Source organism: Stenella coeruleoalba, assembly GCF_951394435.1.
Source record: "Stenella coeruleoalba genome assembly, chromosome: 17".
Taxonomy (NCBI): Eukaryota; Metazoa; Chordata; class Mammalia; order Artiodactyla; family Delphinidae; genus Stenella; species Stenella coeruleoalba.
The window spans coordinates 40381514-40516420 of record NC_137163.1 but is presented as its reverse complement, the minus strand read 5'-3'; the positions used below and the strand labels follow the sequence as shown (position 1 = coordinate 40516420).

General features: G+C 40.1%; 3 protein-coding genes and 1 pseudogene across 7 annotated transcripts in view; 1 reads left to right on the top strand and 3 right to left on the bottom strand.

Moving 5' to 3' along the window:
- The first annotated feature begins 34522 nt into the window (after positions 1-34522).
- INTS8 (integrator complex subunit 8) lies at positions 34523-99662 on the top strand. 3 transcript variants are annotated; one of them, XM_079902000.1, is made up of 28 exons: positions 34523-34847; positions 37242-37416; positions 39238-39378; positions 39701-39772; positions 47304-47355; positions 48183-48365; positions 51368-51475; positions 52949-53104; positions 55187-55287; positions 55702-55843; positions 60536-60606; positions 60991-61166; positions 62322-62455; positions 64066-64176; positions 65673-65874; positions 69376-69497; positions 73501-73685; positions 74119-74152; positions 74806-74862; positions 74949-75010; positions 77419-77537; positions 78612-78715; positions 79683-79733; positions 81575-81648; positions 81729-81793; positions 81952-81995; positions 85622-85741; positions 99033-99662. In XM_079902000.1, the coding sequence occupies exons 1-27, from the start codon at positions 34718-34720 to the stop codon at positions 85736-85738; spliced, it is 2988 nt and encodes a 995-aa protein (XP_079758126.1). In that variant the 5' UTR covers positions 34523-34717; the 3' UTR covers positions 85739-85741; positions 99033-99662. The 3 variants fall into 3 exon arrangements, with proteins under 3 accessions (XP_079758126.1, XP_079758125.1, XP_079758127.1); XM_079901999.1 differs by lacking the exon at positions 99033-99662 and having other exon boundaries at positions 85622-85797; XM_079902001.1 differs by lacking the exons at positions 81729-81793; positions 99033-99662 and having other exon boundaries at positions 85622-85760.
- Positions 86140-99960, bottom strand: CCNE2 (cyclin E2; the record flags this gene model as incomplete). The annotated part of the gene is made up of 11 exons (XM_079902400.1): positions 86140-87256; positions 87898-88055; positions 88809-88920; positions 90884-91018; positions 92516-92611; positions 93893-94039; positions 96223-96358; positions 97585-97736; positions 98672-98725; positions 98813-98909; positions 99878-99960. The coding sequence occupies 11 exons, from the start codon at positions 99958-99960 to the stop codon at positions 87143-87145; spliced, it is 1284 nt and encodes a 427-aa protein (XP_079758526.1). The 3' UTR covers positions 86140-87142.
- Positions 99961-112657: 12697 nt separating this feature from the next.
- On the bottom strand, positions 112658-114190 carry LOC307175949 (small ribosomal subunit protein uS2-like; annotated as a pseudogene). The gene has a single exon. The product of its transcript is annotated as a small ribosomal subunit protein uS2-like (transcript).
- Positions 114191-133804: 19614 nt separating this feature from the next.
- Positions 133805-134907, bottom strand: part of TP53INP1 (tumor protein p53 inducible nuclear protein 1) — a 16646-nt gene continuing 15543 nt past the window's right edge. For both annotated transcript variants that reach the window (XM_079902198.1, XM_079902199.1), the window contains exon 4: positions 133805-134907. This exon is cut by the window's right edge and continues 3777 nt beyond it. The gene's annotated coding sequence lies outside the window, so the exon portion shown is untranslated.

Sequence of the window (134907 nt, the reverse complement as noted above, 5' to 3'; positions counted from 1 at the left end):
CAGGCTGGGACCTGGGACCCTTTGCTGCACTGCTGCAGTGCCTGTACCTGGACAAACGTCTCCTCCAGCTACAAAATATTGATACAAAGAAACTATAAGGGACTAAAAATAACTATGTGCATGCACAGTTGGGATGACTTATGAGCAAAAAATACAAAAAGACAAAAAAAAAAACCCAAACTGCCACTTATGAAGACCCGGAGCAAAAGCAGGGTACTACTGCACATGCCCCCTGCACACACCACCACCAAAGGGGTGGGCAAAACACTTGAGTCATCGCTCTGGCCCGACCCCTGGACACACCTCTACCATCACCCCATATAAGGAAGCAGCTCGCCGCCCTCAGGGAGTGAGCAAGGGAACCTTACTTATTGCTTCTCCTTGGTGCAGCAGGGTCCCCAATAAAGCGTTGTCTGAATTTCTTGACTGGCCTCTGATCAATTTCTATTGACTGGGGAAGGCCAAGAGCCTTGTTCAATATCAGTCCCAGATTATTCTCAGGTGCGTAAGCTTTATTCAAGGAAACAGAAGCCAAGAGACCATGTGATAGAGGCTAACGTGAGATCTCAGTGTAGCAGTTCTAGCTAGAGCCGTCTGAGTGCAGCTGCACAGTGCACAAAGGGCCCTCTGCCTGGAATCTAGGCAACTGCAGCAAGGATGGGCACCCCAGGAAGCGCCCCTGGTGGGTGGTCTGTGTTGAGACCAAGTCTCTCGGGTTGGTTAACGCTGCGAGGCATCCTGAAATCGACGAGTATTTAGAGAATACTGCTTGGCACTAATTAATGGAAACCGAGTTGACAAAGTGAAGGGAAGCCTAACCCTCCCGCAGCAAACAACTGCAAAGGCTCGGTGGCCAATTGCCCAGGAAGCGAATGGAGAGGGGGCGGGGCCCGCCGCCAATCGAGGGGAGCGGATTGGTTGCTGAGGATCAGGGAGCGGAGTCACGTCCTAGTGTCTGGGAGCTCCGGCATCCCTGTCGCAGAGCGCCGCTTTCCTGCCTGCATCCCGGAGCGTCTGGGTCTCAGGTTTCCGGGTCTGCCGTTGCTTCTTCCTTTCCTCCTGGGCTTCAGAGAGCCCCGCGCTCCCCCAGACGGCTTCACAGGGTCGCGGGCCCCGCCCCTCCTTGTCGCCTCCGCGGGACCCCCGGAGGGCGTCACATCTCGTGCCGGTGGCCTCGGGAGCACAGCCTAGCGACCCAGGTCCGCGCTTGTCCGGGGCGCGGCCGGTTTGAACTGCTCGGAGGCGGCCAGCTGCTGCCCGGCTGCGACTCGCGCGAGCCTCGGCGGGGGCGTGCCCAGGTGCGCGTCGAGGTGCAGCTGACCAGTAGACACTGTAATCCCGCCGGCGGGCGGAGCAGCGGGTGCGCCGCTCCCCGCGTGGATACCGGCGGGCGCCGGGCGGCGAGGCGCCGTCCCAGCTCCGCGGTCCCCGGGTCCATTACCCAGGCTACGCCTGCATCGCCGCCGCCGGGGGAATGGAGGTGGCCGATTGCCGCGCGACGTCGGGGCACCGGGGAAGCGGAGACGGAGAGCCTGGGACCTCGGGGTCCGCGGCCAGTCGGGGGCCCGAGAGTTCTGGAGTCCTGTGGGTGATGCTCGCGCCCTTTCTTGGGTCCTCCCAGAGGCACTAATGTTCGCAAGCGTTGGTTTTGATTTTATGGGGCGGATGCCAGTAGCCAGCAGTTTGGGGCGCAGCTGCAAACACAGATGGAGTGAAGCGCCGCCGGAGCGGTGGGGGACTCTGGCTCTTGGGTGCGCTCACTTATTGCTACCCTCTCCCGGACGCTACTGGTAGAGTTGACCTTCTCTGAGACTAATTCCACTACAGCTACTTAGAATGCAGGTTGGGGGCGGGGTGGTCGGGAAGTGGTGAGGCTTTGATTCCTTTATTGTTCTGAAGTTTTCTTCGAAGTGTGGTCATGGGAAAGATTTGGCGCCTACTTGGGAGCTGGGAACGACCTGGTGAAGAGTTCAAGGCACCTTGATGGGAAGAAGGAGCAGACCTAGTCAAAGCAAAGTGCAGCAGTCGAGTGTGGATGGAGGGCGCCCCTGCTCCAGGAAGGCCTGGGGCCTCAGCCTGGGCCGCGCTCTCCCTGAGGCCCAGGCAGTGGGTGTCTCTGGTGATACGGTGTCCTTTTAACTTCCAGAGGCAGGGAGGAAACCTTTCACATGGGAGACTCAGTTCCTGCTCTCAGGAGGACAGGGAGGAGGGTCAGTGTCCCTCTTGTATCAGCTATTTCTTAAGTAACTTTAATGCAAAATAATTAATATGCCACTTAGGCATATTTGGCGGCAGCCTGCCCTGAGCCCCAATACTCCTTGAGATGATCAGTTTATTATGAAAGGATATAACTGAGGAACAGCCAGATGGAAGAGATGCACAGGTCGAGGCGCAATGAAACAGTGCAGAGCTTCCGTGTCCTCTCTGAGCTCGCAGCTCTCCCTGAATCTCCACTTGGTCACCAGCCTTGAAGCTCTCAAGAAGGAATGACTTCTTTGTAAAGGTGTTGAGGCATAAACCAGATAAAGGGCTTTAATATATGTGTGTATATATATATATATATATATATATAAAATTTCCCCTGCTTATTCCGAAAGGTTTTTAAATAGTTTACATCAATATAGCAGCACAAGATAAATTGAAAATAACTGGGGGAGGAGTTCAGAATAGGGAAATAAGGACGAGTTAGGTTAGGTAAGTGGTTAGTTTGGCTTGTAGAATGGAAAAGGGAGGAGTAGTGAGGAGAGGTGAGAGAGTGTGTATGACACCAAAAGGGGTCACTTAACACACACACACGAATGAATGCAGTTTTTTTTTAATGCTGAAAATGTATAGAAGGCCTATAGTTAACAATAACCTACTAAGGTCCATTTCCTGTTTTGATATTGTACTACAGCTATATGAGATGTCACCATTGGGAGAAGCTGGGTGAAGGATATAGGGGAATCTTTGTGTTATTTTTGCAACTTCCTGTAAGTTATTTCAACATAAAAAGTTTTATTTAGAAAAACTATAGGGCTTATGGAATAAGTAGGGTTGGGACACTATCCTCAAAAACTTCATCAGTGACACTTCTTTAAAGAAAGAGATAAAACCAGTAACACAGCTTTACACATGTTAAGTGATTGCAAAATTTATAATTACTACAATAAATATGACTACCTTGAAATAAAAATTGGTATAATTTTACTTGCCTCCAGCTCTACCAGTTGGTACTGTTAGCTTAAGTATAATATACACTGTTCAGTTATCGTGTATGCCATTCAAAGATGGCTTTTTTCAGAACTCCTCTTTTCCCTACCCCCTCTGCTCTTACTGCACCCCCCTGCTTCTGTTTTCTCAGCTTCTGTTTTTCCATAAACTCTTTTGAGAACTCACATGGTGCCTATTGACTAATGCCCTTTGGACCTGAGACCGTTATTCAAGATGTGCCCTGAGCCCCTGTCTGGGTGTGTGAAGAGAATCGTGCCTACAGCTGTTACTTTACCCCCCAGGCATACAGTTAGTAAGCTGCCAGTTGGTGTAAACCAAAAAGTGAAGAGATCAGCAAGTCGCGTTTCATTGAAGCAGTTGTACTTGTTTGTATAGCTGTTGCTATTTCAACTGTTATTTTAAACTTTCTAAACTTGCCTGACTTTAACAGAATTACACTCAGCTTGTCGTTTTGGCTGTACTTGAGAGGTATCGTGGCATAGTGTGACACCGTGAGCCAAGTATCAGTTTTCAAGTGTAGCTTTCTTGATAGTTTGGTTCTTTAGGAAGCTTAATTTCAGCGCTTTCATATCAGATCTTTTTCCTACTGATAAGATAAGGAGGTGGATAGGGGATGTAACTCAGCATATTTGGGGGGAGTCACACGATTAGGAAGAAGAGAGAATAAAATATAAGTATTGTGGCAAAAGAAAGCTTAATTTCTCAGTTGCCCATTTGGGGAAGGCACAGGGTAGGGTTGTGTTTCTTTCTGGGGAGGGGACATGCTAGTCTGACTTTTTTTTTTTTTGGCCGTGCCCCGTGGCTTGTGGGATCTTAGTTCCCCACCAGGGATTGAATGCGGGCCCTCGGCAGTGAAAGCGCGGAGTCCTAACCACTGGACCGCCCCTAGTCTGACTTTCACTGTTTGTTCTTTTTCAGATTTTTAGTTTCCAAATGCTAAATATGCATGAGATTTATAGCTGCACGTCTAACCTTAATGCACGGCCCTACCTCTGCACATGGACTGTGGCCAGAAGAAATGGTTTTGTGGTTTAGGGAGCTCTGCGTCCAGTGCTGTCAGCCCCCGAATTTGAGGTCACAACCTGGATTATCCACTGTGTTGAAGGGAGGAAGTCAAATGATGTGCCCTTCGCTCTGGCCTTTGGGGTCAGATTGTGGGTTTAGGTGTTCCTTTAAAAATCTCAGGAAAGGGCTTTTTAAAATTTTGGCCAAAATGGTCAGGCTGCTTCTAAATCTGTGTGCATTTACAGTGAAAGAAAAATTGTGTTAGGTGTCGATGGTTTCTAGTTGCCATCCACACGCAGTAATAACAACAACATTAACATACACGAGATTTATCAAGTTCTGTGCAGCCTGAACTGTCTGTTTTATGGTCTTACTCTCCTTGAACCCTCGCAACAGTCCTATGAGGCGGATGGTTTTAGGAGAGGGGAAATGGTTTCCCAGGCGCACAGACGCCTTCCTCTCCAGCGCAAACACTTTTATTTCGACGTTTTCTCTTTCTCTTTAGCTTCTCTTGTAATAATATGGTTTCCAAGGAGTTTAACTTGTCAAACCTTGATTAATAAAAGAAAGAAAGAAAAAAAAAACCTTTTTTGAAGGGAGCAACAACCAATATTTTTATTAGAATATTAAAGGTGGTTGTTTAAGTGTGCAATTAGAGGTTCTCACTTCCTGGTATTCTCATGCTTCTATTTGGGTAAGTTTTAGGAAAAACTTTGTGGGGGAAAGACTGATTCTTGGGAAATTTGCTTTTCACCCCTTATTTTCCCCTTTATAGTCTCCCATTCAAGCACGTGGTGGGATGCGGGATGCATTCTTTGGTCGGGTAGGAAGGGCACTGGCAGATTCTTCCAGTCAGGGAGACCCCTGCTTGTGTCAGGTGTGGAGGAGGGCAGAGCCCCTCAGGGCCTGGCTGAGTGGAGTACTGGTGGGGACAGCATGCTTGGCATGGAAGCCACAGATCCAAGAGCTCATGTGGGCTGGAATGAGAGAAACTTTGGCATCACGTTAAGACCCAAAGCTTGACACTCCCCTAGGAAGGTGAGTGAGAGCCCCAGGAATGACCTGCGTTACATTTTCTGCCAGCCCGGCGGGATGGAGTCTGGAGTCAGCTGTAACACTGAATGAGATTCATACCAGTTATGTGGGTAGACTTTTGTATAATATGTAGATGATATCAAACTCCTTTTAGAAGTCCTACTCTACTCTCTGTGAAATAGCCAAAGCTGAACCATCCAGCCTGAAGCAAAAGGAGAGGTGTTTGTTCTTGAAAGGAAGGTTGGGTTCAATTCATTAGATTACAGGCATACCTCGAAGGTATTCAGTTCCAGACCACCACAGTAAAGTGTCACATGAGTTTTTTGGTTTCCTAGTGCAAATAAAATTATGTTTATGTGGTACTGTAGTCTATTAAGTTCATATGCAATAGCATGTCTTAAAAAATCAATATACATACCTTAATTTAAAAATACTTTAATGCTGGGCTTTCCTGGTGGCGCAGTGGTTGAGAGTCCGCCTGCTGATGCAGGGGACACAGGTTCGTGCCCCGGTCCGGGAAGATCCCACATGCCGCGGAGCGGCTGGGCCCATGAGCCGTGGCTGCTGAGCCTGCGCGTCCGGAGCCTGTGCTCTGCAACGGGAGAGGCCACAACAGTGAGAGGCCCGCATACCGCAAAAAACAAAAACAACAACAAAAAAAAACTTTAATGCTAAAAAATGTTAACCATCATCTGAGCCTTCAGAGGGTTGTAATCTTTTTGCAGGTGGAGGCTCTTGCCTGGATGTTGACGGCAGCTGACTGGTCAGGATGGTGGTTGCTGAAGGCTGGGTTGGCTGTGGCGATTTCTTAAAATAAGACAGTAATGAAGTGTGCTGCATCGATTGACTGTTCCTTTCACGAATGATTTCTCTGTAACGTGCGATGCTGTTTGATACTATTTTACCAACGGCAGAACTGCTTTCAAAATTGGAGTCAGTCCTTTCAAACCCTGGTGCTGCTTTATCGACTAAGTTTATGTAATATCCTGAATCCTTTGTTATTTCAGCTATCTTCATAGCGTCTTCACCAAGAGTAGATTCCATCTCAAGAAACCACTTTCTTTGCTCATCCATAAGAAACAACTCCTCATCCGTGAAAGTTTTATCATGAGATTGCAGCAATTCAGTTGCATCTTCAGACTCCACTTCTTCTTTTAAAAAGTATTTATTTTATTTATTTATTTTATTTCTTGGCTGTGTCAGGTCTTAGCTGCGGCACGCGGGCTCTTCGTAGCGGTGTGCGGGCTTCTCTCTAGTTGTGGTGCGTGGGCTCTAGAGCGTGTGGGCTCTGTAGTTGTGGCATGAGGTCTTTCTAGTTGTGGCTCATGTGCTCAGTAGTTATGGCTCATGTGCTCAGTAGTTATGGCACGCAGGCTTAGTTGCCCCGAGTCATGTGGGATCTTAGTTCCCTGACCAGGGATGGAACCGGTGTCCCCTGCATTGCAAGACAGATTCTTAACCACTGGACCACCAGGGAAGTCCCCCCCCAGACTCCACTTCTAATACTAGTTCTGCTGCTGTTTCCACCACATCTGCAGTTAGGTCTTCAACCCCTCAAAGTCATCCATGAGGGTTGGAATCAACTTCTTCCAAACTCCTGTTAATGTTGATATTTTGACCTCTTCCCATGAATCATGAATGTTCTTAATGACATCTAGAATGGTGAATCCTTTCCAAAAGATTTTCAATTTACTTTTCCCATATCAATCAGAGGAATCACAGTCTATGGCAGCTGTAGCCTTACAACATGTGTTTCTTAAATAATAAGACTGGAAATTAAAAATGACTCCTTGATCAGATGATCCTTGATGGGCTACAGAATGGATGTTGTGTTTGCAGGCATGAAAACAACTTGAATCTCACTGTACATCTCCATCAGACCTCTTGGGTGACCAGGTGCATTAATGAGCAGTAATATTTGGAAGAGAATCTTTTTTCCTAAGCTGTAATTCTCAACAGTGGGCTTAAAATATTCAGTAAATCTTGTTGTAAACAGATGTGCTGTCATCCAGGCTTTGTTATTCCATTTAGCACAGGCAGAATAGATATAGCATAATTATTAAGGGCCCCAGGACTTCTCAGTGGTAAGTGAGCATTGGCTTGAACTTCAAGCCACCAGCTGTATTTTCCCCTAATAAGAGAGTCAGCCTGCCGTTTGAAGTTTTAAGCGAGGCGTTGACTTCTCCTGTCGAGCTATGCGAGTCCTAGATGGCATCTTCTTCCAATAGACGGCTCTTTCATCTGCATTGAGAATCTGTTGTTTAGCGTAGCCACCTTCATGAATTATCTCGGTTAGATCTTCTGGGTAACTTGCTGCAGCTTCTACACCAGCACTTGCCGCTTCACCTTGTACTTGATGTTTTGGAGCTGGCATCTTTCCTTGAACCTCGAGAACCAACCAGCTTCAGACTTTTGTTCTGCAGCTTCTTCACGTCTCTCGGCCTTCATAGAATTGAAGAGAGTTAGGGCCTTGCTCTGAATTAGGTTTTGGCTTAAGGAAATGTTGTGGCTGGTTTGATCTTTTATTCACACCAGTAAAACTTTCTCCATGTCAGCAATAAGGCTGTTTACTTTCTTATCATTTGAGTGTTCACTGAAGCATCACTTTTAATTTCCTTCAAGAACTTTTCCTTTACATTCACAAGTAGGCTAACTGGTGCAAGAAGCCTAGTTTTTTGTTTTTTATTCACTGTCTTATTATGGCCACGCTTTGTGGTACCCCAAAACAACAACAGTAGTAACACCAAAGGTAACTGATCCCCAATAACAAATATAATAATGGAAAAGTTTGAAATGTTGTGAGAATTACCAAAATTGAGAGACATGAAGTGAGCAAATGCTGTGGAAAATGTCATCAGGGAAATGCAAATGAAAATAACAACAAGATACCACTACACACCTATCAGGGTGACCAAAATGTGGAACACAGACAGCACAAAATGTTGGTGAGGATGTGGAGCAATAGGAACTCTCATTCATCAGTGGTGAGAATGCAAAATAGGACGGCCACTTTGGAAGACAGCTTGGTAGTTTCTTATAAAACAAAATCTACTTTTACCATGCAACCCAGCAATTGTGACCCTTGGCATTTACCCAAGGGATTGAAAACTTATATCTACACAAAACCCTGCACATGGATGTTTACAGCAGCTTGATTCATAATTGCCAAAACTTGGAAGCAACCAAGCTGTCCTTCAGTAAATGAGTGGATAAATAAACTGTGGTGCACCCACATGATGGAATATTATTCAGTGTTATAAAGAAATGAGCTGTCAAGCTATAAAGAGACATAGAGGAATCTTTAGTGCATATTACTGAGTGCAACAGGCCCATTTGAAAAGGCTACATACTGTATGACTCCAACTATATGACATCCTGGAAAAAGTAAAACTATGGAGACAGTAAAAAGACCAGTGGTTGCCAGTTGAGGGGAAGGATGAATGGGCAGAGCACAGAGGATTTGGGGGCAGTGAAACTCCTCTATATTATGCTGTAATGATGGATACATGTCATTATATGTTTGTCCAAACACCTAGCACGTACAACACAAAGATTGAATCCTAATGTAGACTATGGACGTTAGGTCATAATGATGTGTCACAGCAGGTTCATCAGTTGTAACAATGTACCACTCTGGTGGGGGATGCTAATAATACGGGAGGCTACGTATTTTGGGGCAGGGAGTATTCGAGAAATCGTTACCTTCTTCTCCGTTTTGCTGCAACCCTAAAACCTGTTCTAAATTTTTTTTTCTCTAAAAGAATACTCATGGCTCCATTCCACAGGCTGGGATTTTGACTAAGTTGGTCTGAGTATTAGGATTGGTTAAATCTCCCTAGGTGATTCTAATGTGCATCAAAGTTTGAGACCCATGGCTATAATGCATGCATCAGAATCACCTGGTGAGTTTGTGATCGCACAGCTCTTTGGGCTCCATGCCCAGACTTCCTGATTCGGTAGGTCTGTGGTGGGGTCTGAAAATTTGCATTTCTAGCAAGTAATCTGGTGATGCTAATGATGCTGGTCCAGAAAGAATCCTTTAATCTTTTTTGTTTGTTTGTTTTTTGCGGTACACGGGCCTCTCACTGCTGTGGCCTCTCCCGTTGCGGAGCACAGGCTCCGGACGCGCAGGCTCAGCGGCCATGGCTCACGGACCCAGCCACAACGCGGCACGTGGGATCTTCCCGGACTGGGGCATGAACCCGTGTCCCCTGCATCGGCAGGCGGACTCCCAACCACTGCGCCACCAGGGAAGCCCCAGGAAGAATACTTTGAGAACCACTGTATGAGAGTGAGGTCAGTTAACATTTTCTTTCCTACCCACTTGCTTCTCCCTCCCATACCAACCCCTGACAACTAGTAGATGACTCTTTAGTTTAGTTATATCTACCCAGGCAGAGTACATTCAGTTTAGGAAAGCTATGTCATGAATAGGGTTCTGTTACAAAGCAGGGAGAAAAATTAGAGAAAGATACTGAGAAATTTTTTTTCTCATTTATTTCTCATCACTTGAGTGGAAGTGATGGGTAACACTGGGACAAGCGGGAGGGTGCGGCTAAAGGAGATCTCTGTTCCTTTAGGTAGATCAGTCTGGGAGCCAACTCCATCACCCACTGCTTTACTAAACATTTCTCTTAAATTGCATTCTTCAAGGAACAGAGACTGATTTCTGCCCTACTTAACACATTCCATAATTTCAACATTCCATGGCTGTAAGAGTGGGAGATACTGCAGTGGCGCTCCCCAACTCTGTGTGACACGGCTGTGATTCCATGACGCTCCATTTCAGTATTCTGTGAAACATTTCAGTGGTGCTGAGAGAAACTCATTTCTTTACATCTAAAATCACTTTTTTGCTAGAGAATAAAGTTGTGGAGTTAAGGTGTGTTTTATTAGTTTGCTCATTTGTTTCTCATCAGGTCTTCAAAATACTAGGGGGTCAAAACTCAAAGACCAGTGTTATGTTTTAGGCCAACAGGAAGTGTAAAGCCAGTTTTCTGGTTGGATACAATAAGGCTGAGAAACATTCTTTGTGTAGTTTTAATTTAACACAAATTTATTTCATTGAGTTTTCATTTTCTTCTCCTGGAAAACTAGAAATCAAATGAACATGACGGCATTTATTATCAATGTTTATGTAATGAATTACCCCAAAATGAGTGACTTACAAAAATTAATATTATCTCATAGTTTCTGTGGATTGGGAATTCCTTTTTTTTTTTTTTGGTACGCGGGCCTCTCCCTGTTGTGGCCTCTCCCGTTGCGGAACACAGGCTCCAGACGCGCAGGCCCAGCGACCATGGCCCACGGGCCCAGCCGCTCCGCGGCATGTGGGATCTTCCCGGACCGGGGCACGAACCCATGTCCCCTGCATCGGCAGGCGGACTCTCAACCACTGCGCCACCAGGGAAGCCCTAGATTGGGAATTTGATAGTGGCTTGGCTGGGTGTTTCTGGCTCAGGGTGTCTCATGAAGTTTTGATCAGGATGTTGGCAGGGACTATAGTCATCTAAGGCATGATTGGGGCTGGAGAATCTTCTTCCTAAATGGCTCACACACATGGCTATTGGCAAGAGGCCTCAGTTCCTCACCATGTGAGACTTTTCCAAAGACTTCTTGAGTGTCCTCCACTAGTACGTGCCCAGCTCTGAATCTGGGGGTGAAGTCTGAGTCCCTGGTTCTCCAGAGGAGAGTTGGGTGCAATGGTGTAAGAAGTTCAGTGTATTCTGGACATGAAAAACAGCAAATGCTTATGCCAGTCTTTATCTTTGTGCGGCAGGCTGCTTATTTAGCATAGCAGATAACATGTAGTAGACATCCAGGAAAACTTTCTTGAACTAAATATAAGTCCTGCTTTTAGGGAGACAAAATTTGGCGATGACAAGTAAACATACATTTTAAGTGCAGTGTGGTAAATGTTCTGATGGGGGCCATGGAAGCACAGGATGGGGCACAGACAGGCCAGTGGTGGGGAGAGGACCAGAAGAGGCCGTGTCTGAGCAGAGTCTCTAAGTCAGCCTTGCATTAGGCTACATGAGCTCCAGCAGAGAGACTGCGAAGAGAAGAGTATGTGGCACCATTGGGAAGCTGTAGATCAGTCTGTGCGACTGAATCAAGGTGTAAGGAGTTGAGACCATGGCAAGACCAGAGATCAAAGAGATGGACGAGGTCTGGCAGGCCTTGCATGCCCTGCTGGGGACTTTGGGTTTTATCCTTAGGGAGATTCAAAACGATCTGATTAATGTCAGAGAAAGATCCCATGGCAACAGAATGCTGGCTGGATTTAAGGAGAGCAGGGGATGTGTGTAGATGAAGGCAGGGGGACCAGTGAGCTGGTCACTGGAGCAGTTAGGTCACATATGATAAGGGCTTTAACTGAGAAAAAGATAGCAGCAAAGAGGATGGAGACAAGGGACGAGAGTAGAGGAAGAGTAGAGAAGAAACTCTTCCCAGTTTGATGTGGCAGATACTGCTAATTGTCTCCCAACACCCATTCTCCCCTTCTTCCTTTAGAGTAGGATACTACTATACCTCCAAGTACTTTAGCAGGGTACATGGTTACCCAGAACCATGACTACATTTCCCAGCCTCCCTTGCAGCTAGGCACAGCAGCCATGTGACTAAGTGCTGGCCAATGGGATGTGAGCAGAAGTGGTGTGTGCAACTTCTTAGTGTGTCCTTAAATGAAGTGGAGTGTCCTCTGCTATGTCCAATCCCCCACCCCTTTCTGCCAGCTAGAATGTGAACAGGATGGTTGGAGGTGGAGCAGCCATCCCGCACCATGAGGTGAATACCTTACTTTGAGGATAGCAGAGCTACAAAGACAAAAGGAGCCTGGGCTTCTGACATATTACCTCTGGGTCTCTTTCCTACAAGAGCTAAATGAACTTTGTCTTTTTATTTTTTAAAAAACCTCTTATTTTTATTTTTAATTTTTGGCCATGCCTCGTGGCTTGTGGGATCCTAGTTCCCCAGCCAGAGATCGAACCAGGGTGCCAGGAGTGAAAGTGCTGAGCCCTAACCACTAGACCACCAGGGAATTCCCTGAACTTCTGTCTTCATTGATTCTTGTTGTTTTGGATTTTCTGTCACTCACAGCTGAACTTACTCCTAATGAATAAACTTGGGAAGGACTCATGTCATTTATCCATTCTGACTTCCTGTCTTTAGACAAAACTTCAAACCATTCTAAATAGAGACAAACTTGCTGTTTTAAAATATTTGAGAGGGTTTTCTTATGAAACCTCTTTTGCTTTTCATTGTTGATTTTTAACAAGTGTTTGATGTAAAATGCTTAATATAGTGCCCAGCACATGGTCAGTATAGCTAATGTGAAAGAAATCACTATCTGGAAGAGATATCTGCACCCCTACATTCATTGCAGCCTTATTCACAAAAGCCAAGACATGTAAACCACCTAAGTGTCCATCATGTAGTACATATATATATATATATATATATATATATATATATACACACAATAGAATACTATTCAACCATAAAAAGAAGGAAATCCTGCCATTTTTGACAACATGGGTCAACCTTGAGGGCATGAGGCTGAATGAAATAAGACAGGCAGAGAAAGACAAATACTGCATGATCTCACTTATATGTGGAATCTAAAAAAGTCACTCATAGAAACAGTAGAATTGTGGTTGCCAGGGGTAGGGGGTGAAAGACATGAGGAAACATTGGTCAAAGGTTACAAACTTTCAGTCAGAAGATGAATGAGTTCTGAGGATCTAATGTACAGCATGGTGACTGCAGCTAACAATGCTGAATTACATACGTCCCTGAAATTTGCGAAGAGAGGAAGTCTTAAAACCCCACACACAGGAAAGGTAACTATGTGAGTTAATGGATGTGTTAACTAACTTTACTGTGGTAATCATTTCACAAATACGTGTATCAAATCATCATATACACTTTAAATTTATACAATTTTATTTGTCCATTATATCTCAAAGCTGGAGGAAAAAAATCAGCATGATGTAACTGAGAAGAGCCCACAGAAAATAAACATATATGTATTTTGCATTCCTGAGACTCTTCTATTGCACTGTCTCTAAATATTAGTTAAATGTTTTTGTCTTTAAAAAAACTCTGTGAAAACTGCTGAAGAATAGGAAAGTTAAAATTAACCGCTATGATTCCACAACTAAACTCATCCTTGTTAAGTCTGTGGAGGTAGTTTAACACGGGATCTGACTTCCTCTTGAGGGGGAAAGTATGATTTAAGGTGACTGGCTCCTCAAGGGCCGTTGTCATAACTCGCCGGCTGCTGCTTTCCTGGAACCTGGATTGTGTGGTCGGCGTCCAGGCCACTGACAAGAATGGCTGCAGAGGCCTAATTGCATCCATCTGCATCTTGGTGGGTTCCAGGCCTCCCCAGTTTATGAATGTGATTCACAGTGTTCTTATTCCAGAAAATACACCAGCAAAGGAGCCGTAAGTGTAGCAGTCAAGATCCCAGCAGGAAACAGATGAGCAGCACACTCAAACAGTTAATTGAAGAGAGGTATGGGTGGCCATAAGGGGCCCACAAAGGATGGAAAATTACCCAGGGCTGCCACTGTCAGCCCTGAAGAGGCAAAGGAGGCAGGGGTGTTATTAGAATCAGGGGAGAACTGTAGCCTTGAAGAGGGGCCACCGGATAGGAGCCACTGCCCAAAGTGAGGTACCACAGCGAGGGAGGGCAGTGGGGGTGGGCCGGAAGTGCATACCTGACCTCTTCCCCCTCCTTCTGTCCTCTCCTGCCAGTGCCTCCCATTGGGTGAATCCAACTGGAAGCCAAAGACAAGGGGACCCAGGCCTATAGGCCACAGAGATCAGCCCCTTTGCACTTAGTTTGTTGTCTTAGCGATGGACAAGGGGCACCCCGCACAGATGGGTACCACCTCCACCCAGTTCTGTGAGGCCAGTGTGGATGACGAAGTGCCACATTTTCTCAGGCAGTGTGAGTTCCCGACAGTGTGCTGTTGCTAGGCAACCTGCTAACTTCCCTAAGAAAATCCACTCGGTTCCTATGAGGAGTCAATGAAATTTACAGCACCCCTTTGGAAAGGGATGTTGGCCTGGGAAATGCCATCAATGAGCTCAGTATTGTTGATTATCTCTCAGACCCTGGTTGTCAGTGCCCGTTGAACACAAGGGGTCCTCAAGGTGGTATCGTGGTGGTGGTCATGGGATGGGGGATTCCTGTGAGCACAGGCAGCTCTGGAGTCACCGAGGGGTTGGGCAGAGTCAGCGAGAGGCAGGTAAGTTGTGTTTATCTATGATGCCCCATTTCAGTCTTTTTTCTGCAACCCGATTCAAATTTTCTGCCCTTGTCATGTTCTCTCTCCCATTTTTAGACATGTTTGCATTGTGCATAATTCTATTATCTAATATTTATTTAATGTCCTGTAGCCACTGAGCACTGGTGATTTTATTTTTCAGTTTTGTTTTTGTTTTTTTGCTGCGAATGAAATGCTAATCCACTTCTGCCATGTGTTACCAGGAGAGCCCTGACAGCTCTTGTAAATGATTCCCTGACCAGCTCGTGATGGTTATTGTTGAGTTTGGTGGGTTGAATGACTTGACGTTCTCTTAATCCTAACCCAGGTCACTGAGAATACTGTTGGAATAATTGCACTTGCAACGAAGTGCAATGTAATCTTTTATCTTCTATATATATTTAAATGATAGTTTTATTTATTCTAGGGAATACTTGACAGTGTATAGTTCAACAAATTGTGCCAATGAACTGCTCCAAGATTCTATGTGTCTCCTTCGTAAATAGTTGAAAATTAGGAGACTTTTATATTGTATGCTTTATACAAGGTTCACTTTATGGGAGAAGCAGGAAAATATTGATGAGAAGCAAGAACAGGTAGATTATTTCACATTTTCTTGTTAGGCTAGAATGCCCTGGTTGAAGTCTGAAGTCTGTGGCTTAGCAACGCGCTGGCCTTTGGGAGGCCCTGGTTGATTACCTGCATCACCTAATGGCGGAGCTGCCTCTGTCTTCTAGTTCTCTCTGTAATTAGATAGTATAGACTGAAAACAATCCATGTTCAGTGTAAAAAAAATTAGGAAAATTGAGAAACCCATGAAGAAAAGGTGCAAAAATTTAAGTGGATTGAGGATTTTGGAGAAGAAATCCACGTTCTGTGGGTTTGGACAATTGTATAATGACATGTATCCATCATTATAGTATCATACAGAGTAGTTTCACTGCCCGAAAAATCCTCTGTGCTCTGCCTATTCATCCACCTCCCTTCCTTACCCCAAAGACATGGCAACCACTGATTTTTTTACTGTCTCCATAATTTTGCCTTTTCCAGGATGTCATATAGTTGGAATCATTCAGTATGTAGTCTTTTCAGATGGGCTTGTTGCACTTAGTAATATGCACTTAAGGTTCCTCCATGTCTTTTCATGGCTTGACAGCTCATTTCTTTATAACACTGAATAATATTCCATCATGTGGGTGCACCACAGTTTATTTATCCACTCACTTACTGAAGGACAGCTTGGTTGCTTCCAAGTTTTGGCAATTATGAATCAAGCTGCTGTAAACATCCATGTGCAGGTTTTTGTAAGTTTTCAGCTCCTTGGGTAAATGCCAAGGAGCACAACTGCTGGATTGCCTGGTAAAAGTTGATTTTGTTTTGTAAGAAACTAGCAACCTGTCTTTCAAAGTGGCTGTCCTATTTTGCATTCCCACCAGCGATGAATGAGAGCTCTTATTGCTCCACATCCTCCCAAAATCTGGTGTTGTCTGTGTTTCAGATTTTGGCCTTTCTGATAGGTATGTAGTGGTATGTCACTGTTTTCATTTGCATTTCCCCGATGACATGTGATATGGAGCATATATTTGCCACCTGTATATCTTCTTCGTGAAGTATCTGTTAATGTCTTTGGCCCATTTCGTAAGAACAACGAGGTTGTTTTCTTACTGCTGAGTTTTAAGAGTTCTTTGTATATTTGGGGGTTTTCTATTAATATATTCTCAAGCTCAGAGATTCCTTCCTTAGCCACGTCCAGTCCACTAATAAGCACTCAAAGACACCCTTCATTTCTATTACAGCGCTTTTGATCTCTAGCATTCTTTTTGGTTCTTTCGTAGGATTTTCACCACTCAGCTTACATTTTCCATCTGTTGTTGCTTGCTGTCTACTTTATTCATTAGAGCCCTTAGCATATTCATCATAGTTGTTTTAAATTCCTGGTCAGATAATTCCAACATCCCTGCTATGTCTGGTTCCGATGCTTGCTATGTCTCTTCAAACTATGCTGCTTGCCTTTTAGTGTCTCTTGTAATTTTTTCTTGATAAGTAGGCATAATCTACTGGGTAAAAGGAAGTGCTGTACTTATGCGTTTAGCATATGTGGGGGAAGGTGTGGGGGAAGGGGAAGCAGTCTCTAGTCCTATGATTAGGTCTTGGTCTTTTAGTGAGTCTGTGCCTCTGGAATGTGAACTTCACAAGTGCTTCTCACTTTCCCCCACTTAGGTGGGAAAGGATGGCTGGAGTGGTCTGGGGTTGGGTATTTCCCTTCTCCCAGGACACGTAGGCTCTGATAAAGCCCCAGCTGTTAAGCTGTGGTTAACTAGTTTTTCCTGAGGGCAAAGTTCTTTGTACAATTCTGGATAACAGTCCTTTATCAGATATATCTTTTGCAAATATTTCCTCCCAGTTTGTGGCTTGTCTTCTCATTCTCTTGACATTGCCTTACACAGAGCTGAAGTTTTTAATTTTAGTAGTCTAGCTTATCAACTATTTCTTTCATGGATTATGCCCTTTGGTATTTTACATAAAAAGTCATCACCATACCCAAAGTCATGTAGAGATTCTTTGTGTTATCGTCTAGACATTTTATAATTTTTCATTTTAGGCCTATGATCCATTTTGGGCTAATTTTTGTGAAGAATGTAAAGCTTGTGTCTAGATTCTTTTTCTTTTTTTTTTTTTTTTTTTTGCATATGGATGTCCAATTGTTCCAGCATCATTTGTTGAAGAGACTGTCTTTGTTCCACTGAACTGTATTTGCTCCTTTGTAGAAGACCAGTTGACTCTATTTATGTGGGTCTCTATTCTGTCCCATTGATCTATTTGTCTATTATTTCATCAACACCAAACCGTCTTGATTACTGTAGCTTTATAGCCTTAAGGAATTTTCAGGCAGACTGATAGGCAGAAGAAACAACAACCACACCATGGAACTGCTCTAGAACAATCCCTACCGCCTCTGCTTGGACCTTAGGTCACATGCAGAGCTCTGGATGGGATTCTGGGAAATGTTGATTTTTAGCTTTCCTTACAGAAAAGAAGCCACTAGAGGGTCATTGGGATGAGTGATGCTGAGCCAGTTTATCATATATGCCACAAGGATGATGCAATTTTTAAAAAGAATTGTGCATACAGATGAGTAGGAAAAGGACTGGGAAGGGTATATGGGCTTTCCTTGCTTTGCATGGTTCCAGTATACACTGATGTCATTTTCCTTGGTTTAGTTAAAAAACCCCAGTCCCTCAACAATACAGTTCAAATTTCAGTTACCATGTTCTATTAACTGTGAGGAATCAAATAAAGTATAAACTTCGCTGCCAGGCCTTCAATCTGAGTCACTATGGAAATAACAGATACATGATGAGTCATGATCGATGACCCATTAGGTCACTTCTTTCAAAGTCTGTGATTGGTAACTGCACATCTGTTAGTCAGTTCACACACAGACAGCAAAGCTTGTTGATTCCTTGACTCCCAGAGAGAACTCCAAGTGACATTTTACAGAAATGGATCATTGAAAGAGGGAGTTGACCAACCAAAATAAAACTACAGGGAAGAAAGAAAGAACAAGTGATAATGTTTGAATGAAACTGGAACCAAATGTAAATAGAGTTGTGGAATAAATACCTGACCATGGGTATATCAGTGTTGTCACTGTTCAGAGACTAGATATGCGACCAGAGGAATTTCGTGAATGTATTGCTATAAATGAAGAAAGATGAAGATGTCCCAGAGGAAGTCATGTCAGCAAAAAAAAAACTTAACATTAAAGGACCTCTCAGAGATGTTTCGTGACATTGAAAGCACGAAAGATAAAATTTTGGAAGCTGAACCAAATTTAGAAAAAAGTATGGGAATTTGCCAAGGTGTGGAAAAGATGCTCACTCCAGCTCATGAGTTATATTATGAGAAGAAGGCAAGCTCTGTTGACACTACTTCTAATAAATTTTTTATGAGGCAATAAAATATTTTAATTTCCAATATTTCTAACGTTTAAATTGTACTACATAAACATTAGTTTTTCTATTTTTTCAATTCCCTGTTCATTTATAACCATCAGAGAGCTTTTAATGTTCTGACAAAACTTTTTAAAGGTTATGAAACAATAGCAATGTTTTCCATTGATTATTGAGATCATTTTTGCATCATTTCAGCTTGCATGGTCATTTTTATGGTTCAGCCCTACTGTGCAAAGCAAGGACTGCCTATATATCAAAATGTTGATAACGGTATGGTGATAGGATTATTGGCAATTTTTAATTTCTTCCTTTTGCTTATCTGTATTTTCTAGTTCTAATTCCATAAACATGTATTGATCTTGTAATTTAAAAAGTGGCAAAAAATTATAAAAATTTTAGAAGAATAAAAACGACACAGTTTTGTGCAGATATAACTATTTGAAAGTGTCCATTACGTCTTTTTTTGGCGGGGGTTGGGGGAAGCTCTGAGGAACTAACACAGATCTCTTGTGGTTAAATATTATCAGTAATGATGAAAACATTTCATGATTGATTAAATCTCATTCTCTAAGAAAAGTAGAATCAGCAACCTAATATTTTAATTGGAAAATCAATGAGAACTGATTATGCAGTTTAGTTACTACCTAAAGTGTTCTAACAGCAGCAGCAGTAATTATTGGATTCACCATAATTTAATTAGACCAACAGTGTTAATACTTTAGAATAGATTTAGGTATAAAGAGTAATACATTTTGTAACTGTTTTAGGTTTTGACTGCTTTTTAAAGTATTTGAATCAGAATCAGCCAGGCTAAATTTGTTCATTGTAGTTCCATTGTTTGAGAGATTAAATTTTAATTAATATTTAAATATTTAAGAAACATTGGTTCTCAAAAATGTGTTTATTGGATTTAACTATGTGAGCAATAAACGAAGTCCAAATAGTAGTGAATGCCCCTCTCCAAGCACAAGAAATCCTTGGGTGGTATAGAATCTTATCCACAAATACGTGGAAAGGATTAGTACTCTGAGTAACCCATGAACGAGAGGATACTTAATGAGCAGCCCTTATGTGATATACATTGGAGAATAAGGCCACCTGAAATCCTTTTAAGAACAAAGTGGAGGAAAGAATGAATGGACATTGGAAAGTGTATGCATCTGTAATCAAACAAGATGATTACGTTTTTATAAAATTGTAAAATTCCAGCCAGAATAATTTTTCCAAAAATCACAAAGGCCCCAAGGAATCTACCCTTAACAAATAGTAAGTTAGCTTGTTTCATTGTTAAGATTGAATGATTCCTGTCCTCACAACAAAACTCATGATGGTATTCGAACATTTTTCTGTACTTTGGTTTAAAATATTTCTCTCAGAAGATGCTGGTCCCAATACCTTAGTAGCTACTGTCCATGCTACGGATCTTGACAGCAGCGACATGTTACATAAAATTGCAGCAGGAAACAAAAAGGGGGACTTGACCTGGAGAGTCAGAAAAGTAGAGATAAGGGCTTAAGAATGAGGGCAGGACACAGTCATATCCATCATTTTATTTGAGCCTGATGACAATGCTATAAGGGTCATTGTTATCCTCATTTTAGAAGAGACAAAACGGGTTCAGAGGGATTGATTTCCCCAAGTTCCCACAGCTGTGCCCGAACTGAATCCAGAAGTGAATTTCTGGCTTCTGTCTGACGTTCTCTACTCTATACCATTCCATGTGGAAATCGCAGGATTTAGCGTGAGTCTAGACAAATGTTTCTCAATTTCTTCTTTTTTCTTATGGCCTCCCAGGGAGCCTTTTCAGGTATCCTTTTTGCAGTGGTTTCCCCCATGAAAATTTAATACCACAGACATACTGTATATATCTGTTTATGTACCTGAATGTATGTAGTGCTTTATCCATAAAAAGAGAATTTTTCACTCCTCCAAGAACGAGTTTTCTCCTCTTTGGGCCTAATATCACTCCCTTAGAGAAGGCATGGTCTCGAGAGCCAGTCTTTTTCACCTTGTGGATTTTGGGGGAGAAGGTGATCACTGCTGGTATATTGGTAAGACTCAAGCGCCCACCGGGCAATCCCACTGGATCATACTGCACACCCTAGGTAACACAGTTTAAAATCCCGTAATTTCTTTTGAGAGACAGATTATGAGACACACATCAGCCTTGGCCATGGACACCTTCACTGACCAACAAGGAAAGACATCTTTCTCTATCTATGGTAGAATTACAAATTCTACTGTGAATTTTTCTTGGTCCAAAGTTAAGCACTCTAGTTCTTTGTTCTAGGACATTTCTATGGGAATTTCATTGTTGGAGTTGCTAACACCAGCTCGTTGCGTTCATTGTATCAGCATTTAGAAGCTGAAATCATGTTGTGGCAATGAGTAAGAAAGCAGACTCTTCTTAAGAGCGAGTGCTTAGAGGCAACGCCATTCTATTGGTCGAGACACCTTGTCCAGGGGTGCGCTGTGAAATGCAGCATCGTACAACGATTGCCTCGTGACAATGGATCCTTAAGATACCGCAGGGACAAATCATTCACGTGATGCAGTGTCCCAAACTGGGAACTGGCAACGACGAGGTATACTGAGATTTTAGGGATTACAAAGAACAGACACCATCATGGTCATGGAAAGAAACAAATCTCAAGGAATCTGAGGACAGGAAACTCAGGGGAAACACAATACTGCTTAAAGTCTCTTTAATTCTATCTGCAGCAACTGGCCTGAAATGGATACTAAAAAAATCTTTAGGCATTTAGTTACTCCCTCTCTCCTTGGAGCTAAACCTGGTTTCGTATCTCTGCTTCTCCTTGTATGTCTGCTCCATTCTCATCCCTTTGTAGACCCGCCTGCTCTGCTTACGAATGACTGCTTCTAGCTCCTAGGCCTCGTGATTGTCCAGGTCCAGAGCCTGCCACAGGCAGCGTTAGTCTCTGGGCCCCTTAGTTCATCCGTCGAAGGCATGTGGCAGAGGTCACAGACTGCTGACCAGCCAGGGGGCTGCCTGCCTTTGGGTAAGTGACTGTCCCTGGCTCTCCCAGGAGCTCAGGGGAGGCAGCACCACCTGAACTGTCAGAATAGAGCAGGGCAGGGTATCAGAAATGACCTGCTTCTATTATCAGCACAGCTGAGGTCACCAAAAGCGCAAGTGCTTTGCAGCTAGTTAGAGCCGAGAGCTGAGTTCCCCACACGTTTGCAAAAGGCATGTGGCTCTTGGTGACAGTCAGGGCTGCTGGGTCAGAGTCATTCCAGCATCTAGGTTTCTCGTTGCCTGTGACAGTCTCGCGGCTCTTCATCTCAAGTCCTGTGTTGTTCTCTCACAATGTAGTCTGGATACGTGACAGGCAGCTGAACGGAAGACCTTTACCTCTGGACAGTACAAGTGTGGGGTGTGCGGTGGCCATGGGCGGATCAGGCATTGTGCCGGGTGCCGCTCCTTAGGCTGTCACACCAAGCCCTGGCAGTCCTGCTTGCTGCGTGGACTTGTGGGGAAAGCGTGAGTGCACGTGTGCAGAGCATCCTCCTTTCCTGTCTCGCTGCTGACCTTGCCTCCAGACCAAGGGGGTGCGGCTCCCAGAGAAATACGTGAAGGAATGGGGTCAGTTCTGATTTGGCTTAAATGACAAACTGAATTACTTTTCGTTCATAAAGGTCCTCCCAGGGTTCTGTTGTTTGTTGTGTACAGTGAACTTCAGGCTTATGAAACGTGGCTGAGAATTCCTTTCATGTATGTTCTAGAACAGTGCTTCTCGAACCACCAGTGGTGAAGAACGAGTTTTGTTTTGTGTTTTAGTTTCAATCTGTTACGGACTGACGTGTGGTTTTCCAGTTCACACTGCGTGTTGAGCTGCCACGCAGGTCCCCAGCCTCCAAACTCTGCTGAATGCGCTCGAAGGCCAGGATGATGTCCACCTACTGTGAACATTTCCAAACTCATACTTTCAATCCCAGTACTTAGCTCGACGCGGACCAGTAACCAGCAGTTTGCAGGCTGACACCAGTCTGTGGACCACGCTTTCAACATCGCTGTTCTCTGACTTTGTGTGTATGGGTTCTGAAATCAGGTGATCTGAAGCAGTCACATCGTTGGCCACCATATTCTCATCTGTGCTAATTCTGAGCTTGTCTGGATAACACTTTGGAAATTTAGCTTATGCCATGAGATTGAATGAAGTCAAGAGCTTGCTAAGAGCTGAGTATCTGCCTTGGTCACTTATGATTCTTCCACAGCATGAGGAAATTGAGAGTAAATATGGCCTGTGGTACCCAGGGTGATATGTTAATGTAACAAGATTCTTCTAGCTACTGAGAATGTCAGTAAAGTTCTGGGGTCCAATTCTGAAAGCACACCTTGAATTTTTGTCCTGTCTATCTGTATGCAGAGAAATGTTTATGTTTTCAAGCCTTTAGTGTAGAGGTATATAGTACTTGGAAGTAAAACAGAAAGAGAGATTAAAATGAAAGTTCCCATGACTTCTTGTCTCCAGATGCCCTGCTGATAGACCGGATGTGACAGACTAGCAGCTAGTCAGGGGGGCTGTGCCTTTTCCTGTGAAACCTGGAAATGCAGAAGTGGAGGCACCTGTCTGGCCCAGACCCTGACTAAGGTTGTCTAACACTGTAGACAGGGTTATACAGGAAGGGGGGGTGAGGCTGCCAGGTCGGAGCAGAAAGATCTCGAGGACGCAGCTTTTTTTTTTTTTTTTTTTTTTTTTTTTGCAGTGCGCGGGCCTCTCACTGTTGTGGCCTCCCCCGCTGCAGAGCACAGGCTCCGCACGCGCAGGCCCAGCGGCCATGGCTCACGGGCCCAGCCACTCCGCGGCATGTGGGATCTTCCCAGACCGGGACACGAACCCGTGCCCCCTGCATCGGCAGGCGGACTCCCAACCACCGCGCCACCAGGGAAGCCCGAGGACGCAGCTTTGACTCCATGGTGGCGATCAGCATGTGCCTGTTCCTTGTATTAGGTAAAGAAGATCTACGTTCAGTTACCCATTCAGCTGGGAATTATTTATGGGTAATACAAAGACAGATGTTTGCAATGTGAATGCTGCCTTGTAAGAGCTTTAAATACGTTGCTTGGTTGTAAAGCCTAGAACATAGCAGTGAATCACAAGTTTTAGGAGCAGTTTAGTAATGCTATAGGTCAGAGAGAGGAGATAAAGGTTCGCAGCTCTGGTTTATAGGGACGCATTTGCCTGTATGTGAAATGTAGGTGCTACATGTTCAATAACATGTCTTATTTAGTTGGCAAATATTTATTGGGTGCCTGTTATGTACCAGGAACTGTACTAGGTAAACAATGCAACCGCTAACCTGCTCCTTCTCACTCTACGCTTGAGAGCTTAGAGTCTAGCAGGGACATTGGACTGTTAAGCAATTGCAAGGAGGTGAGGTGAATGCCAGGATGTGGATGTGCAGTGCTGTGGCAGCACGGAACAGGACTCAGAGAAGGCTGCAGAGAAAGCTAATGTAAGAGTAAGGAATTTATGTTTGATAGCTATAGGACTCACTTATTATATCTCTCCAAAGATCTATTTTTGGAAGTCTCTATGAAGATGTGATTCAGTTAGGTGCAGCAGGAAAGCTAGATTACCTCTGAGACTTTCCTGGTGGCACAGTGGTTAAGAATCTGCCTGCCAATGCAGGGGGCACGGGTTCGAGCCCTGGTCCAGGAAGATCCCACATGCCGCAGAGCAACTAAGCCCGTGCACCACAACTACTGAGCCTGCGCTCTAGAGCCAGTGAGCCACAACTATTGAGCCCGCGCGCCACAACTACTGAAGCCCGCGCACCTAGAGCCTGTGCTCCGTGACAAGAGAAGCCACCGCAATGAGAAGCCCGTGCGCTGCAAAGAAGAGTAGTCTCCGCTCTCCACAACTAGAGAAAGCCTGCATGCGGCAACGAAGACCTAACGCAGCCAAAAATAAATAAATTTATTTAAAAAAAAAAAGACTAGATTACCTCCAATCACCAGCCTCATGTTCCTTCTTCCACATATTCCTTCTTCCACACTGCGAAGTATCAGAGGTGAGCTAGGTATGAATACCACTCCCAAAAGGCCACAAGATGGCAGTGTAACTATTAGCAAAATACTTGAATAGTTTAAATTACACATTCATAATTGAATTGTATTCCATTGGCTTTTTAAAAAAAAGTCAAATAAATGAACTGCATTTAAATTTATTTATGTGATTCTCAGAGGCCCTTTATGAAAAGAATCTTTAGGGTACACAATAGTAATAATATCTCTATTCATTTTTTTTTTCATTATAACTCTATTTTCCTGTAGTAGTCAGTGGGGGAGGCCAGATTTCAGAAGGCAAGAATTTATGACTTACTGGAAGAACAAGAATGCTGGGAGGATATAAGAGAAAATATTTTAAACTCTCATGAAGTCTTCTTATAACATGAAGGCGTCATGAGGAGACTGTGACCAGCTACTGCTGTTTATTATGAGCATAAAACAGAAACTCCTACTTGAATAATCGTTGAACATATACAGAATATGGACCTTGCAAGATACTCCGTGACACATAACCAACATTGTAAAAGTGTTTGCTAGAATTCCACTTATTCTTATGATATTACTAAATCTGGTACCATCTCTTTTGTGAAGTTTTCCTTGACCTAAAGTTACACACTCCATTGCCTTTCAGGTCCTGTGTCAGCCTTCAGGCCATTAATAATTACTACAAGCTTCTCTTCCCATCTTCCTTTTCCTTCCCGTATTCCTCCTCCAAGGCGAGATGTCAGCACCCAACATCCAAGCAGTTGGGGCAAAGTGAGGAGTTGTTGTTGCACGGCGACTTGCCTAGCGTTAGGGCTTGTCCTGAAGGCAGCCAGGGTCATTGGGTTGTAGGACTTTCACTTTTAAAGCTGGGACAGTCCTGGCCAAACCAGGATGAGCTGGTCACCCTACTGGTGTCTAAAGAAGCAGGGTGGTCCGAGAAGGTGTTGTGGAGAGAGGATGATGGAGGAAGTGTAGTAAAATATTAACAATTGAGACATATGGGTGAAAGGGTTGTGAGAGTTCTTGCAACTTTTCTGCAGGTTTACAACTATTTAAAAAACAAACAAATAAACAAACAGCAAAGTATCTTCTTTTTGGGCACGCTGTGTGGCTGTGGGATCTTAGTTCCCTGACCAGGGATTGAACCCTGAGCCCCCAGCAGTGAAAGCGCCGTGCCTTAACCACTGGACTGCCAGGGAAGTGCCGCAAGGCATCTTCCTGATGAAGTAGAATGGTGAGTTTGGCTTCTGGTATTCAATAAAATGGAGACTCAAATCCCTATTTTACTACTAACTAGGTGTGTGATACTGGGTAATCACTTAATTCCTTTGAAACTCAATTTCCTCATCTATAAAATGGGCACACTTAATAGTACCTACCTACTGTAGGACTGTAATGAGGCTTAAATGAGATGGTATATGTAAAATACTTGGCACAGTGCCTTGTTCATAAATGATAAATACTATATTAGCTATTATTTTTTATTATATATTTCAGGTGTACAGAATTATTATTCATCATCTGTATATACTACAGAGTGACCACCACCACAAGTCTAGCTACCATCCATCACCATACAGTTGACCCCCTTCACCCTTTTTCTGGGGGGGGCTGCGTTGGGTCTTCGTTGCTGCATGCGGGCTTTCTCTAGTTGCTGCCAGTGAGGGCTACTCTTCATTGCGGTGCGCGGCTTCTCATTGCGGTGGCTTCTCTTGTTGCGGAGCACGGGCTTTAGGCGCTCAGGCTTCCGTAGTTGCAGCATGTGGGCTCAGTAGTTGCAGCACGCAGGCCCTAGAGCTCACGGGCTTCAGTAGTTGTGGCACGCAGGCTCAGTAGTTGTGGCTTGTGGGCTCTACAACGCAGGCTTAGTAGTTGTGGCGCATGGGCTTGGTTGCTTCACGGCATGTGGGATCTTCCCCGACCAGGGATCGAACCAGTGTCCCCTGCATTGGCAGGTGGATTCTTAACCACTGCGCCAGCAGGGAAGTCCCCCCCTTCACCCATTTTGCCCACCTCTCAGCCACCTTCCCCTTTGGTAACCACTAATCTGTTCTCAGTACTTATGTTTTTGTTTAATTTTGTTTGTTCATTTGTTTCATTTTGTCTTAGATTTCACATTTGAGTGTATGGCATTTGTCTATCTCTGTCTGACTTATTTCATTTAGCATAATATCCTGCAAGTCCATTCATGTTGTTGCAAATGGTAGGATTTCATTCTTTTTTATGGATGAGTAGTATTCCATTATATATATAATCTTATTCATCCATTCATTTATCAATGGACACTTGCAGGTTGTTTCCATGTCTTGGCTATTGTAAATAATGCTGCAATGAACATAAGGGTGCATATATCTTTTTGAGTTCGTATTTTCATGTTCTTTGGATAAATACCCAGAAGTAGAGTAGCTGGATCATATAGTAGTTCTACTCTCTTTTTTTTTTTTTGGTCCACGCTGCGTGACATGCAGGATCTTAGTTCCTCAACCAGGGATCGAACCCGTGCCCCCTGCATTGGGAGCTCAGAGGCTTAACCACTGGACCACCAGGGAAGTCCTTGGTAGTTCTATTCTTAATTTTTTGAGAAATCTCCATACTGTTTTCCGCAGTGGTTGCACCCAATTTTCAGTCTCACCACCAGTGTACAAGTGTATATGAACTATTATTTTTAATGCAGAAATGGGTTATATTTCCTTCTGCCACATTTAGGAGCAGCAAATGATTCTACATGGGTAGAATTGTCAAAGTTTAAAGGAGTAGGCTAGTTAAACAGATGTTAAGAAAGAAAATAGAAATAGCCCATGAAGATGAACTATGATTTCAGAAACCTAGAACAATGACTTAGCCCACTTTTAAAAATTATCATTAGTGCTTATGAATTGCAGTGAAGGAATTTATGCTTAAGTATAATTCCTCTGGCATGTAATTTTATTTGTGAGGAATAAGATTCTAATGTAAAACAGCTCATCTTTAGAAACAAAAAACACAGCACATATAGATACTGAAAATGTCATCAGGCAGTGGGCCATGACAGAAAGATGTCATTTTTTGGTACTGCAGAACATTGCTTCTCTTTCTGTTTTTTAACATGGTGAAGTATTTCCAAGAAAAGTTTCAATTGGAACATTTAAATCAATTTAAATACAGCATACGGCCTAATTATCATTCAGAGTTATCAGGTAGAAGGTGGTCCATTATACTGAAGCCCAAATAAGGGCTCAAATTCTGGTTTCACCAGGATTGTTTGCTGGGAGACTTTGGGAAAGTTATTTAACTTCTCTGATCCTCACTTTCTTCAGTTGTAAGATGGGGTCATAATACCTACCTTGTAGGATGTTGTAAGGATTGAATGAGAAAACTACTTTACTCAGTAAAGTAGTTTTTCAAACTTTTTAGTCTCAGGACCCCATTACACTCTTAAAAATTATTAAACACTCCTAAGAGCCTTTGTTTATGTAAGTTATAGCTATTGATATTTACCATATTAAAAATTAAAACTGAGAAAAACTTAAAAATGTAATTCATTTAAAAATAACAGGCCTATTATGTGTTAACATATAATTTTTATGCAAAAACCCTTTATTTTCATTAAAAAATGTAATGAGAAGAACAGCATTGTTTTATATTTTTCCAAATCTCTTTCATGTATGACTAATAGAAGACAATGGATTCTCATATCTGCTTCAGCATTCAAACTGTTACAATATGTTCTTTTGGTAGAAATATCAAAATTTCTTTTCATCTTCAATGAAAAACCAGCCTTATATAGCTATGTAGTTGAAAAAGGAGAATGTTATGAGCATTTTCAGACAGTTGTAGATTCTCTTCTTTGATACTATACCAAAACTCGAGAAAGTGGTGGGTTTTTTTGTTTGTTTTGTTTTGTTTTATTGGAGTATAAATGCTTTACAATGTTGTGTTAGTTTCTGCTGCACAGTGAAGTGAATCAGCCATATGAATACATATATCCCCTCCCTCTTGGACCTCCCTCCCCCCATGCCACCCAACTAGGCCATCACAGAGCACCGAGCTGAGCGCCCTGTGCTATACAGCAGGTTCCCACTAGCTATCTATTTTACACATGGCAGTATATTTATGTTGAACCTAATCTCCCAGTTCATCCCACCCTCCCCTTTCCCCCCATGTCCAAACGTCCATTCTCTACATCTGCCTTTCTATTCCTGCCCTGCAAATAGGTTCATCTGTACCATTTTTCTAGATTCCACATATATGCGTTAATATACGATATTTGTTTTTCTCTTTCTGACTTAACTTCACTCTGTATGACAGACTCTAGGTCCAGCCACATCTCTACAAATGACCCAATTTCATTTCTTTTTATGGCTGAATAATATTCCATTATATATATGTACCACATCTTTATCCATTCATCTGTCAATGGACATTTAGGTTGTTTCCATGTCCTGGCTATTGTAAATAGTGCTGCAATGAACATTATGGTACATGTGTCTTTTTGAATTATGGTTTTCTTAGGGTATATGCCCAGTAGTTGGATTGCTGGGTCATATAGTAGTTCTATTTTTAGTTTTTTAAGGAACCTCCGTACTGTTCTCCATAGTGGCTGTATTAATTTACATTCCCACCAACAGTGCAAGAGAGTTCTCTTTTCTCTGCACTCTCTCCAGCATTTATTTGTAGATTTTCTGATGATGCCCATTGTAACTGGTGTGAGGTGATACCTCATTGTAGTTTTGATTTGCATTTCTCTAATGATTAATGATGTTGAGCATCCTGTCATGTGTTTGTTGGCAATCTGTATATCTTCTTTGGAGAAATGTCTATTTAGGTCTTCTGCCCATTTTTGGATTGGGTTGTTTGTTATTTTGATATTGAGCTGCATGAGCTGCTTGTATATTTTGGAGATTAATCGTTTGTTTGTTTCTTCATTTGCACATATTTTGTCCCATTCTGAGGGTTGTCTTTTCATCTTTTTTATGGTTTCCTTTGCTGTGCAAAAGCTTTTAAGTTTAATTAGGCTCCATTCACTTATTTTTGTTTTTATTTTCATTATTCTAGGAGATGGGTCATAAAAGATCTTGCTTTGATTTATGTCAGAGTGTTTTTCCTATGTTTTCCTCTAAGAGTTTTATAGTGTCCAGTCTTACATTTAGGTCTTTAATCCATTTTGAGTTTATTTTTGTGTATGGTGTTAGGTAGTGTTCTACTTTCATTCTTTTACATGTAGCTGTCCAGTTTTCCCAGCACCATTTATTGAAGAGGCTGTCTTGTCTCCACTGTATTCTTGCCTTCTTTGTCATAGATTAGGTGACCATAGGTGTGTGGGTTTATCTCTGGGCTTTCTATCCTGTATCATTGATCTATATTTCTGTTTTTGTGCCAGTACCATAGTATCTGGATTACTGTAGCTTTGTAGTATAGTCTGGAGTCAGGGAGCCTGATTCCTCCAGCTCAGTTTTTCTTTCTCAAGATTGCTTTGGCTTTTCAGGGTCTTTTGTGTTTCCATACAAATTGTATAATTTTTTGTTCTAATTATGTGAAAAATGCCACTGGTAATTTGATAGGGGTTGCATTGAACCTGTAGATTGCTTTGGGTAGTATAGTCATTTTCACAATATTGATTCTTCCAATCCAGGAGCATGGTATATCTCTCCATCTGTTTATGTCATCTTTGATTTCTTTCATCAGTGTTTTATAGTTTTCTGAGTACAGGTCTTTTGTCTCCTTAGGTAGGTTTATTCCTAGGTATTTTATTCTTTTTTTTGTGATGGTAAATGGGACTGTTTCCTTAATTTCTCTTCCTGATATTTCATTGTTAGTGTATAGGAATTCAAGAGATTTCTGTGCATTCATTTCATATCCTGCAAACTTACCAAATTCATTGATTAGTTCTAGTAGCTTTCTGGTGGCATCTTTAGGATTTTCTGTGTATAGCATCATGTCATCTGCAAACAGTGACAGTTTTACTTCTTCTTTTCCAATTTGTGTTTCTTTTATTTCTTTTTCTTCTCTGATTGCCGTGGCTAGGACTTCCAATACTATGTTGAGTAAGAGTGGTGAGAGTGGACATCCTTGTCTTATTCCTGATCTTGAGGAAATGCCTTCAGTTTTTCACCATTAAAAAACTGTGGATTTGTCATATATGTTTGCTGTGGATTTGTCATATATGGCCTTTATTATGTTGAGGAAGCTTCCCTCTATGCCCACTTTCTGGAGAGTTTTTATCATAAATGGGTGTTGAATTTTGTCAAAAGCTTTTTGTGCATCTATTGAGATGATCATATAGCTATGTAGTTGAAAAAGGAGAATTTTATGAGCCTTTTCAGATAATTGTGGATTTTCTTCTTTGATACTATACCAAAACTCGAGAAAGTGGTGTTTATATGTGTATATATATATATATATATATATATATATATATATATATATATGAATTTATTTATTTGTTGGCTGTGTTGGGTCTTTGTTGCTGCACGCAGGTTTTCTCTAGTTGTGGTGAGTGGGGACTACTTTTTGTTGTGGTGCGCGGGCTTCTCATTGCAGTGGTTCTCTTGTTGTGGAGCATGGGCTCTAGGCATGTGGGCTTCAGTAGTTGCAGCACGCGGGCTCAGTAGTTGTGGCTCACAGGCTCTAGAGTGCAGGCTCAGTTGTTGTGGTGCACGGGCTTAGTTGTTCCACGGTATGTGGGATCTTCCCGGACCAGGGCTCGAACCCGTGTCCCCTGCACTGGCAGGTGGATTCTTAACCACTGCGCCATCAGGGAAGCCCAGTGGTGGTTTTTTAAAGGTTAGTTGCAATTTGGAATCTGCAATTGTATCAGTTGACTTTTCGAAATCTGTTCTATTAAAATCCATTGCTCTGTCTTGTAATAAGAATTGATCTTGACCCATTACAAAAATATTGGTTTTCTGAATTATATGACCACCCAAAATTTGACACATTTTATTCTAATATCAAAAAAACCCCTAATTATATCACCACCTATTTCATTAGAAAAGTCTGTAAGCATTGGAAAGCTGTCAAGTTTATAGTCCAGAATTCTAATTTTTACTTGAAAACTCAAAATTTATCATTAGCCACAAATACTGTCAGTTGTTTTACATGAAGTGACAGACTCACTTTGTCCATTTTTGAGAAGTTGTCTGCCAAATACCCAACTCTGAATAACCATAATTAGTCTGTCCTTGTTCTTTCAAGTAAACATGGTGTTTCATGAAAAAGCTGCTAGCTCGGATCATAGCTCAAATAGCTAAGTTGAGACAACCACTGTACTTTGCTATCCAGCAGAGGTGCTTTATGTGTGCTTCTCATTTCATATAGAGAATATTAAAAAGATATGATGTATTCAAGGTTCAAGAGTTAATAAAATTAATACTTATTACTGTGTCACCATGGACATAAGTGAAATTGTTGTTTTTTAAAACTGCCAGTAAGTGATGTTGGTGAAAAACAATGTCACTGCTTTGATGCATGCTGAGTTGCTACAAGTTCTTCCCACCATTGCTTTTGAATCATCAGCGCAAATGTTAACACAGTAAAAAAGGCAAATTGCATCTTAGTATTGTGAAAATAACTCTGACCTCAAAGACTCTCTGAAAGGATCTGGGAGGTCCTCTGGGGATGGCAGACTATACTTTGACAATGCCACTTCAGTCCATGTGTACATATTTGTATGTATACAAATATGTAGGGCTGGAATAGTTGTGGCGCGTGGGCTCAGTAGTTGTGGTTCGCAGGCTCAGTAGTTGTGGGACATGGGCTTAGTTGCTCCGCGGCATGTGGGATCTTCCCAGACCAGGGCTTGAACCCATGTCCCCTGTATTGACAGGCGGATTCTTAACCAGTGCACCACCAGGGAAGTCCCTACCACATCTTCCTTATCCATTCCTCTGTTGATGGACATTTAGGTTGTTTCCATGTCTTGGCTATCGTAAATAGTGCTGCTATGAACACAGGGGTGCACGCATCTTTTCAAATTATAGTTTTATCTGGGTATATGCCCAGGAGTGGAATTGCTGGATCATAGTTCAACTCTATTGTTAGCTTTTTGAGGAACATCCATACTGTTTTCCACAGTGGCTGCACCAATTTACATTCCTACCAAGAGTGTAAGAGGGTTCCCTTTTCTTTACACCCTCTCCAGCATTTATTATTTGTAGACTTTTTAATGATGGCCATTCTGACTGGTGTGAGGTGGTACCTTATTGTAGTTTTGATTTGCACTTCTCTAATAATTAGTGAAGACAAGCATCTTTTCATGTGCCTATTGGCCATCTGTATGTCTTCTTTGGAGAAATGTTTATTTAGGTCTTCTGCCCATTTCTCAATTGGGTTGTTTTTTTGTTATCGAATTGTATTAGCTATTTGGGTATTTTGGAAATTAAGCCTTTGTTGGTCTCATCATTTGCAAATATTTTCTCCCAGTCTGTAGGTTATCTTTTCATTTTGTTTATGGTTTCCTTTGCTGTGCAAAAGCTTATAAGTTTGATTAGGTCCCATTTGTTTATTTTTGCTTTTATTTCTATTGCCTTGGGAGACTGACCTAAGAAAATATTGGTATGATATCTGTCAGAGAATGTTTTGCCTATGTTCTCTTCTAGGAGTTTTATGGCGTCTTGTCTTATATTTAAGTCTTTATGCCATTTTGAGTTTACTTTTGTGTATGGTGTGAGGGTGTGTTCAAACTTCATTGATTTATATGCAGCTGGCCAACTTTTCCAACACCACTGGCTGAAGAGACTCTCTTCCTATTGAAATTTTATTAATTTGAGTCCTCATGATTTTATTACTCTAATACATGATTTCCAACCTGTGTTCTTTAGAGCCTAGGATAGAGTTTCAGGAGTGGGGGGAGTGATGCAGGGATGGTTTTTACAGTGAGAAGAGGACTGAGGCCAGGACCCCAGGAAGGACCAGAATGAAAGAGCGGGAGAGAGGCATGGCAGAATCCAGAAAGAGGATTGCACAGGAAGAGAACAAGGCAATGGTTGCCACTGAAGCACTGATTTACTTTCACGTATGGAGGAGCTACTTCCATTTATCTTTCCTAAACCTGTTCAAAGCTCTACAATTTCATTCTGGAAAAGACCATAAGCCATCAGTGTTATCCTCTCTATCGAATGTTGGAAGCAGCCTGAGTACAGTGGAAAGATCACTAAAGCTCTGGCCCCACCCCTCGATTGTTGGGAAACCTTGGACAAATGATAACTCTGAAACTTCAGTGTTTTCATTGGTTAAAACATGTGTAACAGGGTCGTTTATAGGAGAAAACTAGAATCATGTATATGAAGAAAGCACTATATGATATTTGCTAACATTTGCCCATGTTTCTAGATGTCAGGCCTTGTTTAAAAAGCTTACCTGTATTATCAAGTTCTGTCTTTAATTCTCTTATCAACCCTAAGATAGGCACTATTATAATTCCTGATTTACAAATATGAAAACTAAGGTTCAGAGAGGTTAGTTTGCACTCAATATAGATCGTGTGCACCATCTATGAATACTTCGTTAAAGTATTTTTTTTCAACTTCGTTAAAAAAAAAACACCAGATTATAGAATGAAGGTAAATGTAAAATGGGCTTAATAACTCTAGCCGGGATATCAAGAGAGTTAATTAGGCGCTAAACACTGAGAGCTAGTCCTGAGAAGCAGCAGAAAAGCTAGATCTCACGTGGGCCGTCAGCTGTCTCAGCAAGGGGGCGGGGACGCTGGCGCCCAAGACACGAGGGCACATCCGCCGAGAGGACCTAGGTAGTAGGAAATCTCAGAAATGAAGTGGGAAAATTTAAAGCACCGAAAACAAACTTTGCCTAGATTACAGTTTGAACCTGTAGCGTTCACTGCCTTTTACGAAGACAATGAGGCCTATTGATGAGGCTATTTCATTTGCTCGCTGAGAAACTCCCAGGGAACCGGGGAAACCAACCTGCGACCCAGCTTACCCGCAAGCCGTCTCCCAAGGCAACCGGGAGGAGGCGTGGTCTGAGGATAGGTCCCGCCCTCTTTCTCCAACTCAAATAACGATTGGCTTGGAGGCACGGCGGTGGCGCCGGGAGGCGGATCCAGGATCCCCAGCTCTGGCTGGGCCGCGCAGCCATTTTGGACTGTGTGGGTTTCCGGGACGTTTCGAGTGCGTCCTAGGTCTCGGGGGTTCCGCAGATCACAGGCCCAGGGCCCGCGTCCGAGTGTCAGGTTGGAGCCGGGAAACGTCCCAGGGGGTAGCGGCGGCGGGGGCAGGATGAGCGCGGAGGCGGCGGACCGGGAGGCGGCCACCTCCAGCCGGCCCTGCACCCCGCCGCAGACCTGCTGGTTCGAGTTCCTGCTGGAGGAGTCGCTGTTGGAGAAACATCTGCGCAAGCCCTGCCCGGGTAAGCGCGGCGCCTGCAGCTCGAGCGCAGCGGGACCCGGTCACCGGCGCTGCCCTCCCGTCTCTCACCATCCCGCGCCTTCTCGGCCACGAACCTGCGGCTCGGGAGGCGGGGACCGGAGCCGAGCTCTGGCTAGGCCCCCGGCTAAGTGTTAAACACACCAGTGCGGGAGCACTGCTGTGGGAGGCCAGAGAAAGGCGCAAAACAAAGGAGCTTCCGCATCCACCCCCTTTTACTGTTCGGGGTTTTAACACCTGCGAGATGGCCTTGTGAGAGTATTTGGGTTGGGGAGGCTGGCTCGAACCCTCCTCTTGACAGAACCCCGCACAGTTTGGGGAGATGGGGAGAAATCAACTATTCGGGGGCTGATCCTGACCCTAATTAGTTAACTATCTTAGGTTCCTATTTAACTGTTTTATTCCTCAACGAGGAGACTTTACCGACTCTTAATTATATATTTCAAAGTTAAGCTGTAAATCAAAATGAAGAAATCTTTGAAAGCAGGAAAAAACTACAGTTGCAAGATGGTTCTTGTATAATGATGATCATGATTAATATCCCAGTTAATGAGTACTCTCAGGGAAGGTGGAAAACGCCAGGCATTTCTGGAAAGAGGTACTGGCATGAAAAAGTAAGTTCCTTGGATGATATTTTGCTGATAAAGTTCGAATCCAGTTGTGGCTTGTTCAGTCTAATAGACTGGCTTTAGTCTCCTGGTGGAGACTGCTGTGCGAAGTTAGTGTACTTCACTTGGGCAGTTTTACCACCTATATTATATTATGTTCTTTTAATTAATTGATTTTGACTAACGTTTGTTGAGTCTTTCTGCGTGCCAGTCACTGTGCTTAATGCTTCATATCTGTTATCTCATTTAATCAGTCTTCATAGTAATCCTGTGAAGTAGGTGGCATTATCCTCTATTTTGCATGACAAACAGGTGCAGAGGTAACTTTATGCAGGCCCCACTAATTAAGCATTAAAACAGTGATTCTAAAGATGACATCTCTTTCCTTTAATTGACATTCGTTGTTTGCTGAACTGGAAATCTATAACCATTATGTTCTTCCCTGTAAAGTGCTTTCTTCTGCAGGAATCTGTTATCCTTTCTTCCTTACACCCTTCCTGATCTTTTCCTTTAATCCCCAGGCACACTTCTTATAAATCATAATCCTTAGTTATTCTACCTACACAACTGTTTGGATTTTTTTTTAACTTTCTTTTTAATTGAAGTATAGTTGATGTACAATGTTTCAGGTGTACAGCAAAGTGATTACGAGAGATATATATATATATATATATATATATTCCTTTTCAGATACTTTTCCATTATAGGTTATTATAAGATATTGAATATAGTTCCCTGTACTATACGGTAGGTCCTTGTTTATTTTATATGTATCTGTCAATCCCAAATTCCTAATTTATCCCTCCCCCCCTTTCCCATTTGGTAACCATAAATTTGTTTTCTTTGTGAGTCTATTTCTGTTTTGTATTTTTTTTTTTTTTTGTGGTATGCGGGCCTCTCACTGTTGTGGCCTCTCCCGTTGCGGAGCACAGGCTCCAGATGCGCAGGCTCAGCGGCCATGGCTCATGGGCCCAGCTGCTCCGTGGCATGTGGGATCTTCCCGGACCTGGGCACGAACCCATGTCCCCTGCATCAGCAGGCAGACTCTCAACCACTGCGCCACCAGGGAAGACCCTATTTCTGTTTTGTAAATAAGTTCATTTGTATCACTTTTAGATTCCACATAAAATGATGTCATACGACATTTGTCTTTCTCTGTCTGATGTACTTTTCTTAGTATGATAATCTCTAGGTCCATCCATGTTGCTGCAGTGGCATAATTTCATTCTTTTTTATGGCTGAGTAATATTCCAATGTATATATGTACCACATCTTTATCCATTCATCTGTCAGCGGACACTTGGGTTATTTCCATGTCTTGGCTATTGTGAATAGTGCTGCTGTGAACTTATGGGTGCATGTATCTTTTCAAATTAGAGTTTTTGTCTTTTCCAGATATATGCCCAGGAGTGGGATTGCTGGATCATATAGTAACTTTATTTTTAATTTTTTAAGGAACCTCCATACTGTTTTCCATAGCGGCTGCACCAGTTTACATTCCTGTCAATCATGTAGGAGGGTTCCCTTCTTTCCACACCCTCTCCAGCATTTATTATTTGTAGACATTTTGGTGATGGCCATTCTGACTGGTGTGCGGTGATACCTCATTGTAGTTTTGATTTGCATTTCTCTAATAGCGATATGGAGCATCTTTTCACATGCCTGTTGGCCTGTTTGGATTCCTTTGTGGTCAAAAACTAATACAGTGAATGCTTTGGATCTTCATAATTAGAACTTAAGTTCAAGAATTATTTTCTTTTAAATCCTAGATCCTGCACCAGTTCAACTTATAGTCCAGTTTTTGGAACAGGCTTCTAAACCTTCAGTTAATGAACAGAACCAAGTTCAACCTCCACCTGATAACAAGAGAAATCGTATTTTAAAGCTTCTTGCTCTTAAAGTTGCTGCACATTTGAAGTGGGACTTAGACATATTAGAGAAAAGGTATACAAGATTTAAATGAATTTATTTTTAGTACTGTTAGATATCTTGGTTTATTTCAATATGTGTTCTTATAATATTGGCCCTTAAAATGAAAATTATTTTTCTCTGCATTCTTGGTAAAATATGCAAGTAGTTTTCAAAAGGTGTAAGAAAATATTCGACTATTAGATGAATTTAAATAACCTTTTAAAGTATAAACTTGGTGTTATCAATAATGAGCCATTTTATTATTGTTCTTTTCTTTGATGTGCTAAGTAGGAAAGTCCATGCCTAAACAGTTTTAAATGTTCAGTTTACTTTTACATATCTGAAGAAAATGAATAAAAATTAATGATGCATGGTACATAATGTATGGATGATTCCTTATTGAATAATTCAATTTATTTTACTGGGCATAAATCAATCACTGTCTCCCAAACTCTTAAGCTGTCTTATTAGAATCAGTGGTTATTTGTTTACAAATAAATAATTTCAAAGGCGTAGTTATAAAATGATTTGTTTTCATCCCCTTCTCACAATTGAAAAAGAAATACCTTATAGAACATTTGGGAAAATTCAGAAAATAAGAAATAATAGAGGAGGGGAGAGAAGTATTTTTAACATTTTTGTGTGATTTATTTTTAAACAAAATTGTGAACATATCTTATATACTGTTTTGATTTGTTTTATTTCATATAGCAGGATATCATGAACATTTTCCCATTTTGTTTTTTGGAGTTTATTCCATTGTATAGATAATTTATTAACTGTTCCTCCATTGACAGTTTTCTCTAGTTTTTCACTTTTTTTTTTTTTTTTTTTTTTACCGGTACCCGGGCCTCTCACTGTTGTGGCCTCTCCCGTTGCGGAGCACAGGCTCAGCAGCCATGGCTCGTGGGCCCAGCCGCTCCGCGGCATGTGGGATCTTCCCGGACCGGGGCACGAACCTGTGTCCCCTGCATCGGCAGGCGGACTCTCAACCATTGTGCCACCAGGGAAGCCCTAGTTTTTCACTTTTATTAATGACAGAGCCTTAAATGTCTATGTCCGTAAACTTTATCTGAATTTCGAGTTACAGCCTTAGTATAGATTGTTAAATTGCTTGGTCAAGTGGTATAAACATTTTTAAAGCACACTATGCATGTTACCAGATTGCATTCCGAGAGAGTTGTATTAGTTTATACTCACACTAGTAGTATTTAAACATTGTTTTTGCACCATATCTTCTATAGCATTAAAATTAGAATTAAAAAAAAAGTTTTATGCTTTAATCTAAGGGGAAACTTATCCATTAATAGATTTGAGGCATATCAACAGGTAGCAGTGTGTACAAAAAAGCATGATGTATGTGTTACACTTGGAAAATTGAGCATTGATTGGCTATTTGATGGTAAGCAATTAAAATTTTTTTAGATGTGAAATTTATACTGTCATTATGTTAGGAGGTAATTTTTTGGAGATATATTCTGAAATACTTGTGGAAAAAATGATTTAATATTGGGAATTTGCTTCACAATAATATGGGAAGGAGGGAAGTGGGTGGAGTGGAGATGAAACAAGATTGGCCATCAGTTGATAACTGTTGAAGCTGGATGATGGGCACATTGGGCTATATTATATTATTCTGTCTACTTTTGTATATGTTTAAATTGTTTTCATAATGAAAGCTTAAAAAATCTTTTTGAATTTGATAGGTATATTTTCATATAAGTTGTTGAAACAGGTTAATAAAATGGTCTGTAGATTTACTCCTTTAACAGTATAATTACTTTGAGTGAAAATACTGAATTGTGTATTTTGTGATTACACAGCTTATATATCTTTTGATTCTTCCTTTTTAAGTTTGTCTGTTCCAGTATTGAATATGTTACTAAATGAACTGCTGTGCATCAGTAAAGTTCCTCCCGGAACAAAGCACATAGACATGGATCTGGCCACTTTACCTCCAACCACTGCCATGGCTATACTTCTCTACAATAGATGGTAAATGTTTTCATAAACCTGAAATGTGTTGGGCAGCCTCTCTTTAATTGCACTCTGACTTCCAGGGATATGCTTTTAAGTTACTCCTTCTACTCTAGGGATCTCTCAGAGGATCTTGGAAACAGTGAATCTGTTGGTGGAGAAAATTTATGACTGCATAGATGAAAAGAATTCTGATAAAGATGTGGATGACTTACAAAGTTTTTATTATATATCAATTAGAATTTCAGATAGTTTTTAAGTTTTCTAAGGAGCACTTGAAAAAAAACTTGAAGTGATATTTACAGTGTGTTAACTTTTGGTTTTTTGGTCTTTTTTACAGGGCAATTAGGACAATTGTTCAAAGTAGTTTTCCTGTCAAACAACCAAAACCTGGACCTCCTCAGTTAAGTGTGTAAGTTGGCCATTTTTTTTTTTCTTAGATTCCATATATATTTGTTAGCATACGGTATTTGTCTTTCTCTCTCTGACTTACTTCACTCTGTATGACAGACTCTAGGTCCATCCACCTCACTACAAATAACTCTATTTCGTTTCTTTTTATGGCTGAGTAATATTCCATTGTATATATGTGCCACATCTTCTTTATCCATTCGTTCGATGATGGGCACTTAGGTTGTTTCCATCTCCTGGCTATTGTAAATAGAGCTGCAATGAACATTTTGGTACATGACTCTTTTTGAATTATGGTTTTCTCAGGGTATATGCCCAGTAGTGGGATTGTTGGGTCATTTCGTAGTTCTATTTGTAGTTTTTTAAGGAAGCTCCATACTGTTCTCCATAGTGGCTGTACCAATTCACATTCCTACCAGCAGTGCAAGAGTGTTTGCTTTTCTCCACCCCCTCTCCAGCATTTATTGTTTCTAGATTTTTTGATGATGGCCATTCTGACCAGTGTGAGATATCTCATTGTAGTTTTGATTTGCATTTCTCTAATGATTAATGATGTTGAGCATTCTTTCATGTGTTTGTTGGCAATCTGTATATCTTCTTTGGAGAAATGTCTATTTAGGTCTTCTGCCCATTTTTGGATTGTTTGTTTGTTTTTTTGTTATTGAGCTGCATGAGCTGCTTATAAATTTTGGAGATTAATCCTTTGTCAGTTGCTTCATTTGCAAATATTTTCTCCCATTCTGAGGGTTGTCTTTTTGTCTTGTTTATGGTTTCCTTTGCTGTGCAAAAGCTTTGAAGTTTCATTAGGTCCTATTTGTTTATTTTTGTTTTTCTTTCCATTTCTCTAGGAGGTGGGTCAAAAAGGATCTTGCTGTGATTTATGTCATAGAGTGTTCTGCCTATGTTTTCCTCTAAGAGTTTGATAGTTTCTGGCCTTACCGTTTAGGTCTTTAATCCATTTTGAGCTTATTTTTGTGTATGTTGTTAGGGAGTGTTCTAATCTCATTCTTTTACATGTAGCTGTCCAGTTTTCCCAGCAGCACTTATTGAAGAGGCTTTCCTTTCTCCACTGTACATTCCTGCCTCCTTTATCAAAGATAAGGTGACCATATGTGCGTGGGTTTATCTCTGGACTTTCTATCCTGTTCCATTGGTCTGTCTTTATGCTTTTGTGCCAGTACCATACTGTCTTTATTACTGTAGCTTTGTAGTATAGTCTGAAGTCAGGGAGCCTGATTCCTTCAGCTCCGTTTTTCATTCTCAAGATTGCTTTGGCTAATGGGAGTCTTTTGTGTTTCCATACAAACTGTGAAATTTTTTGTTCTAGTTCTGTGAAAAATGCCAGTGGTAGTTTCGTAGGGATTGCATGAATCTGTAGATTGCTTTGGGTAGTATAGTCATTTTCACAATGTTGATTCTTCCAATCCAAGAACATGGTATATCTCTCCATCTATTTGTATTATCTTTACTTTCTTTCGTCAGTGTATTATAATTTTCTGCATACAGGTCTTTTGTCTCCTTAGGTAGGTTTATTCCTAGATATTTTATTCTTTTTGTTGCAGTGGTAAATGGGAGTGTTTTCTTGATTTCACTTTCAGATTTTTCATCATTAGTGTATAGGAGTGCCAGAGATTTCTGTGCATTAATTTTGTATCCTACTACTTTACCAAATTCATTGATTAGCTCTAGTAGTTTTCTGGTAGCATCTTTAGGATTCTCTGTGTATAGTGTCATGTCATCTGCAAACAGTGACAGCTTTACTTCTTCCTTTCCAATTTGGATTCTTTTTATTTCCTTTTCTTCTCTGATTGCTGTGGCTAAATCTTCCAAAACTGTGTTGAATAAGAGTGGTGAGAGTGGGCAACCTTGTCTTGTTACTGATCTTAGTGGAAAAGCTTTCAGTTTTTCACCATTGAGGACAATGTTGGCTGTGGGTTTGTCATATATGGCCTTTATTATGTTGAGGAAAGTTCCCTCTATGCCTACTTTCTAAAGTAGGTTTTTATCATAAATGGATGTTGAATTCTGTTGAAAGCTTTCTCTGCATCTATTGAGATGATCATATGGTTTTTCTCTTTCAATTTGTTAATATGGTGTATCACGTTGATTGATTGGCGTATATTGAAGAATCCTTGCATTCCCGGAATAAACCCCACTTGATCGTGGTGTATGATCCTTTTAATGTGCTGTTGGATTCTGTTTGCTAGTATTTTGTTGAGGATTTTTGCATCTATGTTCATCAGTGATATTGGCTTGTAATTTTCTTTCTTTGTGGCATCCTTGTCTGGTTTTGGTATCAGGGTGATAGTGGCCTCGTAGAATGAGTTTGGGAGTGTTCCTCCCTCTGCTATGTTCTCGAAGAGTTTGAGAAGGATAGGTGTTAGCTCTTCTCTAAATGTTTGATAGAATTCGCCTGTGAAGCCATCTGGTCCTGGGCTTTTGTTTGTTGGAAGATTTTTAATCACAGTTTCAATTTCAATGCTTGTGATTGGTCTGTTCATATTTTCTATTTCTTCCTGATTCAGTCTTGGCAGGTTGTGCATTTCTAAGAATTTGTCCATTTCTTCCAGGTTGTCCATTTTATTGGTATAGAGTTGCTTGTAGTAATCTCTCATGAGCTTTTGTATTTCTGCAGTGTCAGTTGTTACTTCTCCTTTCTCATTTCTAATTCTATTGATTTGAGTCTTCTGCCTTTTATTCTTGATGAGTCTGGCTAATGGTTTATCAATTTTCTCTATCTTCTCAAAGAACCAGCTTTTAGTTTTATTGATCTTTGCTATCATTTCCTTCATTTCTTTTTCATTTATTTCTGATCTGATTTTTATGATTTCTTTCCTTCTGCTAACTTTGGGTTTTTTTTGTTCTTCTTTCTCTAATTGCTTTAGGTGCAAGGTTAGGTTGTTTATTCAAGATGTTTCCTGTTTCTTAAGGTGGGATTGTATTGCTATAAACTTCCCTCTTAGAACTGCTTTTGCTGCATCCCATAGGTTTTGGGTTGTCATGTCTCCATTGTCATTTGTTTCTAGGTATTTTTTGATTTCCTCTTTGATTTCTTCAGTGATCACTTCGTTATTAAATAGTGTATTGTTTAGCCTCCACGTGTTTATAGTTTTTACAGATCTTTTCCTGTAACTGATATGTAGTCTCATAGCGTTGCGTTCGGAAAAGATACTTGATACAATTTCAATTTTCTGAAATTTACCAAGGCTTGCTTTGTGACCCAAGATGTGATCTATCCTGGAGAATGTTCCATGAGCACTTGAGAAAAATGTGTATTCTGTTGTTTTTGGATGGAATGTCCTATAAATACAAATTAAGTCCATCTTGTTTAATGTATCATTTAAAGCTTGTGTTTCCTTATTTATTTTCATTTTCTGTCCATTGGTGAACGTGGGGTGTTAAACTCCCCTACAATGAATGTGTTACTGTCTATTTCCCCTTTTATGACTGTTAGTATTTGCCTTATGTATTGAGGTGCTCCTATGTTGGGTGCATAAATATTTACAATTGTTATATCTTCTTCTTGGATCGATCCCTTGATCATTATGTAGTGTCCCTCTTTGTCTTTTCTAACAATCTTTATTTTAAAGTCTATTTTGTCTGATATGAGAATTTCTACTCCAGCTTTCTTTTGGTTTCCATTTGCATGGAATATCTTTTTCCATCGCCTTACTTTCGGTCTGTATGTGTCTAGGTCTGAAGTGGGTCTCTTGTAGACAGCATATATATGGGTCTTGTTTTTGTATCCATTCAGCCAGTCTGTGTCTTTTGGTGGGAGCATTTAATCCATTTACATTTAAGGTAATTATTGATATGTATGTTCCTATTCCCATTTTCTTAATTGTTTTGGGTTTGTTATTGTAGGTCTTTTCCTTCTCTTGTGTTTCTTGCCTAGAGAAGTTCCTTTAACATTTGTTGTAAAGCTGGTTTGGTGGTGCTGAACTCTCTCAGCTTTTGCTTGTCTGTAAAGGTTTTAATTTTTCCATCAAATCTGAATGAGATCCTTGCTGGGTAGAGTAATCTTGGTTGTAGGCTTTTCTCCTTCATCACTTTAAATGTGTCCTACCAGTCCCTCCTGGCTTGCAGAGTTTCTGCTGAAAGATCAGCTGTTAACCTTATGGGGATTCCTTTGTGTGTTATTTGTTGTTTTTCCCTTGCTGCTTTTAATATGTTTTCTTTTTATTTAATTTTTGACAGTTTGATTAATATGTGTCTTGGCGTGTTTCTCCTTGGATTTATCCTGTATGGGATTCTCTGTTCTTCCTGGACTTGATTAACTATTTCCTTTCCCACATTAGGGAAATTTTCAACTATAACCTCTTCAAATATTTTCTCAGTCCCTTTCTTTTTCTCTTCGTCTGGAACCCCTATAATTCGAATGTTGGTGCGTTTAATGTCGTCCCAGAGGTCTCTGAGACCGTCCTCAGTTCTTTTCATTCTTTTTTCTTTATTCTGCTCTGCAGTAGTTATTTCCACTATTTTACTTCCAGGTCACTTATCCGTTCTTCTGCCTCAGTTATTCTGCTATTGATCCCATCTAGAGTACTTTTAATTTCATTTATTGTGTTGTTCATCGTTGCTTGTTTCATCTTTAGTTCTTCTAGGTCCTTGTTAAACGTTTCTTGCATTTTCTCTATTTCCAAGATTTTGGATCATCTTTACTATCATTATTCTGAATTCTTTTTTAGGTAGACTGTGTATTTCCTCTTCATTTTTTAGGTCTGGTGGGTTTTTATCTTGCTCCTTCATCTGCTGTGTGTTTTTCTGTCTTCTCATTTTGCTTATCTTACTGTGTTTGGGGTCTCCTTTTTGCAGGCTGCAGGTTCCTAGTTCTCATTGTTTTTGGTGTCTCTCCCCAGTGGCTAAAGTTGGTTCAGTGGGTTGTGTAGGCTTCGTGGTGGAGGGGACTAGTGCCTGTGTTCTGGTGGATGAGGCTGGATCTTGTCTTTCTGGTGGTATGTTTTGGGGTGTCTGTGGAGTTTTTATGATTTTAGGCAGCCTCTCTGTTAATGGGTGGGGTTGTGTTCCTGTTTTGCTAATTGTTTGGCATAGGGTGTCCAGCACTGTAGCTTGCTGGTTTTTGAGTTAAGCTGGGTTCTGGTGTTGAGATGGAGATCTCTGGGAGATTTTCACCGTTTGATATTACGTGGAGTTGGGAGGACTCTTGTTGACCAGTGTCCTGAAGTTGGCTCTCCCACCTCAGAGGCACAGCACTGACTCCTGGCTGCAGCACCAAGAGCCTTTCATCCACATGGCTCAGAATAAAAGGGAGAAAAAGTAGAAAGAAAGGAAGAAAGAAAGAAAGAGAATAAAATAAGATAAAATGAAGTAAGATAAAATAATTAAAATAAAAAATAATTATTAAGAAAAAAAATTAAAAAAATAAAAAACAAAAAGGACGGATAGAACCCTAGGACAAATGGTGAAAGCAAAGCTATACAGACAAAATCTCACACAGAAGCATACGCATACACACTCACAAAAAGAGGAAAACGGGAAAAAATCATAAATCTTGCTCTCAAAGTCCACCTCCTCAATTTGGGATGATTCGTTGTCTATTCATGTATTCCACAGATGCAGGGTACATCAAGTTGATTGTGGAGCTTTAATCCGCTGCTCCTGAGGCTGCTGGGAGAGATTTCCCTTTCTCTTCTTTGTTCACACATCTCCCGGGGCTCAGCTTTGGATTTGGCCCCGCCTCTGTGTGTAGGTCACCGGAGGGCATCTGTTCTTCGCTCAGACAGGACGGGGTTAAAGGAGCCGTTGACTCGGGGGCTCTGGCTCACTCAGGCTGGGGGGAGGGAGGGGTGCGGTTGCGGGGTGAGCCTGCGGTGGCAGAGGCCGGCGGGACGTTGCACCAGCCTGAGGCGTGCCGTGTGTTCTCCCAGGGAAGTTGTCCCTGGATCCCGGGAACCTGGCAGTGGCGGGCTGCACAGGCTCCCCGGAAGCAGGGTGTGGATAGTGACCTGTGCTCGCACACAGGCTTCTTGGTGGTGGCAGCAGCAGCCTTAGCGTCTCATGCCCGTCTCTGGGGTCTGGACTGTTAGCCGCGGCTTGCGCCCGTCTCTGGAGTTCCTTAAAGCAGTGCTCTTAATCCCCTCTCCTCATGCACCAGGAAACAAAAAGGGAAGAAAAAGTCTCTTGCCTCTTCGGCAGGTCCAGACTTTTCCCCCGACTCCCTCCCGGCTAGCTGTGGTGCACTAACCCCCTGCAGGCTGTGTTCACGCCGCCAACCCCAGTCCTCTCCTTGCGCTCCGACCGAAGCCCCATCCTCAGCTAGCAGCCCCACCTGCCCCGGCGGGTGAGCAGACAAGCCTCTCGGGCTGGTGAGTGCCGGTCGGCACCAATCCTCTGTGCGGGAATCTCCCCGCTTTGCCCTCTGCACCCCTGTGGCTGTGCTCTCCTCCGCGGCTTCGAAGCTCCCCCCTCCACCACCTGCAGTCTCCGCCTGCGAAGGGGCTTCCTAGTGTGTGGAAACCTTTCCTCCTTCACAGCTCCCTCCCACTGGTGCAGGTCCCATCCCTATTCTTTTGTCTCTGTTTTTCCTTTTTTCTTTTGCCCTACCCAGGTATGTGGGGAGTTTCTTGCCTTTTGGGAGGTCTGAGGTCTTCTGCCAGCGTTCAGTAGGTGTTCTGTAGGAGTTGTTCCATGTGTAGATGTATTTCTGGTGTATCTGTGGGGAGGAAGGTGATCTCTGGGTCTTACTCCTCTGCCATCTTTCCCCTGTCTCCCTAGCACAGTTTAAATGCCTAAGAAATATCTGATAAGTAAATGAATAAATGGAAGAAATCATTATTTCTAGGCAACATTATTTTGTAATGCTACCTACAAATGTCATCTAAAAATATCATGAGTAGAGGGACCCTGGTGGCGCAGTGGTTAAGAATCCGCCTGCCAGTGCTGGGGACATGGGTTTGAGCTCTGGTCCAGGAAGATCCCACATGTCGTGGAGCAGCTAAACCCGTGCGCCACTACTGAGCCTGAGCCTGAGCAACTACTGAGGCTGCACTCTAGAGCCTGCAAGCCACAACTAGTGAAGTCCGTGGGCCTAGAAGCCTGTGCTCCGCGACAAGAGAAGCCACTGCAATGAAAAGCCCACACGCAGCAACGAAGACCCAGTGCAGCCAAAAATAAAAATAAAGTATATATATCTCATTATTAGAAAATCATTTTCTGGGTAATGTTTTGATGCTTAGCATTTGTGTTATATTTTTGTTTGTTTGCATGTCTGTATAACCATGCAGATGTTTATCTTTTGTTACTTTTTAAACACCAAAAAACTGAGGAAATGAATAAATGAAGAAGTAGAAAAAAAAAAAATTGAGAGGTTTTTTTTTTAATACAAAGTAAATGAGAAAATAATGGTAAAGGAGCATCAGCATTGAGTTTTTGTTTGTTTTTTAAGCATGAAAAGAAGTAGCATTAAAAACATTTTTATTTAAATTCAACCTCACTTTCCAGAATTATCTTTAAGTTTTGAATTTTCAGTCTTTCAAGTAATGTTTGATACTCTTCAATCATTTCTCTTTTAGTATGAATCAGATGCAACAGGAGAAAGAGCTAACAGAAAATATTTTGAAAGTGGTGAGTATTGGCATCAGTTATACTCTAACCTTTCTGGGACATATTTAGAGCATGTGTAGGTGCTTCTTCTAATCTTAGGGATATAAGAGTTGGCAAGGTCTAGATGCAGTGGCATTTACATTTTTACTTGTTAGAACATAGTTTGGTAATATTCTAAATAGTACATTAAAAAAAAATTAATTAATTTTGGCTGTGCTGGGTCTTTGTTGCTGTGCCCGGGCTTTCTCTAGTTGCGGTGAGCAGCGGCTTCTCTTCATTGTGGTGTGCGGGCTTCTTATTGTGGTGGCTTCTCTTTGTTGCAGAGCACGGGCTCTAGGCACACGGGCTTCAGTAGTGGTGGCTCGTGGGCTCTAGGGTGCAGGCTCAGTAGTTGTGGCGCATGGGCTTAGTTGCTCTGCGGCATGTGGGATCTTCCTGGACCAGGGCTCAAACCCGTGTCCCCTGCATTGGCAGGCGGATTCTAACCACTGCGCCACCAGGGAAGGCCCCTGTGTGCAGGATCTTTTAGTTGTAGCATGCAGGATCTTTAGTTGCAGCATGCAAACTCTTAGTTGCGGCATGTGGGATGTAGTTCCCTGACCAGGGATCAAACCCAGGCCCCCTGCACTGGGAGCGTGGAGTCTTAGCCACTGGACCACCAGGGAAGTCCCTCTTTTTTTTTTTTAAGGTAATTTTAACAAATATAATTGCACTCCTGCTATGTTAGAAACATTTTTAAAATAGATTAATACACTAAGCTACTAAGTATCCTGTAAATATTTTTTGGTTAATATAGTCCAGTGCTGCCATTTTTGTATTTTAATAATTTGTTTATTGAACTTTTGTAGCTAAAAGAACAAGCTTCTGATTCTATCTTGGTACTAGAGGCAGCCCTTAAATTAAACAAGGATCTTTATGTCCACACGATGAGAACGCTAGATTTATTGGCCATGGAGCCAGGCGTGGTAAATGGAGAGACTGAGAGTTCCACTGTTGGATTGAAAATCAAAACCGAGGAGATGCAGTGCCAGGTATTTATTTCAGTATTTAATCAACGCATGGCAAATTTTTGGAAAATCTTATTTTTAATTAGAATTTATTTCTGCCCTTGTCCCTTTGATTTTGACTTCAGATGCTATTAAGACTTCGCATTGCATTTAATTTGTGAATTTTATAAGACCTCACTTGAAATTTTTCTAAAAGAAATGCAAGGAAAATTTCATTTGATCTTTTGTCTCTGAACTGGTTTCCCAGTTGTATTTAGGAGACTGACAATGCATGAATATGTAACTAATTTACAGTTCATTCATATTATTAGAAATCTAATCATACCAAAAAAACAAAACAAAACTAATATTGTACTAGACTTTGAAAAATGTGGGCTACTAGAGAAACACCTAGTTTTTCAAAGATCTTAAGGTTGCCTGCTTTCTGTAACTCTGTGCTGTAATTCCTTTGTTGCTTTCAGTTGTTGTTTGTTGTTAGATATTTTTTGTATTGATGTCTTCTTTTTCCCTGCTGGATTGTAAACTCTTTGAGGTCTCTTTTTTAAATATATTTGCCTCTTTCTCACTTTCCAGCACAGACTCTTGAGTATAATAAAAATTTTAAAATATTTGATGATTGCCTAGAGAGGGCCACTAGCCTTTTACATTCTGTGTTCTTTTTACATTTTATGTTCATTGTGTGAGTTGGCATGACTTCTTTAATCACTATTTCCCAATCCTGAAATGGCAGAAATAGCTCTGACTTTAAAGGGTTTGGAGGTACCTTTTCAGATTAGCTGGTTCTGGAGGTGAAAATAATCCCTTTTCAAGACTTGTTAAGATGGAGTCTTGTACAGTAGGAGGAGGAGTCAAGAGGCATTGACAGTTGGCAACCACTTTAAATGGTCAATTAAACTTCCATGGAGGAGGTTTCTGGTACTGTCATATCTTATACTCACTGAGTCTGTTTAAAAGTCTTGGTAACATGTCTGATTTTCACAATGTAGTGGATGATATGACCTGAAAAAACAGAACTCTTACATAAATGTGCTAGTTAAACCCTATCAAATATTCTTTTAATTACATAGCTGAGCCATAATTTCTGTTTTTTGAATAGCAAATTAGTACTAATACTCATTTCCTGGCATGTTAATGTTTAAAGTGCATTTGCAGTCTTTATGTTACTAAAATTTACCTGACTCAAAAGAAAAATCTTCAATTTTTCCTTAGTTAAACCATAAGTATTACTGTCCTTCAGGGCAGCTTCATTAGCAGATTTGGTTTTTTTTGTTTTGTTTTCATCTATTGACCACATCTTAACTGTAGAATTTAAAGTCGTTTTAATGGCTAGTCAGTATAATTATACTTGAAAGTATCTTTTTGGTATCTTGTACTCTGCCTGGAAAGGGAAATTATATGTAACTATAATATGTATGCATATGTATGTGTGTTTATGTGTGTTTAAATCTTTCTCTATTATGTATACACACACATACTATTTTTAAAAATTGCTTTAGCACTCTTTTACCCTAGATGGAAGGAAGCGCTCTAGAATGAAAATTAGCCCAACATTAAATGTGGATTAAATAGTGCAAAGCAGTATTCTAGAGGCTGAGAAGAATTAATCTTGATTTGTTGAACAGGGCAGAATAGCATCTGTAATGCATATCAGTAAAGAGTAGATCAGTCATGAATACCAGAGACTATTACAGCTTAGGAGTTCAGAGGGGGAATGAGTATCTGTTGGCTAAGGTTGGTTTGGTGTAAATGGAAATACGGGGTGTGGAATGAAGTTCATTTGTAGATCTGATGTGAATGGGGCATTGAGAAAACTGGTGTGATTGAAACAGAGGAGAATAGAGAGGTTTGGAGAGAGAAATTAGTCCAGATTCTGAGACCCTTGAAGATCAGGCCTTGGGGTTTGAACTTTCTCTTACCTGGGGGAATAATTTGAAGGCTTTTTAAGAAAGGCATATTGAGAAGACAGATCAGTCAGCCTTGTGTAGAGTAAATTTGAGATAGAGTATTAGGAACCTAGAGATCTGGCTTCAAGTCTGGGCTCTGCCAGTGTTTGGTTATATGCTCTTTAGCAGAGATGTTACTTTCTGGACCTTAGTGTTCTTGTTCATAAAATGGCCAAGTCGAACTCAGTCTTTGAGTTCTGCATTCAGTAAATCTAGGTATCAATTTATTAACGTTCTTGGAAAAATATACAAGTTCTATTAGAAAAGGACAACTGGAAATGCACTATCGTTTTATAGTCATTAATTCAAACTTCTCAATATTTTATTCTGGCCAGTTCTGTGATAGTAGACATTTGCCCCTTCTGTCCCTTTTGGAGAGACACCCCGGTGGCTGTCCCCCTATTCTATGTTAGAAGAACCCCGTACCTTCTGAGACTTGATGGGAGGCAGAGCCTGTTTCCTATAATAAAACTGAAAACTCCAGACACTAGCATTCTCTAGCCCTTATCCTGCTCCAGGGCAAGTGTGTCACATAGGTGTGACAGACAGATACATTTAGTTTAGACTGAATTAGGAGCTAGCTCATAAGTCAGTGAAGTGGAGAGGGTAGATAATCCGTTGTGCTGGTGGGCCAAGAGCAACAGTGACAGTAAAATCTAGTTTCCAGGGGCAGCCCTGGCAGAAGTGGAGCTGCTGCTCTCAGTGTCTAGTGCTGGTGGCTGCAGGTGACATGATCTGTGGAGTCTAGTGTTGAGGTGGCTGCAGTGGTGTTTCACTGCATCAGTTTTGGTTCTTGTTCTGGCTGCTTGCTTCCCTTCCCCTGTTTGTTTTCCAAGCCTGATTCTTTGGCTTTCCCAATAAATCTGTAGGCCACCTGACATCCTGAGGGTAAATCTGTTTTCTGCTTAATTCAGTCAGAGTTGACTTCTGTTGCTCGTGACTAAGAACACTGATTGTTTCACTGCTCATTGAAATGGTTTTTTCTTTTTTGCTGTATGTGTACCTGTGTTTTGCCTTTGAGTTTTGTCAGCTCTTAAGTTCATGAAAAATTACTGAGCAAATTGGTGTTCATTACCATTTTAGGTGTGTTATGATTTGGGTGCAGCATACTTCCAGCAAGGCTCTACAAATCCAGCTGTCTATGAAAATGCCAGAGAAAAATTTTTTAGAACCAAAGAACTAATTGCAGAGGTAAATACAGTCATAACAGGCATATGATTTTCAGTTCTTTAAAACATCTATATGTTTTTTGGCTTGAATTTTTCTGATGATAAAAAAAACCCAGTAAGTGTTCATTGTTGTAAATTTGGTAGTTCAAAAAAGTAGTGAAAACATCAAAAAAAATCTGTAATACCCCTTTTGTGGTTTTAGCTTATTTTTTTCCAGTTTTTATTCTTTATGTTTTTATACAGTTAAGCTCATGCTGTAATATACTATTTTGTATCTTGCTTACATATTTGAATAGATATTTTAAATGTATTCTGTTATATAGTTGTGCTGTGATTTCATTTTCCTAATGTTTGGGCATTTGGATTGTTTACTGTTTTTATTATAAAGTTGCAAAATTTATATCTCCAAGCATAAAGTTTTGTTTGGACTTCAGATACTTTCAAGTTAAATTCCTGTAAGTAGAATTACCATGTCAATGGTCATTATTTTTTTTAAAGGATGTAATATGTAAAGCCAAATTGCTTGCTAGGTACATTTCTCCGAAGGCACTCCAATCAGCAGTGAATTTTTTTAAATTGCTAATTTCATGTGATCTAGAATATCTTTAAAAAATTTGCATTTCCTTGGTTCCTAGTAGGGTAAACATTTTCATGTGTTTGTTGTTTGCATTTTTCTTTTTGTGATTCAGAAAACTTAATTTTAAAGTATATAACTAGGTTTCTGTATGCCTGGTGCCCAGAAAAATTGCCACTTCAATCTTTCCTTTCTTCACCAGAGACATTGATTAAATGTACTAGAGATTTACTTTATTGGGAATCCCCATTTTACTTTGCCTGGGGCACTCATCAGATTTCTAATTTTATGGCATTTCAGGTATAGTAGTTTAAAACTTTAATTTTTTAAAAAAGTGTGTCTCTTAAAAAAATTTTTTTCTGTTTTGGTGGAAGCATTTCTGTTTATTCCACTTGAGTGAAGATTGAGTTTTCTTTGCTGCCCCCTTTAAATCTCTGCAAGTATATGTATTTTAAAATATTTTAAGCTCGTTTTTAACAGTGTTCACTCTTTGTTAGTATCTTAATTTTCATACTTACATAGAGTAATAATAATGTCTACCTTTATGTTGACCTGAAAACTCTAAACCAGGAGTCAGCAAACTTTTTTGTAAAGGGCTAAATAATAGATATTTTAGGCTTTGTGGGCCATATACAGTTTCTGTGGTGTAGTCTAATTTGTTGTTATGGTTTTTTTCCCCCCCTTTACAACCCTAAGAATTGTTCTTAGGTCAAGAAATCTATAAAAACAAGCCATGGGCTGGATTTGGCCTGTGAGCAATATTTTGCTGACCCCTGCTCTAAACCTTTTAATTTTTTATGGTTCCTCCAGCCCTGAATTTTCCATTAGCATTTTCTTGTACTGTTAAAATGTACTAAATGGGTGCTAGACTATTGTTTCTATTACACTGATGAATAATGATATATACCTCTTACTTTACAGATAGGTTCATTATCTCTTCATTGTACCATAGATGAGAAGCGGTTAGCTGGCTATTGTCAAGCGTGTGGTGTTCTTGTACCTTCTTCTGATAGTGCATCTCAGCAATTGACTCCATATAGTCAAGTCCATATTTGTTTGAGATCTGGCAACTATCAGGTAAGATGTGTGATGGGATACAATAGTGTAATCGAAAAGCACTGGAATCCAGACAGCTGAGTTCATATCCTGACACACCATTTACAGTTGTGCCGTTTAGGGCAAGCCAGACTGTCAGATTGGCCTATAAAATAGTTTTAATAATTAAGCTTCTTATGAGAATCAAATGAGAAGTTATAGTTTATAAACTCTAAGGCAAAGCACTGGACAGATGTTGACTCATTGATATTCTCCTTTCTTGAAGGTATAGAATTTGCCCATTTTAAGTGCATTCTGTAAGAAACTCTGTAGGTAGGACTTTTAAAATTACAGGTAGAGAACTTTTAGTTTTATGGAGCCTAAAGTCTTGTGTCTGATCTGAAAGTATGGCCTTGTAACCCTGCCTTATTAGCCACTGCAAACATTAAGACTGAAGGAGAAAGTGAGCAGAGTGGTTTTGGTAGGTTTGGGTAGTGTATTACATAGCCCATTTTGCCAGGGAGTCTGGTCATCATCTCAGTTTTAATCATGCAAAGGGCTTAAATTAGTCTGTTGAGATTTTTATTGCACCCTCTGTGTATATATCTTTAGTTTTGTAATGAAAATCACTGGGAATTAGAATTTGTACTTTTAAAATCTTTTTTGGAAAGCCTTCATTCTAGGAAGTGAACAGTGCCTTCATGTTATTTAATTCAAAACAGAAATTATGAAATGACAAAGCTATAGCATACCTTCAGTTTTGTGTCTCCAAACGGACTTTTAGCCTAGGTTTTTAGTTCAGTCTTCTCAACTAGAGTTTATTTTTTTTCAGAGAAAATAGAAGAGAGGGGATATGTACTTCCTCTCCCTCCCTCTGGCCTGTTCTTTGCAAATTCTGCTTTGCCCTAGGGAAGAAAATTAAACTTTCTTGAAGATAGATTTCAGATACAGATGAAGTTATTAAACACTAGAGATCTTTCAGTTACGTATTCCTAGTACAGGCTTATGGAGGGTGGGGATCAATTATGATAAGATATAGAATCTTTAAAACGGTCCCTGGAATGGTAAGACCTTGGAAATATTAGTCATAAATAGGCACATATTACTGTGAATACAATAAAGTGCCAAAATGTGTCACTCAGAAAGTAGTGTAATGGGTAGCTAGGAAAGGGGAAAGAGCAATTTTGTTGCATCTCTGAAATTTATCACTTCAGTTATGTATGCAGGAGTATCTTAGAATCATGTTTACCTTTTTTTGTTTTTTTGGAATAAGATTCTGTTTGTATTAACTATATATTTTTGTTTTGTGCTGATGAAGTAGTTATTGAACAGTTGTAACAAATATGTCTTCTCACATTTAGGAAGTGGCTTACTTTCCCCTGTGTAGCCTGTGTTTTGTTATGGAGGTGAAACAGTGGTTGCTTTATAGTTTTGAAGCCATTTTTGTCAGTGCTTTTGTGGTAGAGCTGAGTAGCTTTAGCTGTTTCAAGAAATCCCCACACTATCGAGATAAAGAGTTGATAAAGAACAGAAAAAGACTCTAATAATGTGGGTGTTAATGTAATTCACTAAATAATATATTTTAAACCATTTAAATTGATTAGAATAGTTTCTTAACATGTTATATTTAGATGAATTATTTTTAATTAATTATTTTAGTGTTTTAAAAAGTTTGTTGTATGAACCCCTCCCCGTTTTTTTGGCTGCACTGCGCGGCCTGTGGGATTTTAGTCCCCCTGCAGTGGAAGCCCAAAGTCTTAACCGCTGGACTGCCAGGGAAGTCCCTGAACCCATATTTAAAGTGGATGAGAAGAATTTAAAAACTTTCTCTCTAATAACATAGCTGAATTACTTCTTATTCATTGATTCTTCTCTCACCTCTCACTTTTGATCTTCAATTTTGAAAAAGGGTGGGGGGTGCTATTTGTAACGTAATTTTAAAATTTTAGAAAGAGAAGTTTTTCCTAGCAAGATTTTTTTTTTTCCTAGCAAGATGTTTTAATGATTTTCTTCACTGTGTAATTTCTATTATAGAAAGACTTTTAAAATTTTATTAAAAAATTTTTTTTTGGAAAGATTCTTTCATGATTTTTGAAATGGATGCAATTTGTGTCTGTGTTCTAGGAGGTAACAAAGATTTTCGCTGAAGACAATTTAACCTTCAGTTTACCTGTGCAGTTCCGGCAGTCAGTCCTAAGAGAGCTCTTTCAGAAAGCTCAACAGGGGTAAGGAAGTGAATTACTTTTTGATTTTTGAATAAAAGGGTAAGTGCATTTCAGATTTACCAAAAACATCCCTCCAAACTACCTGTATGTCTGACACAATACTTTCACTTTTTTTTAGTATATGGGAAGTTAACATGGCCAGAGGAGCCACTTTAATGTTCATCTGATCCATTTTAAAAGTGCTTGGGGAAAAAAATTTACATAGCAGAATTTGATTCTGTTACCTAATATTTATAGCTAAATTGTCCCTTTACAAATTCAAGACCTTCCCATGACTTAGGTATTTACTAACGTGCCGGAATATCATAAGATCTTACCTCTCAAGAATAAATGGCTTATTCTTGTGATTTTAGTTTTGCAATATATTCCTTTTTATTAAAAAAAAATTAGTGTATCTGCTTTTGTATTCTACAGAAATGAAGCTCTAGATGAAATCTGTTTTAAAGTCTGTGCCTGTAACACAGTCCGTGATATATTGGAAGGTAGAGCGATTGGTGTTCAATTTAACCAGCTATTTCTTAGACCTAATAAAGAGAAAATAGACTTTCTTCTTGAGGTAAGACGTTTTTTCCCCTTTTGATTTATAATTTTGCTTTAAGTTTACCAATGATCTCTTAGCTACCAAATCCAGTGCCCTCTTTTCTGTCTTCGTCTGACTTGCCCCTCTGGCTGATAGTTGTTTCTACTGATAGACCACGGTCTCTAACCCTGTTCTCCATCACTGGGTTTTCCATAGTCCTCCATTGACTTCTCTTTTACGCTCCCTTTAATGTTTTTATTTACAAAAGTTTTGTCCTTGGCTCACTCAACTTCTCATATCACTTTTTATTCTCATCCAAAACTTCAATCACCTGCTCACTAAAAACCCTTGGATCATACTTCTTGCCTCTCATGTGAGCTCCAGAATCTGTGTTTCTACTGGATCTTTCTCTTTCTTTAATAGTCTTAATGTAATAAACCTTGAGAGGAGTACATAGAGTACAATTAGTACCATTTAGTTCTAAACATACAACACTGCCAATGCTTTAGAAGTCCTTCTTATGCTCCTTACCAAACCCTCTCTGCCTCTCCTTGAGGAAACCACTGTCCTGTGTTTTGTGATAATCATTTCCTTGCTTTTCATTACAGTTGTATCACCTTTGTATGTACCCTTAAAGAATATTCTTTAATTTGCCTGTTTCGAACTTTACATAAATGAAATCATACAAAATAAATTCTTTGTCTCTCAGTGAACATACTTGAGATGTTTTTTCAAGTTGTATGCAAGTACAGTTTTTTTTTTTCCATTGCTGTAAGGTGTTACAACATTATATGACCATGTCACAATTTATTTATTCTTAAGATGATGGACATTTGTGTTATTTACAATTTGTGGCTATTGTGCTTCTTGGAAAATACTGTACACATATCCTGGTGCACCCACATACGATTTATCTGTTACATTCCTGGAGAAGGTTTATCTGCAATATTACTATATAATTTCCAAGTGTTTTTGCCACTAGCATGCATGAGGGTTCTTGTTGGTCAGGATCTTTGTCAGCACTTGGTATTGCCAGATTTCCTGCCAGGTTCATGGTATAATGGTATCTCATTGAGGTTTTAACATCCATTTCCTTTATTACTGAGGAATTCAGCAGCTTTTCATTTATTTTTTGCACATATAGATTTTGTCTTTTTTTTTTTTTTTTTTTTTTTTTGCGGTACGCGGGCCTCTCACTGTTGTGGCCTCTCCCGTTGCGGAGCACAGGCTCCGGACATCCAGGCTCAGTGGCCATGGCTCACGGGCCCAGCCGCTCTGTGGCATGTAGGATCTTCCCGGACTGGGGCACGAACCCGTGTCCCCTGCATCAGCAGGCGGACTCTCAACCACTGTGCCACCAGGGAAGCCCTAGATTTTGTCTTTTGAGGTACCCATTCCAAGTGGTATGCCACATTTTTCTGTTGAATTGTCTTTTTTTTTTTCTTTTGCAGGAATTTTTTATATATTCTGTCCTTTACTAGTTTTAAATACTGCAGGTATCTTTTCTGCGTTTCACTTCTCTTTTAACTTTTTATTATTTTAAAAGTTCTTAATTTTAATATAATAAAATTTATCAATCTTTTCCATAAAGGAAAAGATTAGTGGATTTCTGTGTCTTGTTCAAGAAAGCTTTTCATATCCTGTAGTCGTGAAAATTGTCCTATATTTTACCTTCTAAAAGCTCTAGAGCTTAGCCTTCTTTTCACATTTAGGTCTTTAAGCCACCTATGATTGATTTTTGTGTATTAACATGAAGTAGGGGGTCTGATGTCATTTTTTTCCTCACTTGTTCCAGTACCATTTATTGTAAGTTCCATCTTTTTTCTGCCGATCTCCAGTGCTACCTCTCTTGAATGCCAAGTATCCATACGTGTGTGGGCCTGTCTCTGGGCTGTGTTCTGTACCACTTTTCTGTTTGTTTACCCATACATCAGTATCCCTGTCTTGATATCATCTGAAGTACATACCTTGTTTTTCAAAGTTGTGCTGGTTATGCTTGTCTTTTTGCATTTTCTTGTAGACAGTTGACTCATTGTCAAGTTTCTCAAATAAGCCTGTTGGATTTTTGTTTGGAACTACGTTACCTTTAAAAGTCAATTTGTGAAAAATTAGTATCTTTACAATATTGAGTGTTCTAATCTGTGAACTGGTATAGGTTTTGATTTATTTAGACGTTCTTTAATGCCCTTTAAAGCTTTATAATTTTTCCATAGAAGTCTTTTTATTTTATTTTTTTATGAACTTGAAAATAGTTTATGCATTGGTATAGAGGTATAGTTGAACTCTGTATATGATTTCGTTTCCAGCTACTTTGCTAAACTCTTAAAAATTCTGTTTATCTGTAGATTCATTTGTTTTTCTAAATAGTCTTTATCTGTAAATAACGCATTTTGTTTTCTTCATTTTCTAGCCTTTTCATTTTTATTTCTGTGTACTTGTTCTTACTGTGCTGACAATGATCTCCAGTACACTGTTTGGTAGAAAGGGCTCTGATGGGCTTCCTGGTTTCATTCTTAGTCTCAAAAGCTTGTACTCTTTTACCGTTTAGAATGATGTTTGTTATAGGTTTTTCTTATCGTTACTCCGTATCTGATTAAGGAAGTTTCTGTTTATCCTTAATTCACTGAAGGCTCTTATTTTAAAAAAATCATGAATTATTTTTAGATTTTATTAAATGCTTTTTCTATGTCTATTATGATAAGCATGTAATTTTTCTCTTCTAATTGGTGAATGTAGTGAAGTATATTAATTTTTAAGTGTTGAAGTACCTTGTCTGGATAAACCCAACTAGGTTGTGATCTTTTTTTTAAACTGAGATATAATTGACGTGGAACATTGTATTAGTTTTAGGTTATGTTATGATTGTTTTTAATATATATTGCTGGATTTGGCTTGCTAATACTTTAAGATTTTTTTACATTCGTGTGTGAGATTGATGCATCAGTTTTTTTTCTTTCTTGTCCTGTCTTTGATTCTGTTACTAAGGTCATGTGTGCCTCATAAATAAATTGAGGTGTGGATCATTTCTTTTTGCCTGGAAAAGAAAATGGACTCATTGCTTTTTTTCAGTGTTTGGTAAAATTTACCAATGATGTATTTGGGCCTGGAGATTTTTTTGGGAGGAAGATCTTTGGCATTGATTCAATTTCAGTGATTTCATCTGCTGTTCTTTTTTCTTGTTTAGTTTTGAGAAGTTCTTTTCTAAGAATTTGTCCACTTTATCTAAATTTTTAAGTTGATTAATATAATGTTTTTAGTTATCTTTTCAGTGTTTATAGCATCTGTAGAGATGTCACCTATTTCATATTTTTCAGTTTTAAAAAGTTGAGGTGAATTCACATAACATCTTTGTTACGTTGCTTATCAGGAGTTACCACATATTCCCGAACACATGACGACATGTATACAATGCATCTCTATATTTGAATAAACAGTCTCATGAAAGTACACTAAAATATTATTTATCATAAGATCTTACATATGGTAGCAAACTTAATTTATGCATACAGTGGGGCAAAATTATTAGAATGTAAATATATCGTACATACTCCAAGATGCTCAGATGTGTTATATACTGATAGCGTAACCTGTTCATCTGAGCAAAGTACCTTCAAGATACTGTTTCTGAGCATGGTAATTAAAAATACTATTATTCTTTTTTTTCTTTTAATAGCTTCATTGGGATGTAATTCGCATACCATACAATTCACCCATTTAAAATGTACAGTTCAGTGGTTTTTAGTATGTTCATGGAGTTGTGCAGCCATCACCTCAGCCAGCTTGACAACATTTCATTCCTCTCTGCCCGTCTGCAACAAAACTTCTTATCCATTAGCAGTCATTTCCCATTTTCCCTCAATCTCTTCAACCCTAGGCAACTATTAATCTACTTTTTATCTCTGTAGATTTGCCTGTTCTGGACATGTCATATAAATAACTGACTTCTTTCACTTAATGTTGAAAACCTGAAAAATTTGATCCATGTTGGAGTGTGTATCAGTACTTCATTCTTTTTTATAGCTGAATAGTATCCCATTGACTGGATATGCTCTTCAGTGTCTGTTTTGAGTGTTCATTCATCAGTTGATGGGCTTTAGGGTTGTTTACACTTTTTAGCTCTTATGAATAATGCTGCTATAAACATTATATAATTTAATTTTTGTGTCAACATATTAGAGAATATTTGACAATTTCTTAAGGTTAGGGAGCTTTTACACTAATATATTCTCTTTGACTTCTTGTAAATAATATGTGGGGAGGAAACCTAATCTAATAAACTCAGAATAATATTATAAGGATATTATTTTTAGATAACTAATATTTTCATAGTTGGTTTCTGTTACTCTTTATTTTCATTGTTTGGTTTTTAAACCTTGGTTATCTTCTTAACCATTGGTTCTATATACTTTAACTATTATTGATCATTCTTTTCAACTATCTAAGATGACCCTTTTCTCACTTTTCTGACAGGAACTACTGATTCTTAAAGTTATCACTCCATTTAATTTGGCAACATACTTTGTAAATTTCGGCAGGACTTCTTCGTATGCTATATAGATTATTCTTTACTGCATATTCTTTGGTCTCATCTCTTAAATTTCTTAACCAGATCTCTGACTGATAATGTTTGAAAGGAAAATTCACTTGTTTTTAAATCTAAACTTTTCAGACTGTAGTATAATTATTTTAAAGTACCCATATTCAAATAAAAATTACTCAAATTCCTAGGTATGTTCAAGATCAATAAATTTAGAAAAAGCTTCAGATTCTTTGAAAGGAAACATGGCTGCTTTTCTAAAGTAAGTGCCTTTCTTTTCTTTTTCTTAATTTTGAACTTAGTCCTGTGAGAAAAATATCTTTTATTCCTTATCGTTTTGGATTTGCCCTGCCTATCTTATAACCAGGCAGTAATTGGTATTTAAGAACAGTTATGGTTTGGATTCGTGTAACCACATAAAACTTAGGATTCTGTCAGTTACTCCTTTTGTATATTGTAGCATTGAAATCACAAACTTTAAATAAGGACCAAAAAGAAATTTTAAAAGCTGTTTCAAATGATTGTTGTGCAGTTATTGAATGGTGGTTTTTTAAACAGTTTATTAATAAAAATTGGTTAATATGATTGTTTTCCCCAAACTAAAATTATACACTTTTTTGTTTTATAATATTTCTTACTGATCTAGGAATGTGTGTCTGGGGTTGGAAGACCTGCAGTATGTTTTCATGATTTCTTCACATGAGCTTTTCATTACATTGTTGAAAGATGAAGAACGAAAGCTACTGGTTGATCAGATGAGGAAGAGATCCCCTAGAGTAAATCTGTGCATTAAACCAGTAACTTCATTTTATGATATCCCAGGTTAGCTCTGCTAGCTAAAATGTTGGCACATTCTGCCCCTCAGTATATTTAGGATATCCTCTTAATTTGTTTCAGATTACACGAATGCTGGTAATTAATAGACATTTACCTGTCTTTTGTAGTCATATTTCTGTCTAAGCAGTTAAGTCTTGGGACTCTGCTGAGTCTCTGATTCACGGAGATATAGGCCTAGATACATAAAAGATTTTAGCTGTGGGAGTAGACCCACGTAACTCTGCTGCTGTGTTCTTGAAGGTAAAAAACAGGAGGGGAGGGGAGCGGTTGAGAACGATAAAAGGTACAGGCTTGCATGCGTTTCAGCCTGTATATCATCGTGATACTGTCTTCTAGCTAAACATTCAGCTTTGGCACCATTGCCATTTTTGCCTTATTTATTTGATGATTTTCTTCCATTTTTTTCTCTTATTTTGTAAATATAAGTAGAAAATATAGTGCTGCTCATTAATAAGAAATACAAGCTTCAACATTTAATATAGGGGAGACAGAATTCAGCTGGCTGAACGAACTTTTAGCTGCTTTGACCCTCATTAGATTTAAACTGCGTTAACAGTGCAGGTGTAAAGGGAAAGAATAATATTAACACAGATAAAATGCTGGAAATGCATTATTGAAGACTATATCTGAAAGCCGAGTTGTAGTGAGGGATTTTAATGATCAATTCTTGGTTTTCTGGGGAAGGCAGTGCCTCCACCTCCTCATTCTCCCCTTCAGAAAACACATTCTTAATGTTTATTGCTCAAAACATTTTATATGTGCTTTTAAATAACACAGTATGTTCCAAAGTAGGAGACTGTCTATATAAGTTAAATTTTTCCATATATCCCACATAATTCTTTCCATGTACCAGCTACTGATTTTTATGTTTTTATTTTCATTATCTTTGTTAAATGCATTCATTTATTAAATGAAGACGTAATAAAAATTGTGTTAGGCTTTCTATATGAGAGTGAAGTTAAAACATAATTTGCATTAAGTTGAATAAATAAGTTTTCAAGATGAGAGATGCTTTTAACTTATAATACTTATAAACATGCACAATTTCTCTCAGTAAATTACCATTCTCATATTTATAGGATTATGTATACCTTTGAATCAAATCATTATTTAAATGGAAACCTCTCCTTCCTTTCTTAGCCTCAGCAAGTGTCAACATTGGCCAGTTGGAGCATCAGCTGATATTGTCAGTAGATCCCTGGAGGATTCGACAGATTTTAATTGAATTACATGGTATGACTTCAGAGCGCCAATTCTGGACCGTGTCTAATAAGGTAAGAAGACCCTCTCTTAAGCGCAGATAAGAAGGGACTTCCCTGGTGGTGCAGTGGTTAAGAATCCACCCGCCAATTCAGGGGACATGGGTTTGATCCCTGGTCCAGGAAGATCCCACATGCCACAGAGCAGCTAAGCCCGTGCGCCACAACTATTGAGCCTGTGCTCTAGAGCCCGCAAGCCACAACTACTGAGCCTGCATGCCACAACTACTGAAGCCTGCGTGCCTAGAGCCCGTGCTCTGCAACAAGAGAAGCCACCACAATGAGAAGCCCACAAACCGCAACGAAGAGTAGCCCTCGCTCACCACAACTAGAGAAAGCCTGCGTGCAGCAAGAAGACCCAATGCAGCCAGGAAAAAAAAAAAGAACAGATAAGAAAATTACCCTTGTTTTCTGATGTAATTTCATAGAAGAGCTGTTCCCTGACCTTTTTGGGAATAAGAACCCCCTTTATTTGTCAACAATTCATCAACAATGTGAAGTACCTGCACATGAGAGTAATTGCACTTTGAACATCCATTGACAGAGAAAATTTGAAATATCCAAAAAAGGTTATTAAATCGACACTATTAAATCAGTAACAACAAAAAATGAGTTTATATTTCATTTGTTGTCATAACACCTACATGCATTTTCAGTATAGCTGTTAATATGTGTGTAAGGTATAATATTTATGCAGTCTGGAGCTAATACTTGCTGTGTGCTTACAGAGTATTTTTGGTTTAGTTTTTTCCTATCTTCTTGAAGTCTAAAGCCTACAGTTTAGAACCACTTCATTAACTTCTTTTAGAACATTTTTGGCTTTAGATATTCTTTTTAAAATGCCAAGCTAATGTTTCTGAAGTTGTCTATTTAAGTTTTCCCGTGTGGAAAGTGCAAATGAAAATAGCTTTTTAAACATTTCAGTGGAATGTAGCTTGAAATACAAGGGAAGCAGTCCACAGATACAGGAGAAATTAAAGTACTGTGGTAGTGCTTCTAATTTAACTGCATACTCCTCCTCTGCTGAATATGTAATAAAAAGAAGCAAGAAATTGCTGTATATTTTGTGGGGTTTGAACGTAAAAGTGCAGTGAAATGAAAAATTGGTCTGAACCTTAGTTGGGCTTCTTAGCATTGACATTGTTATTTGTGTTCATTTATATAGAGAGGAAGTATATAGCATAATAGTTAAGAGCGGGAGTTCTGGTACTAACTGCCTGCGTTTGAATGCCAGCTCTCTACTTAACTAGCTGTATAGTCTTCGGCAAGTTATTTGACTTCTGTGTGTCTCTGTTTTCCCATCTGTGAAATGGAGATAATAGTACCTACGTAATACTGTTGGGAGGATCATATGAGTTAATACGTATTAAACTCCTAGAATTTTTTTTTCCTTCTTTATTTCTATAGTCTATCCTTCAGAAAGTTCCAATCCATTTAATTATTTATTACTAGCTCATTATAGTGATTATGTTCATTTTGATTAGCATTTCAGTACAGCTGTCATTTTCCTTTCTCTTTCAAAAATGACTTTTGAATGATTTTTAAATGGGGTTGACTGTTACTGAAAGATTCTTATCTAGATTTGGCTTCATGTGTGTGTATTTGTGGATTTTTATTTCTTCTAGTGGGAAATACCTTCTGTCTATAGTGGTGTTATCCTGGGAATCAAAGACAATTTAACAAGAGATTTGGTTTACATTCTAATGGCCAAAGGTTTACACTGCAGTACTGTTAAGGTGAGTAAAAGCATACATTGACGTCTGGTTAAGAACATGCTTTGTAAATTTAGCGTGAAGCCAGGAATCAGAATCAGTTGTGTTTTCCTGATCTTAAAATCATAGTTGTAGGCCTAGGAGGATATTTGAAAAGGCATTTTGGTTTATTCTTTTTCCTTTTACCCTCATAGCTATACGAAAAGGGTCTTGGACATATGGCTACTACTCTATGTCTTTTAAAAAATTAGAGAGCATGAATAGTTCTTTTGTATTTAGGGTTCAGTTAGTAAAGATTGTATTCCAAGCTAAAGAAAACAAAAACAAAAATCCTTAAAATTACTTTTGTAGATTTTACATAAGGATCTATTTGTGAAGTAGTCTGGGATGGAAATACAGATTTGGGAATCATCAAAGATCACCCTGGGAGAATATTCAGAACCTAGGGTATCCAGCACAGGTCCAAAAAGAGTGGCGTGAGAAAGAGTCTGGTATGAAGACCAGACTTGTGGGGTCATAATAGCTAAGGGGATAGAGGTTGTCAAGAAAAGGGAATGGACAGCACTGGGTTGCAGCCCCTAAGTGCAGTAAGGTAACTGAAAGGTATTGAGTAGATTGTGCCATTAGAAGATCTTTGTTTAGTAAGAGCTATTTCTTTTTCATGATGTGGGGGATAGAAGCCACATTGTACGAGTGAAAGAATCATGTGGAGAGAGTAAGCGAAGGCTACTCTTTGGAAAAATTAGAAAGAGATGTGTAGGAAAGGGCTTGGATCATAGCTGATTTGATTTATTTATTAGTCAATTATATAGGCTAATAGGGTTGTGTGCAAAATTTTAGAATGTGGAACCTTGTTGAAGGGGTAAGGTCTAATTCTGACTATCTTAGGGGGAGAAGGGTGTTTAATCATGGAATTTTATACCTGTATGATATATGTATGTAATATTTATATAAAACTTCTAGTTTTGTTATTTTATTAATTTATTTTTTGGCCACGCTGTGTGGCATGTAGGATCTTAGTTCCCAGACCAGGGATTGAACCTGTGCCCCCTGCAGTGGAAGCGTGGGGTCTTAACCCCTGGACTGCCAAGGAAGTCCCCTAGTTTTGTTATTTTATAATTTATGTAAAACTTGTTTAGTAATATAGCATGTATATTATATTGATTGTTTATTGGATGTTTTTTAAAAATTACAGGTAATTCCCTGGCGGTTCAGTGGTCAGGACTCTGTGCTTCCACTGCAGGGGGCACGGGTTCAATCCCTGGTTGAGGAACTAAGATCCTGCATGCCGTGTGGTGCAGCCAAAAAAAAAAAAAAATTTACAAAAGAATTAAGTATTTATTGGAATAAATCAACAATGCAGAGATGATAGAAAGATGATAGTCTAGCCTCACTCCCCAAGATAACCTGTGTTAACCATTTAAATTAATTCTTCTCCTCTTGGTTCTGTACTTTTAAAGACGTATTTTTTGACTCCAGAGGAAAGGTGATGCAGGCTATTCTGCTGTTTCTTTTTATAGGACTTTACCCATGCTAAACAGCTATTTGCTGCTTGTTTGGAGTTGGTGACAGAATTCTCACCAAAACTTCGTCAGGTCATGCTGAATGAGATGCTGCTTTTGGATATTCATACACATGAAGCTGGAACAGGGCAATCTGGAGAGAGACCACCTTCTGATCTTATTAGTAGGGTGCGAGGATATCTGGAAATGAGGCTTCCTGGTAAGACTTTTTCACAAAGCCAAATTTCAGAAATTTAGTACTCAAGTAACTGTGGGGAATATTCTAAAAGAATATTTACTGGACTTTTTACCATCTATGAAAAAATTATTTGTCTTTTAAAACAATTCAGATGTGGAGTTCACTTGAAAACATTGGGGAAAATGTAGGAAATTGTTAATTTCCTAGGATTGCCATAAATAAGTAACAGAAATTTATTTATTTAAAATTTATTTATTTATTTTTGGCTGCTTTGGGTCTTTATTGCTGCAGAAATTAATTTTTTCATGGTTTTGGAGATGAGATGTCTGAAATCAAGGGGTCTGCAGGCCTACACTCCCTTTGAAGGCTCTAGAGAAGGATCCTTCCTTGCTTCTCCCTAGCCTCTGGTGGCTCCCAGCAGCCTTTGGTGTTCCTGGGCTTGCAGCTGCATCACTCCAGTCTTTACCTGTTTCACGTGGCCTTCTGTGTGTGTGTGTGTGTGTGTGTGTGTGTGTGTGTGTGTGTGTGTGTGTGTGTGTGTGTGTGTGTGTGTGTGTCCGTCCATGTGTCCATGTCTTCTCCTCTTGTAAGGGCACCAGTCATTGGATTTAGGGTCTACCCTAAATCAGTATGACCTCATTTTAACTAACCACATCTGAATTAGTCTACCCTAATTCAGTATGACCTCATTTTAACTAACCACATCTGCAAAGACCCTGTTTCCAAGTAAGATCACCTTCTGAGGTTTCAGGTGTACATGAATTTTGAGGGGACAGCATTCAACACACTACAAAAACCATATTGCAATTTTAAGATATTATGTTAAAAGATTCAAAATGTCCTTGAAGCTGCATGTTGAAGGTTTATTTCCTCATAGCTGCCATAGATAGCCCTCAGCATGATTGCCTGTGGGTCAGGAAGTCACTGTGGTCACTTTAGGAACAGATTTTGACTGAAGATCTTATTATGAAAAGAAGCTTATCATAAGAAGTTTTTTTATCATAAGAATTATCTGTTACATATAATCTTGCTTAGTTAAAGCAGTTTCTTACTTTTACATGATTTAATAATATTTAGAGCATTTCAATCATACTGTACACATTTAATACTATAAATAGTAAAATTGAAGTATAAAGCAAGGTCCTAATAATGTGCCCAAACAAATGGCTGCTGGCCCTCTGGGGTCTTTTGAATTAATTTAATTGTTATAACATTGTGATTTCTTGAAAAAATTACAACTTTTTAGCACTCTATAGATAGAATACCTTTGAGTTTTAATGCATCATTGCCCTTCAGTATCACAATAAAAATTGATCTCATTAATATATACTAACTGTCAACAGAGTGTTTTCTAAAGCTCTTTTTTTTTCCTTTTTCTTTTCGGGCCATGCTGCGCGGCTTGTGGGATCTTAGTTCCCCTACCAGGGATTGAACCCCGGGCCCTCGGCAGCAAAAGCACAGAGTCCTAACCTTTGGACTGCCAGGGAATTCCCCAGAGTGTTTTCTTTTTAAATGTTGAAGATTGGTTCTCTAAAATGAAAAGCAAAAAGAATTTAAAAAACCCTAACATTTATTGAGTGCTAACTACATGTCAGACATTCTTCTCAGAGCTTAGGTGCATAACTGATTTTAGTCCTCGCAGCAGCTGCATGAAGTAGCTTCTTATTTAATTATCCCCGTTTTGTAAATCAAGAAACTAAGTTTAAAGAATTTGGCCGAAGTCATGAAGGAAGAGACGGAACTGTGTTTTGAACTCATCAGGCCAACTTAAGCCTGTGCTTTTACTCTTTGAAATGGTTGGAAATGCCTTCAAGTAATTATAGTCTCTTTGTACTACCTTTTTGGCATTTGAGTAGTTTGAAGTTCACCTTTTCCTCCCTCCCTCCCTCCATTCTTCCTTCTCTCCCCTAACTTACTGAATGTGCATCTATTTGTCCCATAGTTTGTGTTATAAGCAGTGTTTGAAATGAGAAGGAAAGGATGTACTCTTAGGAAGAACAAGAAAACGTTTGAACCCCACTCTCTAGATGCTGATTCTTCTTTAAGAACCATTGTGGACTCACTAATGAGATGCCCAGTGAATAAAGGACGCCCTGGAGCCAAATGCTGTCTGGGCTTCCTTTGGCAAAGTGTATGGTGCACAACGCGCAGTGACATGTTGTACGCTGGGATATTAAATTTACTTCTATCTTCACTCCTTCTTTAAGAAGATGATGCAAATAATGTCTTTTTACTTAATTTTGGTGTGTTCCTGTGCCTCTTTTTTGTCGTCTCCAGTCGCTTTTTGGGATAAAGTGAGATATAAACAGCCACAGGCAAAGACTTTTTAGAATGACTGGAAAATATAGGTACTCAAGAAGTTTAATAGCTCTCCCCATTTTAAGTTTTAACATTGTTATTTAGTATTCATTGGGTTTCTTTTCCTCTTTCTTGAAATACATTAAAACCTGAGTATTATATACTTTGAGCTACAAAAATTCGCAATGTATTTAATATTAAGGTATATTTAATAATTATTTATTTCAAAGGAAATAATGGTCAAACAATTCTGAGTGATTTTTTTCCCTCATATCTTTTTATTTAAAATTGTTACAGGTATAGTACGTATTTTTTGAATGAGTGAATGATTTGTCTCTTATGAATATTTATCATGTTTTAATCAGGAAAAATTATTTTAAAAAATGAAAAACATATTAACATGGATTTATTACAGCTTTAAACATGGTTTACCTATTTCTGTGCTCTAAATAGCTAGAAGTTTATACCATACCATTATATATTTGTTTTGTTTGTGTGGTTCTTCTCTGCTCATTTATTTATTTATTTTTGGCTGCGTCGGGTCTTAGTTGCAGCCCGTAGGCTTCTCTCTAGTTGTGGCGTGTGAGCTCCAGAGCTCGTGGGCACTGTAGTTGCAGCATGCGGGCTCTCTAGTTGTGGCCTGCGTGCTCAGTAGTAGTTGCGGCATGTGGGCTTAGTTGCCCCCATGGCATGTGGGACCTTAGTTCCCTGACCAGGGATCGAACCTGCGTCCCTTGCATTGGAAGGCGGATTCTTAACCACTGGACCACCAGGGAAGTCCCTCTCTGCTCATTTAAATTATAAATTTGTAGAGGCTGGGTACCAACTCCTAGACTTCCACAGTACAGTATTAGGCATCTTAAGGTGTTCTTAGTAGAGAATTTTGTTGATTAATAGTGGGGACTGTGGCAACCTATTATTGGGAAACCTTAAACTTTATAGAGAAAAGTATAAAATATTAGTGTTTTTCTATTTTTTCATCTGTAACTTGTTTTTAGTTTGTTCAGCTGGAATCTGAGCAACTATTTGCTTTGTTATTGATTGATTGATTGCCACACCGCGCTGCACGGCTTGCAGGATCTCAGTTCCCTTACCAGGGATCAAACCTGCACCCTCTGCAGTGATAGCACAGCATCGTAACCACTGGACTGCCAGGGAAGTCCCATGCTTTGTTCTTTTAATGTTATGATGGTAACTCCAACTACTTTCTTCTTTGCTTTTTAGATATTCCTCTTCGTCAAGTTATTGCCGAGGAGTGTGTTGCTTTTATGTTAAACTGGAGGGAAAATGAATACCTTACCCTGCAAGTTCCTGCATTTCTGCTTCAGAGTAATCCATATGTAAAGGTAATTCATGCTTATCTAAATAAAAGGATTATTAGGGTGGGATTATTGGACCAGTTTCTTTAGATCTGTACTACTTAGGGAGCTTGTCCAGTTTCTAAGATTCAGTCTAAGTTTGGACAAATGCTTGTTGGTTTGTAGGTAAAAGTGTAGTTTTTGATAATTCAGGCACTTGAGTTTGCCCTCTCTAATATTTTTTTCTTCTACCCTATAGTTACGAGAATGCAAGCAAAAATTATTTCGTTAATAGACAACGTTTTGGTATAATCCTAAAGTAGTGAGAAGTTAGTCAGCTTTTCTTGCTTTGATTGATATAGTCAAACCCCGGGTTCAGCTCTGGAATACCCGGGTCTAGCTGGGTTGAACTGGGGGGGGCGCTAGGGATGAGCTGCACCCATTTTCCATTTGAGCACCTTACCCTTCTTCAAAGCCTGTTAAACTCTCTAAGTTGATACCTGATTCTAATTAGGGTACATGTTTGTTATTAGTGATTAGTTCCATATGAAACTGTTCATTCAGTGAATTGATGGTATGTTGTTTGTTTATTCTCCTTTCTTAATTACACCTATCCTGCACGACTGGAAATGCTTCTGGGTGGAGAAAACATCAAAAATAAAGAGAGACGGGAGGTCTTCCCTAAGATTCTTTCTTTCATGTGTTAATATTACGTTTACCCTGAATAAGCAGTGAACTTCTCTCCCTTTCTGGTCTTGTAGTTAAAAAAAAACCAAAACATTTCATGATTTACCACTTTTTTAATATATGTTTGGTCCTTCAGATTTCCTTACTCTTTTCTTAATGCTTGTGTTACCTTTTGTTCTTACCTGCCGTCATCTCATCTTCAGTACACAGCCCCTTAAATGGATGGTTATCTGGAAACCTTGCAACACTGGACCAGTTTTTACGTTTGCCTTTGGTTATTTGTTTCTTCCTCCTTATTTCATGTATGGCCTTTAAAAAACTGAGCTCATTTCACTTCAACCCTTTGAAGACTTACTGATTTCTTTTGTTTTTTTCCTCCTTTTTGTTTATGGTCGTTCATAAAAATTTATTGTCATACTTAAGTCATCCTTCTCTTTGGAATTTCAGACATTGGATTATATCTGTTTTTTTAGTGAACTTTCTGAGATAGGAGTTCCTAATATCTAGGGTATTTGTCTGATTATGCCCAGCAGTCTCCTGTCTTTAGTAAACTCTCAGATGAGACGACCGTTTTGTTTCAAGATTATCATTTCCACTTAGAACGGTAGCTTGTTGCTTAGTATTGTGACAGTACAGTGGCTTTTCTCTTTGCTTCTCTTAGCTGTGAATTCTGTGGAGCTGTGTGCACCAGGAAGGCTGGCTGCATGTTTGAGGGCCTGCAGTGTGGAAGGGCACGGGGTATTGTGTTGTAGGTTGCCTAACCTTGGGCTAGGTTAGCTCACTGCTTCCTGCACTTCCCCTTGATCTGGCCACAGAGGAGGAAGGGTATGAGGTGACCTTGCTGCAGGGACCACTGAGGCATCTCATCGTCTCATCTGGATTAGGGTTTTGTGTGTCTCCTTCCCTAGTTGGCCCCTTGTTCCCTTGTTAACGTAGAGGAGAAAGTAATCAGATTAAGAAGTCTAGAGTAAGGGATCAGGTATTAAAAATTAGACAATTTAGAGCAGCTTTCAAACTTTGAATTTGATGTGGAATATATATACAGATGCATAAGGAAGAGTCTGGAAGGATATTAATAGTCATTATCCCTGGGTAATGAAATATTAAGTGATTTTTTTTTTTTCTGCGGTATGCGAGCCTCTCACTGGTGTGGCCTCTCCCGTTGTGGAGCACAGGCTCCGGACGCGCAGGCTCAGCGGCCATGGCTCACGGGCACAGCCACTCCGCGGCATGTGGGATCTTCTCGGACTGGGGCATGAACCTGTGTCCCCTGCACTGGCAGGCGGACTCTTAACCACTGTGCCACCAGGGAAGCCCTTAAGTGATTTTTAATCAATTTTATTTTCCATTCTCTTAGGAATGGAAAAAGGAAAGGGAAAAGTCTTACGCATGTGACTAAATATGACCTTTAGAAATAAGAAAAACAGTCCAGCCTCTCCCTTGGATCAGTATGGGAGGTAGTGTAGTATATTGGAAAATGTATAGCATTTATGGGCGCTTGGATTATAAGAGACTAGCTAGTGGGAGGAGGAGAGGTTGGCGCTAACAGTCATGATGGTATAAGACAAAGACCATGGCTTTTGCCGTGGCCTGCAAGGCCTTTTAAGGTGTGGGAGCTTCTCCTTCTCCCTCCCTGTCATGCCAGCTCTGTTTGTGGTGCCAGAGTGCTCATGGCCCTTGTACACACAGTGCTTTCTCAGGCTTCCGCACTTCTGCACTTCTGTGTGTTCATTTGGCCGAGATGCTCTTCCCACTTTGGCCGGTTTGTGTAGTTTCTTTAAAGCTTTCCATAATTCTTTTCTTTGCAAACTTGCTGTTCTTGTTACTTCTGTACTGTTGTACTGTGGACATATTTCTTTTGTTGCACTTACACTGTATAGTAAATTATTTGTTCACCTGTCTGTCTTCCCTGTAAAACAGTGAGCTTCTTGAGGACAGTTAATTTTCATATTTTCAGTGCTTTGCCTGATACCGAGCACATAGGAGATGCTCAAGAATGTTTGTGGAATTCAATTGACTTGGGACCTAATACCTCTGAAAATTCTTACTTTTAAGTGAATTTACTTGCTTAATGTAGTAACCTTCAGCCAAGCATGTGATCTCTGACAACAGAAAATGAAATTGAGAACTGCAGTAAATAGCTTGTGTATATTGTGATCCTAGTTGTTAGAGAAGAGTACGTGCAGTAGGCACGCAGGATGAAATGTTCTCCTGGATCAGGGACCCTTGATTTCCGTTCACATAGCATAGCTAGGGTTTTTAACACCATTTTCACTAGCTTTAGGAAGCACCAGAATTCTTGTAAATTAAGTCAAGTGTTCAGGTATTTATTGAACTGTACTTTCAACTTTTCTATGTTTGAAATTTGGGGGGAAAGCACTATTTTCACCTTTGTCATAATCCTGCCTCTTTCTTTAAGCAGTGGGACCCCATTATGAACCTTTTCTAGGTCCAGTCAGGGAACTGGGGATTCCTGATGGACGTGAATTATCCTTGGCTACTTTACCCTCTAAAGAGAAATGATGTATAAGAATTACTAAAAAGAAAGGATAGAGGGGCTCTGTCTTGCTTAAATTATAGAGGGAAAGACGTGCTGGATTCGGCACATAAACCTATTTCTTTCTCTACATTTTGGGCCTGTCTTTTCTGTGCCTTTTGCTTTCAGCCCTTGCATTCTTTATTTCTGGGTCCTTCCTACACCTTTGGTCCTGAAGGCGGCCTTTATTCAGATCAGTCGCTTTCAGTAATCTGTCCTTCCTAATTCTACCTCCTCACATCAGCAGTAGGTCCATCCCCAGTTGCTATCATTTTTCTTAGAGAAAAGTTGCTCTAGATCTTGTTCCTTTATTCTGCCAACTTCAATGTCCATATTTTTTCCTCATTTTTTCCATTAAAATTAAAAAAAAATTGTGTGTGTGAGTGAAATTTAACCCCTATTTTAGTCTCATCTCCGGGCTTTTACAGTTAACATTGTAGTGTATATGTTCCATTTTGGGCTTTTTTTTTTTAAGGTGGGATCATACTATGTGTATTTAGCAGTTTTGTTTTTTCCCACTGAATAGATCACATACCTCTTTGCATTGTCTCATTTTCTTCTCATTAGACTATAATTGTTTAGAAACAAGGAGGTTTATAATGTGGTGGGACCAGAGGATTCCCTTCCCAGATCGGATTCAGATCTGTCGGTAGACAGTGAGCTCTCAGTTCTTCAGCGGTTGGATAGAAGGCACAGCATAAGATACCTGTGCTTCGTATGTGTGGGCAGTTATTTATCTTTCTTCAAATGTTCCTCAGTAATAGAAATAGCATGTATGACATTACAGATTATCTTTTGTGTATTTTCTGTCTGTTTTTCATGTTATAGCTTGGACAGCTTTTAGCAGCTACATGCAAAGAACTTCCAGGCCCTAAAGAAAGTAGGCGGACTGCTAAAGACCTTTGGGAAGTTGTTGTTCAGATCTGTAGTGTGTCCAGTCAACACAAACGAGGAAATGATGGCAGAATTAGTTTAATAAAGCAGAGGGAGTCTACATTAGGTATAATGTATCGGTATGTTCTATCAGTTTGTTTTTTTATTTATACTATTTGTACTGTTGTAAGAACACCTACCATTATCCTTGTGTATCATAAAGATGGGCAATGTAAGAATTCTGTGGTGCTGATCTCCAATGGACTTGTCTGATATGGCCACCTTAGGAAATGCCTTGCTTATATGTTACTTTAAGAGACTACTTATTAATCATTTAATATAATCAAACCTGAGTTCAAAGTCAACAGTTTTGGTTGGATGGTACTGAAGATGTCACATGTGATTAAAGCAGGAAAGACATTTTATTAGGTTAGTACAACAGTAGAATATTATACTCTTTTATACATGCAGGACTGGAAAGTTAGGAATAAACCTTCACGTATAATTTACTTTCTTGTTTTTATTTTTAATTTCTAATATTAAATGCATATACACAATTTGTGTTTTTTGTAGGAGTGAACTGCTTTCTTTTATCAAAAAATTACGGGTAAGCTTTATAAAAATTGATCTAACTACTATTGCTGATTCCTGTAGAATATGACAAAAAATATTGAGTGTTTAAATGCTGATTATTTAAGTAATCTGTTAATGTGCTTTTTAGCTTCAGTGATCATTTTTTTGAGGATGGGATAGTCTGAATGGAGAAGTTTGTTTTGCATTTACCTTACCATGTTTTAGTGAATAGAACAGGTGTTTTTTAAACTGTAAAGAATTCTTCATAATAAGGCTGGATAGGTGAAGCCTAACTTTAATTTTTCTTGATAGGATTAACGTCATATTTATTTATTGGACATAGATTCCACTCTTTAAATTCCATCCTTTATTATTTTAAGGAATAAAAAGTCAATTTTTTCTAGAGGTAGCTGGAAGTACTAGTTGGAAAGAGGTCTGTTTACTCAATTTCAAAAGACGTGAGGACAGACACCTAAATTTGGTCATTTCTGTGTAAATTGTGTGTTGTCATTTCTTTCATGAGATTAAAAATAAAGTTGATCTTTAGTGTGCTGTAAACTAAAGCAGGTGGTAATTTTCAAACCCGTAAGAACCTTTTGAAGGAAAATACTTGGTCTCCTTGAAGTTGATGGGAGAGATACTAAAATATATATAATATTTAAGGATTCTGTGTTTTCTTTCTCATAGGAACCGTTGGTTTTGACTATTATTTTATCACTCTTTGTGAAACTTCACAATGTTCGGGTAAGTATTTTATAATTTCATCTAAAAAATCTTTGGAAGAAATTTCCTTTTAAATCATGCTTTTTTTTTTTTTTTTTTAAAATAAGGAGGACATTGTGAATGATATTACAGCTGAACACATTTCTATCTGGCCATCCTCCATCCCCAAGTAAGAAGTATTACAGCTTACATTTTATTAAACTGTTTTATATATTTAGAAACCATCCTGACTGATATAGATAACCTTGAATAATTTGATCAAAAGGCTGCAATTTGTTAGGACTCTATAGCCAACTTCATGTTTCTCTATTAACAGTAATAATCTTCCTAAAAATTATGGATAAGGCATAACTAAGTTAAGAGCTAAGGTATAGTAGCCTTAAGTAGAACCTAGACAGTCTCTCAGTAGTCCTGATTCCTTGTCAGTGGTAGAATTAGAAAATTGAGGCTAATTAAAGAATGACTTTCTATCAGGTTTTTCTAACAGTGATTGTCGGAGGTTCCCAACCCTTTTTAGTTGCCTTAAGAAGTTCTTTAAGTAATTTAAGAAATCTTCTCTCTTAACTTCCATCACCTGAGAATCACAGTAAGAGGATGGGGGAATTTTGGGGGGGGAAGAAGAAAAGGTTCCTTTTCTGGAAGAAGAAACCATTTATATTTTTCTCTTCCCACACGTAGCAACTTCTCATTCAGGAGAGTCCATTTGTTTCCTCACAAAAGTTACTTTTCCTTTTCTCCCTTCCCCGCCAGTCATCTTCTTTGTGCCTGAAGGGCAGGTCTAGACCTTATTTTATTGCTTTTAGTGGCATTTTTGAAGAAGAAAAGATTGTAGTAGGTAGGTAAGCAGGCAGTAGAATGAGAGCAATTTGCTTCCGTCTCAGTCTTAGAGATTGGAAGCCGTTCTGTCTCTGACAGGGATTCGGAGAGTCTAAAGTGGGTCCCTCCGCTTATGAGCCGTAGTTCCCACAGAAGCACTATGCTTCCTGAAGCAAATAACTGCAGATTTTTACATAAAATTTGGTATATCAGATAGCAGTCCAAGAATCAGGTAGAGGTCATTTTGCCTTTTTAATTGATGGTTGTAATACCTCTTTGGTGTTACTTCTTTGGCCTAAGTTTAGACTGTAAACTAATGATTGATTTTTTTCAGTGTGTGTTTATAAATGGGGCAAAAGAATGGTTTATTATAGAGGTTCTGAGCCAGACTCAGAGAGACTGAGTCCCAGCCTCTCCACTTCTCAGGTATATGACCTTGGGTTAGTTGCTTTCTGTGCCAGTTTCCTCATCTGTAAAACGGGTATGAGAATAGTACCTACCTTATGAGGATTAAATAATAAACTTTCTAAGCTAGGTGTTTAGAATAAGGGCTGCCACGTAGTAGGCTTAACTATTGTTTTCATGATAAAATTACTTTAATGTAAATTAACCCAGAGAAAATAAAATGTGACTAAATGTTTGACCAGAAAAGATATTTCTCTTGAGCAGAGGAGTCTTTATTGACTCCAAGAATAGTGTGAGGATGGCATGGATTAAGTGTTACTATTTTAAAATTGATTGTTTGTTATGTAGATAGAATTCTTAGACTTAACATTTTATAATTTCTAGGAAACATAAACCAGTGTAACTCATTTAAATAATTGTAAATAAATTAGTTGTAAATCAACAGTTGGGTGTTTACTAATGGCACCACAATACTTTCCCACTGTACTGGGAACAGTGGTGAGTTATGGTAAAATCTGACCCCTCAGGGCAACAGGAGTACTTTGTCCAACCTTGTTAGATGATAGCGCCAGGACTTGAACCTCGGTGTGTTTCTGAAGCCGAAGCTTGTTCTCCCCCGCTGGGTCTCGCTGTAGGGGCTGTCAGCGTGTTTCTTGGGCGTTTGCTTGGCTTTATCCTCACAGTTCCACCTCCTAATTCTGCATCTCAGGACTTCCAGGCTGAACTAGGCTCAGAGCAGCTGGCCCCCTTCCGTACTCTTTTTTGGATTCTTCATTGCTTGCAAATGAGCTGCAGTGATACCCTTGCCATGGCTCGCCCCAACCCGGTGAAACATCTAATCCAGAGGAGTTAGTTAACCCTTACAAGAAGCCACAAGGTGAATTTAAGGCCATGTAGCAGTATTGTTAGTGTTTGAGCCCTTGTTTTCTGTAGCTTCCTCTAGATAACAGAACTTAAAAATCATTTGGAAAAATTTTATGAGTCTGTCTCTTTGTAATTTTGTTGCCTGTAAATTGTGCATAAAAAGTGGAGACAGGGTTTTATCCTATGACCTTTTTTGTGCTTTATGTTGTCGAATATTTAAAGATACTTTTTAGAGTGGCCTTCTTTGGCATTTTGGGAAAATAAAGGAAACAAAAATCAGATTGTCTTCAGCCCCTTATAAAAAGTTAGCTGATCACACTTCCTCAGATTTAGTTGTTTTGGTAGTTTTAAAATATTTACTCCTAGTAATACTTAGCATTGTATTTATGATCACCTAAATTTTGACGAAGCCTTTTTGTTTTTAATAAATGTGTGTATGGAATTTGAAGTTGACTCTTAAAATAGAGATTATGTTTATTGTCTTTCATATAGCCTCCAGTCCGTGGACTTTGAAGCCGTGGCTATCACAGTGAAAGAGCTAGTTCGGTATTCCCTCAGTATAAACCCAAACAACCATTCCTGGTTAATTATTCAGGCAGACATTTATTTTGGTAAGTGAGATGTATGGTTGCTTTGTGTTTTGTTTTCGTAGCAGTTTTAGAAGTGAAAATAAATATATTACACTTGTTATTACAATACTTTATTAAACTTAAGTCTTGTTTTTGACATTCTCTAACTCTTCTTCCTAGATGAAATTGAAAGTAACTATTATTGTTATATGTATGCATTTTTCTGAGCCTTTGATTCAGATGCTTTTAGTTTTATGTTGACTGCTTTTTCTCTGTGTTGTTTTTTTTTTAATAGTAAACGGTCATCTAAAAAGTTGGTAAAACATTCTTAAGGAAAGAGGTTAAAGTTTAGTTTACAAAATTGCTCTTTAAATGTTCTAAAATATGTCCAGGCACTCTTGATAATTATTTGTGTTCTTGAAAATAGATTCCTAATTTTTCCCCCCGGTGTATGTGATAGATTTTCCAACTTGATAGGGAATTTCTAATATTTCTATTACTATACAGATCAAATTACAGTTCTGACTGGTGTCATTTCTGGGTCACTTTTTTAGGAGTTGATTTTTTTAAAGAGAAAGTTCAAAATGTAAGAGTAGAGAGAATAGTATAATGAATCCTCATGTATCTCCTGTGTCTGCCACCCAGCTTTTTTTTTTTAAGTGACTTATTGCAAGCAGCCTTAAGTCATTTTTATTTTTTTCATTTTTTAAATTGAAGTATAGTTGATGTGCAGTATTACATAAGTTACAGGTTTACAACATAGTGGTTCACAATTTTTAAAGGTTAAATTCCATTGATAGTCACTACAAAATACTGGCTGTACCTCCAAATACTAAATTCTGTACCAGTACGTTTGACAAGGAATCTGAGCTGAATATTTGGCTAATCAGTTTGAGAAGGAAAGACTCTATTATACAACTACTTTAAAGTGGTTGAAAAAATAAAGCCAATTTTTCTCATGGTTGGCCTGGCTAAGTGTTATCCCTAGGTCTGTGGTTTGAATCTGCTTTTGTCAAACATGAAGTAATAATACCTGACTCTTCACAAAAGAGGCCCTATTTTTCCAGCTGTGTACTTAATGGCAGGTAATTCTTTATCTCTCTTTTCTACTTCAAGCAACAAATCAGTATTCGGCAGCTCTTCACTATTACCTCCAGGCAGGAGCGGTGTGTTCTGATTTCTTTAATAAGGCTGTGCCCCCAGATGTTTATACAGACCAGGTAGGTTGTTTTTGCGGGCTTGCTTGCTTCTTGTCTGGCTTTAAATGTTCTTCCTGGGCCTCTTTTTGCATGAGCTTATTCATTTCCATGTATATGGTGGTAACTCCCAAATTGATTGCTCTAGACCAGATTGCTCTCCATATTTCCAGTGCCCACAGCTATTGCTGCTTTGATTTCCCAAAAACACCTGAAACTCAACCTGTCCAAAACTGATTCAGCATTTTTTTTTTTTTTTTTTTTTTAGTATTTATTTATTTATTTTGGCTGCTCCGGCTCTTGGTTGCGGCATGCGAACTCCTTCTTAGTTGGCAGCATGTGTGTGGGATCTAGTTCCCTGACCAGGGATCAAACCCGGGCCCCCTGCATTGGGAGCGCAGAGTCTTACCCACTGGACCACCAGGGAAGTTCCCTGATTCAGGGTCTTACTCTACCAGTCTCTCCTCCTGATGACCTTCCCACACCAAAACAAAAACAAAAACAGAAGACCCCACCGAAATAGCAGTCAGCTTTGTTTAGCCCTTTGAGTTGACCAAGCATAAATCCTCTCATCCTCTTTTCTTTACTAACCCTCCCACCAACATCCATTCAGCCTTCAAGGCATATTGATTCTGCCTCCTAAATCTCAAATTTTGTTAATTTTCTCTCAATATGCATTACCCTTTCCTCTGGTTTAGGCCACCAATATCATAATTTAATAAATGGCATTTTTTAATATTTACAATAATGGCTTTTGAAATAAGATTTAAAATTTTTTAATAACTAGATTTTTTTAACTTAAAAGTTCTATTTTTTGGAGCAGTTTTAGATTCATAGCAAAATTGAGTGAAAAATAACAGAGTTTTCATGTACCTCCTGTCCCCATACATGTACAACCTACCTCATGATTGACATCCCACATCAGAGTGGTACATTTGTTACAATTGACATTAACTAGTTTTTGAAAATAACGAGAATTTTGTTTTTGTAGGTAATAAAACGAATGATAAAGTGCTGTTCTTTGCTGAATTGCCACACACAGGTTAGTTTATATTATGATGCTGGTCTGTTTTCATGAATATTAGAGTTTATGATAAATATAAGGCATTGGACTGGGAAGTAGCTTTTATTTTCCGTATCATAATTGCTTAAATTTATGGTATTTAAGAATTTGCATGTTCTTTACATTTTTTAAAAATAGTTTACAGAATTTTAACTAAAATGAAAGTATGAGTTAGAAGGCATTGGTCTTTGAACCTTATAAATGGAAAAAGCATTCTCAAGTATGTTTTCTTATATTTAAAAGTAGATATGTACGTTAATCATTAGGGAAATGTAAGCACCACAATGAGATGTCACTTCACACTCACAAGGAGGCTGTAACTGAAAGATAGTAACAAGTATTGGTGAAGATGTGGAGAAATTAGAACACTCATATATTGCTGGTAGGAATATGAAATGGGGCAACCTCTTTGGAAAACAATTTGGTGCTTGCTCAAGAAGTTAAACATTGAATTACCTACCGTATGACCTAGCAGTTTCACTCCTGGGTATATAACCAAGAAAACTGAAAACGTATGTCCACAGAAGAATTTGTATGTGAAATGTTTATAGCAGCATTATTCATAATAGCCAAAAAGTGGAAACAACCCAAGTGTTCATCAGCTGATGAACAGATAAACGAGATTTGGTGTGTGTGTGTGTTGTGTGTATATGTGTGTGTGTGTGTGTGTGTGTGTGTGTGTGTATATATATATGTATACACACACAGTGGAATATTAGTCAGCCATAAAAAGGAGTGAAGTACTGATACATGCTACAACAGGGACGAATCCTGGAAGTTTTATGTTGAGTAAAAAAAAGCCAGATACAAAAGGCTTTGTATTGTATGATTTCATTCATTTGAAATGTCCAGAATAGGGAAATCTATAGAGTCAGAATGTAGATCAGTGGTTGCCAGAGACTGCGGGGTGGAGAGGTAGGGGAGGAATAGAGACTGACTACTAATGGGTATGGAGCTTTTTGTTTTCTTGCGGGAGGCAGGTAATGAAATGTTTTAGACTTAAAAGCGGTGATGATTGTACAATTTTCTGAATATTCTAAAAACCACTGAATTTTTTACTCTGAAAGGGTTTACATTATGATATGTGAATAATAATCAATTTAAAAATCTTTAAATATTTAAAAAAGAGATCAGCATTATGACCTACATACATGACTGAAATGGATCTGTTTTCAATGTTAAGCAGACTGGCCTACATTTTGCCAAAATGAGCTTCTGTACTTGCCAGCTGTGAAAGGTTTAATTGGATGTTCTATATGTCCTTGAATGTTTGACACTTTTGTTTGGCAGTTTTCCATTCCCTTCAGTTTTCTAAACTGGCTTTTTGCCAGCTTCTCATTCAGATAAAGCTCTAAAAATTTATGATTTAGGTCACAGGGGAAGAAAATATTGGGCAGACAGACACTTGTGTAAGGGTTTTTTTTTGTTTTTTTTTTTGCGGTACGTGGGCCTCTCCCTGCTGTGGCCTCTCCCGTTGCGGAGCACAGGCTCTGGACGCACAGGCTCAGCGGCCATGGCTCACGGGCCCAGCCACTCCATGGCATGTGGGATCTTCCCAGACCGGGGCACGAACCCGTGTCCCCTGTATCGGCAGGCGGACTCTCAACCACTGTGCCACCAGGGAAGCCTAGTGTAAGGGTTTTTTACAATTAAAAGTGGATGGATTCCATACATATCAGCTGATCCACTCAGCCTGATCTGCGAGGCCTCTTAAGTAATATACTCTTGACATGAAAATCATTAAAAATTACCCCTCCAAAACCAGTAGTCATTGTTGATACTAGTTACATGAAACCATTTTCAATTCTTTTTTTATGTAGGTGGCAATTTTATGTCAGTTCCTCAGAGAGATTGACTACAAAACAGCCTTTAAATCACTGCAGGAACAAAACAGGTATGAATGGTTTTTGAAATAAAATGAAGCTGAAATTTTTCTGCTTAAGAAAGAGGAAGTAACTGAGTTCTGTTTTTCAGTCATGATGCTATGGACTCCTACTATGACTACATATGGGATGTTACCATTTTGGAATACTTGACTTGTATCCTTCATCAGCATACGTGTGTGATGTTAGAACAATTCATTTCTGTAAATTAAAGAAGTATTTAATATTTTGTATTTTCTAAATAAAAAACAACAGTTGAGAATATCGTGATATTTAATAGTATCAATTTTATTATTCTTAACTGATTCATTTAGATCTTCATCACAAAAGAGGAGAAACAGATAAAAGACAAATTGCGGTAAGTTATTTTATGCCTTGATTCTTCAATGATGTGCTTAATTTCCCTAATACTAAACTATTTCCTGTCTCATACAGCATCAAAATCCTTACAGTGGCCTGCAAGGCCGCATGTGACTTGACTTCTAGCTATTCATTCGACTCTCCCTTGCAACTTCTCCTACACCAGTACCCCTACTGTTCTTTGAACATGCCAAGAACATTCACTACCGAATGGCCTGTGAAATTTTCTCTTTCAGGAACATTCTTTTAACTTCCCTCAGGTCTCTTCTCAAATGTCACCTTCTTAAGAAGTAATTGTCCTTTCCTGACCATCTTATAAAATAGCAATGTCTCTCCCCCTTTCCCTCCAATACTCTTATTCTCATTTCCCTTTTAAAACTTTTCTCCATAGCACTTATCTACAACTGACATACTGTATATTTACTTATTTATTGGCTGTTTCCCCATGAGGTAGGAATTGGTTTTGTCACAGTTGATACCTAGAATGGTGCCTGGCAAATAATAGATGCTCAGTAGTTACTTGATGGATGAATTATTTATTTAAATTTGACTTATAAACCAAAACATTACAAATTCATGGTCATTTTTACAAGCCTAACATTTGCTGTGTCACTATTACCCATATATGTTTTCTCTTTGCTCTTTCACTCATTAATAAAAGTATATGCTGTTTATTAAGTGTCCTTTAAAGCTTTGTACTTGGACTAAATTGTATGGCCATTATTTAGAGGAAACAGAATAACAGCAGCATCTTTCAAAAAAAAAGAGGAAAAAGAATATGGTGCCAGTTCCACTTACTTGGAGACTACTCATTCTCCCATTTCCAACTTATCCAGGGCTGGAAGGCAATGCTGAAAATTTCCCAGTTCCCTGATGGCATTTCTAGACTATCTCTACTTGTATCATTTTTTAAGCCTTTTCTCCTTGGAAGCTTACACCTACCTCCTTACTAGCTCATCTAAACAACTACCTGGATGTTCCTGTGCATGCATCAAAAGACATGTGATCAACTTATCCAACACCCTTGGCACTCCAGGTTCCATTATCACCTTTACTCTTCATCAGCCACCCATGGCCAGGCCTTTTTGTCAGAATTGCTCTACATAAGATCTCTGTGCCAGTAATCTATCCCTTTCTTACTTCCGGGCTCCCATGTTCCTCATCATCAGTTAGATGTTCAAGTTCATGACCAAGTTTTCCCCAGTCTGTCAGCCCTTTTCCAACTTCTGTTCCTTCCCTACTGACCTTGAGTACAGCAAATACTGGCCTGTGTACTCTCAGAGATACTGATTCATTTGATCTGAGATGAGACCCTGGGATCCAATTTTTAAGTTTTCCCAGGTAGTTCTGATTATAAACCAGATTTGGGAACCCCTTCTATCTATGGCTGACTGTCAGGACTACTCTGATTAATATTTTCAGCATCTTTGCTTTTTTGTCTTTTGCTTCATCTGGAAAAGTCCCAGCCCTGAATCAGTTAAAAAATTTATGCTTTTTTTCCCCTGAGCCACTGAGTTCTGTTGGAAAAAATCCTACAACTGTATAAACTTGTGCCACTACCAAACCATGGCCTCCAACCTTAGCTGGCCGCTCATTTCTTTTGTTTACCTGCCAGTGGTCAGTGGTCTGCATTCTTTTTTAGGGAATATTTTAGACTTTCACCCTATTAAGCCCCTGTCCTCTCTCCCTTTTCCACTTTCAGTAACTTCCTTGTCTGTTTGGAGTAGACCAGAAAAAAAGACTGATCAGCCTCCGTCCTTGTGAAAGTTATAGTCTTGGGAGTTGTGGCCCCTTGAGTGCCAGCTTCACATTCCTGTTTCAGGTCCCTGCTTTCCACCTTCAAAATAATTGACAACTGTATTCATTGTTAAGTCCACGCTTTTAGTCAGTAAAAGCTATGCTACTCCTTGATGAAGACAAGTTTTTATGCTTTTGATTCTATCCTTTCAGTGATTGTCCCTTTCAGTTAGTTATCTCCTCTCCTATATTGTCAACCACTCCCATACCTATAAACTATTTCATCTTTAATAGAAACTTCTCTTGACTGTACTCCACCTCTCTCTCATCCCTTCTCTGCCGAGTTTTTTTTTTTTTGCAGTACGCGGGCCTCTCACTGTTGTGGCCTCTCCCGTTGCGGAGCACAGGCTCTGGACGCGCAGGCTCAGCGGCCATGGATCACGGGCCCAGCCGCTCCGCGGCATGTGGGACCTTCCCGGACCGGGGCACGAACCCGCGTCCCCTCCATCGGCAGGCAGACTCTCAGCCACTGCACCACCAGGGAAGCCCTCTGCCTAGTTTTTTAAAGCTCTTTGGTCCAATGCAATTTGACTTCTGCCGTCCCCACTCTAACCGTTCTCAAGGGTCACCAAATGCCGAAGCCAGTGAATACTTTTCAGTCTTTATCCTGTTGTTTACACTCCTTCCTTCTTGAAATTCTTTATTCCTTTGGCTTCCCCGGCATTTTTACTCATTTCTTCTCCCTGACTCTTCTGCCTTTTCTTCTTTGTGGGTATTTCCCTCTGTCTACCCCTTAAACTTGTCTACCCCTTAAACTTGGTTTTCCCAAGAAGTTAGTCCTTGGGTATTTTCTGATTGCCCTACATTCTCCCTAGGTAACCTCATCCCCTCATGGTTTTGACCACTATCCACCTAGGATGTGTTATTTCTCTCAAATATCTGGCTCCTATTTCAATTTCTGTCTTATACTTTGAACTTTTATAGCCAGTCGTCTTCAGGATATTTTGTCTGAAGTAACTCTTTAGTTATACCCCACTACTAGGTTTTTCCACGTGTATTCTTTCATGTGGAAATGGCATCATCCGCAATTCCTCCTACCCACTAACCTAACTGATGATCATTTCTGGATAGTCTTAGCTCCCTTCAAGCTACCTATCAGAATAGTTTTTGTTGTTTAAAAAAAAAAATATATATATATATATATTGGAACTTCTTTAAACAAAAGGTAATTTTAAGGTCCTAAAACATGCTCTCACAAAACACTCCATGGCAGAATACTATTATGGATTTTTATCAGGCTCAAGTATTTCTAATCATGAAAGAGAAGGGTCACTATATATTATAGTGCTGAGCAAACTAGATATATTTTACGTATTAAAAAAGTGAAGCCCTGAAACATGAATTTTGATATTTCAGGTTATTTTGTAGGAGCCTTAATTGTAAAAATGTGTCAGATTACATGTAGAGTTTATTTACTGTTTTTTTAAAGATACTTTATTTATTTATCTGGCTGCACCAGGTCTTAGGTGCAGCATGTGGGATCTAGTTCCCTGACCAGGGAATCGAACCCAGGCCCCCTGCACTGGGAGCATGGAGTCTTAGCCACTGGACCACAGGGAAGTCCCTTTACTGGTATTTTTAGTCAAATAAATTTACATGAATTTACTTGATGTTACTGAAGATAATTCCACAAACTATGGTTCAGTAATTGATCTTTTCCTTGAGTGGCTCCAGTCAGTCTTTGTTAATTTCTTCTACACCTCTTAGCATCTACAATTAGAGGTTCAGTTTATCATCGTTAGCAAGTAGGTAGTTTTATATTTTGTATACTAGCAAAACTTTGTTTTTGACCAGACCTCTGATAACATCACTTTTCTGTTTTGGAAGATCAAAGCCATCGGCCAGACAGAATTGAACGCGAGCAACCCAGAAGAAGTGTTACAGCTGGCAGCGCAGAGAAGGAAAAAAAAGTTTCTTCAAGCAATGGCAAAACTTTACTTTTAAGCAGTTAGTTAAAATTTTTTAACTTTTATTTTTTAAACAATGGGCTAAAAATAAACAGTATTAAAAGATTAAGTTTATATAATACATATTTACATATTTAGTGGCGTTTTCTTTTCAGACAAAATACTGAAACATATTAGTTTAAAAACAAAAACTCTACAGAAGACTTCACACCATAACAATAGCTTAAATTTATAATTTCTTCAAAGGAAGAAGAGATTCACATGTCCAGTAATAGAATAAACTAGTAATCTAGTATAATTTTTCTAATCAAATCCACTTTTGAGGCTGAAATTTCATTTTTAAAAAACTAAAATATTTATGTAGAAGTAGCTATATACAGCAAGTTCTTATGTCAAGGTTTTGTTTTTTTTTTTTAAATAAATAGATTTCTAGGAGTCGTATACATTTACTGCTTTTCTGCCTTAAGAAAATACAAGTTTAGGTCAAGTGTTAAGCTTTATCACTTTGACACTGTCCTTAACTCATAATGTAGGAATTTAAAAAGGACCTTAGCAGTTTTGCAAACATAAATAAAGCCTTAGTCACACTAAATTGAGATAACCCTAAAGATTTTTTTTTTAGAGTAATAAAGTGACTTTCTCATATAAATAGTTTGAAAGGGTACTTAAGTTTTTCGCCCAAATTGTGATGTACGAAAAAGTTATTATAAAGCAACTTATACGTCAAAGCCCCACGTAGGAGCCACAGCATTTATCTTGTTTATAATTTCTTTGGCATTCCCACTGTTTAGAGCACAGTTTAAACACCATGTTCATCTAAGATTTACTGGTTAAAAATGTTATGGCAAGGCAAATAAACATAGTCAAACAGATTAAAGTTCACCATTTTTAAAAATTCAAGTTTTATAATAGCTTGCTACAGCAGCTATAGATAAATTAGTCACCTTATTACAAAACTAAACCTTTGTAAACAAGTTTAAATTTTATTTTCAAGAACCAAATTGCACTAGTTAAGAGTTTATAAATTTTGAGAATCTAAAAACTAGATTCAAAGTACTGTATCACTTAATGTACCCTGTAAGGTAGCACTTATCTAGTCAAAAACTCCAATGATGAAATTCCTAGTTTATCAAGATAAACATAGTAACACCGTATCAAAGAAATTCTTGTCATGAATCATGGCTGGCTTCTATCCAGTCAGTGTTGGGAATGAAGTCATCTTTGTAAACAAGTCCTGCTGTTTCTTTAAACAGCGAATATAGGAATTAAATTTCCTCCTTAGTGCCAATTTTAAGTGGTTTTTTAAATCAGAGAATGCCAGTGAAACTTCTGAATCGGCCAGGACAGCCACAGCACTATTTTCCTGTAAGACTTAAGTAGTTAAGTTCTATGAAATGCTACGCAGCACTTCATCACTTCCAACTTGTTTGCTCAGTTAACTTTAGTGTTTTCCTGGTGGTTTTTCAGTGCTCTTCGGTGGTGTCATAATGCCTCCATTGCAAACTGGTGACAACTGTCCCCCCTTTCTGAAGGTGTTTATATAATTTACTTCATCCTGTACATGTGAAGAAAGCATGCAGAGATTAACAGCTAAGATAAAGCATTGATATGGTAAAACAAAGTCAAACAAGACTTCTGTGTACTAATTTGAGGCTACTTAGGCCTAATATAATCCTCTCTTTATGTGTTTGCAACTGTGATTAGTCATATTTTAGAGGTTCAACTGCCTGCAACTTGCATTTTTAAAAACTCTTACCTGGACTATTGGCATTAATCTTGAGACACTTCATAAATCTTGCTTTGACTTCAAAGTTATTTTATTAGCTTTTCTACTTTTTTTTTTTTTGTGTGGTATGTGGGCCTCTCACTGTTGTGGCCTCTACCGTTGCGGAGCACAGGCTCCGGACCTGCAGGCTCAGCGGCCATGGTTCACAGGCCCAGCCGCTCCGCGGCATGTGGGATCTTTCCGGACCGGGGCACGAACCCGTGTCCCCTGCATCGGCAGGTGGACTCCCAACCACTGCACCACCAGGGAAGCCCACCTTTTCTACATTTTGAAATCAGTGTGCCCATTGGAACTTTCTGTCCCTTACCATCTTATATAACTGCTTGAAATATTACTCCGTAGTATCCTTACTATCAGTTTCAGTGACTTACCAAATAGTAAGACCAAAAAACTACAAGAAAGAAACATACCAGCATAGCCAGATAATTTGTATGTGTCTGTATATTGTGTCTGTCTTCCATAGAAATCTTCTTAAAAACCTTCAGCTTCACTGGGCTAGTACTTGTTACTATGCTGACAAAAGGCACCATCCAGTCTACACATTCAGAAATGTTGTCCCATTCCAAACCTAGATAAAGAAAAGTTAGAAAAATGTGAAGGTTACATCAGAAACATATGCCTACTTATTTGCTTGTGCTTCAAAATTTAAAGATAGTTAATTTAAAATTCATGTAAAAAAGGAAACCAAAACAAGCACATAATATAAACCAAAATCAACGAGTTTATGTGGGATTAGCGCTGTAAACTACTGTATATAGGATGGATAAACAAGGTCCTACTGTATAGCACAGAGAACTATATTCAATATCCTGTGATAAACCATAATGGAAAAGAATATAAAAAAAGCTTGTCTCTATATGTATAACTGAGTCACTTTGCTGCACAGCAGAGATCGGCACAACGTTGTAAATCAACTATACTTTAAAAAAATTAAAATAAAACAAGTTTAGCAAGTCAGAACACACTATCACTCTCAAATATGTTTATAATGTGACTATTTTGAGGGAGAAAAAGACTTAGAGCTTCTTAGCCAGTACCTGCTACATAGGAAATTGAAATTGTCAAAACCCAAAGAACTCTTTGATGCGGAGCTATAATTATATTGACTAACTTCAACTGGATTTAAATTCCATTTGACCTTATTTTTTGTTTGTGGATATATATTGAGGATTAGAAAGTACTTCTAATAGAAGGGAAGATAATCGCTAAACTGCTTTTTTCCATTAAAATTTTAAATTCTTGTTTAGCAGGATGCTAAGTTCAAAATAGTCCCTTTAAAATTTGTGAATGGGTAAGAAGAGAACAAAATATACTGTCTTACCTGAGGCTTTCTTAACCACTTCACGAGAGGTAAAATGGCACAAGGCAGCAGCAGCGAGTATTCTGTACTGGAACTCTAATGAATCGATGGCAAGAATACACAGATCTAAAAGCTAACAGAGGAAAAAGTATAAAAATTTAGGAGAAGGATGAGTACTACATGTCACTACTAAACATCAGTCAGCTAACATTTTAGATTGCTTATGATGTGGGCCATATGCCAAGAATTGCTGAAACTACAGGGATGCAAAGAGAAATAAGCTGCCACCCTGCAGGAAGTTCAATCTTGTTAATAAACAGGTAAAGGATTGTTACAATATAGCATGATGTGTACTATTAGGAAGCGCACCTGATCCAGAGTGGGGAAGACAGGGAAGACTTCTGCTTAAATGAGTCTTAAAATACAAGGTAGCCAGGAAGACTGGGAGGTAGAGAGTGTTCTAGGTATAGGAAACAGAATTTATGAAGATAAATGAGAAAGGATTACTTTTTTTTGGAACTCAAGTCAGAACACATAAGGTAAAAAATATGACATAAGGAATATCTTTCCTTCATTATTTTAAAAAAAGGGGGTTGCTGGAGAGGCATGGCCTAGGTTAGATCATAAAGGGTCTTTAAGAAGTCAGAACTTTAAAGTTCTGACTGATTATTGAACTTACTAGAAGATTTTAAATCAGGGAAATTACATTTTAAGAACAATCCCTTAGACTGTGGTGAAGCAGAAACACAAGAAGGGAACATGTTTCTAAACAGATGAGTTGAGAGGTAGTACAATCCAGGCAAAAAGAGATCTGAACAACGATCAGTGAAATTATGTAAAAAGGTTAGATTTCAGAGGCCTGAGGTGATACCTGTCCAGTGAAATAAAACTTATTTTTGTCCCCATGGGTCCAGAAGACAGAAACAGGAGTAGAGGAGTTGGAAATGAATTATTACTATTATATACCTCTAGAAGCTTTCCACACTGTTTATCAGCTTATCAAAGGTTTGCCCTATCAAAAGCGTTTAGCTGCCTAGGATAATCTGGGATGCTAGGAAATCTGAGGGAAAAAATTAATATGACTTCATTAGAAAGTTCTATAAAATGAACCAATTCTAATATATTTACTGGTTCTCCAGTTTTAGTGTTCATAATGAGTTTACTAAAATACAAGTTGAATTTCAACGTAGGTTACTTAAACCCATCCAGAGTACCACAGTTTCTTCAATTCCATGTGTAAGATTTTCACATCCTACACAGAATAAGAATCTGGGTGTTCTTCACTTATATATGGCAGGTACAGCAGCCTTAAGATCCTACTTATGAGAAGCAGGCAGGAAAGAATGGTACCCTCCTCCTGTAATTACTTTCTTAGAATATTTGTTATACACTGGCCTAGGAAAGTTTAATTTAAACTTAAAGTTTTAAATAATGTTATAACTAAATTAGGTGATTTTAATTTTAACACATAAAATAGGTTCCCTGTGTATTCAAATATGAGTGTAAGATAATTTTACAGAATAATTTCATACTATTATAAAACCTAAAACAACTGGTTGAAAAATACCTTTCCCCATGTTACATCAAAAAGAGGTATTTAGGGCTTCCCTGGTGGCACAGTGGTTGAGAGTCTGCCTGCCGATGCAGGCGACACGGGTTCGTGCCCCGGTCCGGGAAGATCTCACGTGCCGCGGAGCGGCTGGGCCCGTGAGCCATGGCCGCTGAGCCTGCGCATCCGGAGCCTGTGCTCCACAACGGGAGAGGCCACAACAGTGAGAGGCCCGCGTACCGCAAAAAAAAAAAAAAAAAAAAAAAAAAGAGGTATTTAACTCTCTACCTCATACTCCTAAAGAGTAAAAAGTGCTCATAATATATTTAAATGCAAGTTTTAAAACTCTGTTTTCTAGAATTTTCAGTAAGCAATGTAAATACTGGGGACAGAATTTTATGCATCAGAAGTTTTGTTCTAGTCAATTAAGGAATGATTTAATTCAGTATGCTGTCATTTTGTTGTGTAGCCTATTTAGCACTATAAATACCCTAAACAAAACCTGTAATTAAAAACATTAGCAAATATTCAATAAAAATATCAATACCTGAGCTATCTGAATGAACTTTTCCTGAGAATACTGAGGTAGAAGAACTTTAGGAGCATCTTTAAGAGCATCAACTTGGAGGAAGAGATTTAGCCAGGAGATGACTGTTACAGGACAAAGTTCCCATTTTAAAGCCTGTTAATGAAATTAAAATGCCTGTTAATAAATGTAGGTATATATACCACATTATACAGGTACTTCCTTAAATAGTCATTTAAGAAACTTTTTGCTTTGGGCATATTTCTTCTATTTTCATAACTATAGATACCTCACAATCTAAAGCTGCTTGTGTTTTAGTCTATTATTGATACAGACCCCTTTATTATTCTCTAGTTATCTTCATTGACAAAGTTCCTTGGACCTATTTTTCATTCCTACTTTTCTCATTTCTTGCAGCCCCTCATCTTCCAAACGTATTCTTTATTGAAACTGCCCTTTTAATTTTATTCAATAACTCCACAGCTAATTCCATTCAGATCTCCGAAGAACTGATTCTACACTTTTTCTTTATGTGATCTATAATGGCTTCTGTTCAACATGTAAAAGCTAAAAAAAAGACAAATCCTAATTTATGATTCTCTCCATGAAGCCCTGGGACTTTACCATTTATAAGAAGTCAAAAATAATTAGGAGAGAACAGAGAGTCTTAATGCCTGTAGGACCACCCAGAGGATTTCATCTTCCCATTATATATCCTCCTTATACTATACTTCAGGTCTGAATCTGGATAACTTTGTTACTAGAACATATTAGAACTATATTCAATGTCTTATAATACCCTATAATGGAAAAGAATCTGAAAAAATATATATATAAAACTGAATCACTTTGCTGTACACCTAAAACTAACACAACATTGAAAATCAAGTATATTTCAATAAAAAAATTTCTTTTAAAAAGAACAATATCAGCATGTCAACAAGATCCCATTCTTACAGAGCTATCAATCTGAATGTTTATAAACATAACAAATTTATATTATAATGTATATAGTTTATAGATAATCTTGTAAATGAAAGTCATATTGATTGTGTTTTCTTGTGTCCTATTTATAAAACCAGGATGCTCAAATTTCATAACATACTTTCTAGTAGCTAACATTCACCCTTTAATCTCTAATTCAAGGCCCAATTAAACATCTTTTTTTTTCAACTAGCTCTTTACTTTCTTTTTTTTGTTTGTTTTTTAACATCTTTATTGGAGTATAATTCCAATTAAACATCTTAATGCTTCTTTCCTCTACCCTTCTATTAAAAGCCTTTCCCATGCATATAGAAAAGAAAAAAGGCAGTGAAATAATTCTCATTCTCCACCTGCTGGAAGAAGTGGAAAATCAGAACTAAGATTTGAGAATCACTGTTGGAATTCATTTATATACACATGATGTGGTAACTATGTATAAGTTTCGAAAGTGTTGTTAAACACTTTTAAATTAAGAAATAATATTCTCAATATAGGAGAATTGAAAGATACAGAAAAATAGAGTTTACAGGTTAAGCAAATTCCCCTCCCATCTTAGAACTGGATCCTAATACTAAAATCTCAGTTTTGACTACTTAACATTGTAGTCTTTGAGTTTAGTAAATTACAGTTATTAAATTGCAACTAGAAATAATAAAGATATATTATTACCTTTAATATAATGAGTTCCATCCTTAAGATATCCTCTTCACTGCAAGCACCATCAGTGACATAAGCAAACTCTTGCAGCTTAGGAGCGTAGATTTCCTTTAAAATAGATTTAATTAGTATCAAGCACAGTTGAGAGTGAGATTAAAACAAAAGAATTATATACAAACCAATCTAGGCTTCATTTTTAAAGGACAAAATGATTATAAATCTTAATAAAATAATTCTGCGATAGCCAAAGCAACCTTACCTTTAAAGGTATTTTTCATACCTGGGTATCTAAATTAGCCAACTATATTGATTGAAACATTTTTATAGAACTGATTTTGAATCTTAGTTAATAAACAATTAGACTATTTTAACCAGTCATTTCAGTGACTGGTTAAAACGAAAAGCCAAACTTGTTTTAGGATTGCCTAGTATATCACACTAAAACAAGATACTCAACAAATAAGGTCTAGAAATTGCAAACATTAACTTTATCCTAGTACAAAAGTATGGTTATTCAAACAATAATTTGTGCAGTTTCGTTGATGACAGGTCTGTCTTAACAGTTCAGAGAATAACAACTAGAATGACCAGAGGAGTAGAAGAGATGTTGCCACAGATGAGAACAGGCTAAAGATCAAGATTTCAGTCTAGAAAGGTATCTGAAACACACCATGTGATTTCAGGTAAGGATATACTGAATACAAACTTATTCATCAAATTTGGCAGAATTTGGGGATAGCCCTTAAGGCTCAAAAGAAAAATGTGGAAGAGGAGAAAAATACACTTAAGGAAATTAATGCATGATTCACAGTCCCTCTTCTACCCTCAAAACAATACAGGCTTCAAAAATTTCAGATGAAGGTACTAACGATATCCTTATGTGTTGAATTTAAGAAAAGTAGATTGAGATCGTGTGAAGGAAAATCTCAGGCAGGAAAGGTGTTTCCTTCTATCCTAGCACCATCATCAGATATAAAAGTACTAGGCTGGATATAGACCATTATTCTAACCTAATAGCATTTATTGCATTTGATTGGTTAATTAGGTTTCAGAGACCATTTTATTGAATCCAAGTGCTATGACTAGGTATAGAGAGACAGCGTTGGTCATTTTGTTTGGCACAGTTAGCCGTGGAACATTTCACCTAGATACTAGTTCTAGAATCAAACCAGGGACTTATAATAGGCTCAGATACTTTGAAGGGAACCATGATAATTATCCTTCCACCCAAATCATAGTGTTCAGAAAATGTATTGGAAAAAACTCACTCATCTTTCCTAAGGATTAACATATCAAAAGTGGTACATAGTATTCTCTGGGATTAATGCATTGGTTAAGACAAAAAAAGTTTGCGGTAAATATATCCATGGATAAACTTTGAGAACTTACCTCAAGTTTGGAAGCAATGAATAATGAGGTAATTCCAATGAGTTGAAGCATATTTTTATTTATATCCTTTTGTGTCAACATAAATCTATCAAAAAAGTCTTGCGCAAGATAAAATGTTTCCCTATGAAGTGTGTATACTTCACACACCTAGAGAAGAATCCATTTAAATATTATTCCATTAGTTTCTCCAAATTAGAAAGTTACCTCTTAGCATACCAGATTTCAGAACACTTTCTGAAGTCCAACTTGCTTTTTAGGATACCAAAGCTAAAATGGGGGAAAAATTAACATGTGCTAATAGAATAAACCTACTACAGTCCTCTTAGTTTTATAGGTTTTTTTCACATAGACTTACTGTGTTTATTCCCAGATACATTTACACTTGCTGACTATGGCTGAGTACTTTTTTCCTATTAAGCTTCTAATGTTTTTTAAATTAATTTTTATTGGAGTATAGTTGCTTTACAATGTTGTGTTAGTTTCTACTGTACAGCAAAGTGAATCAGCTTTATGTATACATATATCCCCTCTTTTTTGGATTTTCTTCCCATTTAGGTCACCACAGAGCATTGAGTAGAGTTCCCTTGGCTATACAGTAGGTTCTCATTAGTTAGATCTATCTTATTCATAGTGTCAATAGTGTATATATGTCATCTAATTTTTATTGATGCCAAATGGGTAAGTTTTTATGCTTAGTTTATACTCTCATAGTTCCAACTGATTCTCTTCATCATTCTAGATATACATTTAACTACAAAATGACAACTCTGTTCCTTTCAATGTTCTTACATCATTTAAGAATTATAGAAGAAAACTGAATGAATAACAATGGTGATTGACAAAATTTTTATCTTATTTCTTGTTTCTGACTATAATGGGATTCCCCTAATGTTTCACTATTGTTATTAATAATAAGTAGTATCTGTCATTTCCACACTTAATATAGGGAAAGCTTTTAATTCTCAAAATAACTTCATGAAGTAGGGAGGAAACAGAGGGACAGACATACTAATAAACAGTTAATGTGTTAAGGAAATCTATCCCTAGTTTATTGCATATTAAAAAATCAGGAATGTATACTGAATTTCAAAAAATATCTTTCACATCTATGATATATAACCTTATGATTTTTCTCCCTTAAACTATTAATAGATTTTCAAATGTTGGACCATTTTTGCATTCCTAGGTTGAAAGAAACACTAAGACAAAGCAGAGTTTAATGCTCTGCTGGATTTGATTTATTATATTTGGTTTTGTATATATAATCATATATTTAAGGGAAAATAGGGATAAATTTGATAGACAACCACTAAATAAAAATCAATGTAACATAAAAAGGCAAAATAAAATAACATCAACATAATTGTGCTTAAGTTGCATCTATGATCATTAGATATTCAGAAAAGTCGTACACACGATTGAAACATAATCTTCCCTTCTAGTCAGAATAAGGACTAAGATGACCTGACTCAAAAGGACAACAGTTTGCAGTCTTAACGAACTTTTCTGATAGCTTCTGAGATCTATTCTGCCGTGTGTTTCTCCACCAAAAAGCCTGTGGTAGTTCCCCCTTGGAGTTCATTGTCTCTATCTATATTAAAGACAGGGAAACTACAGAGCAAATATCCAGGGGTTGGGGTAAAATTAGTTTGTTATCAATATAAATAATCATTTCAATAATTTTAGAGATTCTTTCAGAATTATTATCCAGAGAAAGGGAATGGGCCTAAACAAGAGAGGGCACAGATATTTAGGGCACAGGCATTTAGGGACTTCTGGATCACTATTAATCCTTTAGATTAATGGTACAGCTCATTTCTGAAAGGAATAGAGGGATAACAAAAGCAAGCTACATGGAGCCTCGAGGGCTTAGGGCTACTGGATATTCAAAGCCTCCTTATCATTTAGGATATAGAAATTAGGATTCCAAATCATAATTTCATTTTGGTGATGAAGACAAGGACTTCTGAGGGTCCTGAAGCCTAGTCCTGGTTCTTTACATTGCATAGCAAAATTCAAAACCTTGTCAAATTCTGTTCATCTTGAGTATCCTTGGCACCAGGCCCAGTGCCTAGTACACAGCGATACTCAGATACCACAATTTCTGAATTGGGTTTGGGTTGTATGGGACCTAGTGGCTGTGTCCTCATGATTTTACTCTTAGCAAGCAGTCATTTTCCATTTTGGTATCCTCAACTACAGTGAGTAGCCCCCCAGAATGGCTCCTGGCAATAGGTAATATACCATGAAGGCACATGGAAAGCATATTTATGTCTAAATGTTTTTCCATCATACAGACAAAAAGGGAAATTTGTATTGCTGGAACGTACCTCTAAAAGCCAGTCTAGAAGTATTGACCTCATCTGTGGTTCCAATTCAGAATGCAGAACTTCAAAATGTTTGTCATGAACATATCTGGTCTCCTTTTTTAACATGTTTAGCCAAACATCCTGTGAACATCCCCAGCTATGGAAAGGGGCAAAATAATTGTGTGACCTACATAATATACAAGCTACCTGTTTCACATAGAGTAAACTCAACTTTCAAACACTGAAATCCAACTTTGAATTAGAATTTGAAAGGACAACCTCTTAAAGTAAATCAGGAAAAATTGCTACTTTTAGAAACCATTTCTTTAGCATGAAATTATACAGCAAGAACTTGGATTATGAGAATCTAAATTGACAGATTTCAAGAGTGCTTTCTAGTCCCCATCTATTTATAATTTACAAAGGCACCTGTTTAAGATAACGATGTTTTCTCAAGAGCAACACTAAAAAAGTAAATATTTAAAGCATATGATCCCAGCAGAGACAGTCTCAATCACCTCCAAATAGATCATCACTACATTACAGTGGGGTTAAGGTGGGACAGTATGGAGAAGAGGAAGACTGGTGAGTTTAAATGTATGAGTCCATTAATTTGCTTATTAAAGCCAAATATAAATTATTACACTACACATTTTATGTAAGTTGTACCTCTTAGTCATTCATTAACTAGAAAAAGTATAGACCTTAGTAAGTAGGCTTGGTAAGAAAGAAAAATAGCTGATCTATCAAATGAAAATGCTGTACATGTTAAAATACTTCCATGTTAGCAATTTAGATAAATTATTTAAACTCCATTAAAAATGTGATTCAGGGTTTCCCTGGTGGCACAGTGGTTAAGAATCCACCTGCCAATGCAGGGGACACGGGTTCGATCCCTGGTCTGGGAAGATCCCACATGCTGCGGAGCAACTAAGCCTGTGCACCACAACTACTGAGCCTGTGTGCCCTAGAGCCCATGCTCCGCAACAAAGAGAAGCCACCACAATGAGAAGCCCGTGCACAGCAATGAAGAGTAGCCCCCGCTCACCGCAACTAGAGAAAGCCCGCGCGCAGCAATGAAGACCCAACGCAGCCAAAAATAAATAAATCATAAATAAATAAAGTGATTGAGTTCTTCTGATAAGGCTTACAGTCTTCAGCAAGCAAGTGAAAATAATGTTATAGAATCAATGTTTTAAATACCCGTGTCATTTGCAAATAGCATTACTGTCAGATAAAATAATATATGCTTAAAGACTAGTAAAAAAAAAGTTTTTCTACAAGTTTTTCTAATAATGAAAGCAAAAAATACCTCAAAATAGCACCATATATTACATCAGTAAATTTTAATCTTTGACATTAAATTACTGAAATTTTTCTTACCTTAAATCAGGCAAAGGTGAAGGATTAATGAAAAGATTTTTAAATCTGTAATTTGTAAATCTGGAGAAGTCGCTTGTTCCTATTTCTTTGTGGGGTGTTTCAATGATAATGCAAGGACTGATCCCCCCAGATAATACAGGTGGCCAACAATTCTGTCATTTAAAAAAAATAAAAAGAATATCTTTGTGAAATAGACAAACCAGCTTTTGTCTTGGATCTTTTATAAATGAAAGCTAATACTTCTAAACAGTCTACATTTTTCCCCAAACACCGTCATTAGCTAACATTGCTGACTAATTTAAGCTGACATACATATTTTATAAATAAACCATATAGCTCATTTCAATCTTCATAAAGAGTAACAGGTAGGATGTTTTATACAAAATACAATTCTGGAAATACAAGACGTTAGGTACTGAGGGAGAGGAGAAACAACAAAACACGTGTGTAGTCAAATATTAATCGCTTTCAAGATTATAAAATTTTCCCCTGTATTTAGCAATAGTGGCCAGGGCACCTTGTTTTATAGACAGCTACCCCCGCCCCACACTCGTTAAGGCCTTTTCCACTACTTTCAAATACAGGAAGACAAGACCTTAAAAGTGGAAACAATTACTTAAATACTTAAAGGACACTTTCTCCAGTCACTGCTGGTTTCAAAGAGAACCACTGTTTCCAAAGTGTCTTCTGTACAACACATAGGAAGAATAGGTGGCAAAGGGCTGGGTGCCAGTCTGTCAGTGACCTCACATCCTATTTTATGCCCTAGGAGCAACCATCAAGACTCTCCACTATAGTCAGAGAGGGAACAAAGAGCAGTCCATTGGACAGATTAGGCGGGCCCTGGTGCACCAGGCAGCTCCTAGAGGGAGGGATTTACAAAGAGGAACCAGCTGCGTCAAGGCTTACTCTGTAGCTGTAGTAGGATTCAGGGACATAAAAACCACCCAAAGACAAGCGCCTTCCTGCTGACCTCGAGGGGCATTAAAAGTGTCAGAGGAACCTTCCTATCACAAAGCAATAACACAATTCTATTCTTTTTTGTCCTACATTTGTTTCCCCCAAACCTAGCCCAGTTCTGCATTACCCTAATCTCATACTGATGTTTCTTGATGACCTCCTCTTTTCTTTTTTTGACATCCTGGAAAATAGAAAAGGCCATTGTTAAACTAAAGTCCCTGCAAGGAATTTTCTCTTTCGCCTCTCTCTTTTCCCCCCCTTAACTCACCTGGGCCGTTTTTCTCTTCTTGGCCTGAATTATCTGGGTTTCTTGTGGGGAATCCGTCTGACTGGGCTGGGGCTGCTGTTTAGCTTGTAAACGGCTACTATAGGGTTTTTAAAAAGGAAGTTTAATTAGTAAGTGACGCATTTCAAAGGCAGCAGCCAACTCTGAAACATATTTCCAAGACAAATAACGTTACCTGCGTCTTGACATTCTCTTCTTTCAGGTGTATGAAACCTCTGGAGGCGAGAGGAAAAACCAGAGTCAAATACATTGTCATCCATACTCTCCAAGTGCCATTCAGAGGTTATAACTAAGTCCCTCAGGAGATGACCTGAGCCGTCTTACCACGATGACTTATGCAGTATATTAGTGCATGATTTCGGACTCATGCTTTTGGACACATGCCTGCATTTCCTCAACGAAATGAACAGCCCGGATGAGAGCGTCTTCAGAAATTTGCAAACCACCCTCAGCGCCCGGAAAGCGCAGGGAGGCAGATGGGTCTCTTCTGCGTCCTGCAGTCTCTCCCCCGGACAGCCCGAGTGGGGCTTGGGCAGCGCCCCTACTTCCCCCCTCCCATCCTGCTCGAGCCGCGGGGAGAGGGGGTTGTGGAGGCGAAACACTGTGGAGAAGCCGGTTCCGCGCCAATTTGGAGAGCGGCGGTGGCGGGGAAGCAGGGGGCGGAGGGAACTTGTGTCACGTCCTTCAGTCTGCTTTCCCTCCTTCCCAGCCCCACCGGACCCTGCCCATCGCTTGGAGGGGCACCGGGACCCCGACTACAGATGGGGGATGGGAGTGATGGAAAGGGAGTTCAATTAATAAAGGGGAAAACTGGGCTTGTGGGGGAACTTTTCTTCCCGTGAAGGAGACCCAGACCCCCATCCTCTCTCCTGCGGGATAGCTCCCCAAATGGGGATGGCAGAGTGAAGCCCCTAGAATGAGGGGCTTTTCCGTGGCCTCCCACTTAGGGGCAGCCCTCCATCCACCGCCGCCTCCCAGGCCCCCTGCCAAGGGTCCTGACAGGGACGGATCGCGGGGACCCATCGCCCCCAGATGCCTAGTTCTCACCCCTCCCACTTTTCCTCCCCTAGGCTCCCGCCCGCGGGACGGATCGGCCCTGAGGGGTGGGGGGGCTTTCTCTCCTCCCGCATCCCGCCCTACGCCCAAGCACCTCCTCACCGCCAGACCCGCTACCGCTCGGCTCTCAGCTGGCGCCGGCGCCAACCCAATATATAGGCCGGGCCAGGCCCGCCCCGCACGCATGCGCCTCAGACTGACACCTCCGGACAGTGCGCTCCCCTCCCCCGCGCGCCAGTCCGCAGGCCCGCGCGGCGCGCCCTGCCGTGAGTCCGCGCCCGCCCACCTCGAGGGGCCGTACAGCCGGCTCGCCTAAGCCCTCGGTCCGCGGTCACCTGAACTTCACCTGCCTGTGCGGCGGGAGGGAGTCTCGCAGAGGCTCCTCCTCCGCAGCCCGGCTCCCCGCCGCTCGGCTTCATCTCCCGCCAGTAGTTTCTGTCCCCTCCCTCTTTCAACTCTCGGACGCCGGGGGTGTCAGGCCGCGGCCCGGCCCCGGCGTACGGCCAGGTGGAGGCGGCTCGGGCGAGCATAGCGTGGCTAGGAAGTGGCCATGCCTTGGCGCACCCTGGCTGTCCCGCCTAGGCCTCCAAGAACCCGGGTTTTCTGAAGAGACTCGGGGACCACCGCCCCTGCGGGAGGAGCGCAGCGTTGGCTGGCGAGCTGGCCAATGGGAGGCGAGGACTGCAGCACAACGTGGAGCGGCTGCAGAACGTAAACACAGCCGGGCGCGCGGCTGGCCATGTGTGTTCCCGCGCGCCACCTAGTCCCCTGGGACCACCGGCAGCCGGCTGTGGCACCCCAGGGCAGCCATGCTCAGGGATGCCTGTCGTGCACTTTGCTCCAGCCCGCCGACCGAGGTACGTATCAACCCTGTTTTCCCGCTCTCTTCTCCGCCGAGCCGGTTACCCTCCCCGTGGGTGGGTCATCCGCACCCCGCCGCCCTGCCACTGCCTGGCGGCTTCCCACTCAGCAGTTCCAGCGCAGGAAACGCTCGCGCCAAGCCGCGCGCTCCCTCTCTCCTCTCAACCTCCAATTCTGGGGCCCCCAAGGGTAAACATCTCTCCGGAGCGGGGCCGAGGGTGGCACTGCCCCTTCCGCCAGAGAACAGTGGCTCTCCGGGGGTCACGCCGGGCGGGGAGAACGGTCCCACCACGTGCAGGCTCGGATCCCGCCCCGCCGCCGCCGCCGCCAGCGCGCCCTGCAGAGCCCGCGCGAGCCGTCAGCGCGGGAGGGAGCCGACCGCCTCCGAGCTGTAATGGGAGGAGGCGGTCCGACGCGTTTCCCTCCTCTTCCCCCGTATCCAAAATTTGGGTTCCCTCGCTGCCTCTACTAACGCCCCGCTCCAGTGCGCACCAAGGTTGGACATCTCCATGCCGTTGATACTCCGCAAACTGGGTTTGCGGCGGGAGCAGTGGGGCTGGGGGACGTCGGCGGGAACAAAGACCCCCGGGGCGGAGGAGGCTTGCGGAGGCTTCCTTGAACCCGCGGCAGCTCGGGCCGGAAGCGGGCAGGCCGTGTTTGTCTCTCTGCCCTGACTCGAGTGAGCCGCTGGGAGAGGCCGGGGAAACCGGGCCGCCTGCGCCGACCCGGCGTTGCGGCCCAGGCGGGAGCCCTTCCCGAGATGCACCAGGAGGCGGCGGGGGGACCGTCCCGGGGTCCCCGCCCTGCGCTTTTGTGTCGCGCCGCCCGTGCGGGGCTCAGAGCCTAGAAATAACGAGTGCTCTTTGGGCAAAGTCCTCTTTCAAGATTTTCCCTCCACAGTCTCGAGGCACCAGCAAAGTAATTTTCTCCCAAATTTACGCATGAGGAAATAAGAGTCTTGCTCAAGGTGACATGGAATCAGAAAAGACCCAGAATCTTGTCAGTCCCAAGAAACGTCATACTATTTATGATGCTTTGACGGCTTTCTCGGAGGGGTGAATTGGCTCTTTTTTGTAGTCACCTCAAAACGCCGTGCTGTTCCGGTGTAAAGCTTAGAGAGCTAACACCGTGATAATAAGAAATGGGAGGCTTTCCAGCAAGCGCGGGTGACCTGAACATAAGCAAAACTGGTGGCCTCCATGAATGAATTTGGTAGTCAAACCGAAAACCAAGCTTACAGTGTTGATGCCCATCACTGGGCCGACTAGTAGATTACTTGTAACTGAGACACCGTGATTAGAAGTGTTCTTTGGAGAATGCCGTTGACTATGAAATGAACAGGGTGCAATCCTAGTAAAGGAGAAATTAAAAACAATCCTAAGACTGCTTTGTGTGGAAACGGACAGAGTGAATTCTGCCGTATTACAGGTACCTGGTCACTGGTCAACTGGGACTAAAAAGAACATGTGCTTACCTTTCAGATGGAGGGAACTTCCCATCTTGCTCTGGCTATAAGTTATTGGATCCCTCTGAGCATGCGTTTCCTCTAGAAAAGATAAGACACTCGTTTCAAGGGTTGTTTCAAAGATTAAATTTTATAGTGTGTATAGAGACCCTCTCTTGCATGTGTACCTGTCATAGAGCAGATGCCAAGTGCTATCTTCACTCTCTTATCCACCCCCCTTATTAATTTATACCCATAGAGATTAAGAAGTAGTTTTAAGGATCCTGAATAAAACAGGAAGCTGAATTATGAAATTGCTGTTTCCCAGAGTTTTGTTCTTGTAGTTGTCCTTCTGGGTACCTATTTTAGGTATCATCTTTCAATATGTTGTCTTTGTTTCATATTTGTATATGTTCATTTTTAGCTCCCTCTTCTACTCATCCCAGTTTTAAAATTCACTTACTTTGAAATCCCTTTATACTTGTAATAATTTTAGAAACTTTGGCATTTTCTAAAGTATACTTTCTCCATTGAAGATGCAAAGTTAAAACACCATGGTAAATAAAGTATTGGCCTCTACAGTGCTCTCATTTTCAGGAAAAAGAAAAAAAAAAAGATTCTTAGAAGGACAGATTTTTAAAAAATAAATCAGGCCCAGCCCAGTTATTTCTTGTCTCTGCACCTTTTCTGTGCCATACCTTCTCTGTGAAGCCTTCCCAGACCTCTTTCTCTGTGCTTTTCAGTCATGCTCACCTCCCAGACAATAATTACCAAATAAAATGTCTTTTATCTCCAACTAGGCCCTGGACCTTGTTTTGTTCATATTTTTTATAGCCAGTACCCACCAGTTCAGAGGCATGCATACATAATAGGACCTTGGTAAATACTGAATTGAATTATGGATAGGATATCCCATTATAGAACTTTAATTCTGTAAGGTTAGAGTGATGGATGAAAATTATTCCCAATTAATGTTAGGATTTTTTAAATTAATAAACTGTTTTTTAGAAAAGTTTTAGATTTACAGAAGAATTGAGCAGGTAGAACAGAGCTTCTATGTAGTCCTCTACCTTCCCCACCACAGCACAGTTCCCCCATTATTGACAGTGGGGTGCATTTGTTACCATATGAACCAATGTCGATGCATTATATTATTATAATGCAAAGCTAATAATAATTATTAAAGTCCATATATCATTCAGATTTCCTTAGTTTTACCCTAATGTCTTTTTACTGCGGCAGGATACAGTACCAGATTTAGAAGTCATGTCTCCTTAAGGTTCCTCTTGGCTGTGACAGTTTCTCACTCAGACTCTCCTTGTTTTTGATGATATTGACAGTTTTGAGGAGTACTGGTCAAATATTAATATTTTGTAGGATACCTTTCTAGGGGAATTTATCCGAAGTTTTTCTCATGGTTAGATGGTTATGGGTTTGGAGGAAGAAGATCACAGAGGTAAAGTGTCATTTTCATCACATCATATCAAAAGTCCATGCGGTCATCATGGTTTATGGCTGCTGACGTTGACCTTGATCACCTGGTAGTGTTTGTCAGGTTTCTCCATTGTAAAGTCGCCCCCCATCCCCTACCCTTTCCATACTATACCTACTCTTTGGAAGGAAGTCACTGTGTGCAGCCCACTCCTAATGAGTGGAATGTTATGCTCCCCCTCCTTTAGGGTGAAATATCTACATAATTTATTTGGAATTCTTCTGTGTGTGAGATTTGTCTCTTCTCCGCCGTTTATTAAGTCATTCAATGATTTATTTATATCTTCATCTTGTTGCTCACGTTGTTCTACCTTTGGTCAGGGTAATACCTGTTTATTGTTAGAGGGCTGATTTGAAGTTAAAAATGAATGTGGCTAAATGATAATCAGCATTTCTCACGTAATAGGAGAGGAATAAAACTTTTCCCCCCATTTGATTAGACTTGCTTATTATCCCTATTAGCCAAAACACAGCTATAGGAGAAAAATCCTTCCAAATTTTAATACTGGATTGCCCATCAGACTGTTCCTTTTATTGCCTCATCAAGGACATTCTTCAGTAAACTGGCTTCATGATTCACATGGCAAGTGGTGGTACAATGACTCCCAGTGTAGTTTGGTGCCGCTGCCTTGATCTGTGCTAGGGCACCAACAGTTTTAAATACCATTGCACTTTCGTCATCAGAGCAAACATTAACACAGTGAAAAACACAGATGTCTTAATTTTCTTGTGAAAATAGTTGTGACCTTTTGATCCCCCTGAAAGGGTCTTTGAGACCCCCAGACATCCATGGAACACACTTTGAGAACTGCAGACCTAGTTTCCAAACCAGAGTGCTGGGAGTCATCTTAGGCATTCCTTTCTCCTTTTTTCTGAGCTCCATAATTACGGTTAGCACTTCCTGGGTAAGATGCTGTGAAGCTCTACTCTGAGCTTTTACATTGTACTGACTCCTGTAATCCTCCACCACTGTGAGCCAGGTACTGTTACTGCCACTCCCACTCTACAGATGAGGAAGCCAAGGCACAAACGTAATTTACCTGAGTCCCATAGTAGAGTCTGGCTCCAGCCCCCCGCCCCCCCTCGCTGTGCTGCCCCCAGTTACCATCACATCATTCCCCAATTCTCTTTTTTTCCTCTGCCTTAGTTCAGGACTCCGTTCTCTCAACTAGTGCAGTAATCTCCTAACTGGTTTTCCTGACGTGTGTTGCCCCTTCAGTTCTGCCTTACAGTGTATCTCCCAAGCTCTCTTTCTAAAGCACAGATCTGCCCACGCAGCCACCGGCCTGTTGTGGATCACTTTGGGTTAAAGGCCAAAGACCCTAACTTAACACACAGAGCCTCTCGAACCCGGGAAGTCCACCTGGGTGCTGTTCTGCACATCCCTGCCTTCTCACTTCTGGCCTTTGCCCCTGTACCTCTCCTCACCACCTCCACTGTCTTCCCTAGCTACCTCCCAGGTATCTGTTAATACGCAAATATGCCTTCTGTAGAAGCTGTCCTGCCCTGCACGAGGGAGGGCTCTTCTCTACACCCTTTCCAACGCGCTCCTCTCGTTCTTGCCGCCACCACTGCCCTTCCCAGGCTGCTGGGAGCTCCTGGGGGCGGGGGCCGCCTCCGTCGCTGGGACCCTCACGCCGGGCCTGGGGCCTGGCTGACCACAGCGCCCTTTGTGGGATGAGTGGCGGGGGCAGTAGAGGTGTGCTCGCTGGGGGCGGCCCTCCTAACTAGACTCCAGTAACCGGTCCGTTGAAAGAGCTTTGCAGCTGGCACCTTGGCGGGCCAGCAGGGCCGCGGCTGAGCTCTGCCCTCTAGAGGCGGAACTGTTCCCGGCCTCGGAAGCTGCAGAAGCACCACGGAGACTAGGCCGAGAGCGCTGGCTCTGCGGCAGCTGCCCTTGACCGCCATCTCAGAGGGAGGCCCTTGAGAAGGAAGGCATCGTAGGGTGTGAGAGCTAGAGGGCACCCTAAAGACGATTGGTCCAGCCCCCCCACAGGGTTCATGGCAGGCCACCGTGCGAAGAAAGAACAGGGCTAAACGGCAGCGTTGGAAATCCAGAAGCTCCGGGTGGAGGTTGAAACAGGCAGGGGGGGCGCTGGTTGGCTCAGCCTGCTCTGGGCCAGGCGCTGTTGTCGTTAACTGCAGGGCGTGGACAGTCCACAAGAGCTTACATTCTGTTGGTGTGGGGGACGGAGAACAGATGTGTAACAAATAACTATCAATGAGCACTATGGAAAAGGTAAAATATTCTAACAGGAGAGAGGGGACTACTTAAGCTGTAGGGGGTAGGGAGGGATATGGGATGGACGCGAAGAGGAGGTGCTATTTTACCTGGTGCATTCATTAATTCAGCAAACACTAGGACATAATATGTAATAAGGTAAACAAAAATTCCTGTCCCTTCGGAGCTTAATTCTAGTATGGGGGGGCGGGGCATAGAAAACAAACATGTCAGATAGTAATAAGAACTCAGAGGAAAAATACAGGCAGCGTAAGGGAAGTGATGCGGAGTACTATATTAGATAGATGTTCAGGGACCTCTCTGGTGTGACAGCTGAGCAGAGAGGCTGTGCAGTGAGAGAACAAGCCGTGCGGATGCGGAGGAAGAACATTCCAAGCAGGGGAAGCTTGGCATAGTTAATGGACAACAAGGAGGTCAGGATGGCTGGAATGGAGTGTGCAAGGGACAGAGTGGGAGAAGAGGTAGCAGGAGGAAGCGTTTTAAAATGATCAGCGTGACTGCTGTACGGAGAATAAATTCTAACGGGGATGGTAGAAGCACGGCGACCACTTAGTAGACCAGTCGGTCCAGGTGGAAGACTGTGGTAGCTTGGAACAGGGCATGGTTGCAGGGTTGCATTCAGAACATATGTTGAAGGTAGAGCTGAAAGGATGTAGTGATGGATAAGATGTGTGGGATGGAGACAACCCAAAGGTGAGCACCTAGATGAACGTTTGTCACTTATTGGAACGGGGAACATGAAGGGAAAAGTGGCTTTAGGGCAGGATGAAGTCAAGAGTCGGTTTTTGACAAGTTAAATGTTAAAAATGTACGGGGAAATTTTTATTATAAAAATTTTAAATGTTCAGCAAAATTGAAAGGGTTTTATCATGGGCACCCATATACTCACTACCTAAATTTCATCAACATTTTGCTATGCTTGATCTCTCCATCTATCCATCCCTCTTCTAGCCATCATTCCATTTTATTTTTTGATGCATTTCCAAAAAAAAAAAAAGTTGGGGTTATCAATACACTTACCCATTAACAGACTTCAATATTTGTTTTGTTTTTTTTTAATTGAAGTAGAGTTGATTTATAATATTAGTTTCAGGTATACAACATAGTGATTCAATATTTGTATAGCTTATTTAAAGTTATTATAAAGTCTTGGTTATATTCCCTGTACTGTAAAATATATCCCTGTATTTATTTATTTCATACATAGTAGTTTCCTCTCCTCTTCCCTCTCCCCACAGGTAACTACTAATTTGTTCTCTGTATCTGTGAGTCCATTTCTATCTTGTTATATTCATTTGTTTTATTTTTTAGATTCCACATATAAATGATAAAATACAGTATTTGTCTTTCTCTGACTTATTTCACTAAGCATAGTACCCTCTAGGTCTATCCACATTGTTGCAAATGGCACAACTCATTCATTTTTATGGCTGAGTAGTATTCCATTGTGTATATATATATATATATATATATATATATATAATACACACACATCTTCTTCATCCATTCATCTGTTGATGGGCACTTAGGTTGCTTCCATATCTTGGCTATTGTAAATAACGCTGCTATGAACGTTGGGTTGCATGTACCTTTTTGAATTAGTGTTTTCTTTTTCTTTGGGTATGTACCCAGCAGTGGAATTGCCAGATCATATGGTAGTTCTATTTTCAGTTTTTTAAGGAAACTCCACGCTGTTTTCCATAGTGGCTGCACCAGTTTACATTCCCACCAACAGTGTAGGAGGTTTCCCTTTTCTCCACATCCTCACCAACATTTGTTATTTGTAGACTTTTTGATGACAGCTATTCTGACAGGTGTGAGTTGATATCTCATTGTGATTTTGATTTGCATTTCTCTGATGATTAGCGATGTTGAACATCTTTTCATGTGCCTGTTGGCCATCTGTCTATCTTCTTTGGAAAAGTGTCTTTTCAGTCTTCTGCCCATTTTTAAAATTTTTTTTTTTTTGATATTGAGTTGTAAGAGCTATTTATATATTTTGGATATTAACTGCTTATCGGTCACATCATTTGCAAATATTTTCTCCCATTCAGTAGGTTGTCTTTTCATTTTGTTGATGGTTTCCTTTGCTGTGCAAAAGCTTTTAAGCTTAATTAGGTCTCTTTTGTATGTTTTTGCTTTTTTTTTTTTGCCTTAAGAGAGAGGTCAAAAAAAAAATGCTGCAGTTTATTGTTAAAGAGCGTTCTGCCTATGTTCTGTTATAGGAGTTTTACGGTTTCAGGTCTTACATTTAGGTCTTTAGTCCATTTTGAGTTTATTTTTGTATACAGTGTGAGAAAATGTTCTAATTTCATTCTTTTACATGTGACTGTTCAGTTTTCCCAGAACCATTTATTGAAGAGACTGTCTTTTCTCTATTGTTCAGTATTTGTTTAGTTTTTTTTTCCTTTGAGGTAAAATTTCAATGAAAAGTACAAATATTAAGTATACATTCTTTTTTTTTAACATCTTTATTGGAGTATAATTGCTTTACAATGGTGTGTTAGTTTCTGCTTTACAACAAAATGAATCAGTTATATGTATACATATGTTCCCATATCTCTTCCCTCTTGCGTCTCCCTCCCTCTCACTAAGTATACATTCTTAACAGATACACTTGTGTAACCCAAACTCCTGACAAATTAGAGAACATTACTGTCACTTCCAGAAAGTTTCCTTTCCCTGTGAATTCCCATTTCCATCTTCCTAGAGGCAGCCACTATTCTGATTTTTTCCACCATAGATTGGTTTTACTAGTTCTGTACTAGGGAATATTTATATATATACATATATATAAATATATATGGATAAATGGAATCTCACGTATACACTCTTTTGTGTCTGGCTTCTTTCTTTTTTGTGGACAAGCATATTCATTTCTTTTGGGTAATACCTAAGAGGGGAATTGCTGGGTCATTAGGGTAGGTATATGCTTTAGTTTTATAAGATAACTGTCAGACCTTTTCCAAAGGCCCATCAACAGAAGAATGCATAAATACATTGTGGTGTATTCATGTTATGGAATGCTGTGCTATGGTTAAAATCAAGTAGAGCCACATGTATCAACATGGATAAATTTCAAAAACATAATTTTTGGGGGGGGCATCTTTTAGATCAAAACATTCAGTATGATGCCTTTATATAAAATTTGAAAGCTTGTGAAAGAAATATTATATATAGTTATGGATACTTATGCAGTAATAGCATAAAAGCAAGCTTTGCAAAAATAATCAGTTTCAGGATAGTGGGATCTCAGGTGGGGGTTGGAGAGATGAATGGGATCAGAGGGGTTCATGATTGGCTTCAACTATATCTGTAAAGTTGTATTTCCTTAAAAACATCTGAAGCAAAAAAAAAACCAACATCTGAAGCAAATATGGTAAAAGGTTAAGATTTTATAAAGTTGGGTGCTAGATACATGTTCCTTATATTAATCTCTGTAGTTTTTGGTTCACCTTATCTAAGGTGCTGCCCCTGCCCTCTGCTTCTGCAGGTGGTGGAGACTGGGCTGAGCCCGGTTGTGGGAGCAGAGCTGCTCACTCCCACTCTGTCTCACTCACGCGGCTGCCACGGTTCAGGGGAAGCTCCCCGAGAGACCCCAGGTAGGACGGCCGGGCAGACAGCACCCTGACCTGCTCCCGGTTACCGCAGCCTTGCACATGACTTCCAGACCTGCCTTCCCCACCTCGCTCCTAAATTTAGGTCTGTGACCTGGACCTAGCTCTCCCTCCAATCCCAGTTCCAAACCCTACTTAAAATTGAGTTTATTTTAAAATATCTGTTCTGTTCCATTGTTTGGGGGTTTTTTCTTCAGGAGCTCTGACGTTACATTTGTGTTATTTCCTTTGCCTGTCTTCCCTATCACTCCCTCTCTAATGACTTTTATTCATTCCCATTTTATCTTCTTCACTTTTATTTCTATTCTTTTTATCTTCCATGGTGTCCCTTAGAGTGGTGTCTCCTCTCTCTTGTGTTTCTTGTAATTTGGTTTTTGTGTCTGAAATGTTTTGTATTTATTTTTCTTACACTTATTTAGTCAATCTACCCATTTCTGTTCCCTGTCCTCCTCTTGTCTGTCACCTTCCGTTCCTTGACCTGACTGTCCCTTCCTTGAGTTATTTCTGCTTTGTTAGCTCCCTGCATAGCTGCCACTGCCTCGTTACATTTTCGAAATTCATAATAGGATGTTGGGTTAAAATTTTCTTCTGCTTTGTGGCCACATTTCTCTGATGAGTTTTCTTAGTCTGCAGGGAAGTTTTGTTACCCCTTTTCAGATTTTCTTCTGACGGTACATTTGTATGGATGTTTTTCTTACAATACCTTTGATTGGATGTTGAGTTATAAGTTTTTTTTTTGTTTCTGTTTTTGTTTTTGCTGTACGCGGGCCTCTCGCTGTTGTGGCCTCTCCCGTTGCGGAGCACAGGCTGCGGACGCGCAGGCTCAGCGGGCTTGGCTCACGGGCCCAGCCGCTCCGCGGCATGTGGGATCTTCCCGGACCGGGGCACGAACCCGTGTCCCCTCCATCGTCAGGCAGACTCTCGACCACTGCGCCACCAGGGAAGCTCGAGTTATAAGTTTTTATCATTTTGGAATGAGTTGGATTTTTCTAAAACAACTATTGGCAAGAGAATCCCATGATAGGAGCAAGGGAGCTTTCCTCATTTCTCAGCTCAAGGCTTCCTTCTCTCGGTATGGGGGTGTGTACTTTACTTTACGGCACCTACCTGTAACGGGACCTCCTCTCAGTTTAGGATTCTAACCTGGCTCAGCTGAGCTCCTACAACTAGTCTGGAGCTCCCCTAGTTGCTCCCCCAGCCACTGGTTTCCAGTCATTCTGCCCCTTCCTGCCAGCCTGCTCTCCTCTTTTTCCTAAGCTGCACCCGTGGGTCCTCCAGGCACTTATGGATTAATTTCTTCCTCTCCCAGTATTCCTGCCCTCTTCCTTCTTAATCCTGCTCACATCTATTCCCACCCAGGCTGAGAACTCTCCTGAGTTGAATTTTTGCTGAGAATTGCGGTACCTCCACCCTCTGGACTCTTGTGCCATTTCTGGTCTTCCCTGAGGCACCTGCTAAACCGCACGTATGGTTTCCTGTGCTGGTTCGGGGAGGGAGGGTGATGCTACACACCATATGAAGTTTGTGAAATTTCTCACTTCCTTGTTTTACTGAAGATGTAAGCATGTAGGCGTTTCATACCTTTGTTCTTATTGCTCTGAGTGATTTTCAGGAAAATTGGAAAGATTCTGAACAAAGCTGTCACCACGTATCCATCAGGCTGACCTAGAGTCCTTAGCCAGGCATTCGAAGCCTTCCACAGGCTGACCTTGGTTTTTCTCCCTGTTCTTAGGTGTGACCACGGCTCCAGCCAGACTAATCTCCCACCATCCCAGGAACTCACCATGCACGTTCCTTCCTCTGTGTTCTAGCTGTTTTCCACAATTGCAGTGTTCCCTTCAGGGGCTTCTTTATGGTAGCCATTGTTTTTGGTGACACAGCATGTATTTCTCCCTTTCTCTACCACCCATCAACAGGGTTAGATGCATAAACCCAGCTTATTTATCATGGTGCCCCTTCCCTGGGCAACAGTTTCAGGGAAAGCCGAATGGTCCAAGTAGGGCCAGAGTCCCTCCCTGACTTCCTTCTACTAAAGCTAGCTGGGAAGCCTGCCTCTTGCCTCAGGTGTCACTGTGTCAAAGAATATTCATCTGGAGGAACACACCATCTGCAAAATTAAAGGATATGGTGATACACAGAGAGAGAGAGAGAGTTTCCTTCTTTAAGTCCTGGATCCACCCTGAGGTTCCTGGTGACATAAGCCAGTCGATCACAGTTTAGATTAGATTAAGTGCAACTGAAAGACTCCTAACAAATACACCTTACTGTGTTCTCCCATCAGCTTGGTGTTTTTACCTAGTGTAACACACATCACACCATATAGTGATTGTAGTTGCCTGTTTATTTGTTTGTATCCCCCACTGAAAGCCCTTTACCACAAGGTCCACACTGTTCACCTTTGGGTTCCTGGTACCTTGCATTGTGCCTGGCCAGCACTGGGCCGTCATTTAGTATTCAGTTGAAACTTCATTTCTGCCTTTCCTAATTCTTCCCATCACTCAAGGTCTTAGATTCCAAGTTCTTTGTGAAGCATTCCACATCAAGTTGAAGAATCTACATAAAATGTCCAGGATAAAGCAGGCTCTCATCAGAGCTGCAACCTCCTCCTCCCTAGTTGCTTGAGTCAGAAGTGATGTCTCCCTCGTGGGAGCTCCTATATCTCATTTAATCAAATGGTATCTACTCATACTGTCTTAAAAGAGAAATGCAAATGACTTATGACTAACGTAAGTTTTCAAATATGATTGTAAATGCCAGAAGCAAGGACCTAGTACAGTGCCTCATATAAAAGAATCCACAGTTGTTGACTATACAGCTGAATATACAGCACAATGGTCAACACTTTAGAGGTTAAATGGAAACCGGTAGTCTGTTATTGGCTGTGGGAGTCCTTACGTTAAGTGAGTCACGGGTAGGTTCAAAGGAACCTGGAAAGGATCGAGCTGAATCACACATTTGCAGAGTGCATGAATGCTGTTTGAAAACCTAATTAAGCCATAACAACTGACCACCGCTGAAAAATAGTCGTGGTTATTTTCTACGCCCAAACGTCTCATTACTTGGTAAAGGCTGTTAACTTGTCCAAGGTGAATAGTTGGAAGGAGAAATGAGGCATGAGGAGGGCAAGTTAGAGTTTATTGTGCCTTCCGTTTCGATAAGGGGAAACTGAGTGTGGCTAGGAAAAGAAGCCTGAAGCTCTGGCTCCAGAACTATGTTCGTACCTCTCACATCGGCCTCATACTTGTCTTTGGCTGTGTCTTCCATATATAATTAGTGACAGTCTGATTGATTCAGTTCTTCTGGTGGAATGTAAGCTCCAAAAGGCCAGGGACTTGGTCTGTCTTGTTCAATGGTGAGTCTCCCAACACCTAGAACAGTGCCTAGTCCTTATGTCTGGGACCATAGTAAGAGCTCCATACATATTTGTTGAATTCATATCTCTACAATACCGGACACAGCTTGTTTACCTTTTATGTATCTTGCTAAAATATTTATATGTCCAGATTTCCTTTTCTGATGCAGATGTTAAAAGAACATCTTCAAGTTCCATGATATCAGTGACCTCCAGTGTCTTATTCACTAAAGTATCTCTGGTGCCTAAAACAGGGGACATTCTGTCAGTACTTATGGAATGAATGATTTAAGTATTTGATTAGTGAATTTTAAATTGAGCTAAAAAATGGAAATGATTGGCTCAGACTTTTTGGGGTTTTTTTTTTGGAAACTGACTTTTTGGGGTTTTTTTTTTGGAAACTGTTTATTTTCCGTCAACCTACTTCCATTTTACGAGTTTGCGGAAGAACAGCTTAAGACCACTCAGTGGTGGTTCCTACCCATTCAGTGGCCTGAGCGGTGGGAGCTGCAGACCAGTCTTCGGTGGGGAACTGCTGAACAGGCACAGAGGGCACCTGCACACCTTCGGACCAGTCCACCACCTCAGGCTGAGGAGCAGTGAACTCAGGAGCTGGAGCGGTCCATTCGCCCTGAAATTCCTCCATGGTCACAGCCTTCTCAGCTGCCGCCTGCTCTTCCTTTTCAATCTCTTCAGGATCTCTGTAGAAGCAGAGATCAGGTGTGACCTCCCATGGGTGTTTGTGGGAGATGGTGCCACGCATGCACAGAACTTCCCGGACGAGCATCCACTACATCAGACCGCCCGAGTGAGTTCCCTTGTTGTTGCATGGGATGGCAGTGTCCACATAACACAGACGAGAGTCTGTGTTACACAGAGCAATGGTAGGCAGGTGAGCGTAAGAGGCCTCTGTGAGAGGCTAGTGGTCAGCCCTGGGATCAGTAACCACTGGAAGTCTTGGCTCCCGGAAGGCTTCCTGGATCTGGTTAGTGAAGATTCCAGGAGAGAAGCAGCCAGCAATAGGAGGGGCTCCAGTGACAGCAGCAAACTTCAGCACAACTCGCTGGCCAGTATTTCTAGAGGATACGACACTGACATCTGCTGGGTTTTCAATGGCAACAATGGCACAAGCTGCCAGCAGAAGCTTCTCGCAGGTTCTCTTCAGATTTATGTTGTAGACGCGGATGTACTGTTCCATTTGGAAGTCTAGGTTGGTGCCACCTAAGTGGGTTCCTGCTGCAAGAAATTTGAGTACATCCTCCTCCTTCATTTGCAGGAAGTCAAGGGCTCCGGACATTGTGAAAGTTTCCCTTTAAGTTACAATGGGAATCCAGAACAACGCCGTATGGACGGACCCCTGTCTGGGTAGTGCAGAAGGGGATCAGACTTAGTAAGAATGTTCTGCTATGTTTGTTCTAACCTCTACAGTTTATAAGTACCCTCACAAATATCCCCTCACTTGAATCTTACCACAACCCTATGAGATTTATTTTGTCAGTTTTATAGATGAGGAAAAAGGCTCAGAGGAATTACAGGGCTTGTCTAATGTTACATAGTTGACAGATTGGGACTTGAACCCTAGACTTGACTCCAAATTGTATGATCTTTCAACTTTTTCATGGATACCAATTGAAGATGAGGTGGAATTATTAGAACACTGTCAACATTGTATCATTGGAATTACAGAATCTTAGAGGTGGAAGTGGCCTTACACATCACAAGTTCCAAACCCCTCTCTCATTTTTTCAAAATAGGAAAAGAAGGTTTGGAGCATTTCTATGACGTGTCTAAAGGCACACCTCCGGTTTGAGAAGTCATTACACTGAAGCTGGCTCATCCACTGACTGCTTCTGACTTGTCCTCAGATCTCACTCTCAGTTGGAGATTGTGGACTGAGCTTGTGGGAGACCAAGCTCCCCTCTGCTTTCCTGCATCAGAGGCCCCGGGCACCCGGCCCTTTCTTACAGGAGCCTGGCCCTCGCTGAAGGAAACAGGGTGCTTCTCTCTCCCCCTTTCTGTCATTTCTTTTTCCTCTTTCTTACTTACCTAGCAGGTGAGGGGCGAGGGTTGCAAAAGAGCCATCCAGTCTTCAAGGTTCCCTACTCCCTCCCCTGTAAGACCTGGTTTTGATAAAGGTTTCCAAGTTTGAAAGTTAATAAAAAATAATGCCACTGACCTCTTCATTTATTTATTGTTTCTGAACTGTCTACACCTCAGAGTCCAGTTTTGTTTTCCTTTCTTTCTATGATGCCCTGGGTGTAGACCCTGCTGGCTAACTGAGGGTGTACTTTGCACAGAATCCAACAGAATCTTGCCCCTGTCTCGTAAGAATAACTACCAGGGCTTAGAGAAGATAGATTCCATTGTTTGGCTTTGCACGTCACACTTTTTTTTATGAGTCAAATCTGACAACAGAAGAGCACAAATCTAAATTTTACCAGTAATCAAGGAAATGCAATGAAATACCCTTTCGACTATCAAATAGGCAAAAAGTAGAGAGATTGATATTTTGTGCTGGCAAGAGGGTGAGAAAATGAGCGCTCGTATGTTGCTGCTGTAAATATGAATTGCTGTACCTTTTGGGAATGAGGCCAGCTATCTATTAAAAAATACAGAGATTACATTCAGTACTGTCATTTTTGTTCATTTAGCCTGTGGAAATCAAGGTTCCAGTTTGTAAGGTTATATGTTCAAGAAAGTTTATTAAAGCTCTGTTTGTAATTGCAAAAACCTAAAAACCCCTTGAATTTCTGTCAGGAAATGTTGTATAAATTATGGTTTATCTGTAATACAGAGTATATCATATAGTCATAAAGTCACAGAGTAACATTCATGGAATTACCTTACTTTTAGAAAAAGCAAGAAAATCTTCATATGTGTGTATACGTGATTACAGATCTTCCTGGACTTATGATGGGGTTACATCCCAATAAACCCATTGTAAGTTGAAAATGCATTTAATACACCTAACCTTCCGAACTTCATAGCTTAGCCTTGCCTACCTTAAACGTGCTCGGAACACTCTATTAGCCTAGAGTTGGGCAAAATCTTTGAACACAAAGCCTATTTTATAATAAAATGTTGAATATCTCATGTCATTTATTGAATACTTTATTGAAAGTGAGCATCAGAATAGTTGTCAGGGTACAGAATGGTTGTCAGAATATTGGCTGTTTCCCCTTGTGATGGTGTGGCTGACTGGCAGCTGCGGTTTGCTGCCACTGCCCAGCATCTCGAGAGTATCAGACCACATATTGCTAACCTGGGAAGAGATCAACATTCAAAATTCGAGTACAGTTTCACTGACTGCGTGTCACTTTTGAACTATAGTAAAGTCAAAAAATAGTGAGTCGGGGGCTTCCCTGGTGGCGCAGTGGTTGAGAGTCCGCCTGCCGATGCAGGGGATACGGGTTCGTGTCCCGGTCCGGGAAGATCCCACGTACCGCGGAGCGGCTGGGCCCGTGAGCCATGGCCGCTGAGCCTGTGCGTCCGGGGCCTGTGCTCCGCAACGGGAGAGGCCACAGCAGTGAGAGGCCCGCGTACCGCAAAAAAAAAAAAAAAAAATAGTGAGTCGGGGAGTTCCCTAGTGGCCTAATGGTTAGGGATTCAGCACTTTCACTGTGGAGGCCCAGGTTTGATCCCTGGTCACAGCTAATAAAATGTATGCCTCGAGGGTAGAATTAGGTTTGGGAAACAGACATCAGCATATCTGTGTTGATTGTCTTGTTATAACGAGCATGCATTGATTTTGTGATTTTTTTTAAAGTGAAAAATTTTGCAAATTTAAAAAAATTTTTAAAATTTAAAAAAATTTTAATAAAGTGAAAAAATTTGGAGGGTTTGAGACATAGATGGGTTATAATCTATTTTCTGTCACTTAATAGTTGTGAGAGGTTTGGTAAAGTACTTAACCTCAGTCCTCATCTGTAAAAGGGGAATAATATCTCTATCACTGTGTTTGATTAAAGGAAGTAAAGTATACAAAGCATGTAGCACACTGTAATCCATCTATAAATGTTAGTTTCTTTTCCCCTCTACACAGGCAATTTGGAGTAGAATATTAAAACACATGCAAAACGTGTTCGCTGTGCTACCAGTGTGTGTTATCCTGATGTGCAAAGTGTGGCATTGGCCTACCAAAGGGGTGATTTAGTGACTCTATTTGCCCCCTTAATCCTTATAGAGACGAAGAATAATGTACAATGGTGCCTTGGCCCTCCAGGGTTATTTACATGGTACCTCAGTTATTAGTAATCCAGCTGCAAAGTAGGGAGGAGAGAAGAGGGCCTCTGAATAGCCAAAACAGATGTCTGAAGTTCAAGCTCCTGCTGGATCATTTATTCTTATTTTAGGTAACCCAAACAAGCTTTTCCAGTGATGATGCTATGGCAGTTACCTAGAGAGCAGCCAGGAGGGTCTGAGCCCATGGGTGCATGGAAGACTAAAATGCAAACACCAGTACTCAGGAAGCCAGATGGTCTGGGGCCAGGCCCTGTTTTCACAATTAATAACTGATCTTCGTAATGATGATGCTGGATTATTAGGGAGAAATTAATTCATGCTTCATATAATCTTATAAAGGCCCCTAATTAGAGTATGATACAGTCTAGAAGTATTACCACCAAAGATGATTAAACTTTTCAGTTTCATTGTGTAAAAAGTAAGTTTTGTTTTTGTATTAGTGCCAGAATATAACAGAGGTCTTTATCCTATGAGGGAAAGATAGAGTAGATGCCTATAGTTAGAAATCTGGACAGCCAAGTGTGGCAGATGTTAGAAATTGTTCAAAAAGGATTTTAAACTGGAACAATGGAATGATGTCTCACAAGTGCGTTATTTGCTTTTTGACTAAAAGAAGGTCCACAATCTATAATCCAGAATCCCTGGGGCCTGATGAGTTTTGGAATTCAGAATTTTTCAGATTTCTTGAGAAGTCGTATGTAATGTAATGTAGTAGCCCTAACAGGATCTGAGGCAGCACATGATAGTCAAACATATTAATATTTCTGTAGTGAAATATTTATTAAGACAAATAGTGTATAGTTTATTTAAATAACAAACCACTAAATGAAATAGTGGGATAAATATAGAATATAAATACTCTAGTAACCTTATTTCTAAGAAAACATTTTATAAATCTTTAAATGTATGCAGGTTCGATTTCAGCTAAATGTGCTGGTGCATACACAAACCATGAACATCCATCTCCTCTGGTTGCTTGAGCATCTTAGAGGAACCTCAGTGCCTGTCACCAGCAGCAGCTGGAGTGGCACCTCTGATTGCAGGAGCAGGACTAAGGGCCATTTTTTTTTTTTTTTTTTTTTTGCGGTATGCGGGCTTCTCACTGTTGTGGCCTCTCCCATTGTGGAGCACAGGCTCTGGATGCACAGGCTCAGCGGCCATGGCTCACAGGCCTAGCCACTATGCGGCACGTGGGATCTTCCCGGACCGGGGCACGAACCCGTGTCCCCTGCATCGGCAGGTGGACTCTCAACCACTGCGCCACCAGGGCAGCCCCTAAGGACCATTTTAAGCACTTTTTCCCAGGTCAAATGCTTCATTAATTTAGGTTTCCATCTAAGCAGTCCCTCTTAAATTATGAAAACCACCATAAGCTCATGTTCATTGATAAATGTTCATGGTTCAAAGCTAGCCACTGACTGATCACACATTTTCACCATCTCACGTAGGGACTTTTTTTTACCACCTGTGTTTACAAATGCGTCTCCATCATCACTGTTATCCTCATGATTAACTATATTTAAAATCATTTCACACACCCATTAGGATAACTACTATCAAAAAACCCCCAAACAACGACATGCACAGAACGATAGACAAGATGAAAAAGCAGAGGGCTATGTACCAGATGAAGGAGCAAGATGAAACCCCAGAAAAACAACTAGATGAAGTGGAGATAGGCAACCTTCCAGAAAAAGAATTCAGAATAATGATAGTGAAGATGATCCAGGACCTCGGAAAAAGAATGGAAGCAAAGATCGAGAAGATGCAAGAAATGTTTAACAAAGACTTAGAAGAATTAAAGAACAAACAGAGATGAACAATACAATAACTGAAATGAAAACTACACTAGAATGAATCAATAGCAGAATAACTGAGGCAGAAGAACAGATAAGTGACCTGGAAGACAGAATGGTGTAATTCACTGCTGCAGAACAGAATAAAGAAAAAAGAATGAAAAGAAATGAAGACAGCCTAAGAGACCTCTGGGACAACATTAAACACAACAACATTCACATTATAGGGGTCCCAGAAGGAGAAGAGAGAGAGGAAGGACCAGAGAAAATATTTGAAGAGATTATAATCGAAAACTTCCCTAACATGGGAAAGGAAATAGCCACCCAAGTCCAGGAAGTGCAGAGAGTCCCATACAGGATAAACCCAAGGAGAAACACGCCGAGACACATAGTAATCAAACTGGCAAAAATTAAAGACAAAGAAAAATTATTGAAAGCAGCAAGGGAAAAATGACAGATAACATACAAGGGAACTCCCATAAGGTTAACAGCTGATTTCTCAGTAGAAACTCTACAAGCCAGAAGGGAGTGGCATGATATACTTGAAGTGATGAAAGGGAAGAACCTACAACCAAGATTACTCTACCCAGCAAGGGTCTTATTCAGATTTGATGGAGAAATCAAAAGCTTTGCAGACAAGCAAAAGCTAAGAGAATTCAGCACCACCAAACCAGCTTTACAACAAATGCTAAAGGAACTTCTCTAAGTGGGAAACACAAGAGAAGAAAAGGACCTACAAAGACAAACCCAAAACAATTAAGAAAATGGTCATAGGAACATACGTATTGATAATTACCTTACACATGAATGGATTAAATGCTCCAACCAAAAGACACAGGCTTGCTGAATGGATACAAAAACAAGACCCATCTATATGCTGTCTACAAGAGACCCACTTCAGACCTAGGGGCACATACAGACTGAAAGTGAGGGGATGGAAAAACATATTCCATGCAAATGGAAATCAAAAAGCTGGAGTAGCAATACTCATATCAGATAAAATAGACTTTAAAATAAAGAATGTTACAAGAGACAAGGAAGGACACTACATAATGATCAAGGGATCAATCCAAGAAGAAGATATAACAACTGTAAATATATATGCACCCAACATAGGAACACCTCAATACATAAGGCAACTGCTAATAGCTTTAAAACAGGAAATCGACAGTAACACAATAATAGTGGGGGACTTTAACACCTCACACCAATGGACAGATCATACAAAATGAAAATAAATAAGGAAACAGAAGCTTTAAATGACACAACAGACCAGATAGATTTAATTGATATTTACAGGACATTCCATCCAAAAACAGCAGATTACACTTTCTTCTCAAGTGCGCATGGAACATTCTCCAGGATAGATCACATCTTGGGTCACAAATCAAGCCTCAGTAAATTTAAGAAAATTGAAATCATATCAGGCATCTTTTCTGACCACAACACTGTGAGATTAGAAATGGATAACAGGGAAAAAAAAACGTAAACACAAACACATGGAGGCTAAACAATACATTACTAAATAACCAAGAGATTGGTGAAGAAATCAAAGAGGAAATTAAAAAATATCTAGAGACAAATGACAATGAAAACGTGACAATAAAAAACCTATGGGATGCAGCAAAAGCAGTTCTAAGAGGGAAGTTTATAGCTATACAAGCCTACGTCAAGAAACAAGAAAAATCTCAAATAAACAATCTAACCTTACACCTAAAGGACCTAGAGAAAGAAGAACAAACAAAACTCAAGGTTAGCAGAAGGAAAGAAATCATAAAGATCAGAGCAGAAATAAATGAAATAGAAATAAAGAAAACAATAGCAAAGATCAATAAAACTAAAAGCTGATTCTTTGAGAAGGTAAATAAAATTGATAAACCATTAGCCAGACTCATCAAGAAAAAGAGGGAGAGGACTCAAATCAATAAAATTAGAAATGAAAAAGGAGAAGTTACAACAGACACTGCAGAAATACAAAGCATCCTAAGAGACTACTACAAGCAGCTGTATGCCAATAAAATGGACAACCTGGAAGAAATGGACAAATTCTTAGAAAGGTATAACCTTCCGAGACTGAACCAGGAAGAAATAGAAAATATAAACAGACCAATCACAAGCACTGAAATTGAGACTGTGATTAAAAATCTTCCAACAAACAAAAGTCCAGGACCAGATGGCTTCACAGGTGAATTCTATCAAACATTTAGAGAAGAGCTAACACCTATCCTTCTCAAACTCCAAAATATTGCAGAGGAAGGAACACTCCCAGACTCATTCTATGAGGCAACCATCACGCTGATACCAAAACCAGACAAAGATACTACAAAAAAAGAAAATTACAGAACAATATCACTGATGAATATAGATGCAAAAATCCTCAACAAAATACTAGCAAACAGAATCCAACAACACATTAAAAGAATCATACACCACGATCAAGTGGGATTTATCCCAGGGATGCAAGGATTTTTCAATATACGCAAATCAATCAATGTGATACACCATATTAACAAATTGAAGAATAAAAACCATATGATCATCTCAATAGATGCAGAAAAAGCTTTTGACAAAATTCAACACCGATTTATGATAAAAACTCTCCAGAAAGTGGGCATAGAGGGAACCTACCTCAACATAATAAAGGCCATATACGACAAACCCACAGCAAACATCATTCTCAATGGTGAAAAATTGAAAGCATTTCCTCTAAGATCAGGAACAAGACAAGGTTGCTCACTCTCACCACTATTATTCAACATAGTTTTGCAAGTCCTAGCCACGGCAATCAGAGAAGAAAAAGAAATAAAAGGAATACAAACTGGAAAAGAAGTAAAACTGTCACTGTTTGCAGATGACATGACACTATACATAGAGAATCCTAAAGATGCCACCAGAAAACTACTAGAGCTAATCAATGAATTTGGTAAAGTTGCAGGTTACAAAATTAATGCACAGAAATCTCTTGCATTCCTACACACTAATGATGAAAAATCTGAAAGAGAAATTAAGGAAACACTCCCATTTACCATTGCAACAAAAAGAGTAAAATACCTAGGAATAAACCTACCTAGGGAGACAAAAGACCTGTATGCAGAAAACGGTAAGACACTGATGAAAGAAATTAAAGATGATACCAACAGATGGAGAGATATACCATGTTCTTGGATTGGAAGAATCAATATTGTGAAAATGACTGTACTACCCAAAGCAATCTACAGATTCAGTGCGATCCCTATCAAACTACCAATGGCATTTTTTAAAAGTTCGAAACTTGAAGGTTCACATGTAGGGTACTTACTGTATTTCTCTGGTTACCTATGTTTTGGTTGCATAGTGCAGCCCAGGTAAGGCACGTACACCTTTTGGACATCTTGGAGGCTGCTCTTTCCAGTCACTGCCAGTTTTGTCTAGCGTGGGCAGCAGCTGTGGCACACCCAAGACCTGTGGATCTCCCTCTTCAGAGTGGTTGATGTCTTTCCAGGAATGTATCTCCAGGAAACAGCTGTTTCATCAGCATTCTCAGTTTGCTCAAGAATAAGGTTTTTACCAGGTATGATTTTATCAAATTTACCCACATAATTTTCTGATGTTTTCTGATCATTAGAAGCTTGTTCCACTTGATTTTCAGATTATTTTACACAATGATGCTTCTTTAATATCTGTAGCCAGTTCTAATAAATGTTCACAGATACCTTCAGGTTCTGTTCTTCATGGCACAGTCTAGCTATAGTCTAGATATATGTTCCCTTTTGTGGAATCCACTCAACCAAAACATGGTCCAGATCTTACATTTTTGTCCTATGCAGCATTTTCTTGTTTTTATTAATTTTTGTTAATTAGCACTATATACCTTAAACAACTTCTGTTTCTTTAAGTCATATTTAACAATTATTCTACTCCATAATCTTCAGTAAAATGCCTCACAGACACCAGGATCAAGCTTCTGTAATAACTTCACTGTCTGTGCTGTTGTTAATGAGAGACGCTTCTTTTCTTCTGTTTATCTTCTCACTGTTACAACAGGGGTATCTTTGACTGTTTGACGTTTTCATGGTTACAAAGAACAAAAAAAAAGCAACAAAACACCAGCGCTCAGCAGGTATTTTGGGAGGAATGTTATGACACAACTGAGTCTTAGGTCAGTTCAAGCCAGGTTTTGCTGCAAAATAAGTTTTGTGCCAAACTTATGGAACAACTTTTGGTTTTAAGAGCTTTCAGACTTCAGAATTGCCAATAAGGAATACGGGCCTAAGTTTTTGGAAGAAATTTTTTTATGTAGTGAAAGAAATAACAGTTTCCTCATACATTCATTAAAAAATGTTTCCTGAGCACCTAGGACAGTGACTCCCAGTTTTTTTTTTTTTGCGGTACGCGGGCCTCTCACTGTTGTGGCCTCTCCCGTTGAGGAGCACAGGCTCCGGGCGCGCAGGCTCAGCGGCCATGGCTCACGGGCCCAGCCGCTCCGCGGCATGTGGGATCTTCCCGGACCGGGGCACGAACCCATGTCCCCTGCATCGGCAGGCGGACTCCCAACCACTGCGCCACCAGGGAAGCCCTGACTCCCAGTTTTTTTGTTTTTAACCAGAGACCCCGTTAGCCTTGGAGCTCTATATATACAACTGCCAAACACAGGTTCTGATCAGTATGGATAACCAGCTTAACCAAACTGAAATGTCATTTATAGAAACAACAAATATTTTGACTTGTATAATAATTCAGGCTATGCGTAAAATTTATTAGCTTAATATATATTGTAGTTTAAATATATGTTGAAAACAGCATAGTTTCGAAGTCCAAGGGTCTCAGGCTGCTAATTGCCACATATGTCCCAGGTTCTGCACACAAAAGTAAACGTACAGTTCTTAGAAGTACAAAGTGAGTAACATGGAGCCCCCCATGTGAAGCTGAGCCGTAGGTGTCCATGGCTCAGGACTTACAATTTAGAATGAGCGCTGGGAAGTTTCATAGATCTTGTACTCAAGGTGAAAAAGCAAGCACAAGTAGAAGTGGGACTTCAGAGGAATGAGTGACTAGGAGTCTGCCTCAGGAGGTTAGGGAAGAAATAGGAAGACCTAACAGAGCTAAGTGTTGCCTATCCTCGACTTTGTAGAATGAGTGGACTTTAGTGGATGAGTGGGAGAGATTTGTAGACATCCCCCACCCTGATATCTGTGCCCTCCCTCTTCATCAGTAGTAGATCTTATTTGGCTGAAGGAAAGGCTAAACTTCCTATTCTCCCTTGCAGCTAGGAGAGGCCACTGACTGAATTTTAGCCAGTGGCACCTAGGCAGAAATGGTGTATACAACTTAGGGAGTGAGACATGAACGTGTGGTGAGTTTGAAGGTCATTGAGTAGCTGGAGAGTAGCAAGATGGCGTAGAAAAGAGAAGAAATAAAGCCTTGTGCAAGTTCTTAGAGCCTGATGCAATACTCTTCCCTCTGTTGTTTCTCAATAGCGGTTCAACACTGAATCAACACAGCAAGTAACGCAGAGACCAGCCAGATCCTTGTCCTGTGGGTTCAGTACCACGCAACAGCAAGAAACTCCCTTAATAGAGCCACTGTCCACTGGTTCATCCACCTGAGGGGGAAAGGCCAGTGCTCTGCCTTTAACACCTCATCAATGGCCCGGTTCCTTGTACATCCCAGCCGTCATTGTCATCCTATCAGCCACTTAAGTGTATTTAGTATTTACATGTAAAGGAATTACTACAGAGTAGGCCCAATTTTAGCTTACTTTACTTATTCAAAACAAAACAAAACAAACAGCCACAAAAGATAGAAGACAAACCACTGAAAAGGGTGGTATCAGTGTACAAGTTCTTATAATAAAAATACTACAATCAGGACTTCCCTGGTGGTCCAGTCGTTAGGACTCTGTGCTTCCACTGCAGGGGGCATGGGTTCATCCCTGGTCGGGGAACTGAGATCCTGTGAGACGTGAAGCGCAGACAAAAAAAATTTTTTTAAAAAAACAAACAAAAAACTACAATAACCTAAGGATTGCAGTCCTCTGGTTTCTACCTGTTCCCAAGGATCCTCATGTGACAGCTACGGAGGCACTTACTAACATCTTCAAATTAGCCTTACATCCTTGTGGTAGTTTCACATACTTACTGGAATTTCAACTACAACACAGGTGTTGCTGTGTGATACAACCAGAACCCACGTTTCCCAGTGTATGACTAGGATATTTCCTCCCAATATAACAATTGGAAAATAGAAGTGAAAGTAAGTTCTGCCAAAACTGACAGTAAAACTTCGGGTCTGAAATGGGTTATTTGTATGTAATAACCAGGTATTTGAATTACCAATAAGTGTATGGCAATGGGACCCCCCAAAACTGGTTGTAAAACTACAACACTACAGAGATTTTAGAAGATGTCAATAAGTGTACAGTCTATTAAAAAAAAAGGGGGGGGGCAAAAATTTTAGTTGGAACCTAAAACTAATGTCATCTCACTTTGTCAAGTCCTCCCCTAAATGTTATGGCCTCATGCATTAATGTTTTACCAATCCAATTTTATGACAGGATATACGAGGAAGGATTCTTAAGTTTATTCACATTGCTTTAAGAATATAAAATATGGCAATTTCTCCATGTTTGCTTTTTATTTTATTTTATTTTATTTATTTATTTTATTTTTGGGGGCTGTGTTGGGTCTTTGTTGCTGTGTGCAGGCTTTCTCTAGTTGCAGAGAGCGGGGTCTACTCTTCGTTGCAGTGTGCGGGCTCCTCATTGCGGTGGCTTCTCCTTGCTGAAGCTTCTCTTTGTTGTGGAGCAGGGGCTCTAGGCGCAGGCTCAGTAGTTGTGGCTCACGGGCTCTAGAGCGCAGGCTCAGTAGTTGTGGCGCACAGGCTTAGTTGCTCCGCGGCATGTGGGATCTTCCCGGACCAGGGCTCGAACCTGTGTCCCCTGCACTGGCAGGCGGATTCTTAACCACTGCGCCACCAGGGAAGTCTCGTCAGGTTTGCTTTTTAAGAGCAAGAGTATTAACGGAAGTTTTGTTATGCTAATAGTCCCTCAGGTACTTCTGCAGAACTCTGGGGCTGCAAATTCATTCTCCAGCCCGTGTTGCCAAATGCAACATATTTTTGGATCAGCAGAACTGTTTTTGCTGATCAGCTAAGGAACAACTGTGAGCTGTTCCTTAGTTCCAAGACTTTCTAACTTGCTCTGGATTTCTGCATAGATATTTGTAATTTTTTTTTTCCCCAGAAAAACTACTGCCTACTTGTAAAACTCAGGAACTTCTAAGTGCAATGTACTAACCAGTTTGACTCCCTTCCTGGGCAGTGCCACTGACACAGTCTGGGCTCATCAGGGAGACAAAGCCAGGTGCTCTTCCTCTCTCCTGCGGCCCAGGCTTGGTTTGAAGCAGGGAACCTTGGCCGGGGCCTCCCAGGGTTTCAGAGGTAATAGTGACAGGGTGGGTCCTGGGAGGCTGGTTGAGAAAAAAGCTGTCCAGGGAAGCCACCACTTGAGACTCTGTTGCTGTTACTTTAGAGGCTTCGTTTATCATAGACAAAGCCTGGTCAGCTCTTTAACTACTAATCCATTTTTCAGCTTTACAAACTTCTCTAAGGTGAGCTTGTTAGAAATGCAGAATGTCTGGCCTCACCCTAGACCTACTGGATCAGAATCTGCATTCTTAATAAGGTCTCCCAAGTGATTCACGTGCACATTAAAGTTTGATAGCACTGGGTTAGGGGTCTTGAGGAGAGTAGAGAAGGGGAATTATATAGAGTTAACGAGGGGCACACAACAGAACGGCCAACTGTGGCACTTGAGCTTGTACCCCTGAGTGTCTCATGGCCCCGATCCCCACAGTTGGGTGATTTCCTCCAGTAGCTCTTAGGCAGCTCAGGCATAGAAACAAAGTCCTGCATTCGGATTGACAGGAGGTTGGAGATTAGCAGAGCAGGCATGTCTGAAAGAGAAAAGATTCACAGTTGAGCATGTGATCATCAGAATGGCCCAAATGGTGCAGAATGGCGTCAAGGCTGGATAGGAAGGAGGGTGGTCATGAAGAAAGGGGATGACAGCCTGTATATTTCTAGTAACTCGAAGCAGGTAAAGTGGAGAGGAAAGCTGCCTGGCAGAGTAGTGGTCTAAGACTGCTATGTAGGAGCTGTGGAACTGTTGATAGGTCTAGAGAACACTGCCCAATAGAACTTTATGGATGATGGAAATGTTCTATATCTGAGCTGTCTAATACAGTATCCCCTGGCCACGTGTGGCTGTTCAGCAGTTGAAATATGACTAGTGTGACTGAGGAACTGAATTTTAAATTTTATTTGATTTTAATTAAAATAGCCACATGTGGCTAGGGGCTACCATACTAGACAGGCCAGGTCTAGATTTGCAGTATTATGGGATCCTAAATTGTAAATTCAGGCAGAAGTTTTTGTTTGAAGTATGAATTTGCATGCTAAAGAAGGATACGTTAGTATTTTATTTTATCTTTTTTTTTTTTGGCCCTGTGGCATGTGGGATCTTACTTCCCCAACCAGGGGTCAAATCCACGCCCCCTGCAGTGGAAGGGCAGTCTTAACCACTGGACCGCCGGGGAAGTCCCCAATACCGTAATATTTTAAACCTAAAATTAACCCAAAGACACAGAACTCAAGTCATACTACTTCTCCATTGCATATAATCCATGAGCTAATGAGCCAGATGACTGAGGCAGTACCACTAAAGGAAGAAAGGAGATCAAGAAAGAAGGATGTGGGGCTTCCCTGGTGGTGCAGTGGTTGAGAGTCCACCTGCCGATGCAGGGGACACGGGTTCGTGCCCCGGTCCGGGAGGATCCCACATGCCGCGGAACGGCTGGGCCCGTGAGCCATAGCTGCTGGGCCTGCGCGTCCGGAGCCTGTGCTCCTCAACGGGAGAGGCCACAACAGTGAGAGGCCCGCGTACTGCAAAAAAAGAAAAAAGAAAAAAAGAAGGATGTGACAGAAAACAGCACAGAGAGCAGTCACACTCTTTTCTGGCTGGCCCCCTGAGACCAGGAAGGAACTTTATGGTGGGTGGGCCAGTGTCTCCCTATGTCCAGAGCAGCAACGTGAACAAGCAGCCTTCAAGAGCTGGACCCCGTGGCTTCCTCCACTCAGCCAACTCATGTCTGGGATTTCCTCTCCCAAGGAGAGGGTTAGGACTCTCAACTTCCGGGGAAGGAGGAGGACTGGATTCTAGCCCATGTCAGCAATTCCTGACAGCACAGTCTGCTGACTTCCCTCTACTGACACCAGGGGTTCTCAACCTCAGCTGCCTAAAAATCACACAGGGAGCTGGAAGAACCCAGATTCCCAGGCATCCTCCAAAATTCTGATTCAGTAGGTCTGGAATAGAACCAAGAAACTGAAAAAAATTTTATTTAGTTTTATTTAAGTAGTGTTAAATAGAAAAGGATGTACACAGTGAAAATTATCTCTCTCTCCAACCCTAGCTTCTAGACCCCAGTTCTCTCTAGAGGAAGTTTCATGTCTAGCCTTTGGGAGGTATTAAATAAGTATGTGCATATATATCTTTTAAAAATAGTGAGGGGACTTCCCTGGTGGCGCAGTGGTTAAGAATCTGCCTGCCAATGCAGGGGACTTGGGTTCGAGCGCTGGTCCGGGAAGACCCCACATGCCGCGGAGCAGGTAAGCCCGTGCGCCACAACTACCGAGCCTGTGCTCTAGAGCCCGTGCGCCACAACTACTGAGCCCATGCGCCACGACTGCTGAAGCCCGCGCGCCTAGAGCCCGTGCTCTGCAACAAGAGAAGCCACCGCAGTGAGAAACCTGCGCACCCCAACGAAGAGTAGCCCCCGCTTGGCTCAACTAGAGAAACCCTGCGCGCAGCAACGAAGACCCAACACAGCCAAAAAGAAAAAAAAAAAAAAGAATTGTGAGATATTCATCCATTCGTGTATAACGATGTATAACACATAACTACAGTCTTATACCTAGGCGAAGAAATAGGACAGGGCCAGGGTTTTGGGAGCCCATCTTACACTGGGCCCTGTCAAACACACCTCCTCTGCCCTGCCTGGTAACCACCATCCTAATCTGGGTAGTAATCATTCACTTGCTCTTCATATCTGTGCAGCTGTGAATGCTCTCCCAAATGATGTGTTGTTAGCTCAGCCTAACTCTTGAATTTTATATTGTTGAAATCATACTGCAGACATTCTTCTGTGATTTTCTTTTTTCACACATTTTAAGAATCATCCATACTGATGTGCATGGCTACAGGTTGTTTGCTTTCACGGTTATATATATATAGTATATGGTAGTCTATTGCACGAGTGCACCACAATTTATCCAGTCTACCACTGGTGGACATTTGGGTTGTTTCAAGCTTCTGGCTGTTGGAAAAAAAATGCCGAAATGAAAGTTGTGGTACATGAGTCCTGATGCACAGAAGCACACATTTCTGTATGGTCTACACCTGGAATGGAATTGCCAGGACACAGGGTATGCATATCAACAGTAGACCATCTACACTTGGTATTGTCAGTGTTGAATTTTTGCCAATCAAATGAATATATAATGGTATTTCATTATGCTTTTAGTTTGCATTCCCATCATAATTAATTAGCATCTTTTCAAATATTAGTTGGCCATTTGAGTTTCCTCTATTTTGAAGTGCCTGTTCAAGGCTTTTAACCATTTTTCTATTACCTTGTTTTAAACTAAGTTTTATACCTAGTACACTCCGAGAAGAAATTACTTTTATTTATTTAGGCTGCTCCGGGTCTTAGTTGCAGCACGCGGGATCTTTGCTGCGGCATGCGGGCTCTTAGTTGCGGCATACAGGATCTAGTTCCCCCACCAGGGATCGAACACGGGCCCCCTGCATTGGGAGCGTGGAGCCTTACCCACTGGACCACCAGGGAAGTCTTCTATTACATTTTTGAACTTTTTTGTTTTTTACTGTTTTGTCAGATTTCTTTATGTATTCTTTATGTATTTCTTTGTTGATTATGTGTTCTGAAAATCTTCTCCCACTTTGTGGCTTTTCTCTTCACTCATTGGAGCATTTCTTATTTTGAAGTAATTTCAGACTTACAGAAAAGCTGCAAAAATAATACGCTTCATCTAGCTTCCCCTAATGTTAAAAACATATAATCACAGTACAATGATCATGATCAGGACATAAATGCTAATATCGTATTAAATAAGATTACAACTTTATTTGAATTTCACTTAATGTCCTTTTTCTATTCCAGGACCCCACATTGCATTTAGTTGTTGGGTCTACTTAATCCTCTGACAATCTGTGACAGTTCCTCATTCTTTCCTTATTTTTCATGTCCTTGACACTTGAGATGAGTACTGGTCAGGTGTTTTGTAGGATGTCTCTCAGTTTGGGTTTGTCTGATGTTTTCTCATGGATCAGGATTAGGTCTTTTTGACAAGACTGCCACAGAAGTGATGTGTCCTTCTCAGTGTATCACATTAAGGGGGTACCTGCTGTTAATATGTCCTATTACTGGTGATGTTAACCTTGATCACTTGGCTAAGTGTTGTCTACTGGGTATCTCCACTATTGAGTTACTATTTTTACCTTTGTACAATGATTGATAAATATAATGGGGGAGATACTTTGAGACTATGATGCCACGTTTCAAATCTTCAAATCTCTGCCCACAATAATTTGCCTGTGACAGTTACTACTGCGGTGTTTGCCTAAAGATGATTTTGTATTTTGCTTACTCTGTTTGTGAACTGGAATTCTTCCATATAGAAGAGCTCACTCTTCTCCCCCATTTATTTTTATCAATATAGAGTCATGGATACTTATTTCATTCTATGAGTAATAATTAAATATTAAAAAATTTTTGTTCAAATTGTTCCAGCTTTTCACCATTAGGAGCTGCCTCAGTTGGCTCCTCCATTCTTCTTTACATACCCTCATCCTTTTACAAGGATTTATTTCCTGGCTCCCCAAGATCATCTTTAATATTCCTTGTGCAGCCCTGGAATGAATCACTTCTTCAAGGAGCTCTGATTTCTCTTATTGGAGAAAGAGTATAAGAACCAAGTTCTGGGTGCTAGGTGTTATCATAGCTACTCTCAGGGGCCCTCTCAAGGAAGTGTTTGTGTGTGCGTGTGTGTGTGTGTGTACATGAGCACACATACACATCTGTGTTTATTTCTATATTTATCTGTACATCTATGAAAAATCAGTTCACCCTGACACCTTCCATTCCATTCTAACACCATTAAAGCCCATTCTAGTCGTCCCCATTTCCTTAGTTGTAACTTCTTTCTCCAACAGTTTAATGCATTTTCTGTGCTTCATAATAAGTTACCACAAAGTTAGTGGCTAAGAACAACATCCGCTTATTATTTCAGTTTCTGTAGGTCAGAAGTCTGGCACAGCGTACTAGGTTCTCTGCTGCCTTCTCGTCTGGAGGCTTGGCTGACGAGGGATCTGTCTCCATGCTCCCCTGGGTTGCTGGCAGATTCATTTCTTTGTGGCTATAGAATTCCTAGCAGCTTGCTTTTTCAAACCCAGCAATGGAAAGAGAGCTTCAAGTCCATGACCTCTAGACTCTCTTTCAAAGGGCTTGCCTGATTGGTCAGTCCCATCCAGGAGACTATTTTCATCTTCAAATCAGCTGATTAGGGACTGTAATTACATCTGCAAAGTCCCTTCACCTTTGCCATATTCTACTGGTTAGAAGCAACCACTGCACTGGTTCAGCCTTCACTGAAGGAAAAGGCATTACAGAAGCTGTGACTCACTAGGGGTCACTTTAGGGTGTGTCTGCCTCATGGGGTGTGTTCAGTCCTAATATACACAATGACATTATACAAAATGACAGAATTATTAACTCATACCTCTGTGAGCAACAGATTACTACTAGATTATTTGTGCACAGTTCATCTTAGCCTTATGGTACCCAGTCAAAATACTAATTTCCAGTTACTTAATTCTTTTCGTCCCAGTTCCCTTTAGTGTGGTTATGTTATCATTTGTAATAGGTCCAGTTGTAATTGGTTCCTATTTGGGGTTCCTCCTTCACCCACACACACCCTGGTTGATTTTCATTTTTTATTTTGGGAGGTGTTGGAAGCATTACTATGGTTCTAAAAGCCAAAGCTATACAAAAGTGATACTCAAGTATTCCTCCTTCCTCACCCCCATGAACCTGTTTTACCTGCCCTCTGAAGATTTCATTTCTGGTTTATTCTTCCTACGTTTTGTACAAATGAGCAGATACATGCATGTTTTCTTACCTCTTCTTCCTTGCATGGAGGGTATCTTACTCTAGATACTCATTTGCACTTTGCTTTTTTGCACTTCAGAGCCTCAGAAATCACTCCAAATCAGTTCACAGATCTTGTTCTTTTTTTTTTTTTATTGATGTGCATTGACCTCCATTGTGCAATGAACCACAGTATTTTCAACTATTCTCCTGTGTGTAAACATTTGGTGGTTCCTAATATTTTACATTGTACAGACAGTGAATATTCTTCTGGTCAGTACAGATTCAAACAAAGGAGCAGATAATCTTAGGCCATAGGTCAAACCGTGAAACCCCGACATACCCATCCCCCACAAGCCACCGTTGCTTCTGACTCATCTACGTTAGATTCCACGCAGTCATTGCCCTTGAGATGTGATGGAGCTGCTAATAGATTCCTTTGACATTCCAGCCACCTTGTAAGTGGACCTTTTTAAACACTCTTCTCAGCAACAACCATTCACCTGCCACTCCAGGTTAGGCTCTTTCATTTCAAGCTGCTCCTTCCCAAGACAACTTTCATGACCTTATTTTCATCTTTGGAGTGACCCCTCTTCTTCACCCCTGCCTCCAATCTTTTCATCTCAGCTGAGAGTCTCAAGAGATGATAAAAATGTCTTGAAATAATAAGCTATAGTTCTAGAATGCTTATCTTCCCCAAGGATCCATTAATATAGGAGTTATTCTTTGTGCTTCCTATTCAAGTATTCTGAATGTTTACTGGCCTATTTAAACTACAGTGCCACAGGAATTCCCTGGCTGTCCAGTGGTTAGGACTCGGCGCTTTCACTGTCCCGGCCCAGGCTCAATCCCTAGTCGAGGAACTAAGATCCCACAAGCCGAGTGGTGTGGCAAAAACAATCAAACAAACAAAAAAACCAAAAAACACTACAATGCCACAATAGGGGGTATCAGTGGACCTCAGGGATGTCCATATTGTCCTGAAATGTTTATGTAAGATTGTGTCTGCGTTTATCTGGAAGAGGAGAAAGGAGCTATTAAGAATTCACCAAGCTTGCTTTAAAAAGGCTAAGAACCAGTGTATTAAATTCTCTCTCTCTCTCTATATATATTTTTTGCGGTACGCGGGCCTCTCACTGCTGTGGCCTCTCCCGTTGCGGAGCACAGGCTCCGGACACGCAGGCTCAGCGGCCATGGCTCACGGGCCCAGCCGCTCCGCGGCATGTGGGATCTTCCCGGACCGGGGCGACGAACCTGTGTCCCCTGCATCGGCAGGCGGACTCTCAACCACTGCGCCACCAGGGAAGCCCCTCTATATTTGTTTTTTAATACAGATTGGCTGGAGGGAAAAGGTTCTGGCTGCGGGTCATCCTCAAATTCATGTTCACGTAAATGATTATTCATTTTAGATGAAAAATGTTAATATGCTAATTTATGCAAGTTTAAAAAAATATTTTAAGTGCTGTACAGCAGGAACTAACACAACATTGTAAATCAAATATGCTCCAATAAAAATTAGTTTAAAAAAAGTATTTAAAGTGCATATTAAATATATCTTTTGGACAAGTAAAACTAAAAAGCAAGTATTTTACGTAAGTTGTATGTAGTTTTAAGACTAATGACCATAAAGACAAAAATAAGAGAATCTGACAAATGTGAAGTTAAAGCACATTTTATTTACTGACAGATTAAAATCCATAACTCCAGGTAGTGCAAAATACACCACTGAACCCAATTACAAAGAACTGGTGTTAATACACAATGTTTAAGCAATGCTACACTTATTTTTGGCAAAGTGCTGTATTGTTTAGTCTGTGTAGAAAACTGACAATCTATGAACTAATCAGTATAAAAACCTTCTATAAAAACAGAAAAAAATATTTAGACAGTGGCTCAAGAAAACAAGCTGCCATTTGTGCATAGATTGATGTACAGTATATAACCTAATCAAATGTCCCTTTTGAGTTTTCAAGTTGTCGAAAAAAAATTGTGTCCAGAAACACATCAAGAAGGCACATAGTACAACCTACAAATACTCTTCAGTCTCTAGAACTGATGCCCTGCCCTTGAAAAGCAGATGTGTTCACAATTTTACTTGAGAAAAAAACAAACAAAAACAAAAAACCAAAGCCACTTAAAACACACACACACACAATTACTGATTAAGGTTCCACACCTCTGGAGGAAAACACAACCAAAAAGCAAGCAAAACCACTCATACACAGCAAGCCTGGAAACACACACATCCAACCTCCCCAAGTACTGGTTTGGTTTTTAGAAGCCCTCCTAGAAAACAAATACTAAAACTTCAGGCAAATACTGAGCAAAATTGGGCATTTAACAATGATACAATTTAAAAAAATGTTTTAAGGAAAATTCTCAGTGACACACAAAAGAATATCCGCTTAAGCTGCCTTCCTTGGAATAGTAACTTCTCCTCCCACATAAAGGATACTGTTGCAAATAGGAAAAGATATCCTTATCTGTATGCTTTCCAGGACCTCTTTCTCCACCCCAAACCACTAATTGGTGTCACGTTTCAAGTGAAATTGGTACATGGCAAGGCTGACACCACTATATGTTTTCTAAATAAAGCATTTTATATAAAACTGTAAGCATTAAGTAGATAAGGATGCCATTTATAATAATCAACAGGGCCGATGGCAGTGAACGTATCCATGATAGTAGCCCAACTTTTTAAAGAATTTAACCAGTATGTATGGGACTTATAAAATAAAAAGATAATTTTAAGGTAACATTACAAACATATGCTA

What these genes read in the sequence shown, in the direction of transcription:
- INTS8 (XM_079902000.1), top strand. Translation starts at nt 34,718, where the DNA reads ATGAGCGCGGAGGCGGCGGACCGGGAGGCGGCCACCTCCAGCCGGCCC. An exon ending in ATACTTCTCTACAATAGATG is followed by an intron (nt 39,379 to 39,700) that starts GTAAATGTTTTC and finishes TCTTTTTTACAG; the next exon opens with GGCAATTAGGACAATTGTTC. An exon ending in CAGATAAAAGACAAATTGCG is followed by an intron (nt 81,996 to 85,621) that starts GTAAGTTATTTT and finishes CTGTTTTGGAAG; the next exon opens with ATCAAAGCCATCGGCCAGAC.